Source organism: Carettochelys insculpta, chromosome 2 (assembly GCF_033958435.1).
Source record: "Carettochelys insculpta isolate YL-2023 chromosome 2, ASM3395843v1, whole genome shotgun sequence".
Lineage (NCBI taxonomy): Eukaryota > Metazoa > Chordata > Testudines > Carettochelyidae > Carettochelys > Carettochelys insculpta.
Genome location: NC_134138.1, coordinates 223,940,029 through 224,070,315, shown reverse-complemented (window position 1 = coordinate 224,070,315; position 130,287 = coordinate 223,940,029). Strand labels below are relative to the sequence as shown.

Genomic DNA, 130,287 nt, shown 5'->3' with positions numbered 1-130,287 from the left:
TCTGTTTCTGAGGTTCACTGTGTTTACCAAGCAGATGTTTACGTTTCCATGCTTGCTTTTGGAGAGTTGGGAAAGGTTGATCACAGCCCCACTTGATGGCACTCGGGAAAGGTATGTCAGTCACAGAGGAAAATTTAGAAGGGTTAGGCCTTATGTGGTCATTTCGAAAGGAATTAATTAAAATCAGAAACATATCAGGAAATAATAAAACCAGGTATGGGCTGGAACGAAGGCACAGAGAGCACAGCTGCAGCTGACATTCCAAAGCCACTCAGGCCTGTTTACCTCTGGCCTGTTTATTGTAATGTGCTTGCCAGAGTCTTTATGGATGGTGTGAGAAAGTGTCCTTCCATAAAGGAAGGAAAGAGGCTTCCAGCCCTAGAAACTTTTGGGAGAGGACTGCAGAATGCCTCAATGAAAGTTTCATTGAGATCTTTCAGAGGGATTCGAGGGACATCCCTATATACATACATAAACTGCATACCCTCCCTGCTTCACCTGCCTCACTCTAGAGCAGGGGTGGTGAAACTACTACTCATGGGCTGGAGGCTCAGAGCCCCTTTCACGTGCAGTTGTGCAAGCCATGTTGCTGGATCACCAATGTTGGCTCCCCATTGCAGGAGACAGGGAGCCCCTAGCCTTGCTGGCCAGATCTAAGCAAGGTACAGGATGGATCTGCTCCATGGGCTCTGCCTGTTGGGGAGAGGACATGGTTCTGTGTGCTGCCATCCACCCTCCCCCTTGGCTGAGGGAACAGCAGTGCTGGGAACCGCTTGTTTGAAGGCTTTTCTCCCACTGCTCCCTTTGGCCAGAATCAAACCAATGGGAGCAGCAAGGGGCAGGCAGTGCCTGGGAGCAGCAAAGGATGCAGAGAGACATGTGCCACTGGGGAGCTGCACCCACCACCATCGTTCTCATGCACTCAACTTCACACCCCAGTTGATAAACCCTGCACCCAACCTCCCAACCAGACCCCTGGCTCCCACCTGCACCCGCACCATACCCCCTGCCCAGATCCTGAACCTCCAACACTAGCCCAATCGTCCACCCAACCTCCTGCCCAGACCCTACACCTGCATCCCCCCTGCACCTGCATTCTCCCTGCCTCCCAGTCAGACCTGTACAACCCCAGCCAGCTCCTGCATCCTACTTCCTGCGCAGCACCCATGCACCCAGCCCCACCCTGCTCCGATACCCTACCTCCCAGCCAGGACCCCAATCCCAGCCTGCTCCTGCACCCTCCCTTCTGCCCAGACCTCACACCTCCAATCCACTCCCTGGCCTTTTGACCTCTATGTATGGTCTGAGTGCCAGTGATTTTTTTAAAGTCACTCATTGTCCTACTTGCAACAGTTTAATTTATAAATAAATTAAGATGCAGAGCTTTACAGTTTTGCTGTGGCTGCTGGCAGGAGGAAGAGTTCCGGCATGCAGAAGTGGAGCTGATATGTTCAGGGGACAAGCAAGCTGAGTGGGGTGGGGGAGAGGCAACTGAGTATCCCTAGCAAAGCAGGACTTCCAAACACCTTACTGGAATTAACCTCCTGTCCAAAGGATGGTGGCAGCAATTGGCTTTTGAACGTAAGAATACCCATACTGAGCCAGTCCAGTGGTCCTTCTAGCCCAATATCCTGTCTTCTAACATTGGCCAATGCCAGAGGATTCAATGGGAATGAACAGAAGGCAATCATCAAGTGATCCATCCCCTGTCATCCAGTCCCAGCACTGGGTATTTAGAGGACTACGGGCACACAGTGCATGGGGTTTTAGGTTTATTAGAAGGAGCTGGGCTCCTTCCAAACCAGGACAGAATCAGACATCTGGCATGTAAAATTTAAAAGAGATTGTAGAAAAGTTTTGAAACTAAAGCTGGGGTAGGATGGCACGTGTGAAAGAGCATGCAGTTCAGACATCCCATGAGAAGGATCTGTTAGTGGGGATTCTCTGTATCCTAGTGAAAAGGAGAGAAGTTAATAATGTACAGGTAGAAACTGAAGAGACACAGTCAAATAAAAAAAGAGTGCCTCTCAGTTACATCACGTGGGCTACGTCTACACTAGCACACTACATCGAAGTAGCCTATTTCGACGTAAGAACATCGAACTAGACTACTTCGACGCATATCGTCTACACATCCTCCAGGGCTGGTGCCATCGATGTTCAATGTCAAAGTAGCAATGGAGAATGTCAAAAGGAGCCGCCCCAGAAGGAAATGCGGAGCATCCACACACACAAGTGCTCCTTGTCGAAATAAGGGGTCAGCAAAGCCCGAAGCCGCTCCCTTAAAGGGCCCCTCCCAGACACACTCGACCTGCATAGCATGAGATCCACAGAGCCGACAGCCGGTTGCAGATCCTGTGCACGCAGCATGGACCCCCACCTGCAGTAGCAGCAGCCAGAAGCCCTGGGCTAAGGGCTGCTGGGCTAAGGGCTGCTGCGCGCCAGGACCATAGAGCCCTGCAGGGGCTGGACAGGGGCTGATGGCCGCCATGGAGGACCCCGCTATTTCAAAGCAGCAGGACGTGGATCATCTACACACGCCCTACTTTGACATTGAATGTTGAAGTAGGGCACTATTCCCATCTTCGGATGGGAATAGCGATTTCAATGTCTTGCCACCTAACGTCGATTTCAACATCGAAATAGCCCACGGCACGTGTAGACGCGACACGTGCTATTTCAACGTTGTGCTGGCTACTTCGAAGTAGCCGGCTAATGTAGACACACCCAAGAAGTCAAACAACTGAATATTGACAAATTTTATAAGTGCTTGTATACAAAGGCTAGAATTCTCAATACTAAGCTTGAGTGCCTGGCTTTAAATGAGTATAGTGCTATAATAAGCTCCACAGAAACTTGGTGGAATGATGACAGTCAATAGAACACTGTAATACCAGGGCACAAGCTATACAGGAGTGACAGAATAGGTCATGTCTAGCTGAATATGTGCAGGAAAGCAGAGTCAAACATAACAAAACTCATAAATGAATCAAACTGCACCATGGAATCTGTATGGATAGAAATTTCGTGCTTAATTAATAAGAGTATATCAATAGGAATATAATACTGAGCAGCTGACCAGGAAGGTGGTGGTGACTGTGGACTGCTCAGGGAAGTTAAAGAGGCTATAAAAATAAAAGACTCAATAATAATGGGGTGCAGGGTCTATCCCCATATTGACTGGATACATGTAACATCAGAATGGGATGCAGAAATAAAGCTTGTAGACACCTTTAATAACTGCTTTTTGGAGCACCTAGCCTGGAACCCACAAGGGGAAAGGCAATTCTTTATGTAGGCTGCATCTACACTATGAGATAAATTAGAATTTAAGCTCGATATTACCACATGACTGTCTTCACTATAAATACCATTAGCTCAGTTTTGGGAGCACTAATATTGATATCATAATATCATCGGAACCTGGTGGATATAGAGTCAAGTTTGAATTTAAAATTTCGAATAAAGGCTAGTGTGGAAGTGCCATGTCTTCAAATTGAATTTATTAGCCTGCAGAAGTGCCCCATACGTACCCAACAAAGCTAGGCAGTTACCAACCATGTATGGCTGCTTCCTTCTCCTCTGTTCTCCATCTAGGTGCACAGGAAGATCATCACAGGAAGCCTGTGAATTTTAGATTAAATTTGAATTTGAATTCATCAGCACCCAGGCATGCAAATACAAAGGGCGCACACAGTGAAAAAAGTGCATTGCACTGCACCACATTGGCAGCAATCGCATTGGTAGCCATCTCCTGCAATCATGAGCGCTCAGCATAGTGATCTGCCTAGTAGTTCTCAGGCTCGCAAGAGAGCTCCAGCATGGACCCATCAGGAGATTATGGATCTTCTTGCAGTTTAGAGAGATGAATCAGTGGCAAGGAGACTTAGGGTTGCCAAGAGGAATGCAGTAATCTATGATCACCTGTTGTGCAAGATGACCGTCAGAGGTTACTGCCAGTATTCTACACCACGTGGGGTGAAGGTGGAAGAACTCCAGCAGGTCTATCACGGAGTCTGTGAAGCCAACCAGTGATCAGGGTCATCTCCACAGACCTGCCACTATTATGAACCGCTGCACCAGCTTATGGGGGCGACCCCACCAGGGAGACCCATATTAATTATGAGACTTGTGGGGGCCCTGGTGTGGAGTCTGTGGTGGAGGCCCAGGAGAAAGAGGCCAATGTAGAGGAGGAAGGCAGCAAGGAGCAGGCACCTGAGGAAGTTCTTTCCAATAGCCCAGAACTCTTCATCCTAGAGCTAGAGCAGGTCCCTGCTACGCTGATCCCCTCTACGCCAGTCCAGGGACAAAGCTGTTCTCGTGAGTACTTTTTTTGAACACTAAAAGCAGGTTGTGGGTGAGTATAGGTATAGGCATGGATATGGGTACAGGTTTTCCATGGATCTGTGCCTCTCAGAACATTGTCTTAATATTTCTGGGGATGGAGCACTTCTCCTTTTTGGAGCTCTCCCTGAAGGCCTCATTGAGGCTCTCTTGTATTTTTTACACAAGATTTTTGGGAAGGCCTGACTTATTGTGGATTCCACAATAGCACACCTTGCCACCTTACCATGCCAGACAACCAGATAGCGATCTGGTGTCATGACGCCACACAGCATTTTGGCAGATTTTCCAGGCTTGTGGTCACACAGGATGAACAGCTGTTTTTGGTTGATATCTGTTAGTTTTAGGAGGGTGATGTCTTCTTTGGCAACCTAAAGAAGCATGGGAATTGGCATCAGATATATTTGCCATGCTTCTTGCCCTTTTACATTTCCCTGGAGCGCATTGCTGCACTACATGGCTGGCGGGCACTCCCTTTCCCCTTGTCCCCCTCAAAGAGCAAATTTCAGGCTCTCCAGATCTTCTCCCCTCCTATGTCCCTTCCCGCCCAGCATTTCTGTTTACTTTACAGGGATCCCTCCCCACCCAGCCATCCATGCGGCTGGAATCAAACCCTTCCCCCTTGTTACATGGCTGCCAGGATCTGCATACCCTGCTACCACAAACTGGCATGTGCAGTACAGGTGGGTTTGCCCTCCTTTACATAGCCTTTTTTCCCTGATGAGGCCTGCTCTAGTGAGCTCTGAGAAACGTTTTCCCCCCAACACAGCAGACAGCAAGAAAACCCCATCCCTGCTGGCATTTCCTTTTACTTGACCAGCACTCCCTCCCGACACCCAGCCATCCATGCAGCTAAAATGGTACCCGTCCCCACCATTCTCTCTCATCACGTGACTGTCTGGCTCTGTATGCCTTGCTCATTGTGGAGGTTTGCTTCAGAAACAGCCAAAAAAAGTTTTTCCCCTGGCCCAGGACACCAAATGGCTCCCCTGCTTTGCAGCCCTCCCACTTCCCCTGAAAAGCAGACAATAGCTTACCATATCCACAATGAAATGTTCTGGATAAAGGGCGGTAAATGAAGGCTTGTACAATGCACGCTGTGAATGCCATCCTTAATAAGCTTTAAGCTGCCTAGCAAAAAGAAACTTGCCCTGATAGGAGGGACAGAGACCCATTAATTCCATGGGGAAGCACTTTTGCTGAAATGTATCTAAATTTTGACCTTCACTTTCCAGCTGCCACATCACGTGTGGGAGACAGGGCAAGGAAGCGAAAAAGGTGCAAGCAGGATCTCATCCTGCAGCATATGGAGCAGTCTGAGGCAGAAACCGGTAAGATGACAAGGGACACAACTCAGTGGCGGCAAAGTACAGCTCAGTTGCGGCAGACTGCAGCTGAGTGGCAGCAGAAAATGCCTGCGTTCCCTCAAGAGCAAGCAGCAAAGCTTGTAATGGCAGTGAGCGACCAAACAGAGGTCCTGCGCTCTATGCTGTAGCAGCTGAGGGACTCCTGGCAGCAGTGAATGGAGCCCACTTTCACTCACACTCACAACGCAGGAGTGTGGGCTCCACTCACTGCTGCCCAGAGTTCCCTGAAGACAGGTTGCCCATCCCCCTTTCACATGGTCCCTGAGCATGGGGCAGGAGGGCAAGGACAGCCTGCTGTCTGACCCCCAAGGGCCAGTGCAAAAGGCTATTCCACTACTCTTCACAACATTTTTTTCCCCTGCTGCTTAAACCTCTCCTTCGCACAAAATAAATTCTTCTGAGCTCGGTGTGATTTTTTGGCATGCACGAGAGGTAGGGTACACAAAACCGAGTGGGGTTGGAGAGGGCCAATAGCACAGCAGCCCGCTGCAACGCCAAAGTCTGCAGAGGACTCATGGCAGATGGAACTGGGTGGGGGGTTGAGGGCTGAAAACACAGGTGCCTGCTGCTACGCCAAGGTCCGCAGAGGACTCACAGCAGATGGGACTGGGCAGTGAGGTAGAGGGCTGAAAGCACAGGTGCCTTTTTTTAGGAAAATAGACCTCCCTCCACATCCATTCTACCTCCTGCAACTTAATCGCCTCTCACCAAGTAAAAGCATACTTTCAGTAAGACACAATCTGATTTTTTGGTTCACATTTGGTGGGGAGCACAAATCAGTTTGGGGAGTGGTGCTTGGCTGATGTTACAAAAGAGAAATACGTCACTATTATGCACGTGACAGATCATTCCATGAAGCTATTTTTTAAGCATCCCTGATTACTGCTGCCTCCGCATGGTAACTGGTGAATGGCTGTGTAGATGGCTACAAGTAAGCCCTGCTCATGGCCTCAGCCTTGGAATTCCAGGCAGATGGAAAATTCTCCTGCCAGGATTCACAAATGTTATGCAAAATTACACACGCTGTAATCATGTTGGGGACATTAGTTTCAGAAAGGTCCAAATGGGTCGATAGGCATCTGACCTTCACTTTTAAATGGCCAAAGCCGCATTCCATCAGCATTTTGCACTTGCTGAGCCTGTGATTAGAGTTTTCCTTGCTGTGGTCCAGGGATCCTATGTAGGCTTCATAAGATAAGGGAACAGAGGGTAAGTAGTGTCTCCCAGTATTAAAAATAAGCATCTCCATGTTGCCAATCTTTCTGGTCTGGGAAAAATGTTCCATCCAGGAGCTTTCTGTGCAGACCAGAATTTCTGAAGATGCATGTGTCGTGAATCCTCCCCAACCATCCCACATTCATGTCAGTTAAATGACATCTGTGATCTACCAGTGCCTGCAAAACTATGGAGAAGTATCCCTTTTGGTTTATATATTCAGAGGCCAGGTGGTCTGGGGCCATGATGGGGATGTGTGTGCTATCTGTTGCCCCACCATAGTTAGGAAGCCCCATGGCAGCAAAGCCATCCACTGTGGCCTGTACATCTCCAGGGTCACAGTCTTCCTGAGGAGACACTGAGAGCTTGTATGGGCCACGTGCATCACCATGGAGCCCACTGTAGATCTGCCCATCCCGAGTTGGTTTGCCACTGACCGGTAACTATTGGGTGTTGCAAACTTCCACAGTGCAATTGTCACGCACTTCTGAACTGTTAAAGCCGCCCTCATTCTTGTGTTACTGCATTTCAGGGCGGGGCCAGCACATCACCAAGCTCCATAAAAGTGGACTTGAACATGTGAAAGTTCTGTACCCACTGCTAGTCATCACAGGATTTCAAAATGATGTGGTCCCACCAGTGTGTGCTGGTCTCACGAATCCACAACTGCTGCTCCACTCCCATCAGTGGATTCAGGGCAGGCAGCATTTGTGAGTTCTTGGACCTCAGTTGAAAGATTTCCTCTTCAAAGCCATCATCATTGTCATACTGACCCATCGTTGCACTTTTTAATAGAAAGCAACATTGTGCAACACTCTGGAAAGTTGCCATAATGGTATGTGCACTGACTTGAAGCACCTGGGGATCCACGCATGCGCTAGCGCTGTGCTGATGAAAATGCTGCAGGAAATGGCACAATCTCCAGTTCATTTTTGCACAGTTAGTGGGTGCTCTGACTTCTGGGACAGCACTTTGCATTCTGGGATTCTCACATGAAACAAGCACAATTGAGCATTAGCCTGCTAAACCCAGGGTTGTGAGCTCAATCCTTAAGGAGGCCATTTAGGGACTGGAGCAAATAGATGTCGGGGATGGTGCTTGTTCCTGCCAAGGTGGCAGGGGACTGAATTAGATGACCTCCTGAGGTTCCTTCCAGTGCTAGGAAATGTGTATCTCCAATTATATTGTTATATATAAAAGCAACTGGGACTAAGGCATTGTGGGATAGGTACCCACGATGCATTGCTCACACAGTTGGACTTGGATAAGGCAATGGGGACACAGAAACTTTACACAGAGAAACAGTGGGTCAAATTTCCAAAAGGTTTGTGAATGCAAATTCAAATCCATAAGAACGAGGTTAAAACTCAAATTTATTTAATGTCAAATTTATCTCAAAGTGTAGAGACCACTGTAGTCTTAAGTGGAGCACAGGATCTGATCCTATAAGTGAAAATAGCTGATTTGATTAATAATAGTAACTGCAATATAGTAAAATTTATTATCCTGTGAGGGGGAGGATACCAATGAAACCCACTAGAGTTGCATTCAATATCAGAAAAGTGAACTACACAAAAATGAGGAAGCTAGTTAAATGGAAAACAAAAGGCACAGTTACGAAAATGAAATGCCTGCAAGCTTCATGGAATATTTTTAAAAATACCATAATAGACACTTAAATGTGTACCCGGAATAAAAAAGAATACAAGGACCCAAAATACTACCATAACTAAAGAACAGAGCAAAAGAAGGGGTTAAAGGCACCCTTTACTGGAAGTCAGATTGTACTGGGGAAAATAGAAAAGGACATAAACTCTGTCAAGCCACGTGTAAAAATACAATTAGGCAGGCCAAAACATAATGTGAAGAGCAACTGGCAAAACACTCCAAAACTAAGAGCAAAACCTGTTTTAAGTGCATCAGAAGCAGGAAGCCTGCCAAACAGTCGGTGGTGCTACTGGATGATCAGGGCCCCAAAGGAGCACACCAGGAAGACAAAAAATTGCCACTGCTGAGAAACTAAATGAATTTGTATCAGTTGTCGCTAAGAGGATACAAGGGAGTTTCCACACCTGAGCAATTCTTTTTAGGCGACAGATCTGAGGAACTGTACCCCAGTGAGGCATCATTGGACTAAGTTTTGCAACAAATTGATAAAGAGGAATAGGACACAAGAACCAGATAGTATTGACCCAAGAGTTTGGGGAAAAAATACCCTCAAATTTGAAATTGCAGAATTACTGAGCGTAGTACATAATCTATCACTTAAAACAGCTTTGGTGCCAGATTACTGGAGGACAATTAATGTGATGCCATTTTAGAAGGGTGAATGACATGATTCTGGCAACTACAGAGCAGTACCAGACAAACTTGTTAAAATTAATGAAAGAACAAAATTATCAGACACAAAGATGAGGATGATTTGTTGGGGCAGGGGGCAAGAACAGGCAAAGCAGCTTTCACAAAGGGAAATCATGCCACAACCATCTGTTAGAATTCTTTGTGGGAGGTGGGGGTCAAGAAGCAGGTGGACAAAGATGATCTGGTGCAGGGGCTGGCATGCAAGCCAATTTAGAGTGGCAAGTGGCTAGGGCTCTGGCCCCACTCCTCCTCCCCCATGCAGCATGGGAAGGGCCCCGCTGCAGAGCCCCCAGTGGCCAAAGCTCCTGCTGTGGCATAGGGCCAGAGACTCGCTGCAGAGCTGTGAGGCGAGGGCCCCTATCACGGAGCACCCTCTGCCATGTCTTGAGGCCAAAGTCCAGGGCCTCCACTGGAGAGCCGGGCTGGGGCCAATGCCGCAGCATGGGGGCAGAGCCAGGGGCCTCTGCTGCAGCTGGGCCAGAGCCATGGGACTCCCACTGCAGCACAGTACTGAAGCCTCTGCCACCAGACCCCTGCAGCCTCCCAGGATCAGGGCCAGAGCTCCTGCTGCCTGGTTCCTGCCTGAGCCCCAGCCACAGGGTCCCCACTAGAGCTGGCCTGCTCCATGTGCAGCCTGCAGGCAGGAGGCACAAGGGCCATGGGAGGCCATGGCTGATCCCTGCTGCACTGAACACTAAAGCTCTGCACCTTATTTATTAATGAAGCTATCAAAACAAAAAAGCAGTCCAGTAGCACTTTAAAGACTAACAAAATAATTTATTAGGTGAGCTTTCGTGGGACAGACCCACTTCTTCAGACCGTAGCCATACCAGAACAGACTCAATATTTAAGACACAGAGAACCAAAAACAGTAATCAAAGTTGACAAATCAGAAAAATATTAAGTAAATCAGAGAGTAGGGGGCAGAAGTGGGGGAAGTCAAGAATTAGATAAAGCCAAGTATGCATAAGAGCCCCTATAATGACCTAGAAAATTCCCATCCCAGTTCAAACCACGTGTTAATGTCTCGAATTTGAATATAAAAGAGAGTTCAGCAGCCTCTCTTTCCAAACTGTTGTGAAAATTCCTCTTCAGTAAGATGCAAAAAACTAATCAACAGGGCCAGACGCATACCCAGAGACCAGCTACTCCAAGATAGGCCCAAAAAAGCCAAGAACAGACCACCACTGGTCATTACCTTCAGCCCCCAACTCAAACATTATTAAAGACTTACAACCTATCCTTAATCAGGATGCCACACTCCAGAAGGCCCTGGGTGACAGGCCTGCTCTCTCCTACAGACAACCTCCCAGCCATATGAGGATTCTCACCAACAACCACAGTCTATACCGCAGGAACACCACTCCTGGAACTTTTCCTTGCAACAAGGCCTGTTCCCAACTTTGTCCACGTATCTATTTTGGAGATACCATCACTGGACCTAACCAGGTTATTCACAGAATTACGGGCACATTTTCATGTTCCTCAGTTAACGTCATATATGCCATCATATGTCAACAATGCCCAGATGCTTTGCATATTGGACATACTTCAAACTCTCTTAGACAAAGAATTAATGGGCACAAACAGACATAAAAACACTCCTGATTCACAAACCACAACACTTTAATGGAGTGGGCCATTCTGTTAATGACCTGAAAGTTTGCATGTTACTGAAGAGGAATTTTCACAACAGTTTGGAAAGAGAGGCTGATGAACTCTCTTTTATATTCAAATTCGGCACATTAACACGTGGTTTGAATCGGGATGGGAACTGTCTAGGTCATTATAGGGGCTCTTACGCATACTTGGCTTTATCTAATTCTTGACTCACCCTCCCCACTTCCCCTTCTGCCCCTCTACTCTCTGATTTGCTCACCTTGATAATATTTTTCTGATTTGTCAACCTTGATTACTATGTTTGGTTCTCTGTGCCTTAAATTTTGAGTCTGTTCTGCTATGGCTATGGTCTGAAGAAGTGGGTCTGTCCTAAGAAAGCTCATCACCTAACAAATTATTTTGTTCATCTTTAAAGTGCTACGTTGCTGCTGTTTTGTTTTGATAGTATATAGACTAGCACTCCCTGTATATAATAACATTGTTATTATTAATGAAGCTGTTGCAAGTAGGACTATTAGTGACATTGAAAAGTATCATTGGCACTTGGACTGTACACAGGGGCCAAAAGGTCGATTTTCAGCACTCCACCTCAGAAAGGTTGCTGACCCCTGCTCTAGTGGATATAGTGTATGTGGACTTTCACAAAATCTTTGACCAAGTCCCTCACCCTAATGTTTAATTATCTTAAAATTATTAACTGATTACAAAGAGCCCAAATAAATACAGACATGAAATAGAATGAGACTGTAGTATATATGTCTGGCCTGTGGTCTTATGGAAAAAATAGCATGTGATAATGTAAATAAGGGTTTACTGTAATGCATACACATAAATTAAAGTTGTACAAGGAACTGAAGTCTAGAATTTCCTAACTTTTAAAGGTTGATTTTGCAACCTTAATATTCCTTTACTATTGAAGTTTTTTGTTTTTTAAATATAATAGAAAACAGAGCAATACAGGATTATTGTTATAAATGATGGTACTGAGTATGCCTGAGGCAGGTTGCAAATACACTTTATGTTCCACAATAACAGTGGGTAGCATTTTGTAGTTTTTTTTTATTATTATTATTATTTACATAAAATGAAAGGATAAGAAAAATCACAACTGTATTAGGCACTTTCATAAGTAAAAGAAATACATATTACAAAACATACGGGCTATGAAATACGTATTTTTATTCTTCCTTTTAGTTCCAGAAGTCATTAACAGGGCTCCATATATTCATGAACGGTTCTAATCTTGTTTTATGTTTGTGAGCAAGAGACAGTCATACTGGAATGTCATAAGTATGGAATGTAGTCAGTAATACACTGAAGAATTCTTGTATTGTTATAGAATAACTTTTATAGAAACTGTGATCAAGATGTTTGTAAATCTGTCTGTGTGATTTTATATACCTGTTCTGCAATGCTTACTGATTTTGGTTCTGAGCCCAAACTTATATATTTCTTTTCGTTTGCTTCAGTGGGCTATGGATTAGGTTTTTTAATATTAATTAATATAAACTCACCACCAAAAGCCATGCCTTTCTGATGCCCATTGCTTCATGATGAACACTCAGGCTCCATGTAGTTTGAGAGACTAACTTCTAGCCAACTCTCAACAGAACAAATCCTGCTTCTTTTGAGGTAATGGTCAGGGAGAATCCCTTTGAAGAAGACTTCATAGGGAATCATAGAATCACAGAGCTGTACGGGACCTCAAGAGGTCATTGAGTCCAGCCCCCTGCCCCAAGCCGGATCAACCCCAACTAAGTCGTCCCAGCCCTGCTATGTCAAGCTGGGACTTAAAAACCTCTAGGGATGGAGATTCCACCACCTCCCTAGGCAACGCATTCCAGTGCTTCACCACCCTCCTGGTGAAGTAGTTTTTTTCCCAATATCCAACCTACTTCTCTCCTTTTGTAACTTCAGACCATTATCCCTTGTTCTGCTGTCTGTCACCACTGAGAACAGTTTCTCTCCATCCCTTTCAGAACATCTCTTCAGGAAGTTGAAGGCTGCTATTAAATCACCCCTCAGTCCTCTCATCTGTAAACTAAATAAGCCCAAACCCCTCAGCCTCTCCTCATAGGTCATGTGCTCCAGCCCCTTAGTCATTTTTGTTGCCCTCCGCTGAACCTGCTCCAACACATCCACATCCTTTCTATACTGGGTGGGGGAGGGGGGCAAAACTGGAATTCCTACCCTTTTCCTCTGCCAGCAGCAGGTGGCAATCAAATGCCAAAGTTACAATACAAATCTGCTCCCTACTTAGACACATCAAATCTCTCCTCATTTAACAAAGTCTTTCATGCTAAGGTAAGTTTTCCTGTTCTTCCAGTCATTCTCAGGGCTCTTCTCTGAACCCCCTCCAAGTTATCAACATGCTTCTAGCGTGTCTCTAGAGTGACTGTTTTGTATATGTTTTGCTCTTAGAACTACAGCATATGATTTTTCTTAAGTTTCCTGTTTGCAGTGTTTACAGTGGGTGGTAATCTAATGTCCAGATCTTGTTCTTTTCCTCCCCAGCCCACATCCTACATATTTAACTAGTCAGGCATCAACAACGACTATAAACTGGCACAGTCAAAAGCAAAAACTTTCTTCACTGGGAAAACTAGAAATTTAGTCCTAGGATTATTAGTTCTACCACTATGGCTACGTCTACACTAGCCAAAAACTTCGAAATGGCCATGAAAATGGCCATTTCGAAGTTTACTAATGAAGCGCTGAAATACATATTCAGTGCCTCATTAGCATGCGGGCAGCCGTGGCACTTCGAAATTGATGCGGCTTGCCACCATGCGGCTCGTCCAGATGGGGCTCCTTTTCAAAAGGACCCCGCCTACTTCCAAGTTCCCTTATTCCCATCTGCTCATAGGAATAAGGGGACTTCGAAGTAGCCAGGGTCCTTTCGAAAAGGAGCTCTGTCTGGACGAGCCGCACAGCGGCGAGCTGCGTTAATTTCGAAGTGCCGCGGCCGCCCGCATGCTAATGAGGCACTGAATATGTATTTCAGCGCTTCATTAGTAAACTTCAAAATGGCCATTTGCATGGCCATTTCAAAGTTTTTGGCTCGTGTAGACATGGCCTATATGTTAGACTCTAAAAGTACACTACTACTACTACTTAACCCTTGTACTCTGTGTGGAGCATATATAACCTACACACCTATTTGTAGTTAACTTTCCCATGTAGGGGTACCTAGACTACTTTCCAGAGAAAGAATAAATGTCCTCTACAGCCTAAGCTGAGAGACAGCATTAAGCTCCATGGCTCGAGGTTTGTGTCTGCCTGTGGAAGTTACATATAGGTCATCTACAAGTCTCCTCCGCTTTACTCTGTCTTGGGACAAAACTTCTAGATGACTCCAGGAGTACCCTAGTTGTTTTCCTTCAATCTCAGTGGACCTTTGGAAATGATAAAAAGAACACCCAAAATTATGACATGCAATGCTACAAGTCTACTAAACCCATGCAGGACCTATTACATAATGGGAAAGAAAAGAAAAGGAAAGAAAAAAGGGGAAAGTGAAAAAATAAGCTTACCTCCCCCTATCCTTCTCCAAAGGCCTGGAAATGTAAAATGTGACAGCACAATTCAGCCTTATCAGTGTAATCTCCTGAAATGTTCACTTGATTTGTTCCAAATTTGACAGATAGTTTAAATCTATTTTCTTTATAGTGACTTACTTTCCACGCCATTACTGTAGGAAAAGCTGTGATCTTTCATTTTGTTACTTTTTGCTACACTCAGTATAACTATGGGTTTATCTAAACACATGAGTTGCATTGGTTTCGCCAAACTGTTTTCAAAGCTTTGTTCATAATTTTCAGTTCAAATAGTTTTGTACTAGTTTCATGTTTAAACCAATATAAAAACTTACATAGCTGTACCAGTTAAATGAATACAACCTCTGTACATAGACAAAGGCTAAGAGAAGCTTTTCTTTAAACCAGAATTACTGTATTTTTTGTACAAAACAAAACAGCAGTAATGTAGCACTTTAAAGACTAACAAAATGATTTATTCAGTGATGAGCTGTCATGGGACTGACCCATCTGATGAAGTAGGTTTGTTCCACAAAAGCTCATCACTGAATAAACCATTTTGTTAGTCTTTAAAGTGCTACATTTCTGCTGTTTTGCTTTGTTGGAGTACAGACTAACATGGCTGACTCTCATGTATTATTTGTAGTTCAAGTTTTCATCTAAAAATACAGTTAGTGGAGGGATAGTAGTGTATTATTTTTATAGTAGTGTCTTATGACTAATTATACAGTTCACAACAAAAAAAGAGTCATGTAGCACTTTAAAAACTTGCAAAATAATTTATTAGGTGATGAGCTTTTGTGAGACAGACCCACTTCTTCAGATCAATAGCCTTACCAGAACAGACTACATATCTGAAGAAGAGGGTCTGTCCCACGAAAGCTCATCACCTAATAAATTATGTCATTAGTCTTTAATGTGCTACATGACCGCTTTTTTGTTTTGATAGGATACAGGTTAACATGGCTATCTCTCTATTTATATTGTTCACACTACAGTAGTCTTGCCCCTTGACTCAAGTGGCAAGCCAGTATTCCTGGGCTTGCTGGGTTGTTTTTCTTAAGATGAAAAATTGAATACAGGATTCAGGTATTTATTTGGTGCAATGCTGTGAATTTACCTGAATATAGTAGGAAGAAGCAAAAGGAGGTTGTTTCCTTCATCACAATTTCTAAGCTTGCCTTGCTAGCCAGTCTTGTTTCCTCAGAAGCTCTGTCTTTGTTCATTCTCAGGATCATGCTCACCACTGCTTCTCTGGATTTGTGCTTTCTTTTCCATCTGATACACACAGAAACACATACATGAAACCAATCAATGCCCCAGTTCCTACATTTGCAATTAGGCATTGAGGAAACATGGCACACATGGCTTAGCTCCTGCTTAGGCCCAGTCCAGTCATGCTGTCTAGTGCTTTGAGAAGTGGCATGTATTGTTTCAGAGATCTCTTCTTAAAAGGGCATTACATTCATTTTTCATTTAACCTGAAGCCAGATCTACAGACTTTAAAGTTGATTCTAGATACACAATGCCAGCGACACAATTGCATAGCTGGAATCAAATTATCTACAATTGACTTACCTGGCTGTGCTCATTGAGGGAGGTGGGCAAGAGAAACTCTCTTGTTGAACTCCCTTACTGCTCATGAGATTGAGGAGCACAAGGGTTGACTGTCAAGCCCGGAGAGTTTGATTTTGCACATTCCCACTAGGTGCTTGAAATTGAACCCTGGAAGATCAACCCTGACCAAGTCAATCTTCCAGGTAGTGAAGACATACCCAATGTGAAGTGTAATGAATATACCCATTGACTTCACCCAAGTCTGTGATTGATGAAAACCATTAACATCCTCCAGAACAACAATAGGGACAACCTAAATTCATTACCCCATCCCTCTTTTCCATTTAAACTTATCCATTATGTTATGTGTGAGTAACTTTACTTGCAAGGGTTGCTCCTTGAACTCTATGAGATAATTCATAACTGTAAATGTTTGCAGGATTAGGGTCTTTATAAGGTATAAATCTTGGGCACAAAAACAATGTTTCAGGACTATTTTTTTGTTTTTGTTTTAATGTAATATCACTGAGGTGTTTTGTTAAGTGTAGCCTTAAGAAGTCTGGTTTTAATTCTAGTACATCCTGGCTCCAGCCTCATCAAGGCTGTCTTAGTTCAATTGTTGGGTCTTTAATTCTTCTTTTGCTAGTCTCTCAAGATTCCACAGTAACATTTAACAGGAGTCTGGCTCAGCCAAAAAGGAAACCTGTAATAACACAGCATACCAGTGCTTTGTGTAGATCTCATTATCACAAAATGCAAAGAAAGTCAGAGGCTAGGCCTGATATTGAAAACACCAGGGGAAACGCTTTATCAAGTACAGTAAACTTTCTTTGAACTGGCATTCTATCTATCAGAATTCTCAAACAACTGGCACCAGGTGCCATTGCCTTCTCCTCCAAGGGGCTACACTGCTCGCAGCTGCCTCCCACTCCTACTTCTTTCCCATCCATTGGTCACATGGAGAGCAGAATCCAGCTGCCACCCAGGGAGTGGCACATGCCTGGCAGCCACCAGCGTTGGGGCACCCCTGAACCAGAGGCTGGGGACAAGGCAGCCCTGCTGAGGGGAGGCGCTGTGTTATCTGGGTGGGGTGGGCTGCTCTAACTGGTGCAAGTCCCCCAGGTAAAGGATAACTTTCAGCGAACAACTAGTACATATTCTTTAGCTGGGAGTTACCACCACAACCCTTTTGTTTTTATTGTCTCACTCCAAATCACTCCTGGGATAGGCCAGGAATGTGACTTCTTGGTGTAACCCGTTCTATGCTTTGGGAACCTTTGAATGACTAGTACGATGTAACAGCACTGCACGGTACACATTGGTTGCTACCATTGTCTGCAAATAACCCTGCCAAAAGCAGTGGAGCTAGTCACAACGTAAGACACTCCTCAGTTTGCATAAAACTGGCAGAATCTGGATTACGCATTTTTAATCAACTTTGGCTCCATCCAAATAAAGTTTCAAACAAATAAGTAAAAAAAAAATCAATTATCTAGTAAACAAGAACACAAGATCACTGATTACTGCTAACCATCAGTAAATGCACATTGATACTTAGTTTGAAGACTTCTGTTAGGATGCTTTGGCTTATTTTATTATTTTCGTTCCAATTAATCTCCTACCTTTTTGGTGAAGAGGAATGTTGTTCAGTAATTTTATGTCTCGAACAGGTTTATTTTGTAAAGGCAAAGTAATGTAAGTTTACATCACCTTGCCAAGCACAATTTTTTTCTCCATTTCCTCAGCACCATACAAAATATCCCTTTAATATTTGCCTTAGATCTTGAAAAATGTTTTAATGTGTCCTTATTGTTCATGGCTGAAGCCATCAATAGCTAAGGGTTGCTTTTTCCTGCTAAGGGAAGGAATTCCCAAATGAAGCAAAGTAGAAGAGTTATCCAAGATAAAATAAAAACAATATGGACTCGTGTAGCACCTGTTTGAAAATATTGATTTATACTGCCTAATGATAAAGCAAAACAAGTTTTAGAAGAATTCATGAAACTAGAGCTGCTTAGGACTTTTAAAGGAACACTTTCAAGTTTCCCAACAAATCACTATAGGCAGACAAAAATTATTTAAAAAGGATCATTTATTAAACATTTTTTCTTTACAAAGTACAATCATTGTTTTGTTAGATGTGATGTTTTAGTGTTTGCCTGTATATATACACAAGTCTGTAACAGAAAATGAGTCTTGAATTTACACCTGGGACATAATAACAGAGTTATCATAATTTTGATTTCTACCAGCAAAAACAGCCAATTCAACTAAACTTTATTTCTGCTGAGTGCTTACCGATGTACTCGTCTAGGATGGAAAGGTAAAGTATAAATTTTTAGGGATTGGGGTGGGGGAGGTAGAAATAAATTCCTAACAAGACATTATTTCTGGCATGTTACTGGACTGTCCTTATGATCCTAAAAATCATTCTGGCAGTTATAACATAAGAAGAATTGAGGAGCAAGGTAAGTTTAATAATACCCTATTAGCAGCAGTTGATAGTAAAATGCAACATAAGGTTTGTTTTGTCTGTGGTACAAGGACCGGTCCTATCAGACACTACATCATTGTTCTTTACTTGAACACACGTGTCTACATGTATTGTCTGTCTTTGGGACAACAAAACAAAAATAAAGAAACAAGAAGCCATTTATCATCATGGTTGATTATTGCCATCAGCTAATATTAATGCATTACTAAAATTAGTGAAGACAGAAAAATGCTGTAAGGTAAATATATACAGAGATAAAATACGTTTCTTATTCACTAGACAGTGATTTAGTGGCACTGTGGTTTTTCAGAATATAACCTCTGTTGAAAGCAATGTAATTTTCAGTGCAAGCTAAAGCAAAAATACCTGCCCACTGTCCATAAACATGATAAACAAATCTGGAATGTTCAAAGCAAGTTCATCTTCCACTTCCCACAAGTGAGGCACCTCTAAGACATGGCACTTACTGTAAACCATCTAAAAATCAAGAAAAGCAGACACAATAAGCTTGAATTTTCAGTAACAATTTAAAAAAATCACTGCCAAGGTCACTTGCAGATGTAAATGATGCCTGTGTAAGGTGTGCCATCATAGCATTTCTTTCCTGAGAACGGAGCTGGGGTCATCTCTTTGTGTATCATAAGTGTGCATGCTCAGAGCTGTGATCACTATCATGGCTGTCATCGTTCGCTAGTGAGTCCCCCGTGTGCTGGAGGCCAGCTGCACCAATTCCAGAAAGCTCTGAAGGAAGCAGTGTGCCCTTTTTCACATTCACCAGTTCCTTTTCCCGGGCAGCTGCCCCTTGCTGGCCCCCTTTTACTCGCTTCCATTTCATTCGTCTGTTCTGGAACCAAACTTTTACCTTAAAAATAAGAATGAAGACATGGTCACTAAAGACTAATGGTGTTGTCTGTAACACCCAACAGGATGCTAGTGTCTTTCAACAACTTGTTTGCAGCTGAAAGTAATGAAGGCTTCAGCCCAGGTGGCACAGCCATCAACAGACTCACAGATAGTAGGGTGACATGAAGATGCCCTACTAATTATTGAGTGACCACCAAGAGAAGAGTCTCTTTACTGCACAAATACAAAGGCAATGTGACATCTCCAATAAGATGAAAGTCTAATTTTAGACATGAAATAATGCATGAGAATAAGGAACAACAGATTAAATACAAGAGTTAACAATAATAAGTTAATAGTTATGTGAAATGCTTAGCACTACTACAATGCCTTCTAATGGGGACATTCACAGCTTTTTAGAAACATTTATAAATTAACACTGATGAGAGTATTGTCCCCATTTTGCACATGAGAAAACTGAGTCATTTGATCAGGAAAAAATGGCACACACAAACTAATAGCGAGCTCAGAAAATAACCATTTTCTTCTTTCCAGTTTACCATCATGGGCCTTAAAATTGCACCATATATCAGAGAGGTAGCCATGTTAGTCTGTAGCTTCGAGAGCAACAAGAAGTCTTGTGGCACCTTATAGACTAACAGCTATTTTGCTCCAAAATATTTGTTAGTGTATAAGGTGCCACAAGACTTCTTGTTGTTCTCAAAACTGCATCGTTTCTCCTCCCTGCCCCCTGCTCTTTTTTTGTCATCTTTTTCTAAGTATTTTCCAGAGTATGCTAAGTACGTTGGAAACGTTCAGTGGAACAAAAAATTGTTCAAGGGAACAAGAAATTTTCATTCAAAAACAAGAATATGGAAGAATAAGAGACAATTGTATTTTTTTACAGGTCACTCCTAATTTAATACTTTAAATGTACCTGCTCAGACCCTTTCCTTATAAAGGAAGGCCACGGTAGAAGAATTTGTGTAGTAAATATAATTGCTTCCCTTTTTTGCTCACATATTTATTACTATAATCCTTGTTATTGGTCTTTTTCTTGGTATAGGACCATACTTGTCTCCTGAAAATTTGATGTACTGCTAACCACTGCAAACTACATGGCAGCCACTTTTGCAATTGCCCAAAGAGTAACAGAGCTATGGCAACTCTTTTAAATATAACCAAATAGCATCCTCGGTTGTTTCTAAATCAGCCTGTGCTGTTGATATTGAATGGAATGTCCCAAAGGTGTCTTTGTGTCTCTTTTAACATGAAAGTTCTACAGAAGATTCCACAGCATGAGACAATTACTCATTTGGAAAAGGCAGTGAGCGCTTGGAACATTGAAGTGTCCTTTGCAGAGATAAGTGAAACAAAACAAAAATATGTTTTGGAGCTTTAAAAGAAATTTCACAGAATTGTGAAGTGTCTCCTGCACTGATAATATTACTAATAGATCCACAAATTAATGTTTTGAGGGTTTTATGTTGTATGTTCAGTAAACCTTAAAAGCTTTAGCCTTTAGTATCATTTTGAATTATATATTAGAATTTTACTGCAACAGAATTGATGTTGAAATGAACATTTTTGTATTTATTTACTGTACTCAGTATTACTGTTTAAACTAAACTGAGCTCTTAAAGCCAATCATTCGGAGTAAAGTAAAATGATTCTAGATTGGTTAACAGCCTTAAATCCCAACACATTCTTTCCTTCAGAATACTCATCAAAGCCAACAGAATCTGGCTAGTAAAGTTAAATGAGCATAAAGGGAAGGCTGCTATGATGTTATTATAATTACACCATAAATCAAAATTTCCATGAGATGAGGGTCTTCATAAAAGCACAATGTGTGTACTGTAGTCAGCTCTTTATGGGAAGATACTGATGTCATTTTTAACAGTGAAGCTTCTTTTGTGAGTTATTTGAGGACTGGGTGCTAAACACTTAAGTAAAGGTATGCTGTTTGAAGCTATGGAACTGAATCAAGCTTACTGAAGTTAATGGGAATCTTCCCACTGAGACTTTAAAAAAGATGCTCCGAGGGTATTTTTGCAGCTCTGAGTGATCAAGGAATATGCTATAGAGCCAAAAGTGTATAACAGTCACCATGTATCACCTGGTTTTGTGGAAACCATTCTTTTCATATATGCTTAGGGAAAAATCATTTACTACCCTCAACAGAACAGGGTGTATGTGTTTAAAATCTGTTGCGGGTAGACCATTGTGCTTTCCAAAAACCAGTGCTATTTGGGAGGTCCCAGAATCCTGGGAGGGAACATAATAAGTGAAGTTGACGGTTTGATCAGACTCCCAGCTACTCTTGCAAGCATGCTGAGATAAAGAGCAATCAATAAGTGAATGCAGGGGAAAATATGTTTGGGCAGATTGTTCATTTTCAATTATCAGCAGTGTGTGGAGCATACCACTACTAACTTTCCATCACCCAGGTGGTTCCTGTATATGTAGAAGTTTTACTAGCAGTGTTAGTAGTGTGCTTGGAACAAGGATTCATAGAAGACTCATGGTAGTACTTGGGAAATACGCTGCCCTCCTATGCTGCACCCAAATTTTTAATTGCTAAATGGGATGTTCCTACATGTCCCCTCCCTGCCCCTTTGGGTCACCCTCCATGCACCTCCACTCCCCTGCCAGATTTTGGCTCTTTGGACCAATGAAAATTTTGTAAACATAGCTAGTGATAAAAGACCAGGCAAAGGAATACTTAGAATGACTTGATTCATCTGAGTGGGTCCAAAATATGTGCACTTATAAAATTAACAAAGTTCTGGAACCACCGGCATTCTTTTTAGAGGAAGAGTGATCAAAAACTTGGAACATACCAGAAGACTGAAGAAAGCAAGAGAAAAACTAAACATATCTTCAGAAAAGGAGTGAGAGTGATCCTGGCAATTGCCACTCCACAAGTCTAATTCCCATTGCTCATATGCCAGGACATACCTTAAGAGTAAAGAATACTTAGCATAGTCAGCTTACAAACAAACATACAAGAGAGATTTTGTGCAAGAAAATCAGACTGTGAAAATTAACTGAAACATATTAATAGTAATGTAAAATTAAAATGAGCAGAAGCAGTATAAAATAAACTAATATACCAATAAACAGCAATATATGAAGCTTGGGCAGGTGCTGGGTAGAATATTACAAAGTAATAGATTGTGTCTTCTTTAATATCTACAATACTGTTCTGGCAGAGCAAGAGATTGTCACATGAACAAGAATCAAAGATGATTGCGTGATGCTAGGAATATGACTATTAAGAGAAAAATGCAAACATCTAGATTATAGAAATAAGTACAGGATATAAATAGATGAAACTGAACTTGGAAAAACTCAAAGCTAAAGCTTCCATGGAAAAATACTCCGCAACATAGAAGCTCTGGAAGCAGTAATGCTGAAAAAACACTTGGAGTGATAGTAGACATCAAATTGGAAATGAAGTTGTCATAGGATGTAGCAGTTAAAAAATAATACCAGTAAGTAGAGAGATTATAGTACTTGAGATAATGCATTCATTTTTGGACACTTTATTAACAGAAAAACAGAATTTTGAGGCTGTGTTCAGACATTCACCAACAGTGATTAGGCACACTGATATATGAAAACAGATTATAAAAGAGACAAATGACTACTGCTTGGCTAAACAGTGACTAAGGCTTGGTCCACACTAGACCTTACAGTCGACTGCAGATATGAAGTTCTAACTATGGCACTGAGGGAGGCTGACGGAAGCATTTCTTCTGTCGACTTACCTTACTCCATGCGAGAGAAGGACTTCAGGGGGTTGACTGCAGACCCCAGAGAGATTGCTTTTGTGCGTCTTTACCAGAAGCATGAAATTGAACTCCAGAAGAGTGACCCTGAATGGGTCGATCTCCCAGTAGGTATCGACAGGCCCTTAGAGTAGGCAGAGAGGGGAGCATACACATAAAGGTATATGAACATACATGTAAAGTCTAGTCACACCAAGAACTCAGATGAATTATTTAGCATAATATGAGGAAGTATAACAAGGAATAAGGTGATGAAATTAAGGACGGCTGAATAGCTGTGAAATCTAAGGTAAGTGATGGAAAAGCCCTGGTATGTAGGAAATGAAAACTAGGCTGGACAGACCTTTAATTAATATACTGTGGGGAGCTATTTTCAGAAAAGAGACTAGGTAACTCTAATGGTTCTTTATCTCCGCTAATATCTATGACTATGTTAGAATTTAATTCTGACAGAGAATAGCAACCAATAGAAAGGCAAACACCAAACATAACAGAACCAAATTCAGCGGTTGTGTTTAATTTGAGGTGTAAACTGGTAAGTAGCTGCAAGACTATGGAAATAAATAATGCCTGGGCAGTGTAAGTAATTTGTAGGGATGGTACATTGCTGTAACATACACATACAGAGGACTTGCAGAAGTTCAAATTAACTGAGACTCTCCTCTTTATCTCCCTTAAGGCAAAACTCAGAGTTGGTATATTAAGTGGTGTAAATTGACTAATCACTTATAGTCAGTTAATTTCCCTAGATCTACTTTATATCTGTTCCAGCAGTGTGTAAAAAGAGGCTAAGAAGCTGCAATTTAACACCAAGCATCTGGAAGAAAGTGGAAGTTAAAATACAATTGAGGCAATGTAATTACACCTCGTCTTCAAGCTCCTAAACTGAGTGAGCTCTGGCTCAACTCTGATCTGGACTGTTGACTCCCGTGGGAGAGTGCTAGGCCCAAGTGAAACCAAGCCACTGGAACAGCAAAAGGCCTATTCACCACTTATATCCTATATAAGCCCTTAAAATGCAGTTTAAGTGGTGTTGGCCCTCTTTACAGGGGTAAATTTAATCCCCAGTGCTCCTGTGATGTGAGTATGGTTTACTTGTTCCATTTTACAGGCTGAGTTTAACATCTGGTGCCAAATATCTACTATTTAAGACAGTCAGCTTAAAAAAAGATTTTTAATAATTTAAAAACACAGTAACAGTGTTAATGTCTCATTAACAATGATTATAAACCTGCCTCTCTGTATAGTGCCACATGACTGCTGTTTTGTTACAGACTAACACGGTCACCGCTCTGTTACTGCCTCTCGGTGGCAAATTTATCTTGTTAAATGATTAACCCAGATAAAGTCAAATGGAGAATATTTTCCTGTTTAAAAACAAATAGTAACATATAAATATTAAAATTAAGTGTATTGAGATTCAGAATGAAGTAACACCTGCAATCCATTTTTATTTTAATTTGCTCAATATACTTATTACATGAAGCGCTATTTATCTCTCTTGCTTTGCTAAATGAGAACACTTTGAAGACATGCCTAAAAATAAGCAGCCCTGTAACACTTTAAAGACTACATTTTATTTTTTTATTTTTTAGGTAATGAGATTTTGTGGGTAAGACCCACTTCATCAGATTTTGGAGCAAAAATGAGAAAACTGTCTGTCTGTTTGTCTTTGTACACACATGCACACACACACAAAGACAGTACTGGCAGCTGGTCAGCCCCAGCTGGGAATGCCTGGGGGTGAAGAGTGGGGAGCTGGCTTTTTTTTGTTTGTTTGTTTTGTTTTGTTTTTAAACAAAAAAAAAAACACCGTATAGAGAAAGAGAGCAGGGAGCGGGGAAGAAAAAAGAAGCTACAGACTAACACAGTTACCCCCTGAGACTGAAGGCATTCACAAACTGAAAATACAGTGTTAAAAGGCCTTTAGGACCCCATCTAAAGCCCAGTGAAGGCAATCAGAGTCTTTCCACTGTCTTCAATGGGTAAGGGATCAGGCCTTTAATGCTCATGTGCTAATTATAATGTGAGAAGGGTTTTCACATGCCATTTCCTCTAGAGATCAGATTCAGAATCTGAAATGTGAACATCCTTTGGATTTTGTGAACAGTAAATAAAACATGGGTGGGGTAGAATGGGTATTGATACTTGATCCAGCTACATTTTAGTACGAGGCAGGAAGTATGAAGAATTTTGAGTGTCGATTCACTGGAATTCACAGAAGCCAACGCTCTTCAAACATGCAGCACCTTTGAAATAGTTAAGTGTCTTACTTGTAATGTCATATGGTGTCTACTGAAAAGGAGGTAGGGGGATGCGGACTGACAGAGCAAGTTGAAATAAATCTGGGGGAAAAACTGGATAGAACAACAGCAATTTAAAGCTACTGCATTCATTTTGTATGTTTGTAATTGCCCAGCAGTTCTCAAACTGTGGGTTGGGTCCCCAGACTGAGTCACAACCCAATTTTAATGGGGTGACCAGGGCTGACATTGGACTTGCTGGTGTCTGGGACTGAAGCCAAAGCCCAAGTCCCACCTCCCAGGACTGAGCCCTGGGTGGTGGGCTCAGGTCATAGGCCTGCTGCCTGGGCTGTAGTCCTTCTGCTTCTGTACCACCCCCCGCCCCTTCCCACACACAAACACAATTTTTGCAGTGGGGCTCAAGCTTTGGCTGGGACAGGCTCAGGCTTCAGTTCCCCTTTCTGGGGCCATGCAGGTAGTCTTGTGATAAGGGGGTTGCTGTACAGTGCAGCTTGAGAACCCCTGACATAACCTATTACGTGCACTGTGTCCAAATATAACTAATACTGTACTTGGAGTTGTGCAGCTTGAGACTATAGTTTGCTGAGTATTCCTGGAAGGTGCCCTCAACACCTGGTGACTTTCGCAGGAGTTAAGGATACTTAGTACCACCCGGGAACATGTGCTTAACAAGACAAGAAAAGATATTTTATGTGTACTTTTTCCTTCTGTGTCTCTGTGGATAATAAAAATTGGAACCAGCATATATAACAAAACATATGTTGTATATAGCACAATTTAATATGTAGAATATATGTATGTGGAGGGGAAAGATGAAGCGAAATGAAGGCTTAGTTACAGCAGTAACTATTTCTAAATCAGCAATTATGGGCTAGTCTATTAGGTACATCTGCTCATTGGCATGAAAGCCTTTCCCTTAGTTGACAAGTTGTTTAGCATTTACGTCTCCCAGACTGATGATTAAGCTGTTGCTTAAATAGGTTGTGGACTAGATGACCTCATGGTGAGCATCTCCTTGGGAACATACACCAAAGAGAAATGTTTTGCTCTGGCTGATTTATTTTAAGGAAAACTCCAGAGTAATCAGGGGGTAGTAAAAAATATGAGAGGCTGGTAATGGACCCATTGTATCAGAGGAGAATGAACTATTATTAATAGCAAATACTTGTGACAGGACAAACTTTCACCTACTACCAAAGGGCCAGATTCTCTGCTGTCTTCCAGCCACACAACTTCAGTAGGATGTGAAAACTGACATGGCTTTTAGCCCCCAGTTCAGCAAAGCATTTAGATGCATGCTTAAGACCACCCCTATTCAGCCAAGCAGTTCAGTGTGTGCTTAACTTTAAGCAAGGGCTTAAATACCATTGGCATCAACAAGTCTTAAGCATACATTTAAATGCTATGTTTAATCAGGACAAAGGGCTAAATTCTAGAGGAAAATTCTGGATGATAACCTGTAAAAATGAAATTTCTGGAAAAATAATATTTTATCTGAGTTTCTGAAAAATAGTTACATGTCTTTGCCTATGATTGAACTGTGCAACTGCCCACCCCTCTCAGCCCATCCATGTGTCTCCAGCCAACAGCCACTCCTGTTTTAAAATGCTGACTTTCCAATGGGATGTCCAGCCCTTTTGGTGCCAATTTAATGGATTTTAAAGTGGCCACATTTTCATTTGTAGAACAGCTATTCTAAATGTGTCTAAAATATGTTAATTAGGATTTTTCCTTTCCCTCAAACTCTTTCACAGTTAGACTCATGGTAGCTAAAGAATTTACTGGTGCAATGACATGGGTAGTAGTCACAATACAAAAAAAAATTAAACATTTTCAAACAGGTTTCTGCAAAATCTGTGACTTATACAAGCTACATGACAAGTGCTGTTACTGGCATTTATTTGAAATGATCGGTATAACTCATGAATGGCTTTAAGACTTGTGAATAATGCAACCATCCCAAACTCACAGCAGTAGAATCATTATGCTACATTGCCCCATCATTCTAGCACACATATAACTCAAATGCACATCTCTCTGAGCTCCAAATTCTTCTGGTCCATTATACTGTACCTAACTTACGTACTAACAAAAACCCCAGACTTACACAGCATAGCCTCACAAGTGCCTTCTCCTGTCATTAGCCCTCTCTGTGTACTGTCTATTTCTTTATTTTGATGGTAAATTCAGTTCATTTTATACAAAAGATTTTGGTATTGAATATTGATATGTGCACAGCAGGGGCTGTTGTGAAAAAGCTGGAGGTTTTGGAAGATGGATAAGGGACAGGTGGGACTTTTGGCACCCAGCAAAGTGTGGGTGGTGGTTTTGGTTTCTATTACTCAGAAGGCAGTTAAGACTTAATGATCTGGAAATGCAATACATTCTGCTCATTCCCACCTACATTTGGGCAGGGGCAGAGGGAATTTTAGAGGAGGCAGTGATTTGAATACTTCAGTCTCAGTGCCAGTAATTCTGGACAGCGACCTGCCATACTCCATCCCACTAACTGCCATTTCATCCAACAATTAATTTTGAAGTTCTGCTACAATGCTCAGAAGTGAAATAGTTAATTTTGACTTTTTTAAAATGTCTTAGTTAGCCTTCAGCATTACCTCACACTCAGCAGAATGAGACAGCTTATACATTATTGTGTCAGATTGCCGGCATTCATAAGCAGGCCTTGGAGTGTGGATTTTACATTGAGTTCATTTTTTGTTGTTTGTGATCTTAGGCTGTGTCTACACTAGGAAATAAAGTAGAATTTATTAAAGTTGATTTTATATCATTAGGGCTACGTCTACACGTGCAGCCAACATCGAAATAGCTTATTTCAATGTTGCGACATCGAAATAGTCTATTTCGATGAATAACGTCTACACGTCCTCCAGGGCCGGCAACGTCGATGTTCAACTTCGACGTTGCTCAGCCCAACATCGAAATAGGCGCAGCGAGGGAACGTCTACACGTCAAAGCAGCACACATCGAAATAGGGATGCCAGGCACAGCTGCAGACAGGGTCACAGGGCGGACTCAACAGCCAGCCGCTCCCTTAAAGGGCCCCTCCCAGACACAATTGCACTAAACAACACAAGATACACAGAGCTGACAACTGGTTGCAGACCCTGTGCCTGCAGCATAGATCCCCAGCTGCCGCAGAAGCAGCCAGAAGCCCTGGGCTAAGGGCTGCTGCCCACGGTGACCATAGAGCCCCGCAGGGGCTGGAGAGAGAGCATCTCTCAACCCCCCAGCTGATGGCCGCCATGGAGGACCCAGCAATTTCGACGTTGCGGGACGCGGCTCGTCTACACGGTCCCTACTTTGACGTTGAACGTCGAAGTAGGGCGCTATTCCTATCTCCTCATGAGGTTAGCGACTTCGACGTCTCGCCGCCTAATGTCGAAGTTAACTTCGAAATAGCGCCCAACGTGTGTAGACGCGACGGGCGCTATTTTGAAGTTGGTGCCGCTACTTCGAAGTAGCGTGCACGTGTAGACGCAGCTTAGATTTTGTAAAGTTGATGGTGACATTTGACTGCTTTAGCAGGGCATTGTGGGTATCTATCCCACAGTTCCCTGCAGCCCCACTGCATTCTGGATTTCTGTGCAAGTGTGTTATGGGAAAAAAAATGTGCCACAAGTGGTTGTGGGTGTCTGAGGTCATCATCCCAGAGTGCATTGCCCTCACTCCCCACTCCCATTGAAAACAAACTGCCAAATGCATTTTTGTGCCACTTTTCCACATCCTGCCCCAGCACACACTCTTACAGGCTAGGGGGCCAGTCCTGAGAAATGTAAAATGCAGAAATAAAAATCTGAAAAGTTTCAATTTGCAGCTACTGAAAAATAGTTTTTTGGTATTGTTGAAATGCTTCAATTGATAGTGTTATTTTTATTCATTTCATTTTGACCCAGCAGTTGCATGGTGGCAGGGCAGCTGTGTCATGTGGATGGCAGCTGAAGAGCCCAAAAGCTGTGTGGTAGTGGGGGCGGGGGGTTGAGCCAGGGACCCTGGCAGCTGCATGGTGCAGAGGGCAGCCGGAGAGCCCGAGCTGATTCCTGATTCCTGTTTCTTACTTCCTGCTCACCTGGGCTACGTCTACACGTGAAGCCTACATCGAAATAGCTTATTTCGATGCATAACGTCTACTCGTCCTCCAGGGCTGGCAACGTCGATGTTCAACTTCGACCTTGCGTGGCACCACATCGAAATAGGCGCTGCGAGGGAACGTCTACATGCCAAAGTAGCACACATCGAAATAAGGGTGCCAGGAACAGCTGCAGACAGGGTCACAGGGCGGACTCAACACCAAGCCGCTCCCTTAAAGGGCCCCTCCCAGACACACTTGCACTAAACAAAAAATACACAGAGCTGACAACTGGTTGCAGACCCTGTGCCTGCAGCATGGATCCCCAGCTGCCGCAGCAGCAGCCAGGAGCCCTGGGCTAAGGGCTGCTGCCCACGGTGACCATAGAGCCCCGCAGGGGCTCGAGAGAGAGCGTCTCTCAACCCCTCAGCTGATGGTTGCCATGGCGGACCCCGCTATTTCGAAGTTGCGGGATGCGCAACGACTACACGGTCCCTACTTCGACATTGAACGTCGAAGTAGGGCGCTATTCCTATCCCCTCATGGGGTTAGCGACTTCGACGTCTTGCCGCCTAACGTCGAAGTTAACTTCGAAATAGCGCCCGGCACGTGTAGCCGTGACGGGCGCTATTTCGAAGTTAGTGCCACTACTTCGAAGTAGCGTGCACGTGTAGACACGGCTCTGGACAGCAGCAGAGGTAAAAGCAGGGGTCAGAGTGGATACATTGTGGCATTGTGGGATACTTTTGGAGGCCAATAAAATTGAATTAGATAATGCTGTGTCTACAGTAGCATTAAGTCGACCTTGTAAATTCGAATTTGGCATTACTCCTCATGAAAAAGTGGAGCAGAAAAATCGACCTTCATTTAGGCCATGAAGAGCAAGCTTAATTTGCATTTAGTTTAATCAACTCCACAGTTCATTCCTTTAAAACTGGAGGAATTCTCTTGAAAGCAGGCCAATCTTGTATCTGTTATAGTAAATTAGCCACAGAGTCAGCATCCAGTCTTTTACAGCTGGCATGGCTCAGAAACTGTAGCTATTTGCAGCTGGACGAGGACCAACAAATACAATGACAATCCAAATGGATGCTAAATAAGTATCTAAAATAACAAATAGCCCTTTTCTTTCAAATATAGCCACAAGGATCCATGAGTGAATCTCCAAAGCCACTGAAAACAAAGTTTCAGAAATGTGTTGTTTTCCGTCTTTGTTTTATTCGATTTTTAGACTGACAAAAGATATCACTTTTCTTAGAACTCAACTGTGATGTTAAGTTGTCATTTTCTCAAGGTGCAGTACAAGACAATCACCTCTCTAGCTGAAATTCCTAGGGAATGTAGCTTCCATACCAAACTTGGTGTGGGGGGGAGGGTGACTTACAGTTTGTCCTTCTTTTTGGACTTGGCCAGCTCTTCTGAAAGATGCGGGATTAAGAGGGAGGGCACTCATGGTCCTACCTCTTCACCAACTCCTTTGCACTAGCTAGCTTTAACAGAAGCATTGCCTGAACACTCTTTGAACTTTGAGCCAATTTCCATAAGCTGATTGGCACAGGCAGACTATGCTACCTTCCCAGAATCACACTGAAGCCAATTGGTCTCCACGCAGATGTCAGTGTCTATCCATGGCAAGTAGTTAGAGCTTTTGAGCTCCGCTGAGGCACTGAAATTTTTGAACATAATATCTCCCATTGTGAATGAGTTATAACCAGTAACTCCACTCCCAATTTATGGAGCAAATGTAAATTCATCACTTGAAATTTCACCATAAACTTTTGTTTAAAAAGTAAATAATTACTCAAGTCAAAAATATGTATTATGTTACCTAGTGAGTATATTTTTAGGTTTCCAGGAGCATTTCTTTCTACAGGAGAAAGAAATTAATGAAGCAATGCTTCCTGTACCTATTTTATTCTAGACAAACATAAAAGTATCACTAGATTTTATTTTATTGGTATTATTTTAAATAAAATGAACTATCCAGAGAAGTGCAGGTGGACATCTAAGAATCAGCTCAGGCTCTTGTCCAAGTTCCAATGTCTATACAGCTCTTTGTAATGCCGTAGCTTGAGTCTGTCAAGCCCAAGTCTGTTGATCTGCGCTCAGAGGTTTGCTGCCACAGGCTGCTGCTTATCACACAGACATACCCACAGACTCAAATTATTATAGCATATGTGGACATTGCTGAATAAGTAGAAGTTTGGACTGAGCAATCACCTTCCAGACAAGATTAAACAATTCAGTTTATCAGACTGATATTAACTACGTTAAGACAGTCTGTACCTCAACAAATCAACCTGACTTTATTTGGAAAGGTTGTTTGGCCTGAGAAAGGATTCCCACACTCAGTCTTGAGATGCTGAAAAGGATGGACAGAAAAATGGATGGACAAAAAAATAAGTAGCCATTTGTGACTAAGGACTGAGTGATCTCTGTTTGGAAGGCACCTCTGTAATGACAAGTTTCTATTATTATTTATTATTTTTGTTGCAGTAGCTCAAAAAAGGCTCAGATTGGGATTACAGTCCCACCATGTTAGATACTGTACACTTATTGCCCTAGTGTATGTATTAATGCATTGTTCACCTGACTTTCCTGTATGGTTAACATTAAAATGACACCTCTTTTGACAGTCCCATTTATCTGCTCTTGGAACTACGGGTGCCACTTCATTATTTGACAGACAAGAGACTTTCATTTTGCACAACTCAGACAAGGGAACATAAAGCCCTTCTTTATTTTAAGAACCTGGTTTCCTTATTACCTACCAAAACCACTGATTCAGGGTGTTTTGTAAATGATTTTGGTCAGATATTGGGACAAAAGGTCAACTAGCAGAAAATAAGCCCTCCTTAGTGGAATTTAATCAGACTAGGTGGGATTTTCCATTTATGTTGGCAAATAGAAGCATTACATATTTGAACTGTTTATTCCGGTAACCTTAGCTAGCTTGAAGAACTGCAACGTTGCTCCTTAGATTAGCTCTGTGCAAAAAGATCTTGTGAGGTGGAAAGCTCTCCCAGTCTCTCTATATTTGGCAGGATTGAACCTATAAAAATGTCCATTTTGCCACACCTCTTATACCCCACTGCAGCTGCTTCCTCTCCTCATCCCACAGTGAGATATTAAAAGTTTGGATGGCGCCTTCTCCAAGTTTATCTGGATGGACAAAAAAGCCAAGAATGCGCTTGTCAAGGTTACAAATATCTAGAGACCTAAGAGATTTTTAGACTAACTGGCTCTTCAGAATACAAAGAGGCCTGCCAGCTGAAAATTATTAACTGCTGGCTGAGTAGTGACTGGGAATGCGCTCCATAGGCAATGCAGTAGGAATTAGAGGCACCTATCTTACTGGAATTTTTACAGTGTGATAATAGAGCCACCATATGGTTTTGCAGTGCTCTTGAAGTGCACTCAATATCTGGGACTTTATGATTTCTAATTAATTTTCTTTGATACTCTTCTCTTGTAACTTGCACTGAATTTTTTTTTTAGGGTGCCATGCAACTCAAGCTCATGCCTGTTCCATGCCGACATTCTCAATAATGCAGCCTCGCATGCAAATAACAAAAATCAGGTCTTGGCTCCTTCACACACATTTTGTGAGCATGTCCTTCCACCAGGCATTTATATTTCTTCAGACCTTGGAAGTTGTTTGGAAATTCAGCTTGAGCCTTGCTTTGATGCTAGTAGGAAACTTGGCCACTCTTACATGGGCTTTTAAATATGGTAAAACATATGTTTTTCTACAGTTTGTTTTAAGTGCCAGAAAGGTAATTATGAAGTGTTGTGTGGTGATGTCCTGTTTAAGCTGCAACGTATGGTAGAAATTATCATCATGGTGAAAAGGAAGACTGAGCTCTCCTAAGATAATGGGCCCCATGATTTTTCTCACATCTGTCACATCTTGAGAACAAATGAAAGAAGGAACTTTAGGATGACTGACATTAGCTTTCTCCTATTTATTTTTGCCGCTCTGATTCTGTATTATAATTTGATGTTGCTTTTTTTAATGAATTTCAGGGAGAACAACATATGTAAATTAATTAATTCCATTTGTCATTAATTCAGTTCACAAACATAATATCTGGGCAGAGATATTTAATGCATCCAATACCTGCTGCTTTTTTTTCTGTGCTGCATTATCTAACATTCACATTTGAGTCTCTATTTGCACAAAGTCATAAGTATTCCCTGCAGGTCTAAAGACTTTTCAGAGGCCGTTTCTACATAGGCCTCTTCCTCTGGAAGTGGCATGCTAATACACAGAGTGAAATATGCTAATGAGGCGCAGATGCAAATTCCCCACGCCTCATTAGCATAACATCACGTGATTTGGAGTCCAGAAAACCATCCTTCCGGACTCCAAAATGCCATGTAGAAGCGCGGCCCCTGGGGGGGCTTCCAAAAGGATGTACTTCTTCCAGAGGCCCCTTTTCCCAAAAATTTTTGGGAAGAAGGGGCCTCCAGAAGAAGGACTTCCTTCCAGAAGCGCCCCCGGGGGCCGTGCTTCTACATGGCATTTTGGAGTCCGGAAGAACGGTCTTCCAGACTCCAAATCACGTGATGTTATGCTAATGAGGCATGGGGAATTTGCATCCACGCCTCATTAGCACCTTTGACTCCGTGTATTAGCATGCCACTTCCAAAAGAAGTGGCCTGTGTAGAAACAGCCAGACATAGATGGGTCTACAGCTGGGTGAGAATGGGAGAGATCACTTGATTACGTGTTCTATTCACTCCTTCTGGGGCATCTGGCATTGGCCACTGCTGGAAGATAGGATAATGAGCTAAGTGGACCTTTGATCTGACCCACTATGTCTGTTCTTACACATTCTTATTTCCTGACATGTTTGTAAAGCATCTAGCACAATGGGCCCCTGATCTCAGTTGAGACTACTAGGTAATAATAATAATAATAATAACAATAATATGCAAATAGTTGGATGCTCTGTATAGTGTTAGCACTGATTCCACTAACAGTGAACTGTAACATGTTTTTAAGAAATATTCTGATTTTGCATTGAAGAAATGAGATTTCACAGCAGTGTAATCCTGGAGTATGTTAATTTAAATCAATGGCGCTACACTGATGTCTAACTAATGTGAGTGGAGAATCAGCTCTGACTCCCTGAATTCCACTCTCAGAAGCTTTAATCCCATGTGGAAGGAGAGGGCTGGATTCTACTCTCATTCACATCCACTTCACACAGTTTTCCCTGAAGATGTTCCCAATTTTCAACATGGGCAGTGACAGCAAAAATTGCCCCAATGTGCGCATTTTTTAGAAAGCAAATGAATAGTGGAGAGTGCTGCTATGTTTTCATCTACTTGCCAGTCATCTTTTTGTCATGGACAGCAAAGGACATCCTGAGGGCAGTCCATAGCCCCTTTCTATCTGACCAAAAGGCATAAGGCGATGTCATTAATACAGCTGTGTGTGTACTTCATGAAGAACATTTAAAAGCTGTCCCTTACTGATTGAAACTACACTAGCCTTTATGCTAGAAGCCTGGGAAGCATCAGCATTACCAGTGCCCCAGGTGCCAAATGTGATTAACTAGAGAGGCAGAGAAAGCTTATGCTCAGATGTTACATGGATGGGTTCATTATAGTTACCTAGTGGTGATCACAAGTATCAACATAATACTTAGCATTGACATTACACACCTGCTACAGAGTAGCAAGTATCCCTTCACATTCCCCTCCATTTACTGTGTAGCAAAGGAAGTCTGAGATTTTTAATTTGACCTAGCAGTCTCACAAGACTGCCTTTTCTCCCAGTGAACTCCCAAGGATGTCTGGTCACACACAGCTATCCCTCTACTGTATATGGAAATAATAATGGAATTTTTCTTTGGAACACAATCATCTCCTCATATGTTTGTGTCACACCAAACTATAATGCTGGGCTAACTCTACTGCTGTTGTAAGTTGACATAATTGAAGTCTGTTGGTTTACCCTACCAATGGAGAACCAGGCAAAGGTCATCATGGATTATTCTGTATTTTATTTGTTGTTACTTATGAGGAGAAATCCGAGTAGCACTGTAACAACAATGTACATGCTTAGCCCATGTCTGCACTAAAAAGTTGGTCAACCCAACTAGGTCACTCAAGGGGGTAAAAAATCCAACCTGAACTGGAGAGGAATTGGTGCAGGTTCACAACCTCAGGACATCTACCCACACCTGTGTTCAGCACAGAGCAAGATGGATAAGAGTTGACATGATATTTTATTCTGTAAATGGATGGAACCTTGAGATTATTGTAGCATTTGGTTTGCTCATCAACAGGTTTTTAAATGTCTAACCATGCTCGAAATATACTATTCCATTTTCCAGCTGATAATAACAATTATGAACTGTTTCCTGGGGATTAGATATTATCTGAGTTTTCTCCCATTTGATCTTAGTCCTCAGGAAACACCCTGCATCTCTTTCATCCAGACCTCCAAACTATTGTGTGAACACAAAAATAAGGGGAGACTAAATAAAAAGGGAAGTGTCATAGGGAAGTAATAAATATGTACTTGGTATTGTATCAGTCTAATAAAAATAAAGAGACATTTGTTTCAAACTCTTCTAAGAAATACGGTTGTGATTTTTAATTTTAAGATATTCAAGTAGAATTCAGATTTAGATTCCTCCGATGCTGTCTGTGCAAACAATTTAGTATTCCTATTCTCAGTTAGTTCAGGCAGAATGATAGGCAATTTCTTGTATAGTCTTTCAAATTCCCAAAAGATAAGGATTTAAGAAAATGGATAATGCTGAATCCTTGGATGATCATATTACAAAACAAACAGAAATTATGGATGTGGCAAAGGACAATTAAGGGACACTTTGCTACAGTTCTTATTAAAGTTCTTACTACAGTTGACTCCAAGCCTGTTGAATTCAATGTGTGTTTTGCTTGAAAAAAGGTAAGATTGAGACTTTAGAGTAAGTGTTCCTATTTATTCTGTTCCCCTCATAATTCATCTTCATTTTTGTTTGATAATGAAGGGTGCAGATTGTAAATCTAAAACAGCTAAATAACTTGAAAATAATTTCAATAGAATAACTGTTTTTAAAGTATATACAATTATATTTAGCAAAATTAATGTTCCCTGGCATTATGATGTTGAAACAAATTATTGCTTTCTAGCTAATGTAATTACATGATAAGTGCGCATGATAAACACAAAGGGAATCTTGGGGTGCCCTTTTCTGCACAGGTCTTTGGAGACTCCAAAAGAAAATCCCGTTTCACTTGAATGAGTGCATGTATAAAATGGGTCAAGTTTTCATGGAGTGGTAGTACTTCCTGAAAATGTATATAAAACTTTGAATAATTGACCAGTTTTTATGAGTGGGGGGTGGGGTATTTAAAGAGTGGGGTCCCAGGAAAGGGAGGGCCAGAGCTGATGAAGGCTATTCAGCAAGGTGGAAATGGCCCATTATTAGTAGTATGTATCAAAAGAGGAAAAAACAAGTCAGATCAGACAGGGGGATGTGGCCCATTGTTAGAATCTAATGGGGAGATATTAACACCCAGGGCAGACAAGCTGCTTTTGTAAGGGGCCAGCCACTCCCAGTCTCTGTTTAATCCTTGGTTGATGGAGTCAAATTTGCAAATAAATTGCAGTTCAGAGATTTCTCTCTCCATTCGATTTTTGAAATTTGTTTGTTTTAGGACTCATCATCATCATCATCATCATCAATAACCGTGGGTTCAGCGCCTGTTGGTGTCTGATGTCTCTCTCACTATTTCCTTCCATCTTTCCCTATCCAGTGCAGAGTGGCTTAGTTTCTGTAGACTAGCTCCGTACCAATCTACTACATCATCTATCCATTCTCTGTGGGGTCTGCCTCTCCTATTCGAACCATCCATTATGCCGAATACTAGGGTCTTGATTTTTCATTCATCGTTCATTCTGCAAATATGTCCAAATAGTTGTAGCTTCTGTTTTATAACCTTCTGCAGCAGGTTCTCTTTTGGATGTATCTTCCTATATAATTCCTCACTGGTGACCTTCTGCATCCATCCTATTCTCAGAATCTTTCTATAACAACTCCTTTCGAGCGCCAATATTCTCTTTTTTGAATCTTTCATTATCACCCATGTCTCACATCTGTACAACATGCTGCTGAATACACACGTTTTCAAGACGCCCAGCCTCATTCTTAAGCTAATTGCTTTGCTTTTCCAGATCTTATCCATTGCCTTCAAACTCGCTCTTGCTTTCGCTATTCTAGTCGCTATTTCCTTCTTACAGTCTAGATCATACGTTATGTTGCTCCCCAGATATGTGAACTTCTCTACATTTTCTAGTTCAATACCATCCACGCTGATCTTCCTTCCTATCTTCTTATCTCCAAATACCATTGCTTTTGTTTTACCGATGTTCATAATCAGCCCGTACCGCTTCCCTTCTTCGTTTAACACCCACACCGGTTTTGCTAGCTTCTCCTCATCTTCCTCAATGATAACTATATCATCCGTGAACCACAAGTTGTTAATTCTTTTTCCGTGGACAGATATCCCTTCTACCTCTTCCTTGATCTTGTCCATTGCTCTCTCCAGATGTGCAATGAAGATACTTGGCGATGTTGGATCTCCTTGTCTCGTACCTCTACTTGTTTTAAACCAACTTCCCAACTCCCTGCATGTTCTCACCGCTGCCTCCGCATTATCACTGATATCTTTCAACAACCATATTAGTCTGCTATCCACTCTGTATGACTCCAATACCGCCCAAGTCACTTTCTGATCTATACTGTCAAATGCCTTTTGAAAATCGATGAAGCAAATGTATACGTTTTTGTTCTTTCGTCGAGCTTTCTCCACTAAGATTGTACTGGCATTAGATTTCATTCATATTGTTGTTTGACAGTCAGTGCATCGACACACATCTGACCAACCCTCCTCCTTCATCCAGGCTTGGGACTGGCATGGATCTCTCAGTGGCTTCATGGTGGAGTTGTTTTAGGACTGCTACTTTTAAATCTGTTACTGAGTTAAAAGTAGCAGTCCTAAAACAAAAAATTTCAAAAATCAAATGGAAAGAGAAATCTCTGAGCTGCAATTTATTTGCAAATTTGACTCCATCAACCAAGGATTAAACAGAGACTGGGAGTGGCTGGCCCCTTACAAAAGCAACTTGTCTACCCTGGGTGTTACTATCTCCTCATTAGACTGTGACAATGGGCTACATCCCCCGTTTGATCTGACTTGTTTTTAACTCTTTTGGTACATACTACTGATAATGGGCCATTTCCACCTTGCTGAATAGACCTTGTCAGCTCTGGCCCTCCCTTTTACTGGGACCCCATTCTTTCAAATACCCCTCTGGAAGACTCCCCGCCCCATCACTCATGCATCTGATGAAGCGGGTCTTTGCCCATGAAAGGTTATGCTCCAAAATATCTGTTAGTCTATAGGGTGCCACAGGACTTCTTGTTGTTCTCGAAGATACAGACTAATACGGCAACCTCTCTGAAACTTGACCAGTTTTTATGAACCTCTCATATTCAGAGTTCCATGAAGCAGGCTCTTAATTCCAAACAGACCACCAAAATCAGTTAGCATCAATATTACTTCATATTGTAAATTGTCTCTCTCGTATTTATAACATCCCTGGACCCATTGCTGAATGTATTCCAGCTAGTGATCATACAATTTTCATAGAATCATTTTAGTCTGCTGCTATGTTTACATTTTATACCGCATGCATCAGCATGTTATCTGAGTACCTAATGATTATTCATTTTAAATGTAATTTAAGTTATTCCTCTGGGGGAGGAAGACCACAATAAACCTATACATGTAATCAGGGCAGGGTGAAAGTCTTTTGACTTTAATAATATTTATGAAAGATTTAGCTGGGTCAGAACTTCTGAATAGTTCTGAAAATGTACATTTGTAAACATTAATGTGCTCAGCCTAAATCCTGCAAATGGTTAAGTGAATGCTTAACAAAAAGCCATGGCTGGTTCAGCTGAAGTCAATGTGACCACTGAGAAAAAAGTTAAGTATGTGCCTAGGTGTTTGCGGGATGAGGGCTTCGAGAGCAGGAAACTGAGAAGAGTGATGAGATGCTCCATTATCTCCTCCTACTTTGCAGAACAGGGAGGGTAGGATGATGTGGTTGAAAAAAAAATTGTTGTGCGTCCATACTGGTTCTCCCACGGACACTTCCACATTTGAAATTGCACTATGAGGTGAGAATGGAAATTTTCCCCCAAAAGATTAGCGCCATAGGCCAATGTGAGATAAGTTAACTTCCAGTGGAGTTGAAGTTGAGCTTTTAAGCAAAAAATGAATAACTGCATTAAGCTTTGTGTTTCAGGAGCTGTAGGGCACCTTCTCTGGGAGTTCAGATGCAGTTCCCTGATGATCCTGTTTCTCTTTCACCTCTCTCACATCCCTGCCTCACAGACTGACAATAAGGGGGTTTGCTCTCCTTCAACCATTTTTAATTGTTTAAGATGTCATTTTTTAATTTCCAGTGAATAATTATGTTAACAGTGTATAGCTTGAAGAAAGCAGAGTTGTCATCAAAGATCCCAAGGTGTGAAAAGTCACACATTGCTTATTATGCTTGAAATGAAAGTCTTAGTTATGGCTTAGCAATTCTATAATGTCTTCCTTCCCACTCTGGTTACTTGTTCTGTGATTTTCCAGGGTTCAGAGAACAGGCAGGTGGTAGACAGATGTCAAATGCCTCTAAATATGTAAGAACAAACTATTGCACAGAACAGAAGACTGGATGTATTTTAATTAGAGCTGCGTCAAGCAACGTGACAACCCATTTAGTCCCTTCTGGTAAATACACTACTTGACTCATTGATATTAAATGCATGTTTCAATGGGTTAACTGAATTTATAAATATCTATTTCACAACTCTTGTTCAATATTAACACATATGATTTTAGAATTACCAGTATTTTTTTTATTTTATAACATTAGCATATCTAAGATAAATCACCTAGAACTGAGGAGATTGTTTGTACACATTGAACCTCTCCAGTCCAGAACTCTCTCATCTGGCAACATCTATAATCCGACATGATTTTAGTTAGCCAAACAGCCACTTAATCATGGGTATGGCCAAGTTTTCTGTGGTCTCATAAAGTTTATTTCCAGCCACCAGTCCTGGCTTCTCAGTATTCTGGGCTGTTATTTAGCTGTAACTTACCCCTAAATGTCTTCTAAAAGCCCAGTAAGCAGTGGAAGTGTTGATAACATGGTAGACAATACTGACCTCTCTTGGTTTGGCAAATTCTCTCATTTGGCACCAGTCAGGTCTTGAGAGTGCCAGATAAGAGAAGTTCAACTTACAGTTTTAAAAATTAAACATACACTTCAAAATCCACTTCTTTCCATCAGTACCTGTCTTTCAGTGAGGTCCAGATTTACTGCTATCTCATATCGCCTCAGCCTGGTCAGGTAGTTATGATGGGCAAATTCTGCTTCTAGCTCTCTGATTTGCTCCTTGGTAAAGGCTGTCCTCTCTTTCCTAGGCTTACTGTTGACCTCTGATTTGTAATTTCCTTCCTGGGAATCTGAAACAAAAGGAGAGAGAAAATTGAAAGTTATAACAAGCGTGTGATTTTTTAGGAACTAAACCAACAGATTAAATCTGTGCTTATCCTCTGCATCAGTGGTGTCCAAGACAAACATCACGGATCGCCACAGCCTCCCCACGCCAGGTGCTGCCCCCCCCAGCAAGCACCCCCCTGGCACTGCACCCACCCCATCAATCACCACCAGGCACCCCCCCCAATGCTGCACCCCCACCAGGCACCGCACCCTCCTGACCCCTCCTGGAGCAGCCCTGGGGCTGAAGCTGCACTGTGCAAGCTGCTCCAGGTCTGGAGACACGCCGTGTGAGCCCGCCAGGACTGGAACCCTCCAGAAGTGGAGGAGCCGCTGCCACTGCTGCTGCCACGTGGTGGGGTGCATGCATGGAGCGGCTGGAGAGGTACCCCACATTTGCCACAATCCATAGCCCTATTTGCCACATGTGAGCTGTGTCTACACGTGCACGCTACTTCGAAGTAGCAGCACTAACTTCGAAATAGCACCCGTCGCGGCTACACGCGTCGGGCGCTATTTCGAAGTTAACTTCGATGTTAGGCGGCGAGACGTCGAAGTTGCTAACCTCATGAGGGGATCGGAATAGCGCCCTACTGGACCGTGTAGACGATCCGCGTCCTGCAACGTCGAAATTGTGGGGTCCTCCATGGCAGCCATCAGCTGGGGGGTTGAGAGATGCTGTCTCTCCAGCCCGTGCGGGGCTCTATGGTCACCGTGTGCAGCAGCCCTTAGCCCAGGGCTTCTGGCTGCTGCTGCTGCAGCGGGGGATTCATGCTGCGTGCACAGGGTCTGCAACTCGTTGTCGGCTCTGTGTATCTTGTGCTGTTTAGTGCAAGTGTGTCTGGGAGGGGCCCTTTAAGGGAGCGGCTGGCTGTTGAGTCCGCCCTGTGACCCTGTCTGCAGCTGTGCCTGGCACCCTTATTTCGATGTGTGCTACTGTGGCGTGTAGACGTTCCCTCGCTGTGCCTATTTCGATGTGGTGCTGCGCAACGTCGATGTTGAACATCGACGTTGCCAGCCCTGGAGGACGTGTAGACGTTATTCATCGAAATAGCCTATTTCGATGTCGCCACATCGAAATAGGCTACTTCGATGTAGGCGTCACGTGTAGACGTAGCCGTGGTGAACAGGGAGCATATTGGACAAGGCTACTCTACATGAACATCTCAGAAACTGCTGCATCCCTGCAATAGCAAAAGCACACTACCTTTAATGTTAGAGAACCTTCAACTGCCACATAGCAGAGTATCAGGAGTTTTCCAAGAGGTATAAGCTGCCTTTATTCATGACTGCCTCTCTTACTGTGTTTTACCCCTTGAACTACATAACTGGAACTTCTGAGCCACATCAGCCATTCCCTGCTCCCAGAATCCTGAATGTCACTAAAGCACTAACACTGAATAGTCTGAATCTTCTGGCTAGCGGTGTGGTGGATGGCATTTCAAACAAAGCTACCACTTTCAGAGGGCTCATTTTCAACTATATCCAGTTATGACTTTGCAGAAATAAAATGAACAGAATAACATGGGAAATCCGATCAGTCTTGTGACGATGAAATGGATGAACACCTAGTGCAGAATCATGGGATGCTTCCCCCTTTCAGACACCCAATAGAATGTGGTGTTGCCACCGTAGCCATGCCCTGAATTATTCTTACTGCGGATGCAAGGCAACTAATACAGTTGTGGCCCTTATAAAAGAATGTGAACCTAATAGGGGAAAAGGGTTTTATCTGATGCAAAACATAAATTTCTAGTACCTCATTGGGGTGTCCAATCCTTGTGCAGGTATGAAGGGGAAAATACAGTGAAAAAAGGTAAAAAGCAGCCTTCTCCCACTGTTCCCCTGCGAGCAAAGGAGCTACACAAAACTCAAGTGACTGCTCTCAAGGGCGCACAGGTCATTCCTAATACACAGGCTGCAAACTATCTCAAAGATGGCAGGAAAATAATTGAGTCACACTCCCCTCTCCCTTCTGTATTAGCCTTGCAAGGAGCATAATTCTCCCCAAAATTTTCAGTGTGGAAGCATGCACACTGCATTTCCTTCCTGGAGTTCCTCCTCAAGTGCTACAGTTCTGCCATATCCCAGTGCAGCTCAATGTGTAATTTTTCAGAACTCACGCTATATGCTTGAATCCCTATAACAATATTCTCCATGCATCAATTTAGATGGACGCCTAAACCAGCTTTTCAAGATTATAAACAATCATGAGCACTTAGAATCATGGAAACATAGGACTTCAAGGGATCTCAAGAGGTCATTAATTTCAGTTCCCTCCATTCATGGCAGGGCTAAGTATTATCAACACTATCCTTGACAGGTTTGTCCAACCGGCTTTTAAAGAACATCGGTGATGGAGATTCCAGAGCCTCACAGGGCAATTTACTCCTGTGTTTAATCACCCTGACAGTCAGGAAGTTTTTCCTAATGTCCAACCTAAACTGCACTTAATGCAATTTAAGGCTTTTTGTCCTGTCATCAGAGATTAAAGAAGATAATTTTTCTCCCTCTTCTTTACACCGTTTTATATATTTCAAAAATGTTGTGTCCCCTCCCAGTTTTCTCTCCTCCACACCAAACAAGCCATTTTTTTTCAGTCTTCACTCAGAGGCCATATTTTCCAGATCTTTAATAATTTTTGTAGCTCTTCTCTGGACTTTTTCAGTTTGCCTGCATTTCTCCTGAAACGTGGCAACCAGAATTAGACACAACAGTCCAGTTAAGGCCGAGTCAGTGTGGTGTAGAGTAGAAGAATTACTTCTCATGTCTTGCTTGCAAGACTCCTGCTAATACATCCCAGATGATGTTTGCTTTTTTTTTCCCAATATCGTTACGTGGTTAACTCATAATTAGCTTGTGATCCACCATGACCTCCATGTCCCTTTTAGCAGTAATACTACCTAGGCAGTCGTTTCCCATTTTGTATGCATGCAACTGATTGTTCCTTCCTAAGTGAAGTACTTTGCATTTGTCCTTATTAAATTTCATTCTATTTACCTCAGACCATTTCCCAGATCATTTTAATCCTATCCTCCAAAGCACTTCCAAGCCCTCCCAGGTTGGTATCAGCCATGAAGTGTATACATGTAGTCTCTATGCCATTGTTTAAATCTTTGATGAAGATATTGACCAGGACTGAATCCCTACTGATCCCTGCAGGATCCCATTTGATATATCCTTCCAGCTTGACTGTGAACAATTGATAACTACTTTCTGAGAATCACTTTTCAACCAGTTATAATAGCTTCATCTAGGTTGTATGTCCCTAGTTTGTTTATGACAAGGTCAAGCAAGACACTATCAACAGTCATATTAAAGTCAAACTATACCACATCTACCACTTTCCCCCCCTACACAGGACTTTTTACCCTGTCAAAGAAAGATATTGGGCTGGACTTGACGTGATATGTTCTTGACCAATCCATGCTGTTACTTATCACCTTTTTATCTTCAAGGTGTTTGTAAACAGATTGTTTAATTATGTGCTCCATTATCTTTCCAGGTACTGAAGCTAATATGACTGGTCTGTAATTCCCCAGGTTATCTTTATATCCTTTTTTAATAGCTAGGTAGTATATTTGTCTTCTTCCAGGATGCTAGAATCTTACCTATTTCCCATGACTTTTCAAAGACAATTGCAAATGGCTCAAATACTTCCTCAGTCACTGCTTGAGTATTCTAGGATATATTACACCAGGCCCTGGTGACCTGAAGACATCTTGCACCATCACAAACTCTTTCCTTGTATATCTCTGAACACAGACTGATCCTGCTTGAACAGCAGAAGTGTTGTTCATGAGGCTGATAATCACAATGACAGTTTGATTTTGGAGTATTTAGCATACCTTCATGCTATAGTATTAAACACTGTGGATTGATCTGTGGAGATATACATGTCTCATAGAACTGGAAGGAATCTTGAGAGGTCATCAAGTCCAGTCCTCTGCTCTCTTGGCAGGAACAAGCACCATTTGTGAGTGACTTTTTTTTTTTTTAATATTTGCCCTAGATCCCCTCAAGGTTTGAGCTCATGAGTGTGGGTTTAGCAGGACAATGCTCTAGCCACTGACCTATCTCTCCCCCCGAGTCCAAGCTGCCTCTAAACCTTGAAAGGCGCCCTCAACAACTGAGCTTCCAACCCTGGGTTTACAAGGTCAGTGCTCTCACCACCTCCGCCGAACCACTGAGCTATCCTTCCCCACAATTTCTATGTTAGAAATGTTATACTGAGCTGTGCCATGTTTGTGTTGATGCAATTATAAGGTGTTTTATAGTCATATAACTAGGTTGATACTAGGATTTATGCCAGAATAGTTTATTTCAATGCTGAACTAGAATAAGTTATACCAATATATACACTTTTACACTGGTATAACTACGTCCAGTGCAGGAAGATTATCAGGATAGTTAAAACAACAAAACTTTCCAATGTAGAGAAGACTTAATTCAAGGCAGTTAATAATGACCTCCTACAGGAAGGGTAATTCTAGGACATAAGGACCATAAAGAAGCGAGTGTTTTCATCTTAATATATGCATCAATTATGGTAAAAGATGTAAAAGGAGTACTGTATGAGGAGAGAGAGTGGACACAACGCTGAGAGCACATCCAGCTGTGCACACATGTTAATCAGTAAGAAAAATCATTTTGTTTAAAATCCATTGAATAACAACGGAATTCCTGTGGGAAAGAAAATCCCTCCTCTTCTGTGTATGTGTGGGGGGGCGATCTCTCTTCTTCTGTGTATACCACCTACAGTTAAGCAAAGAGTAACCCTTAATGCCATGGCTATTGGGAAAGACACTGATGTCTATTTTTTACTGCAAGCATATGGATCATTACAGAGTACAGTAAGTTAACTAAGAATGCAGTACAAGCTTAGTGATAAAAAAAATACATCTTGGTGAGATAAATCGTCCTTTGGATGATATTTATAGGTGAATGTCCAAGCTTTGCATTTGAAACTTGTGAAATTCAGGAATTCAGAATCTAAATTCCAAGTGACTGGAGTAATGGTGCACAAAGCGGCAAATGTAACTGTCACAACATGCAAGTAAAAACGTATTTGTCCTTTGTGCTTGTTACTATGCAGCCTGAACTGGTGAGTTTAGGACAGCCAGTAACGATAGCCCACACAGATCCTCTGTGAAAGAAGAGCTCTTGGGGCACCTCCTGATTTAGGTATTCCTACCATTACTAGACACTAGAAAATGTCACTTCATAAATTTTTGGCAGCAATGATTCTATCAGCAGTATGTTTTCATCAGCAGATCTAACTACTGGTGAAGCCTGCATATTTGTGAGGTTTGTTGGTTTGTTTGTTTTGCCTCTCACTGAATGCTGAGATTACTGAGGGTTCAGTGTTTAGCAAACTATACTTTTACTGGCCTTCACGCTGGAAGCAGCCTGAAAATCCCTGAATATGTTTCATGGCTTGTCATGCCTCCCTTTTCCTTTGGCTGGCGCAGCAGTCTAGCAGTCTGGAGTATCCTGTTTGCTGATTCCTCATGCACATACTGATGGGTAGAGCACAGCCAAAGGCTGTTTATGTTTCATATGACAGTTACCAGTAGGGCAGCTTAAATTCATTTGCTTGACTGCAGTACCCTCAAAAAATAACCCATTCTATCTTAATGGAATGCCACAGCATTCTACTCCAGCTACTGAGGGCTTTGACTGCATAGGGTTTTCTGTGGGGCCTATCCCAGTAATCTTTGGATGCTAAAGTCATACATTCCAGAGATGAAAGATTAAGTAATTTTCTTTCAGATCATTGCTAGTATCCATAAGAATGTTCAGTGAATACAAAGAAGGAGGCCCATCATGAACTTCTAGCTAACAGACTTTTCATGGTAGCTCTTCCTGTCACTTGAAACGCTGAGATGACTCAAATTATAATTTGTTACCAATGAATCTCTGATTTAATAACCACAGGCTTGAGAAAAATGTTAGATTGTTTTTTTATTTTAAACATTTATATCTTCTAAAGCCCCATCTGATGTTTGAAGAACCTTGAGCAACAACACAAGATAAATACAAATATAGCTAAATGCTAAAATTGGAAAAGTACATAGAAACATTAGACACCAGGTACTCTCCTCGTAGTAACTAGGTTTACACAGCAGAATGATTAAACTTCAAGTGACTGTGCTGGAACACTAGTTTGGATATTACTCAAGTTTCAAATCAAACAGCAACTGTCTGTATTGCTTGATTCTCAAATTTAGTTAGTTTAATACCAACAAGGTGTTTATCAGTGTGCTTGTTCAAGAGTTAAGATAATTATGCTAGCAAGGAGTGAATTAATGGGGTTTGCATAGTACTAAAGCATTTAAAAACGAGTACTCAAAATTTCAGGCATGAAAATGTGGTGGATTTAGAAGGTGCCATGTCAGTTATAATCTCCAACAGGCATCTGAATTTCTCTCTGCTTCAGTACTTTTTATTAATTTTCCTTCCATTAATTTCAGGCTACTCAGAATGGTTATTTTTTTTTATTTTATTGTACTTCTTACCAACGTACACTTTTGTTGTTTTAATTTCCAAAGTAATAAATCTAGATTGTTGTTGCTTTTTTCTGGAATGCTTCTTTTTAAGGGCAAGCCTGGGTGATCCCATTTTTTCAACCTTAGGGACTATAGTCATATCACCTGACTAGCTTCTCTTTGGTGGAAAATGGGTGGGAAACTTGGAAGAAATTTTTGGCAGATTTCATGTCAGTTTACATCTGTTTTGCAGCTGTTGCAATTGAGGGAGAAAAAATAACACCCTCAATTTTCTTTTACTGGCTATATTCTATGCCAAATGGTAGGTGTAGAGGCAGAGAACAAAGTCTAAGGGGAACCTAAATTACATTCCCTTCCCAAAAAATATGAAATATTTATATCTGGTCTATAATACATTATTATGTAAAATACAATAATCGACATTGGTTGTCTTCTCCCACTGTCACCATCAAACTCAGACATACATTTAGAAAATGCAAAACAAAATTCAGATACTGGTTGATTGAATTTTTCTTTCTTTTGGAAACCTTTGCTTTATGGGTTTATGCTAGTACAAGTAGTCCAATGTACAAGTCACCCATTAGAGTTGAAGATAAAATGATAATGCTTGTTAGAGGCAAACAACAGGAAAATCTCCTGGTTTGCTGCTGGCAGAATGTACAATAAAAAAAAATATCATTAAAGCATGACTGATTGTACCGTGGGTTGCTTGAGGGACAAGATGTTAATTTGATTAAATTATTAGTATATTGTTTAACAGACACTGAGAAAAAGGTTATGAAAGACTTATACTAATATAAACACAAAAGTTGGTTCACCTCATTCTTACTGTACCACCAAAATTCCAGTATACCTTCCAAACATTGTTATATCAGTTAAATAAGTATTTTCTCACCAAATATATTTTAGATCATGGGAAAAATAGAGTAATGCAATGGTAAATCTGCTCCACAGCATATAGAAAACATATGATTTCCCTGTGGGCCATTACGTTCCCATGAACAGCACCCACTTTGATATACTTGCTTTTGAGGCATAACTGAAAGAAGACTACCAACACAAGAACAAAAACTTACTTTGTGACACATTATTTATTTACTGCACTCATCCATCATACTCAATCCAGCAGTAAGGTAGAAAGATAAAGCTCCTGATCTAAAGAGAGCAAAAGCATATGTAAAAACTTTAAAAATGTACACCCTCTGTTTGGCTTCCTTCACCAATTGACCGAACCCTGGATTTTACTGGTGGAAGTGAATGTTCGGTTAGTATTTGCACTACAAATATTCTGTATGCAAGAATAAGCAAAAATAAATAGAATTGCTGGTGTTTCATTAGATGCTCTATAGGTAGTTGCCTGGTTAGCTAGTGTCAGATTATGACAGCTGTACAGTAAACCCTCAATTTTACAGACTCCGATTTAGTAGACTTCGGGACATCCGCCAGCCCCCTGTTGTTTCCAAAGATCACTTAACTGCTCCCATAAAATCTTAACTCCCCCTCCCCCACCAAAAAGTACATAGGGTGACTTACTGCTGCTGCAGCTGGAGGGTCTGTCACTTCCACACAGCAGAGCTGTCCCATGTTCCTCCCACCAGGAATGTGGCACATAGGCAGGCAGACAGCACTCACGTATATGCTCCACTCCAGGCCCCGACAGACCCTCCAGAAGCAGTAGCTCGCGCTGCTGTGGCAGAGCCCTTAGCCACGGCAGAGCCCCCAGCCACAGCTGGAGGCTTCTGCTGCCACAGTGGAGCCTCCTACTATGGCAGGGCTCCCAGCTGCGGCAACAGTTCCAGCTCCAGCTGCTGTGAGTCATGATCACGGGCATTTTTCGGGGGAGAGAGGACCTAGTGTGGGGGGTGGGCAGTAAGCCCTGAGATTTAATGGACTTTTGGGTTTAACAGACACCCCTCTCCCATTAGTCCATTAAATTGGGGGTTTACTGTACTCACAAATTGAGTAGTATTTTATTTCATGAGTAGTCCCATTGATGTCAGTGGGACAACCTAAGGAGAAAAATACGATTCAATGGGGAAAAGGCCATCATAATTTGGCCTCAAATTTTCTCATTATTTTTAATAAGGGTTGGATTGTTTCAATCCTACTCACAATAATGTATAATAATGAATTCATTCAACTAGTCCCCTTGAAATCTGTGGGCTCTCTGATGTGACAAGGTGCTTACCTACACAAAAGTTGTACAATCTGTTCCTATATGTATATTTCATTGTAACTTTATAGTGATGTCTGTATAAACCAATTAGTCTTAATTGCAGATTTTCTTACAATGGTCTTCGAATGCTTGTAGAGTGCAACTACTATACACTGTTTACTTTAAAGTTGAGTAATCTGTGGAATTATATCACCGAGAAAATCTAGCTACTTCATAGTGACTTAACATTGCATGAGGAAGTGTTTCTTCCTAGCTTATTTCTTCCATGGCCACTTAAACCACTAACTTGTAAACAAAAGCTTTACAGATTTTAAATATCAACAGGACTCTACAATGGTATGTGGTTTAGTGCCAAATGCCTGTTACTTTTTTCGAAAACATTAACCACATAAAGCAATAAAATTTTAGTTTGTCTTCTTGACAAATACCGTCAAAAATTTTAAATTTGAAATACATTTTTCTTCTGCTAACAAAAGAGACAGCACCATTTTAATTCTGTGGCCTGACCATTTCTGATATTTTAGCTTATTATCAGCCCTGTCTATATGGTAATTCCAAAATACCCTAATTTTTCAGTGTATAAGCAAAATATTGGCATATAGTTCCAGTCTAGACCCTATTGTTTTGCCAGTGACTACAAGCTGTGTCTACACGTGCCCCAAACTTCGAAATGGCCATGAAAATGGCCATTTCGAAGTTTACTAATGAAGCGCTGAAATGCATATTCAGCGCTTCATTAGCATGCGGGCGGCAGCCGCGCTTCGAAATTGACGCTCCTTGCCGCCGCGCGGTGCGTCCAGACGGGGCTCCTTTTCGAAAGGATGCTGCCTACTTCGAAGTCCCCTTATTCCCATGAGCTCATGGGAATAAGGGGACTTCGAAGTAGGCGGGGCCCTTTCGAAAAGGAGCCCCGTCTGGACGCGCCGCGCCGCGGCAAGGAGCGTCAATTTCGAAGCGCGGCTGCCGCCCGCATGCTAATGAAGCGCTGAATATGCATTTCAGCGCTTCATTAGTAAACTTCGAAATGGCCATTTGCATGGCCATTTCGAAGTTTGGGGCACGTGTAGACGTAGCCAAGAAGAGCAGAACTGGGCTTATAGTTTTAAAACTGACTGTTACTCAGTGCATTATTTACATCATATGGATGGTGCACAAAAAGTTGACAGACTGCAAAGAGGCAAACTTTGCCAGAGTATGAGTTTTAAATAAAGGACTAAACTTTGCAGAAGCTGATGGGAAAACCCATTAGATCCCCAGCAAACTTCTACTCTTTCCTATTGCAAGCACCTTTAACTAAACTCTGCTAGATCTCTGAATCTTGATGTACTAATTTAAAAACAACTTCATTCCTTCTGAATACATTTACTCTATAGAAAAAAATGTCATATTTTCACCTGGTGTAAATCAGTGTGGCATCATGAAAGTTAATGGAGTTCATTGATTTATAGTGCTTCATACAGTAAGTACACACTAGCATCAAAAAGAGTATTAAGTCTCAAACTGATTAATAATACCGAAGATACAGCTGGAGGAGCAAATTTGCCACACATGTTCACAGAATCCTTTTTTTTAAATGTGGATGAAAAACTTCTCCATAACTATAGTTCATGGCCCTGCATCTGAAAATGGGCAAATCTGCACAGTAGCATTTGCAAGATGTCAATAGTGAACACATCCCTCTTTCCGTACTAATGAAAGCAAACACTTAGCTAATTGAGCTCATTATGTCAGCCGCATACCCCCTTCCCAATAAAATCAGATATTGACTCAGGTAGATATGTGGATGTTTTGAACCCTACCATAAGCCATCCTATGCCATTACCACTTTCCACGGCTGCCAATATTTTTTTGTTATTGCTGTCTCCTTAAAGTGTGTCAGTACAGGAATTACATTACAGTATTGAAAACACTGATTCGCTACCATTCTGATGTCTGGGATTTTAGGAGTACCTGCAGTATCTATGTGGAATGCGTGCATTTCTGTGACTTCAAGTAATCAGTCCAGCTTTGTCTATATATCTATTGCTTCAGTCCTGCAGACACTTAACCCTGTGCCTTTGTGGCCCATATATGCTTGGTGTGATGTTTTGTCCTCCTTTCATGGCCCCTAGCCCAGCCAGAAGTTGAAGAGTTTGCTATAGCCTTGGCTAAGAGACGTGTGGCTTTTAATTCATGCAGTAGAAGCTCATCCATTTAGCTCCGCAGATTCCAGACTTAATTCTGCCCATGGACAACCGTAGTCTATTATACATGCCTTACTTTGTGAGGAGAAAGCACTGAAGTCATTGGATTAATCACACAAGTGAACTTACACACAAGCTTAACTGTTTACAGGACTGGCAGTGATATTTGAAAAGTCTTCTAAATTAAAGGAAATACATGTAACAACTCTAAGCATTCTAACAAATGGGTTTGCTCTTTCCCTCACTTTTAAAAACAGTGTGGGCTGCATCTTAATGGGCAGATTGTTTAATGAAACTCCTATCCCCCATTTGAGATTGTGGGGATAACAATTCTTCCTGTTGACAACTGTATGATATCTGAGTCTCTGTGGAGATTGTTTACATTAAGATCATATTTATTTTATTGTTAGTTGCCTTTAAAGTTATTTTAGCAGCTGGAAACATGGAAAGCTAGCACTAGGTGACCAACAATCTCTCCGTTGACAACCAGCAAGTGCTACTGAGTACAGATTGGACTAGAAGTGCATGTGAAATAAGAAGGCTTGCTTAGGTACATATGAAAGGCTACACATGGAAGACTTCCATAAGACAGACACATTGCATAAAATAACCTAGCTCTACAAAATGTACAGTATGTAGAAAAAAGATTTTAAAAATAATTCAATGTATACAAATCTTTACCATTTTTATTAAGAAAAACTTCCTACTTAGAAACAAAACCCACTGTGTATTTTACTGATGCTTCCTCTGTGAATGAACACAAAGATGTCTAAAGGGAGAAAACGGAAGTTAAAATAATATGTTCACATATTTAAAGAACCAAAACGTAAGGGAATGAATAAAGATCTAAACTATATAAACACAGTGACTGAATCCTATATTATAGTTCCAACACTTGTATTTTTCAGTTATGTTTATTGAAAATCTAGGATTTATATTATGCAAAATATTAAAGTTAAACTGATTTTCCCTTATGGTAAATTTCTAGAAACAGTTCAAATCTTGCATTTCATATTGATTTTATTCATTTTGCGTGCGTACGCGCACGCGCGCACACACACACACACACAGAGTGATCTTGTAATGGGACTTTTGCGAGAGAAGAGCCTTATGTGCCCTCCTCTGCCCCCCAGCAAGTTTAGATGAAATCATTGCGATTCAGTGGGATGTAATGAAATTTACTATATACATGAACAGAGCCTTCCAATGTGTACATCACATTGAGAGCTGCTATCTAGTAAATGGGCTCCCACGGAATCTTCCTCTCCATGCTTAGCATCAGGTACAGATTACCCAGGAAGCTACTCTGCTGACACAGCCCACAATATAGTGGTAGCAGCATCCAACTACTCAGGATTGTGACCAGTTCATGGTCTTACTGGTCAGTTTCCAGGCCCATCCATGCACTATGTGCTCACAGAGTTGGTTTTGATGAGACGTTGAACTTCAGAACATGCAGGAGGCTGTGGAGCACCCCGGCTCTCATCACCAGACGCTAGAAACGTAGTGATTCCAGAAGAGGCTGTTTCCTATCTTCCACATTGAAAGCAAACCAGAAATGAAGTACAATGACCCAAAGATTATCTACATCTTACTAAACATATGCAGCAGATGCAGAAATTGAGATGAATGAGAGTGTCTCCCTTTAGTCTTCAGAGCACAGAAAGCTGATACATTCTGTCTTTGCAGGAGCCATAACAGCACTGTAAATAGGGACTGTGATCCTGCCATATTCTGAGTATATTTAGAGAGTCAGACTTTTCCCCAGCATGTACCATGGAGGATTTAGGCTACTATGAACCATAGCAAGAGGTCTGCTCCCAGTTTAGAAAGAGAACAAGCTATATACTGCATAGAACTTATTTATATGATCAGCACTTCTGCATCTCCTGGCCCTTTGTCCTGATAAAAATCCTCCTGAGCAGCCAGGTGCTTGTGTTTGACAAAAGACCATTTTTTAAAAAATTTTCGTCTGGGTGGGACCTAAACTATTCCCTTATTAGAAAGTATACTGTATACATTTTATACCTTCAGTCAGTGAGCTATACGATAATATTCCTTTTTTTCCACAAGAGTAGGTAGGTTGGCGCCTGAGTCCCTATGAAAAATACAGTTCAGGTAATTTCATTTTATATAAACATTACCAATTTGAATTTCGCATGTATCTTCCATTAGCTAATATATTGCCAGCTATAGTTAAAGAGCTTTGGACAGTGAGTAGAAGGAAAAAAAGACTGCACAGACTTTCATTTGATGGAGTAACTTTAGATATAGGTAGAATACATAGCTGCACAGTGAAAAGAAAAGATTTTTATCAGCATGCATTTTGGATGGGCATTTTATACACACAAATGGGGAAACCACAAGTGAAATGCATAGGTCATTCCAAGTGAGAGCCTGTAAAATTTTATACACCACCATCCTATCATGTATTCCATATATTTTACATTAAACAATCTATGCCCTCTTTTTAAAGTTTTATTGGAACTGTTTTTCGTATTCTTTTACCTGGCAAATCAGGTTGCCTTATTAGTGAGAGTTCAAGGTACAGCTGGAAAAAGGGAGAAGTTATGAACAATCTATTTTAGAAACCTCTAAAAATTACCTAAACTACCCTCTTGCTATATTTAAACACTTAGTATCGTGGAAAATACAGGGGCTTTCAATGAGTATTGCATAACACTGAAAATCATGGAACCACCACTTTCTAATGGCATAAAGGGCTCATACGGAACCTTGTAATTTGGGAAATATCAGGAAAATTAATTGTATAACCATGCACGTTATTCTTTATATATGCATTTACTCCAGTTATTCACTTTCCAAATGCCAGAGTGGCAACTATACCTACCCATAGTTGCACTTTTCTGTTTACAATTGGCCTTCTGTCTTTTGGAAGTAGTGGGTAGTTTGAGTCTAATAGCCTGACTCAAAGTTTACTGAAGACAATAGCTTTAGAACAAGACTGAATGTGTAGTGTCATCTATTTCTTATGTAAGGTTCTGTATTTAAATGCATAAAGTAGCTCTTTAACAAAATAGTAAATAGGGAATACCTATTGTAATAATTTTAGATGACGTTCATACACTGCATTGTACCAGACAAATGCATGTGCACCATAATTAGCAGACTTGAAATGTCATTTTTGCTAATTTTAGCAAATGGACCAAATTCTGCTCTCCAGATGTACATCAGTGCAACTGAGCACTGATAACTTCAGTGAAATAATTCCTGAATCACATTAGAAGTAAGAGGAATAATTTGCTCCTCTGTTTGTCACAAATCCTTTGCTTTCTCTATGAATTTGGTCTTGACTTGATTAAAATAGGCTCTTTTCTTAGGCACTTATACAGTGTTTTCTTCAAGAATGTATATGTCCAACGGGCTTAGATCTTGCTGACTTTCAAGTTTTCTTTTTTTATTACAAAGGCATTAGCTTCCGTTGGACAAAAAATAAATAACTTGTGTGTAAGCCAAAGACTCCAGCTTTAAGTTTTCCATACATAGCAATAAAATTTGAGACAGAATAAAATGGCTGTTGTAGCAAATCTAGAATCCAACATTTCTACTTATTATTAGCTTGCCCATTCCCTTTTCTTGTTTTAAACAGTTTGCCTGAAGTGATTTTTTTTCAAAAGCATTTTTAAAAGGCTCATAACTTGCCTCAAAAGTGTATATGGTATCTGACTTAATCCTGCGTTCACAAATCATTCTCTGTTTCATTGTCTAGCCTTGAGTTTCTTGTTTCTCCCTTTGTGAATAGCACACGTTAATCTTCTGCCTTGATGATTTCATTTGTTAGATTTGGGCTACCTTGTGGAGTAGCATATTTTGCATTAGATAAAAATGAAACCCCTCTCTGGTTTATCACAGAATGCCCTAGATTTGTGTGCATATGTGAATGTGCACATGTGTTTTATTCACATGTTTTGTACATCTTACTACCCCTTAGAAAGCATGAAATGTAGCCAAAAAGGCCAGCTGTGCTCATAAATGTACTTCAGTAAATACCCAGACATTATCCGTTTTTCTTTTCCAAAATCAATGGGGGTTGCCCGTATGTGTGTATTCTACTATTTCATTCACAGTTTACTTTTACAGCATCATGCTGAAGTTTAACACTAACCATACAATTTTTTAAAAAGGAACCATGAAAACAATTTTCCCATATGTAAATAAATGGAACTTTTAGGGGGACCCAAAATTAAAAAGGGTTATAAAATATCAATAGATCAAACATCTGAAAAATGTTTTACTATTAAGTACTAAGGCATTTGTTTTTCACGTAATCTACTAATTATAGCTGCTAGTATCTGACCAATCTCAAATGAATACTTCAGGTGTCCTGACTATCCGTTGCTTGATGTCAAGTTGCATATCTTGATATTTTAAGACAGGTCACATTTTCTTTTTCTTGGTGATTAGTCTAAATGCCAGAATCCATTAGAAAGGTAACCCAGAGAATTTTTCAGGTCTTTGGAAAATACAGGGTATAGGCTAGAAAAAATGCCTGTGACTGTGAAAAAATGTAGTTTTGAAAGAACTCAAACTAATAGTGCTCATTCAAAAGAAACCTTAATTTGTCTATTTTCATAAAATATGCCTATTTTATTACCTTCATAATAAGTTCATTTTGTATGCATTTTCTCCTTGATTAGTAGTACAAAGAGTTGTCATAATTTTTCATATCTGAAATCAGTGGCAGCATGCAACAAAAAAAGCATTCAGTTCCGACAGGAGTAGAAGTCACAAACTTACGTGTTCAGAGAACTTTCTGTTGTTCTAAGAATACAACAGAAGGAAATATTCACAGTATGTCTCAAAGAGGAAAGCTCATGCTAACTACAATTGCAAGATGATAGTGTGATATTTATTTGACCGGGATGCAGTATTTGCTTTTATAAACTATTTCTCTACAGAGACACTGATTCAGGGGCCGAGATTGTCTTCAGTCACCTAAAGCAGATCACTCACTAATCTGAAAGACAGACTTCCACATTTTTTTTCCTGTTGAATGTGTTCCTAATTTTAAATATTGATTCAAGAGAATGTATAATAATGAGGACCTGACTCTTGATATACAAAGGCACTTGCGTACCTGTTTGCAGGATCAGTTTTCAAATGAGATCAAATATTTTGCAAAAAAAAAATCTCAGGATGTGTATGTAACAAGTAGACCACATCTCGAGTTTTTAAATCAAATAAAAAGTTGTTTCATCCATAGGTTCATTTCCAGCACTTTTGCAATAACAGAAAAGTCTTTCCAAGGACTTTGTATTAATATGAAATTAGAGTCTCTCTCTCTTTTCCCAAAGATATTTATTTATCTATTAGATTTGATTTGGCATATGAAGTAAAGGAATAACCTGATGTTTCCTCTGTACCATTCTAGCAGCATACAGTATCTAGTTTGCAGAAAGGCCAGTCTGTCTGGTTATATAAACATGTTAGTGATGTATCCTGACAGCATATGTCAAATATAGTAAATCACATATAATTTTACAATTCTGGGCAGAATTTACTATTCTTCATTTAAGTGTGTTCACTTTAAATTCAGAACTCAGAAGTAAACTGTTGTTAGGATAAGAAAACTGTTCCTGTCTATAATGTTCTGTACATGTCCTACTACCACTGAAATGAAAGACTTCATTATGTGAGATGAAAGTTGAGAGGGCATTTTGCAATTTCTCTCCATATTAAACTTTAACATTGGAAACAAAAGCATTAGGGGAATTTAATTCTTCACTAACAACAATTCTAGTTCAAACCCCCTAAATTCTCATTTCTGACAGGCTCCCTGCAGGAATCACTGGAAAGACAGAAACATGTCAGCATTCAAATTTGGCTCTGAAGTTCATCATCTCTTCTGACTTTCTTTAAGTGAAAATAATAAGAGTATTTTCTTTCTTTCTTCTTCCTTCCATATAGGAAAAAAATCTACATTTATATAAAAAAATCATACATTAGAGACAAATACCTGTAGGCTGCAGCTACATTGCATTACACTTTTAGAAACAGTGCAAATTAAGAAGACTGAAAATGCAAATAAGGATTGGATTTATATATCTTGTACCTCATTTCATATTCTCATGCGAGCTCACTTCTGGAAGAGCTGCTTCCAGAAGCAAAATCAGCTGTGTAGAGGGGGTTCCTTCGAAAACAAACCTATCTCCGAAAGAACCCTTCCTATTTTGTTTTCAAAGGAACCCCATCTACATGGCTGTTTTTGCTTCCAGAAAAGCTCTTCTGGAAGCAAGATCACATAAGAATATGCAAATGAAGCACAAGATATGTAAATCAGTGCCTCATTTGCATTTCTGATCTCGCTCATTTGCATTCCCCTTTCGAAAGGGGAATGTAATGTAGATACAGCTGTACAGATTGAACCTGTCTAGTCTGGCACCCTCGAGATCTGACTGATGCCAAATGAGATAATTTGGTGGACTGTGGGTGGTCAGTATTGTGTAGTACCATTACCAACACTTGCACTGCTTACTGGGCTCTTAGAATACAATTAGAGCTAAATAAGAGCACAGAACACTGACAGCCAGGACTGGGGGCTGTAAACAAACTTTATGGGGCCACAAGAAACATGGTCATACCCTTGATAAGTGGTCATCCAGCCAACTGAAATCATGCCAGCTTACAGATGTTGCCAGATGAGAGAATTCCATATTAGAGAGTTCAACCTGTATCAGACAGACCTTCTGGTTATCAGTGTAGGTTATTATAAATACTATTGACAAATCTACAGCTCTTTTGCTTTTACATTGCATCTTGCTCTGAAACTGAGCATACAGTATTTGCCAAACTAAAGTTTCAAAGTCAAAAGCATGAGGATTTAGCATGGTGGGAAAATGCTACAGCAGCATGGTAATTGGTGAAATGAAGGGTATATACAGCTCACCATCTGGATACCTAATGAATCATAGAAGTTAGAGATGAAACATCTAACAGGACTGTTCCTACCTATAGAGCTGTGTCCAGCCCACCTTTAAATCACCATAGCAATACAGCTTCCACTCAAATCAATTGATGATATCATGTCCTGATATATAGGTCTTACTTATTTTTAAGCATTGTGGCTTTATCTTAATGTTACTTTAGGAACTGACTTAAATTCTTCACCCTAAAATTTTAATCCATCAAAGAACAAAGCTAACATGAAAAAATAATTCAGTTTTTTGGCCTAATACTTTTTACTTCCTAATCTAACATACTTTGATGTTGGGATAAGGCTTAAGACTGTAAATGGTGCACTCTCCCACTTAGCTATCTAGTCATAGGAAATTGGCATATTGCATCAGTACAGAGTGACACAGTCATGAGTCCAAACCAAATCTGAGGCTGGCTGGTGGTATGTTACTACTTGAAATTCTTCTCATTAATATTATCAGTGAACCATAAGTTGGATATAAAACAAGTGGGAAAGTGATGGTGAAGTACTTCCCGTGCCAGGTATTAGTGATCACACTTAGAAATGTTACTTAAATACAATATAGAATTCTTCTTAGATTCAGCTGCTTGATGCTAGAAGTTTGATATTATATTATGTGTGCAACTAGCAAAATCTGCATTTATTTCATGCATTTGTTCTGACCACAGGGACATCAAAGGAAGTAGAACAAAGACAACTGATTAGGTTTCTTTTAGACCTTGGATTGAACACAGTTAGACTGGGATATTGCACGCTCTTTCTATGAAAATGGTTCTTGTTGAAAGATTGTACTGGATTGTTTTACATTGTTAGAATGTGTTTCACAGGAATTATAGGCCTCGAGGGTACTGAAAATATGTAGCAACATCTTTTTTTCAGATGTAAACATGTGTCTGAGTAAACAGTTAATCTATTCTAGTATTACAGCATTTATGAGTGGGAACACATCAGCTAAAAGGAAGTGATCCCCGCTCTTTTTCATAAGATTTTTTCCGTATCTCCAAGTCTCCAACTTAAAGCAAATACTGAACACAGTTTACCTCATACCAAAAGCTTGTCACAATAAGAAAAAGGAAAGATAAAAGAGTGTGTGTGTGTGAGAGAGAGAGAGAGAGAGAAAGAGAAAGATGAAAGTGATTCAGGGAAAGGGAGAGAGTAGGGTCCTGATATGTTGGGCAGAGGTTTACATAGTTTTACTGCTCCCGTGAAACAGCAAAATTACAGGTACTGCTTACTAATTGAAAATGTTGTTGGGAGGAAAAATCACATTAGTATACACACTGTCATTTCCTAGTTTGGGGTGTTTAGTTTAGCATTCTAAGATTTATCTAAGCTAGACAGGGCTGCCTTCTACTCACATACATTTTAACTTTTTGCTTTTGAAAGCAGGAAGAATATGCCTATAATTCCTATGAATATGTCAAAATGATCAAGGATTAGTGATTTGGTTAGGACTAACATCCTTCACCCAGTATTAGTGGAGTGTACCTCACAGTTTTTTCCTTTTCCTTTGACAAACATTAACTTATGTCTCTCTTCAAGGTAGATGCATGTTTACCAATATTGAGGATTATGTCATTGGTCAAGTCAGGGGGTGGAACTGTTTTGGGATCAATACTGGTTGCAACACCAATACTCTCTGAGTCAGTTGGTTGTCTAGCTCTGGAGCAAAAGAGGAAACGTGTTGTAGGGTTATTCAATAACTGCAATGTTTTAATCTGATTTTGTTTTTCATGAAAATAATAAAAATTGCATTGATATATACAGCTGGAATTTTACAGAGCAGCTTCCTTTTTCAGTCCTACAATTTAACTCACTTAGGATCTGCATCTATTGCCAAAAATATCAATAGTAAGCTCTTATTCACTTTGGCTACTTAGCTTTTTAAGGGCTGATCTTGCATAATCAATTTGTAATCTGTTATCTAAAGCTCTAATTCCTGGGACCGATCCTGTTCAACTTGTTCATCAATGATCTAGAAAATGAGGTAAGCAGTGAGGTGGCAAAGTTTGCAGATGACACCAAGTTGTTCAGAACAGTCAAAACCAAAAGGGATTGTGAAGAACTACAAAAAGATCTCAGCAAACTGAGTGATGGCAAATGAAATTTAATGTGGGTAAGTGTAAGGTAATGCACATTGGAAAAAATAACCCAAATTACACGTACAACATGATGGGGTCAAATTTAGCTACGACAGATCAGGAAAGGGATCTTGAAGTTATAGTGGATAGTTCTCTGAAGACATCCACGCAGTGTGCAGCGGCAGTTAGTAAAGCAAATAGGATGTTAGGAATTATTAAAAAAGGGATAGACAATAAGACAAAAGATATCATACTTCCCCTATATAAAACTATGGTACGCCCACATCTTGAGTACTGCGTGCAGATGTGGTCTCCTCATCTCAAAAAAGATATATTGGCATTAGAAAAGGTTCAGAAAAGGGCAACTAAGATAATTAAGGGTTTGGAACGGGTCCCATGTGGGGAGAGGCTAGAGAGACTGGGACTTTTCAGTCTGGAAAAGAGGAGATTGAGGGGTGATATGACAGAGGTATATAAAATCATGAATGGTGTGGAGAAAGTGAATATAGAAAAATTATTTACCTTTTCCCATAATACAAGAACTAGGAGACACCAAATGAAATTGATGGGTAGTAGGTTCAAAACTAATAAAAGGAAATTTTTCTTCACACAGCACACAGTCAACCTGTGGAACTCCTTGCCGGAGGAGGCTGTGAAGGCCAGGACTCTATTAGGGTTTAAAAAAGAGCTCAATAAATTTTTGCAGGTTAGGTCCATAAATGGCTATTAGCCAGGGGTAAAGTATGGTGCCCTAGCCTTCAGTACAAGGGCAGGAGATGGATGGCAGGAGATAAATCACTTGATCATTGTCTTCTGTTCTCCTTCTCTGGGGCACCTGGCATTGGCCACTGTCGGCAGACGGTATACTGGGCTGGATGGACCTTTGGTCTGACCCAGTATGGCCATTCTTATGTTCTAATGTTCTTCTTATGTTCTAAGCAACCTCCTGTAATAACTTCAGGTGGAAAAATTGGCAAAATAAAGAAGGTGAGGTGAAAAGTAAGCCCCAAAACTTACCTGAGGATTGTATCCTAGACATTTAAATAACTGGATTATTTGTGTAAAGAACTGCTCACCAATGAGAGTATGCAGGTCAACCAGAATAGGTGACTGAGTAATTGAAAAGTTCTGCATTTGTTACTGTAGATTTAATTACCACATTTTTATACAAAATGATTTTTTAATTAGTATGGAGCTAATTCTGACATATATTATTCTATTTCCAATACAATTTAGTTGCAACCTTGAACTTGACTTCCTCAGAATTCCTGCCACAACACCTCACATCTGTTCATATCTGCGAAGATTTTTAACTCGTGGTGTTTCACTGCATTGAACTTCGGGAACTTTTTAAAAATCATGGATTTGGTGATGTCTTTGTGTGGGGGAATGGGTTTGTTTGCTTCTTTATTTTAAAGACATCTGCTGCTGTATATCCCGCTTGGGCATATAGACTGGCTTATTCAGATAAGTGGACTAATCTAAGGGTTTTGCAGAGTGGTCTTTTAAAAAAAATCTGGGATAAACCTTTGATTTGATAAAGTTAGATTAGAAGACAGAATATCACAGTATATGAAAGGACTGGGAAGAGGCCTATTCAAGTCAATGGCAGTGCTCCAGTGAGCAAGGCGAACAGGATTGGGCTTTCTACTCTTTTTATCCCTAACAGCAATAACAATTGTATTATGATATTAACTAGTGATAGTCTGGAACTAAAATCTAAGCCCTAAGTAAGGGCTGCTCATGTGAGGAAGGCTTGCAGGAATGGAAAAAAGACACAAAATGCAACACAATAATATAGGTTGTGTTCGATGCAAACTGTCTAACAAAATGCTTTTCATATGTAAATAATAAAGTCACAGAAATAATAACTGAAGGCCAGGTTGTGCATAGCCCCTCTGTGAGTGTACATAGAGAAGATGACATGGGTACTAGGAACTTTCTCCACCTATACAAAGAAGGCAGCAGATGGGAGGCCAAGGGAGTGACAAGACCATCATTCCTGTTCTGCACTGGCCTATGGACCAGGTCTGCAGCAAGCTAGACAGTACAAAGAATTGAAGCAGCAATTTTAGTCATTCTATATGCTGGGGAAGCATTCTGTCTCTGGAGCTATATCTACAGAAGTAGACGTCTACAGAAGCATCTGTCTACAGAAGTTACTGTCAGAAGGGGGCTAGGGCTAGATTGAACCCTAGTGCTGGCAGCTTGATGCAAATGAGCAGTTTTGAAAATGCTTGTTTGCATATGTGTGCAGCTAATTTGCATATTTGTGGCAGAAAACAGGCACTGTAGACCTGGTTCTGCTGGCAAAAAAAAACAACCTTTGTTAGCAGCCCCTTATGCCTGGAAAAAAATCAGAGATAAGGAGCTGCCAACAAAGGGGGGTTTTGCCAGCAGAGCCACGTCTACATGGTTTGTTTCCTACTGTGAATATGCAAATGAACCATGCAAATATGCAAATGAGTGACCATTTTGCATTTTCAAGACTGTTCATTTGCATCAAGCTGCCGGCACTATGGCTCAGTGTAGCCCTAGCCAACATGTTCTGACAAAACTTCTGTCAACAGATCGTGTCTACACATAAAAGTGCATCAATCTTTTGGTCTGCTCTGTAGACAAAAGCGCCCCCCAGCGTGTCCACAGAGCTTTTTTGTTGACAATTTCTGTTGACAAAATGCATTTTTTGTGTACATGGTCCACAAGTTTTGTTTACAAAACTCTCTAGTGTAGACATAGCCTGGGTGGTTTGCCCAGGGAAGCTGACACTCCTAAATCCTTGAGACAGGGTTACACCTTAAAAGTACAATTAAGCCCATGCATAGAGAAGAAAAGAATAGTGATAAGCTAGGGAGAGGAAATGTGTTTTCATTGGTAGGCTGGAACAAGATGGGAGGAAAAAAAAGACAAAAAAACCCACCAGCAGATCCCTCAACTGGCGTAACTCAATGACTGTACACTGATTTAAGAAGTTCAGCACCAATTTACATCACTTGAGAATCAGACCCATTAAGCTCAAAAATCATTCAAAATTTCTTACGTCTTTCAAAATCTGAAAACACTGGTCCAGGCCCCCAGTTGCCATATATTAGCAAAGAAATCGATTGAAGTCAATGATGACAAACTGATTTATAGCAGCAGAGAATGTGGCCTCCTCGTTTTAATAAAGACCACTCAAAAATGGTGAAACAATCTTCTTCCTTCTCAGAACTTTGATTCTCCAAGAAGAGCTTACTTACTGGGGGTAAGAGACAGAAATGTCAAGTCATCAAAGACTGGGACTTAGAATGGAAATGCTTTCTCAAATCACATAGGCTGTGTCTACACTTGCCCAAAACTTTGAAATGGCCACGCTAATGGCCAAATTGAAGAATATTAATGAGGCACTGAATTGAATATTCAATGCCTCATTAGCATTTCATGCTGCCGGCTGTGGCGCCTTGAATGCGCCACTTTTGAATGTGCACAACTTGGCACGGCTACATGGGGGTCGTTTTCGAAAGGACCTCCCCACATTTCGAAATCCCCTTATTCCCTTCAGCTGAGAGGAATAAAGGGGTTTCAAAATGTGCATGGTCCTTTCGAAAAGTTCCCCTGTGTAGCTGCACCAAGCCGCGCATGTTTGAAAGCATCACTTTTGAAGCTCCGTGGCTGGCAGCATGGGAATGCTAATGAGGCACTGAATATTCAATGCGGATGAGGAGATCTCGGAGGACTCCTACACAGTACATAAACTCCCTTTTCTAATAAGTCACTGTGTCTACCAGTGTTCTGAACCCTTCTCAGTCCAGATTCCATTCTGGGCCTGCAGAGAGTGCTCTTGTTACACTGATGAACAACTCTCTTTTCATTTGACAACGAAAAACATATCTACTTTCATCCTGCTGGACCTCTATGTAACTTTTGATACCCTTGATCAGCTTTGCCTGCCCTGTCTCCAGGAAGATGTTGGGTAAAGGGGAACTCTCTGAAATGACTTAGATCCTCCCCCACTGAGACAAAACTTGTGTGTCATCTTAAATAAGTGTTTCTCTGCTTGCAAAGCCCTCTGCTGTTGATTCCCAGAAGGCCTACCCCACTTCCCATGTACCATTTAACATGCCTGCCAAGCCATTGGGATAACTGGTGAGACAACACAGGCTGGAGCTCTACAACTACTACTTAGCTCTTCATCTGCTTTCATTAATATCAGACAAACAGTGCCATCTTCCAGCTTTCTCAGCATCAAGCAGAAATCAGCACCTGGAAAAAGGACAGCTGGGGAACTTGGGCACAAATGTATGTTGCTGGTAGGAAGAAGGAAGCACTTTAAAGAACTTGCTTACCCTATAGCTTTCCCCAATATTAAAGGTATCTGCCTTCATATAGTTAAGTCAGAATACAGCCCTTGAGATCATTTTCGATTCCTCAATATTTTTGGTTGTCCCAAAGACCCATGTGGTAAACTCTCACTCTGGTGCATGACTGGCCAAAATACTGTTCTCCATTTTATTGGGCATTACCTGGCATTGGTAATCCCCACATTCATGACCTCTAGGGTTGACCTATTGCAACTCACATCTTGGAAGGAAGTCAAAAATCCTGTGAAAAGTGTCTAGAATAAAGTACTGAAGTAGTCCACTTAGCAAAAAGGACCACCCTGAATGTAACACCATTCTACTCTCTGAATTGTCTCCTCCATGAATGAGTCTATTCAAGGTCTCTGTCTTGATATCTTAAAACCCTTCACAGACCTAGTCCCATCTGAAAGAGTTTCTCTCTCCCTCTAAGGTTATGCCCCTTCCTCGCCCCCACAATAACAGTGTTCCATTATAACAGGTAAACTATTGAATAACATGAAGGCCATGAATGCAGAAGACAGAACTTTTACACAGGCTGCATTTAGACCACAGCAGAGCTCACCACTTTTCAAGCTAAATGCAAAACTAATATTGCCAACTTAACTTGCCCTTGGTAAGTTTTATGCAAACACCACAAAACAAGAAAAATAGTTTATAAATTAGTCATGCCATTTCTCCTGCAGGCTGTGGAAGAAATCAACTGAGGAAAGAGATTGTTATTGCTATTTCTGTTTTTTATACTTAGGCTATGTCTACACTTGGCCAAGGCTTTGAAATGGCCATGCTAAGGGCCAAATTGGAGAATACTAATGACCTCATTAGCATGCTGTCCACTTCAAAAGTGCCGCGTTTTGCCCCTATGCGGCTCGTCTACACAGGGGTCCTTTTTGAAAGGACCCTGCAAACATCAAAACCCCTTTATTCCTATCAGCAGCAACTCAGATTGGCAATAAAGACAAATTACTGGGCTTAAACAGAGCTCTCCTTCAGTGTAATCTCAAAAGTTTGTTTTACCAACTAAAGTGGGACCAATAAAAGATATTACCTAACTCACCTGGGCTCTCTAATATCCTGGGTCCAACACAGCTACAACAATACTGCATACAACTTTAGAGATATTCAGATAGGAACCTCTCTCATCCAGTACCCATTGAACCTGACCGGTGCCAGACACGAGAATTTTTTCAGATAATGGGAGGTCAGTATTGTCTAGCACATTACTAACACTTTCATTGCTTAATGGACTCTTAGAAGACATTGAGGGTAAATTGCAGCAAAATAACAGCACAGAACACTGACAGCCAGGACTGGTGGCTGGAAACAAACTTTATGGGACCATGTGAAACTTGGCCACACACATAATTAGTGGTCATCCAGCTAACTAAAATCATGCTGGATTATGGGTGTTGCCAGATGAGAGAGTTCCAGATCAGAGAGGTTCAACCATAAAGAAGGAAAGACAATCTAGTTTATTTTTATAACAAAGTGCAAAAATTATTGTTTTATTTGCTGTCTGGAGATTCATTAGGGCCTTATTAACAGGTTCATGGGGCCAATACGTAAAGAAAAAAGAATTTGGGGTTACCTTTGGGGAGAAAACAGCCACACAATCAAAGAATCCCTTGGAAACAGAGAGCCTCCCAGCACACATTCAGCATCCATACCCATACCAGCTAGCCCAGGGCAGTAGTAGCAGATATGTCATATATGCACAGTTGAGGAGCATTTCACTTGTTAGTGTGGGTGGAAAATGGGCATATTTAATCGGCAAGCGTTTAGGGACTGGCAGGTGGGAGTCAGACCTAATAGTTAGAGTCAAGAGACTGAACCATTGCCAGAATCAGGCACCAAGCCAGTGGTGAAAAATGCAGACAGGACTGAGGCAGCCATGTGAGGCAGGACCGCAGAAACTGGGAACAAACAGGAAGAGAGGGGTCAGGAATCATGCAAGTAGGCAGGGTACACGGTAGCATCTCAGGAAAAATTCTGCCAGTCCAACTTCCTGTCCTTACTGGTTCAAGAAGACACTTCCCAGCCAACAGACGGGGACTAGTCATCTCCCCAGTCAGACACTTAATGGGTGGAGCTTTTTCCAAGTCTAAAGTTCATTGAGCCTCTTTGCCTCTCATTTAGGAGCTGCTAGATAGCAGCCACTGATCATTTCCAATTTGCCTGGGGTCAAGACCTTTAATCCTGTACAGCATAGGAATTAACCGCAGAACCTCTTTATCACAGTTAACTGTGAAAATAAAGAGTTCTAGCAGATTTTTCCCTTTGATCTCTGCTCTGCTAGAGGGTGGAGAACATGGGGCATAGGAATAAAAATATTTACAATATTCTCTATTAATTTTTGTTACTCTATGGGGAAGACCCAATCCATTCCAGAGTCTGTCTGATCTGAGTACTGATGCAATATGTAGTAACAAGGTAACCCACAAAGTATCTAGAGTCTGTTTCCCTTCCAACTGGGAAGGTAACTAGAAAAACTAATCTGCTATTTGCAATGAACATGACAATTAAAAACCCACCTGACACTGACAAAGAAAAATCAATGATTCTCTCAATAAGGTGTTTGGGACATTTATTTGTTCTGACTTAGAATGATAGAATCACAGAGCTGAAAGGGACCTCAAGAGGTCATCAAGTCCAGCCTCCTGCCCCAAGCAGGATCAACCCCATCTAAGTCATCCCAGCCATGACTATGTCAAGCTGGGAGTTAAAAACCTGAAGGGATGTACGTTCACCACCTCCCTAGGCAATGCATTCCAGTGCTTCACCACCCTTCTGGTGAAGTAGTTTTTCCTAATATCCAACCTACTGCTCTCTTCCTGTAACTTCACACCATTATCCATTGTTCTGCTGTCTGTCACCACTGAGAACAGTTTCTCTCCATCCCTTTTAGAGTTCCCCTTCAGGAAGTTGAAGGCTGCTATTAAATCACCCCTCTGTCTTCTCTTCTGCAAACTGAATAAGCCCAAATCCCTCAGCCTCCCCTCCTAGGTCATGTGCTCCAGCCCTTTAATCATTTTCATTGCCCTCCTCTAAACCTGCTCCAGCACATACACATCCATTCTAAACTGCGGGGGGCCTTCATTATGGATAATCTTTTTGGACAAACAATATAGAAGCTGTGCCTCCTTAAACTATCCTTGGAACGCTGAATTGAGGATGTTTGGAATAGATTTGAGTACTGAAGACAGGAGACATAGTTGAGACTGAATGCAGTCTGTGGTTGAAGATATTGAAACTATCAGTTTTGACCATATTTTTCTCCTGTGTGGTCTGAAAAAGTAAGCAATGGAAGTACTATTAATAAATATGAGTGATAAAAATTGAAGAGGAGCAATCAATACAAGCAAGACAACAACTCAATTCAGAATGGTTTGGATAACTAAGGGGCATAATCAAATACACTGCAGACAGGATTCAATGTCATGGAGGATTCAATGTCAAACAAAAACTAGGATAGAAGTTATCCTAATACATCAGTGGTCATATTAGCTAATCAAGAAAGGCAAAAAACTCTGGATATATTCATGTTAAAATATCAACAATGAGCTCTAAATGCAAACTGAAATCTGGGATGGAGATAGATATTGAAGAGGAGGTGGCATAGCAACCCTACTGGGTGGGAATGTTGGCCTTATTGAACCCCTACTGAGAAGGTGTTTCAACAGATATTTGCAATGAAAGTCTAGTTTTATTACTATTATTCATTATTATTACTATTATTCATTATTATTACTTTTAAGCACTTATTAAGTTCTCCTTTGCTAGGAAAAATTCTGGTCATTTTTCCATGTTCACAGATAGTTGTACAAATCAAATATCAATTTTTATTAATTAAAAAACCATGGCTATTCTAGATTGAGCAGCAGTACCAAAACAAGGACAGAAGATACCTAATATGGATTTCATCAGGGGGCACCTGTATTAAGAGAGGTCTGGGACTACCCAGCAGATACCAATGTACACTGCAGGTAACCCCAAGTTTATTCTATAATTACCCATGGGACTTCTACCAATTGCCTGCTTTTTTCCCTCCAGATCCCTCAGCAAATCCATTGCTGGGACCTTACCATACTCAGGTAGCGTTTATCAGGTTCCTCTCATTTTCCATCCAGGTCCCTCCAGCAAATCTACTATCAGGATCTTACAACCCAACTTTATAAGCAGAGTGAGGAGGGCTATGAGAAATGGGGGTTGGCTCACTGCTATTGCAACCATAGGAACCTCAATCCCCACATCATTCCATTCCTTTAACCAGCACCTCCTTTTCGATTCCTTTACCAGGCCATTTATATGGTCACTGGATGCCTTCCCCTTTGAGTAACTGCACTGGCCATCTGCCCTACACTTACCAAATAAGTTGTGACCTATGGCCTGCCAGGCCTTTTGTGCTTTGCATAATAGGTCTTCCCAGACATCCACTAGGCGAAAGGTGGGGGAAAAAATTCTACCCAAGTCAGTATGGTGGTGAGGAAAAAATTCCTTTCCAGATGCCTTAAAAAGTAGCAATGAACACAATGCCCACAACACGCTCAAACCTCATCTGATAATCACACCTCAGGAGAAGGGAAGGTGGATGCTGCCTTGCTTGTTGCGTAGAGAAAGGCATTTCCCACATTGGAATTTCCACCTATAAAATCTTCCTCGCTTGCATTTGCAGGGGGTGAGTCAGTGCTGCAAAGCTGACCACCAACCACCATTGTGCAGTGGTTTCTGACCTTGCACCCCCCTACACACACAAAGCACCACTGCCTTCTTCCAGCAAGCCTGGACAAGAGCTTCCATGTTTCCAGCGCAGGGCTGTCACTGGAAAATTTTGTGAAGCATCAACACAGAAGTTTTTCATTCACTTTTATGCAAATCTGAGGAAAATGGTGTTCACGTAATCTGCAAATGCATCACATGGGTCCTCACAATAAGTATGTTTCTGAGACCACTGTACAAGGCTATGATTAGCTTATTTTCAAAAGGAATGGAGAAAATATATCAGAGAAAAAGCAGACTGAAGTAAGGACTTGAGAGGCATTCAAAAAACAACATTTTCTCTAGAGAAGAGATAAAGAGGAAATCTTAGTTGCACAAAAATTTTGATGTGCAATGAATGAAAATAAAATACAGTTAATATAGCTAGTTTGAAGAAAAAGCTTGTACAAACTTCCAAATAATAGTGCCTTGCCTCTAAGAGAAATTATTATTACTCAGAGAAGGACTATTTGGAAGGAAAGACAAAGAGATGAAATAGGAACAACTATCTGGTTTAAAGTGGGAGTCACAGGACTATTTGGAAGACAAATACAGTGATTCAATAGATGAGACAGGCCCAGATGGACTTCCTGGACTCCTTCTGTTTTCAAATTTCCAATTAAATTAGCTTTTAAAAGTAGTTTCCAAGAGCCCTGTCTTTTCTGGGGGGGATGGGTGGGGGGAGGAGGCTGGGCAAACTCACTTTTACTGAATGCAATGATTTGAGCTTTTGTTGAATTTCTGCTATGTGGAAACCCACTGGACTTTCTAGCAGGTGTGATCCCATGGAGGTACCTTCAGTTGCAGCTCATTTCCACTTACTACTTTATCTCACTGGATGAAGCGAAAGGGACCTTTGTGTTTCCTGGCGGGCTACTATTTCAAAGAATCTAAAAGTGATTTGCTTATTTCAGAGGAAATGGAGACCAGTCAGTGATGACAGATTTACTGGTTAAATGGACATCACATTTTTTTTCATGCTATACAGGCATGGCTCTAACTACACTACAAGAGCTCATAGCATGAGGTTATACTGTGCATTCCTGACATCCCATCCCATTTAACCCTCTCCCTTCTTAATTTGTTCATTTCTATAGCCCCTTCACACATTTTTCCAAAATCCAGTACAGAAGTCCATTAACTACTGCACCAAGCTACATGAATACACCAAGACCTGAAATCACAGCAAGAGAAATCAATTGCGGAATATCTTCTAGCAAAGGGCCAGTCAGTGATAAAGACACCTAAGTACCTGATCCCTCCCAATTAAATCTCAAGGTATACAAGAGGTTCTCAGTTCTTGGAGAAAGATTTCACAATATGACTTAAGCATTAGCAGTTCCCATAGCTAGGAAACCGGACAGAGGAGAATTTTACATAGGAGCAATAAAACATGAAGATTAATATTAAACTTCAGTGGGAGCCAGCATAAATTCTACATTATCACCAGTCAAACTTAGTCCAATGGAAAGACAAGCAGCAGAATTTTCAACAATTGGGAAGATACTAAAACCTACTGAAACAGAACTGTACATTCTAAAGTGGAAAACAAAAATAAGACAAGGGAAGTCAATAATTCTAAACCCAGATACTATCGATACTGTTTTGCTATACTCTTCAAATGACAATAGTTCTGCCCTTTTTACATCACTTAAAGGCAATGAAGTGCTAAGAATAATTTCAGGAATTTTCAATAACAGAATCCTGTGCAAACTGGCAATTGGCCACTTTCAATAGGAGTTGATAATGTTGCTGAAGTCAAGCGATGAGATCCAGTCGGGGGGAGTACTATTTGATCTGGATTCAATTTTAGAAAAAAATGTGTGGCAGCAACGCTCATCAGCCAAATAAACTGACCATTTGGAAAGAAACTGTAACAATTGTTGACGCAGCGTAATATTTCTCTGTATCACCTCTATTCATATGGTTGGTTAGACCCAGCCTGCCAACAATTGGCTCCAAATCATCAAAAGGATATGTAAATAATCATAGGCCTATTTTATTAAAAATCTGATTTTTTAAAATTTATTCCTTACAGCACACACCCACTAAAATATTGTGGCTAACAATTCAAAAATGGAAAATATTTATCTTTCATGACTGTATCATTTATATTATGGCCCCACCTAACTGACCCAACTCAGACTGGGGCCTATTTTGCTCTGTGCTGTAAATACACATAGTAAGGAATGTAAGTATTATCTGTTTTGATACATAAGGAATCTGAGGCACCAAGTAACATTGTTGAAGGTCACATTAGAAGTCTGTGGGTCAAGAATGAAGCCTGAAAGAAAATGAAATTTTATGAGCAAGCTTTTTGGTTATAGCACATTGCTTTCCTATACACCAAATCACTTGGCCCTGGCCCAGAGCCCCTTCTGCACTCTCCCCAGAGCGCCCTTCCCCACTTTTGAAAATTTTTGACTATCCACACTGCATCCTGGGAAATGCTAGTTATTCATATTACATGCTCCTCCATTTGTTTTTGTCACCATTTCACAAAAATGTCACTCACCTGCATCAACAGGTTGAAAAACTTGATAGCAGTGAAAGACAAACAATCCCAGTAGCAAGAGAAGGAGACGCTCATTAAGTGACAATAGGTAGCTTCTCTGCCTCCTCTCTGTATTCATTAGATATCTTGGGGAGAGGGTACTGATTGGCTCTCATTTCCCATCTCCCAGAATTTAGCCCAGCTCTGGACTATGTGTGCCACACTTCCTACCTGAATTGGGAATGGAAATCTGGCATAGAAGATTTAGCAGATCTAGCCAATTACCTGCTTAGGGAGTCAGGAAAGATTTTTTCTCTGATTGGCCAATTGGCAGAGGATCGGGGGTTTTTGGCCTTACTCACTGAACCTTCAGATGGGTTAAGTAAGAATGTGCTTAGTACACAACTGGGATTGACTTGTTTGTTTACTGCAATTTGCAGACTATTGGCAATGCAGTTAAGAGAATAAAATGAACACTTCCATAGCTAAGTGACCTGGAGATTAAGAGACTGTGGTGATAGGCCTTAAGGATTGTGGCCTTCGTTGGCTGAGATCAAACCTTGTGGGCCTAGCAAGCCAAGATCCTCACCATGCTGCATCCTCTGTGTCTCCTCCCAGAGGAAGTGTGAAAAGGTGGTAGGACTGTGAAAAATGTGAGTCCAGGTGGGTAGCTGAGGAGGTCCTATCCTGCATTATGAGTTATATGGTAAAGAGCTCTGTAACTGCCACACATGAGCTAATTAAATGTCTGGTATAAGTGATGGAGAGGTAACACCTCTCCCCTGAATTAAGATTTAATAAATCTTGCAGCTGTTCTATGTCAAATTAAGCAATTATGTTGGTTTCTTTGCTTTTTAAAAGGATGAAGTTACGACTCATCAAAATGCATCATTAGCCAGAGGCAAGTAAGTTCAGACAAAAGTTGCAAATGTGTTTCTGCATGGTTCTGCAAATGCACCTCACTTCTGGCATGCAGCATGCCTGGCTATTTCAGTCCTGGAACAGAATCCTCTTGGCTGAGCCTGAAAGTTATGCCAAATTGTGTGTTGGTTTTGTGATTTGGAAAAAAAGCCCACTGGAGACTAGCTGGACCACAGCCAGTTTTTTGTTCTTGTGATCTACTCTCCATTTGAATTTCAGTTTCCAGAGCTGCAACCTTAACACATGGTTTTCTATAATTACACTTTACATACAGTGCAGTGATATTACAATGAAACTTTCTGATCATTTAATGCAACGGCGGGATTGCCAACCCTGAGCATTCAAAAATCATGACTAAATTTCCCTAGAACTGAATTTTTTGTCAAGCATATGAAAACAGAATAGTATAGTGGTACCGGATTATTGCCCAATTAAGTACAGTGGACAGATTAACCAAGTTATCTACGCATTTCTAGTACCTAAATGGAAAAAGTATTTTCTTTAATAAGAAAGTAAAAGACCGTTAATCAAATGAATTCTCATTCCACTTATAGTGAAGTTACTCTGCACCACACAGGTTTTCCCTTCCTACTCCTAAACTGCAGGAATTATCACCTAACAGATTGGAGTTAAAAGCTGAATTTCAGGAAGATTACAACTTCACTTTTGCACTACTGGCTCTGTAAAGAATGCGAAAGGAACTGGAAACACTTTTCTTCTGTGCACTGTACCTCTCCAAGCAAATTGTCAACACTAAAGTATCATTGGCCGTGTCTACACTAGCCCCAAACTTCGAAATGGCCATGCAAATGGCCATTTCGAAGTTTACTAACGAAGCACTGAAATACATATTCAGTGCCTCATTAGCATGCGGCGGTCACGGCACTTCGAAATTGATGTGGCTCGCCACCGCACGGCTCGTCCCGACAGGGCTCCTTTTCGAAAGGACCCTGCCTACTTCAAAGTCCCCTTATTCCCATCTGCCCATCGGGACGAGCCACGTGGCGACGAGCTGCGTCAATTTCGAAGTGCCGCAGCCACCCGCATGCTAATGAGGCACTTCATTAGTAAACTTCGAAATGGCCATTTGCATGGCCGTTTCGAAGTTTGGGGCTAGTGTAGACACGGCCATTGTCTTTGGTTCATAGTCCCACTATAGCTACTTCCACAACCAACACTGTGCTTTGTGCTACATGAAGAACTGTCTCTACCCTGAAGAGTTTGAAATATAGAAGAGGGACACGACAACACAAGTGACAGATGTTGACTTTTTGTTGCTGCTGTTATTTTCCCTTCTCTCTCTCATACTGTGTTGAGGTGCAGAAGGCATTTGATTAACCTGGGGCTAGTAATTCTAAGATTACTTAGACTTACCCATGAAAGATATGTTGATTTAGGAAGGACTGAGTGAGACAGAATGGTATACTAGACTTGAGAGTTCATTTCATGCACATGGACAGCACAGAAGACTGCATGAGGGTGTGAGTGGGATAAGAAAAAGCATACAAGTGCTATGTCTACACTAGCCCCCCCTTTCGAAAGGGGGATGCTAATGAGACACTTCAGGATATGCTAATGAGGTGTTGCAATGAATATGCAGTGCCTCATTAGCATAATGGCAGCTGTGGCACTTCTAAAGTGCTGCTTTCAGTCGTGCAGCTTGTCTACATGGGGTACTTTTCCAAAGGCCTGGCACACTTTGAAATCCCCTTATTCCTATTTGGTTATAGGAATAAGGGGATTTCGAAGTGTGGCAGGGTCCTTTCAAAAAGCCGCACATGATTGAAAGCGGCCATTATAATAATGAGGGGCTGCATATTCATTGCAGTGCCTCATTAGCATATCCTGAAGTGTCTCATTAGCATCCCCCTCTTTAAAAGGGGTGGCTAGTGTAGACAGAGCCAAGATGGAGTAAAGAAGGTGAGGTAGGATTAGATGAGAAACAATAACAGGGATGTACACTGAGGTTCAGTACAACAGGTTGTGCTATGGATTAGATATGCAACTGGGAGACAGAGAAAGAATTCCAAGGTGGAAGTTATCTGGTCTGATTAACAGGTAGGAATAATATGGAAGTAAGGAGTAAGTTAGACTAATCAAGACAGAGATGCCCAGAGCATGGATATGGGGATAGAAACCCACCCTGGTTTGGATTTTTGATATCATGTGATGAAACAAGCTGCAAAACTGCTTGGATGTATGTGGGAAAGGGAGATCAAAACATCAAAAATGCAAACCTGAGGGGCAGATAATGGCTACGTCTACACTTGGCCAAAACTTCGAAATGGCCATGCTAATGGCCAAATCAGAGAATACTAATGAGGCACTGAAATGTATATTCAGCTCCTCATTAGCATGCTGTCTGCCACAGCACTTCAAAAGTGCCATGTTTCATTCATGCATTACTCGTCTAAAGGACCCTGCAAATGTCAAAATCCCCGTATTCCTATCAGCTGATAGGAATAAGGGGATTTCAAAGTCTGCGAGGTCCTTTCGTAAAGGACCCCCATGTAGATGAGCTGCGGGCGAGCAAAACGTGGCGCTTTTGAAGTGCCACGGCCAGCAGCATTCTAAGGAGGTGCTAAATATTCATTTCAGCGCCTCCTTAGTATCCTCGAATTTGGCCATTAGCATGGCCATTTCGAAGTTTTGGCCAGGTGTAGACGCGGCCAATATTTGCCAATGCACAACTTCAACCCAATTCCAAGTAGCAGATATTACATGGCCTGGGGCTGGAGAGCCAATGGCAATGCAACTAGAGAGCTTTAGAACAAGAGCTCTGCAGTATTGGCATAGATCCTCTAACCATGAAGTCATGCCCTCTCCATACAGATAATTCATCCTTCCCTTGTAAGCAGAATGCTTTATGTTCCCTACCCACCTAATCAGTGTTGTTTTGCAAGTACGTCTTCCTCCTTCTGTAAATTTTTCCACAGGACGAGATGGAATGCTGCATTTGGTTTATTTCATGGTCCACTCTACCCACCTAAAGCTGGACTATTTTAGCTCCATAGAGGATGAAAAAAAATGGGCAGGTTAAAATCACCCTTCTCCTACTCAGGTCCAAAGGCACACTAATGGCAGCAGTCCTCCATGACAGTTACACAAGGTACTGCAGCTTCTCCCTTGGCCTGTCCCAGTGTGGGGATCCACGGGGGCCTATGCAGATCTTGCCCAGAGATGTTTACTGACCAGCTGTAAATGCACAAGTGCCCCCATGGCAACTACTCATCCAGCAGACTCCATACAGCCCTTTTAGACATAGATGAATTTCACCTCAATCCATTTTTGGTGCTTTTTAGTACACGAACCAGATTCTGTTGCCGGATATGGGTACATGGCAGGCATGATGGCCAGCATTAAAACTACCACCCTTAATACATCCCATTAGATGTTTAGCTGCATGCTTTTCACTTCCCAATATATAATCAAGTCAGTCACATTTCAGTGGTAAAAAAAATGCAGCATCCATATTTATATATTATTTTGCAAATTAAAGCTACAAATTAGTTTTTGAGGCAGACTTGAAGCACACACAACATAGGGTCCTTCATAAAGAATGTTTTGTCTGGCAGCCACCTATGTGCAGTATACTTGAAAAGCTTTCTTAGACGAAAAGTCTATGACAGAACAGCCACTGAAACAAGGTCACATCCTGCAGCTACTTACACATATTCTCATCTTTAATTATGTGAGTAGTCCCATTGGGACTATATGTAACCCCCAATCTTTTTTGTTGCCTCCCCCCTCTTTTCTGGTGTTCAGACAAAAGACTAATTGCTGTAATTAAAGCTGCTGTTACTACCTACTCAGAGGCCACATCTACACTGCCAGTTCTTTCAGAAAATCAGGTCCTTTTTCGAAAGAACATGTGGAGTGTCCACATCCCCAATGAGCTCTTTTGATCTGAAATTGAAAGAATGTAGGTTTTCTACTGGAGGCCCTCGTATGCTCCCAGATCAGGCAGAGTGCTTCTTTCAAAAAACAGCATCTGTAGATGCTCCACGGGTCCTTTTTTGAAAGAGTAGTCCTCGTGGCACTGGATTTTTTGATCCTTGGCCCATTCTTTTGAAAAAGTGGAGGTAGTGTGGATGCTCTCTATTGAAAGAAAAAAGCTTTTTTTCAATCCGCTTTTTTAATGCATGGACACACTCTTTCAAAAGAAGATCTTCCAGAAGATCTCTTCGGCAAATTCATTATTCCAAAGATTGCTGTAGTTTAGATGCGGCCTGAATGGATATGGAAACATTCCATGCCAGGTGGCAGTATAGAGAGAGACCTGCATCACTGCAGGCCAAAATTTGTTGTTATTTCAGCACACTAGGGGGATTGCAGGAAGCTGATCATGCTCTGAAGCTGGCATGGAAGGTTGCAATCAGGCAAAACATTCCACTACATGTATTACACCCATAATTAGAAGCTGGAAGCTCCTGACTAGTCAGTAGGGAGTTTTAAAGTGATATAAAACTGGCATATCAATCAGATATAGCGCAGGCCCACATGGACAAGGTAATGCTGTGGAGCAGAATGAAGTTACTGGGGTTGAGTTTGGGAAAGTACCATAAAGTAGAATCCAGAGACTGAAAGTTCAATGTTTTTGTGAGGTGCATCACACTATTGAACCTAACAGCTACAAAAATGGTCCATTGTCTGTGTGGGGATACTTGAAGTTGTGTTTGTGCTCAGGGCCAGACATGTTGAAACAACTGGTTCTGTGATATAACTAATTGTCAATACATTGTTTTTATGGCATATATGAAAGCAGAAGATCTCTGATTGACAAAAGTCCCAATCCATTTACCTCTTTTGTGGGTTTTCTATATCCGGATGAGCTCTTCATTTTAAAAAGAAAAATAACCAATGTCAGGCTAGTTAACAATGTTAGTCTACCAGTCACTAAATAATGATTTACTTTTGGAGTGAAAAAATGACACTGCTAATTGTGTGTGTGTTAGTGACTGTCATAAGATGAAGACAAGCATTGGATTCCAAAGAAGAAAAAAAAGTGAGTCCTATTAGAATTTTTATATTTTTATATTTAGATGGTTCTTATAGAAAAAGCAGTTGTATATCTCATAAGGCTATAAATTCTTAGTCTCTGAAAGTCAAATAGGGGATTTCAGTGGCACAAAATTGGTAACCAAAATACAAACTTAGACTTACCTCCTTTTTATATAGAACAAAAAAGCAGTCCTGTAGCACTTTAAAGAGTAACAACATAATTTATCAGGTGATGAGCTTTCATAGTGCAGACCCACTTCTGCAGATCTGGAAATCTGCATATGCATAATAGTAAAGCTAAGTGCACTGTATTTCAGGATTATGGCTTTATAGGTGCAGGTGTGTAGTTAGTTTACAAAGGGCCCATCACAGAAATGCTGACTGACCCTCCACTGAGCGGTTTCGGTAGGACTTGATGGCCCCAGTATCTCTGAAAATCCTACAGGATCAGGCCTGTCTATAAACAATATTTCACTAAACAGTCAAGCTGCTGACCACACTTAGCCACTGTACTTGAAACACGTTAACTCTGCCCAAAAAAGGCACGTATGCTTGGGTGTTGCGTCTGGCAGAGACCAGGAGATATATTTGCAAAAAATCAAAAATATTACATGCTTGCAAAGTCTGTTAGCATGGAAAATATCAGTGTTATATAAGGGTTGTGTGTGTAAATTTCAATTTGGAACCCATAAAATATGGGGTTCCAGAGTCGTAGATATTTCTCCATTCTCTCATATTCAAGTAATAAAGATGTTTGTTTTACAAAACTGTAGTAACCTATTAAAGGATAAAAAGCATTGTGGGTTGCATCTAAAAGGTAAGTAAAACATAAAACTTACAGGAAGTTTATGAAGGACCAATCTGCCAATCTAAAATAAACTGGAATATTTAAGCATTGATCTCCAGCTTTTCTTCTGTGTTTTGTACAAGTATTTTAAAATATTTGATCTATTTTTTAAAAAATAAGAATTCCATAAAACTTGATGATTTCACATAACCAATAATGGAATTATTACTAATTTCCATACTCTCACAAGTATAAAAAATGCTAACTTCAAGAAAAGATATACTTTGTATTTATAGAGTTCAAAGAACTTTCCATGCACTAATTAATCTACTTCCCTAACTTATGCTGACTATACATAGCTAATTTTGTTTCATCTTAGCTGTGTCTACACGTGCACGCTACTTCGAAGTAGCGGCACCAACTTCGAAATAGCGCCCGTCGCGGCTACACGCGTCGGGCGCTATTTCGAAGTTAACTTCGACGTTAGGCGGCGAGACGTCGAAGTCACTAACCTCATGAGGGGATCGGAATAGCGCCCTACTTCGACGTTCAACGTCGAAGTAGGGACCGTGTAGACGATCCGCTTCCCGCAACGTCGAAATTGCTGGGTCCTCCATGGCGGCCATCAGCTGGGGGGTTGAGAGATGCTCTCTCTCCAGCCCCTGCGGGGCTCTATGGTCACCGTGGGCAGCAGCCCTTAGCCCAGGGCTTCTGGCTGCTTCTGCGGCAGCTGGGGATCTATGCTGCAGGCACAGGGTCTGCAACCAGTTGTCAGCTCTGTGTATCTTGTGTTGTTTAGTGCAACTGTGTCTGGGAGGGGCCCTTTAAGGGAGCGGCTTGCTGTTGAGTCCGCCCTGTGACCCTGTCTGCAGCTGTGCCTGGCACCCTTATTTCGATGTGTGCTACTTTGGCGTGTAGACGTACCCTCGCAGCGCCTATTTCGATGTGGTGCCGCGCAACGTCGAAGTTGAACATCGATGTTGCCAGCCCTGGAGGACGTGTAGACGTTATTCATCGAAATAAGCTATTTCGATGTTGGCTTCACGTGTAGACGTAGCCCTTGTGTTTACTGGTTCACATTTACATAGCCCTATGGAGTCCTTCGTCTGTCCATTTATTTATTTATTTTAGGTCAGTATCACATAAACATTTCCCTTTATGATAAATGTAATATAAAAGCACTGTTACTTCTCTGAGTGGATGGGAAAAATGTACTAAGTTCTCATAAGCATAAAAAAAAATCAATCTCCCTCAAACAATTTTTTTCAATTAGAAAAACTCTCTGCAAGGGCATGATTCCTGCAGTTGTTTAGAAGGCTAAATTAACTTCCCAAAGGATTAGGGCTTAACTGTGGCAAAAATCCAAACATATTTCTGAAAGAAGAATATAGCCAATAATATAAATGCATCAGTATGCTACTTTAAACTTTATCACAGCAGTTAGACATTACTACTAATTATAGACTAGAGCTTGCAGTGCTCTTGGTTCACACTAACTTCGGCAAGAAGGGTCTGCTCTGAGAGGGAATCTTGCAGATCTTCTAAGATTGATTTTCAAAGGCATACATTTCAGTGGGTTAAAAGCTAGGCTCTTATTAGCACATATTAATTTATTTTAATTTTAAGTTGTGGTGCTGCTGTTTTCTTTCAACTGAAAATATTTTCTACTATTCATCACAAAGAAATTGTGACACAACTAGGTAAGTTGGTAGCAATACTGAGTCCAATGAAGGTGCACCAATATACACCACCTGAGACTCTAGTCCAATATAGTGTTCTCAAACTGTTATTTACTGATCACTTTAAGCTTTATATATTTTACCTAAAGATTTTTTTTCATTCCCAATGAACAGGCTTCTTAAATATAAAATTTGTGACAAGCTGAAGCTGGTTATATTTCTTTATTTGTAACATGATTTCAGCAGTATGTGCTGTACATTAGCTGAGAAAGGAAAAAAAATGTTTCATACGTTTTATAAGGGGGTAAGGAATGATGAGTACACTTTCAACCACTAGAATCATGGGTCCAAATAATTATGTAGACAGATAGGAGAAATGCCCAAAGCTAACACCAGAATTAGGAATGAACACAAGGAGTTATTCAAACTGGATAAGACACCTAGGCACATTTAAATATCTGCTTAGGGTGTTTTCTGGGTTAAAGCCATAGCCCATTATTTATCCATTTTTGATCATCTTCCTGGACAAAATGGACCCAATTGTTCTCCCAGATCTGTATCAAAAGGGAGTTCCACCATGACTGAAACTCTCCCCAGCCTCCATCAAAGTGGCATCTCTGCTAGGTTGCCTCTTAAAACAGCTTCTGCAGAGATTTCTGCAAGATCGTAGACCCACATGAGGGGAGGGTATGGGAACGGGAGCTTGTAGGAGAGCAGAATATGCTTCATCTCATGCAGACACCACAGAGAATGCATGAAAATGTAATACAGAGCCAAGCTATGTTACCTGCCACATGGAGCCCTGCTGTGGTGGGGAACTGGAATCCCCGTTAAGGGCAGAGTCTGTTATTTGAGCAGGATTCCCTCACAGCGTCCTTAGAGTCCCACCCGCAAAAGAAATATTTGTGGGAATCTACATTAAGGGAACCACATAGAGTTTTCCTGTCTACTGGGACACTTTCCAGAGTTATTCTTTTGGATTGGTTTGGTTTTGGTATCCTTTTGAAGGTCAGAACAAAGATTCTCACTGTTCCTTCACCTTTCTTTATGTTTTCCACTATATAGTTAGATCACTCACCCAACTGATTAATATTTATTTTCAGAAGGGCCAAAGACAGAAACAGGTTTTGAACATACTCAATACCAGGTGAGTAAGTAGAGCTATCAAAATCAGTGCAGCTGTTCACAGGATGAAGCCCTAATCCCATTGAAGTCAATAGCAAATGAAACTAGAAAAGTCCAGGATTTCACCTGCAAGGTGTGAAGAGAAATATCGACTAAAATCTTTTCTAGGATAAAAGCCTTAAGCACTAAAAATATTAGGTACTGCGGCTATGGATAAGTGTGTGTAACAGATGCTGTGTGGTGGTATTCATTAAAGATCAGTCACTAAAATTAAAAATAGATATTGTATATCAGAGAGAGTGGAGACAGAAAATGGAACACCGCACCTAGACTGCAATATAACCTGCAGTAATTTGATTCAAATCTAATTTTTGCATACTTTATTGCCATAAATAATACTAGTGAACCAAATCATTCTCCAGTCAAAGATGCAACTTTTCAAAAAAAAGTTTCTTTTGCTTTCCTTTGGAGTTTTATTAGCCACTGGATTTTATTGTTTTAGTAAAGTGATTCTCTTTCATAATAACTGAATGATTTGAATCATTCCTTTGAGGCATATTATGTCCTCTGTTGGACCAACTATTTAATTTCATCAGTTAAAGAGAAAAGTAAATGGTAATGTAGGTTCAACCTACAAATCAACTTTTCTTCCAACTGAGTTTGAATATCCTTAGATTCTTAAGGGTCCTGTTTTCCAATACCCTAATGCCTATGTTGTTATCAAAAAGATAATGAAGCTGGACTTGCTTCATGTGGATTAACATGCAAATCCCACTAATTTCAGTGCATGTCAGATTGGGTCATTATGTTTATTCAGTTGTTAAGACTAAGTCATTTTAACGTATGATTTTCTGCCATAGTCACCATTTTTTACGCCTGCACATAACTGCAGACGTATTGTATAACATTTGCACCTTCAAATCAGGTTGTGTAAGTGCTATAAAATGCATCCAGAAATATTCTTTCATGCCAAGGCTGAGGCCCGTCCAAAACTCAGAGCAAAATCCTGATCATTAATGTCAATGGGAGTTTTGCTGTTTACTATAATGAGGAAAACCCTCAGGTCGTATTCTTTGACCTATAACAAGTACTGTATTTTGTTAATGTACTGACTTTAAAATTAAGAGAAATTTGACATTCATACCTTGACATAATGGTTAAAGTTATTTAGACACAATTGGAGTTCGTGAGAGTAAAGGATAAACACTACATTAATTTACCCCATTATTATAAACTGTGAATTATTAATTGTTTTTCACTCTCCTGCCTCGTTTTATGCACATTCAGATAGCATTGTGCAATTGTCTCCTCTATATGAGTGACATTTTAGATAAGCTTTTTTCAAAAACAGCAACAAATGAAAAGTATCTGCAGGATTCACATCTTGGCTATGAGCAATATTTTTAATGGGCTGCAATCAAGTCTAATGTGTCTCAAAATGTAGATTATGCAATAGTCATTTATAAAGTCTAAGAACATAAAGATGTCTATAAAATTATAACAGTCCAGTCACGCATTCCTCTGTAATATTTGTTAACGTGTTCAGTGCTAGCATACAGGAATCAGAAAATGGCATAGTTATAACAATAACAGAAAGTAATCAATCTATTTTCCTTGCCTGACTTGAGTCCCGTATAAAATAAACGCCCAAGGTGAAATCTTGTCCTAACTAAAGTCAATAGTTTTGTCATTGACTTTAGTGGAGGCAGGTTTTCACGCACAAGATACAAAGATATAAAATTAGATTTTAAAAACCCATCCAGTCTCAAAAATCTTAAGATGTTTGTCCCAATACTACAAACATGCACAGCAATTATCATTTGATTGGGATCAGTCCCACTGATTTCCTTTAATAAATCAACAACATAATATTATGGAACAAAGATGCCGGCCTGTGGAGTACTCTTCCTCCCAAAAATCTCTTTACATTAATGACTCACTGGTGAACTTTTAGCTTTGCTCACTTGACCAAACTGAGGCATATTGTTATCTATTGCCAATAACCATAACATTAAATACAATTTTAGGTAATGTCATTGATGTCCAGTCTATTGCCATTGTTGAAATCTGTGTTTCAGTTACGCAATTTACATTCTTTTTATTTACAATTTATTGGGAAGTTGGGTGAAAAGTATGTATTGTCAGGATTTTTAAATGGAATTTTCAAAGGTTACATTTTTGTAAAATTTCCATTTCTTTATGTATATATTCACACTTCCTGTGTCTTTGCTCTTCATGTATATGTTTCTCTCTCTCTCTCTGTATCTAGGATAGATCCTAATATTGCACTACTTATGTAATTTTCGGTGACTTTCCTGTAAGACTGGGCAGTGGAACAACTCAAAAAGTTAAGCACATGCTTAATGTTTTTCTGGATTGAGGCCTTCATGTCTCTGGTCTTTTTGGGCCAGGGTAAGGCATACATGTTTGTAGGTATAAGATTCATTGATTGCATCTAAACAGATAGCAATTCAAATTAGATGGTATGACTATATGCTATTTTTCATACATAATTTGCTGCAAAGAGATGTGACAAAAAAAATTAAACCTGTCATTTTTCTGCGAACAAGGAATTTTAGATGTATGAATTAAATAAAATACATTGAGCGTTTATGAAAAATAAATTTCTGTTTTGTTAATTATACTTGCTAGGAGCAAAATGAACATACTGCCGTGAATTTTGTACAATGAAACAATCTGCTAAGTAATGCAATATGCAACACCAATCTCCAATAGGCATCAGCTGTATTGTGTTTCTCTTTAAAAAAGCATGATCATTCAATTTGACTTCAACACATTTGGCGCATGCCCCTCTGATTTGTATAACCTACATATTTTGACATTTTCCCTTCATGATAAGTGATGTTTTGATATTACATCCCAAACATAATTAACAAATTAACTCTTTCCAGAGAAAGTTTTCAGCCAATAGCGCGTATTTTCCTTGTTTCCATTTCAGCCACGCTGAAAAGTATAGACATATTGATGAATCAGTTACAGAGTCCTTTTGACTATGCGGGTGCAGCTCATTTTTCTTACTGAAATGTTTTAAAGAGCAATCAGAAGTCATTGAAACCAATGAATTCACACTATTTACAGTCATTTATCAAAATGACTTGCTTTGAAGTGAGCATTTTAGATAGCACATATATAATATTTAGGTTTTAAAAGTGGTTTCTTTGAAGGCACATCGATAGACTACATTTGTATGATGGCATTTTATGTTCATTTAAAAATATAAATGGACATATAGGTATAGTTCCATACATCAACCTCTCTGTATATTTCTGCATTCTATATACAGTCTTTGTGTGGCAGGTGCAAACAGATTTTTCATACTTAATAGGATTTTTAAATGGCATTGGGCTGCAATACACAGTAGCATTTCTTCATGTATTCACGTTTCATATACGTAATCTAGCCAATTAGATATCCCAATCCATTTAGATTGTTGAATATCTAATAGTTACACTGTAAAGTTTTCCCCTGACTTGTAGAAGCTTTTCTGATTTTTTCCATTGAAATTCAGAATTCCTAATATACTCTAAAAGTTAATTGTTTTTACATGAAACAAGCTACTATTGTCATTTTACATTTATTACTTATTTTATATTCTCTCTAAACAAAACCCGTTATTTTATAATGGTGAAATTAAATGGCTTCAGAAGTCACAGGCAATTTATGAGAGGGGAAAAAATACAAATTATACCTCATGAAAGAACTCATACCATATAAAGCCAAAACACATTTTAGGAATATTTTTCTCATTCACTGTATATGGCTGTCATCCATCTCGCTAAAATATCTTGGCCGTTCGTGCATTTAAGAGAGCTAATTTTGTTTTCAGCATACATCATAATGTTGTGTCATCTTGTTTTTATTACCGTTGTTGACACCAGGTACATTTATTTGAACGAAATGAACGCACAATGTTCAAAGGTTCATGCATATTCCCCTTCGTGTTGCTTTACAGTCCCACATTTGGGCCCAGGCAGGTTGAGCAGTATGCTGACCTGCTGCATCCAGGAAGCGATGACTAAGTGGTATTTCCCACTCATTATAGTAAATCAAAAATCTTTTATACAGAGTTGACAGTTTCTCCATGTTTATGCAGCAGTTTATGCAACATTATCTTCAGAAGTTACTTCCCAGAATGTTCAATTCCAGTGCGGAATCAAAAAAAAACCAAAGCAAAAAGCAGTCATTCTATCTAAATAATTTCTAAAGCACATTCTACCTTGGTTTCCACACAAGGAAAAAAATATGACAAAGTATCCAAAAAAGTTATTCCCTCTCTATGTATGACCAGGAGTCTGAGACTTGAAACAGTAATTGTTGATGGACCAATAAACTAGTAACGGTAAAGATAAATATGCAAAAGCTTATGTCTTCACTGTGAAATTTTCAGGATAATTTTATAAGGGTGAATAAAAATACCATGTTTGGAAATAAAAATAACACCTGTAGCTAACATTGACTTTGGCTGGTTTCTTTAGAACTGTCAGAACTCAACTTCATGAGTTGACATTTCTGATGTCAACAATTTATAGTAACGGAAGTCAAATGCTACAAAATTGGGGTAGCCCCAAAACTAATGTAGTTCAAAAACCTGGGACATATTTGGAATTTAGGAACGTACCCAAAACATTCTGTTGTCTCAACTGTTCACTAGAGACATGGAAATATATCTCAAAATATGCACTTTGTGCTTAATTAGATACTGCTGATGCTGTACCTGCATGGCCTCTTTGTTTACTTTTCTGTTATTTGCTTTACTAATTAATTGTAAACATTTACTAAGTAAGTTGATATTTGGGGAAGATGGCTAAAAAGGTCTCCAAATGATTTGTATTAAGTAAAAAAGTCAGTTTGAAACACACACGGCAATTTGATTCAGAAAACTAAAAGAATGATCCATCACATGCATTCCTTGTTAAATAAGGAACTGCAATTGCCACCAGTAACTGCATCAGTGCACTGACTGACCTGAACAATGAGATTTGCTGCCATAAATTACACTGACATCAACTATTTAGCACAGAAGTCCCAAGGAAAACAAAAGGATGGGGCGGTAAAATATCGTGCACCAGAAGCAATATGCTTCTAAAGTAATGAAAAAAAAAAAAAAAAAAAAACTTTTTGCATCATTTTCTAAAGAGACTTGTTAGACCAGCATTCAGAATACATGAAAATAGTTCATAATATTTTTGGGTGGAAAAGTTGCGTACTATGGTTTGGGGTGGTATTCAGACATTGTCTTACAAAGTTAACTCCAGACGATATTCACAGAGAGGTGCTACATGACTGCTTTTTTGTTTTGCCCAGCTTATATTGTTATATCAGCATGACCATGACTCAATCCAATGCCTAATACAGTCAGTGGAAAGATTCCAGTGACTTCCACAGAGTCCCACCTAATGCCATCAAAATGCAATAAATGAAAGAAACATCACCTTTCCTTATTACTGTGAGCACAGATATGCTTTTTTCTAAGTTTCTATATTTGTAAATGAGTGACAAGTTTATTGATCTCCCACACAACCCAGCACAAAATTGCTTTTCTTCAAAAACTCAGTAAAAAGAAATCTAGTATTTCTCATACATCACATGATCAGTGATGCAAGTTTGCTTAAACACAATAATAGCATAATTACCAATAAAACATGAAGTGTCCATGAATGACAGATTTTTATATTTCGGCCTATAACTTTTTTCAGCCTATATAGCAAAAGTAAGTAAAATCTTACAAAACTATCCTGATCTATTGCAAAATAATTCTTAGTGTACTCAACATGGAGAACCGCAAAGAAGAAAACATAATGTAGCTGCAAACAGCAATTTAAAAATGAGCAAACTTTCTATCACTTTTAAAAACCTGATTAATGACATTTCAGATGAATGAATGTCATTGCTCTAACTGCGAACATTCATAAATATCTGGAAAATCCTTTCATATTTTTTTCTTCACTGGCAGAAAACAGCTTTTTTGGTATGGCTGCACTTACATTTTCAATATTTTCAATGCTTGCCTATTTGACTACTGACTGCATGTATCTAAGTATGTAACAACTTACATGTACAATGGAAATGAAACCAAATGCAACTACTGTATTGCCCAGTGTTCCTTGTCTTCTGGCAGTACAGGATTTTTGACAGTTTCCCTCTCTATTTGGAACAGGGTACCCACATCTGTTGAACTGTGGCACATGCAACTCAAAGTATAATAAAACATCACCTTTGGCTATGGCCTGCAAATATGCCTAGCCTGAGTCACTTTCCTAAAAAGCAAAACCAGTGGCTCAAAAGTCTTCCTCGGAGCCCAGGGAAACGAAATGAAACGTTGGAAACCTGCGAGTCACCGCGTGGGGATTTACCAGTTGCAGTGCATGGCCCGCAGTGTATATGTGCTGTATATTACCCCACCCTCTCCCCCGCAGCACACGCTGAGCATGCAGGCGCAGAATTCCAGGTGGAAGGCCGTTCCCCAGAGTTGTGCCGGAGCTCAGAAGGGAGCTGAGCCGGCTCGGGCGGGGAGCGGGGGTGGGAAAGCGCTGGCTCGCGGCTCCGCAGCCGGAGGGGCGGGAGGAGCCCCAACCCCAGGCGCTGAGCACAGATCAAACCGAGAAACGTTTCCCCTCCCGGCCGCGGCTCGCCATTGAGCCCACGGGCCAGCACGTGCTCCCTCTCGGCTGGAGCCCGGGGGTCCCCCCAGCCGAGACCAGCCCCGGGGGAGCCTTTACCTGAGCTGTCGCTTTTCCTTTTGCCGGCTCTCTTCTCCGTTTCCACGGGGGACAGCGCCTGCCTGCCATAGTCCCCTGGAGCACAGGCGGCCCCCGTCGGGGTGCTGGCGCCCAGGCTGGAGGAGTTGGAGCACAGGCCTGGGGGGCTACTGCCCAGCTCCGGGGGCCCTCCCGAGTCGGGCTGCAGGCAGAGGCTGTGCCTGGCCGCGGCCGGGGGAGAAGCCATCTGGGGAATGTGCCAGTTCGTCTGCAGCGCCTGGTGCTGCTGCGGCTGCTGGTGGTGATGGTGATGGTGGTGGTGGTGGTGGCCTCGGTGGTGCTGGCTGGCAAACATGCCCTCCTCGCTGGGGTATCCCGCTATGATGCACGAGGAGGAGGAGGTGGCCAGCTCGGGGTACGACATGTGGTCGGAGCGTCCGTGCAGGGCGAGAGAGGACTGGGAGAAGGGGTGCAAGCCCTGCGCCGGGGCATGCGGGCTGCGCAGGCAGCCGAAGAGCGTGTGATCCATGGCATGCGCGGCTCGGGCTGCGGGCGGGAGACTTAGGCAGGGTCCAGCTCCGCCACCCTCTGTCAACTCGCAGCTCGGGGCGGGCTCTCGCCGGGCCGGCACGGGCGCAGATAATCCAGGTCCGGAGCCCCAGGGGCCGGGCTGCGCGGCATGAAACACACAGAGACGCGCGCGCGCAGGCACACGCCCAAACGCGCGCCCGACGAGGGTTCTCGGCGCTGCTCGGGTGGCACGAAGTGGGAGAGGTTGGAGCCCGGAGAAGGTGGTCCCAGGGAGCGGCGCGGAGGGGGGACCGGCGGGGCGAGGTTATAAATACAGGAGTGTGTAATGTGAGCCGGGGGCCGGCTCAGCCGCGGGCGGACTCTCTCCAAAACTCCGGCGCGGTCCCCGAGCCGAGCCCTGCGCCGCAGCCCTGGCGGCCGCCCCGCGGGGCAGCTCATCCCGGCCTGCCCCAGAGCCGAGTCCCCCGGGGGCGGGGGGGCGCAGGGCCAGGCCGCAGCTGTGGGCTGGCGAGGCTCAAGCGACCCTCTGGGGCCCAGCACACGCCCCCGCCCCGCACTGGGATCCCGCCGCACACTTGCAAACGGGGAGGGGCTGGGGGGGGCGTGTTGGGGAACAGACGGTCCCAACCCGGGTCCCCACCCTCATCAGTTGCGCTTGGCAGCCAGGTTGGCCCGGCTTGAAATTGTGCGCTCCCCGCACGCCGAGCGCGGGCTGTCTCTGCCTTGAGGAGCGGGCTACGGGGCCAGGCAGGCCACGCACAGCAGCGGGGGATCGTCCTTGCCCGGACTAAAGCCGCCTGGGGGGCGGGGAGGGGTGTTGGGGGACAAAGGGGCTGGGCCCGGGGCGCAGGAGGAGGCAGCTTCAATTCCAGCCCTCACCTGCTGCCCCAGGTGTCCTGACCACAGACGCCTCCCTGGTCTTCCTCCGGCCGGGCCTCTCCTCACACTCCCAGCCAGGAACCAAGCTCGGGGCCCAAAGCGCCGGGTCAGCGCTGGCAACCCGCCAGATCGCTGCAAACAAGCGCCCGCTTCTCGCCCCTTCGAGTCGCTCAGGCTAGTCAATTACAGCGCCCGCGCGCTCGGCTCACGCGGCGCATCCTCAGCCGCCAGGCTGGGATCTTAAACCATCCACCGCCCTGAGCACAGGTACTCCTGCCCGGGCGCTTGGGCGCACGGAGGGCGGGAAGTGAGGGCGTTTGGCTGAAAGCGAAGCGGCCAGTCGTTGATAAGCGGCAGAACCAGGTCCATGAAAGACACCAGCTCCCCGCTTTCCGCCCGTTCAAGCCAGTATCTCAGCCCGCTTTCTGGCCGCTGCAGCTGGGAGTTAGCTTTGTCTTACTTGGTTGTTGTTTTCATTGTCTCAGGTGTCTGGAACATTTTAAATATGCCTTTGAAATGGCTCAGGGAATTAAGGGTGACAGCGAACATGACAGGCGGTTGGTTTCAATTAAAGCGTTATTGATCAACAATCAAGTGAATCGTAACTGTTTTCCCTTTCCTCGGCCCCCCTTCCCTCCCCTTGACCCCTAAATTTCGAGACCGTTTGGTTCCCGTAATTTAGGTCTCAATTCTGAGGTCCACGAGTGAAAGATAAAAATGAATGTCGATTGCTATTGGAAAAAATCAGGACTGGAATGAGATTTGCAAGACCTAGTTTCTTCAACGGAAATTGGGCCCTATTTTGGGGGAAATTAGTTTTGCAGACTTTCTCAAAAAAATCTAAAACTTTTGTTCACCAGCTGCTCCACTTTTCCCTGCAGTTTCCGAGTGAGCTGGAACCTGCAGCAGTCTGTAACGGTAAGATTTCTTCCCCTCCCCCTTTGCTGAGAGCTAACGTTTTAAAAAGTTGTTCTTGAGCCTGTAACAATGCTGTTCGAAACGTGTGGTGTCCAGAACCTGAGTTCTGCTGTGCCTCTACGAAACTTGGGTTTTATTTCAGGGGGAAGGAAATATACAGTTACCAGTGATGAAACATTTGTGCTCTTCGTTGTGCTTATCGTTTCAATATGTGTTCTAATATTAAAAGACGAGTACAAAGAAAATGTTGCCTATTATTTGTTTTGGTAGCACCTGGGGAAGTGAAAACAGACACGCGGTCCATTAGGAATATCCCCGGGTAGGAAACAATAACTGAGATATGTACACAGTGTGTAGCGGATTGGGTTCTAAAGGGTTTCGCGAGGTAGATCAAATAAAGTTAGGTAGAACAGTCACTTTGTGGGGGGAAGCAGGGGAGCGAACTCCGCAGAGTCAGTTTAGGTTTTATACACTAAAATAGTTTGCCCTGAAATAAACAGCTGAGGCTAAATGAGTTTTTGTTTCGAGTAACGTGAAAATAGCGAGCCAGCACAGTCCCCTTTCATCTCTACTAGGCGCAACTTCCCTTTATGTGCCCAGCGATTGGACTGAGCTCTCTTCCACAGGGTCAGATGTTAACACGTCCTGAAGTTTCTTACCAACCTGTTCCTGTCAATCAGTCTCTGGAAATGTGGAACGGGGAGTCTTGAAGGGAAAAAATAGAAATGCAGCGAGGGAGAGCGACACAGTTTGAGCCATAAAATATCTAAGCAGTTGAAAAGAGGTTAGCAAAATTATTGTTCCAGATCAAATGCTAGATGAAAAATGGGTTTTTAATTCTAGAGGTTTGAGGAACACTGGTACAATTTCTTTGCAACACAAAGCAAACGAAGCACAATAGGAGGGATGGGGGGGAAAAAAGAAGATTAAATTTCCAAAGGAAACAGAAGCCAGAGCCAAATCACATTTTTTGGGGGGGTGGGGGGGTAGGGAGGAAGAGAAGGATCCAAAAGGTGAAAAGATGAGGGGAAATAACTGAAACCTCTCTTTGCTGTCCTACAATTACTTATGTGCTATTTCAGAATCAATTATAATTATTGGTGACTGAACTTGACTTGGTTCTGCCTTGCCTAATAAACACATAGTTCTAAAATAAAGCATTATATTTTTTGCAAGCTCTTATTGGAAGTAAACCATATATAAATATCAAATAGTCTGAGGCCATTATGCTTCACTTTTAAACAATAAAAACAAATGCAAATAATACACTTTAAAACAAATTAGTAAGTTACAATATTAATTGGAATTTGTCAAGAAATAGGACTTACCCAACAAATAAATAATATATACATTTATCATACAGTCACTTTCATAGTTTTCAAGCTTCAGTTAATTAAGAAATATTTTTAAATCAACCACATTCTAATACAAAATTTTTCATTGAAGTAAGTCTTCAAAGAAAAACGTGCATGGTGATAGAATTTCTACATTACTGGTTGGATTCATGTTGTACCTTTCTATCATATGTAGTTAATATATAGGTCTGAAAAAATAATGAATTAAGTCAGTGCCACCTAATTTGGCCAAAGGAAAACAAATAAAATCTTTTAGATATATGGAAACTGCAAACCAAAAAGCTCATAAAACAGCTTGATCCAAGACTGTTTTAATGTCATTTATGCTCTTCTAAGTAGCCCAATGCTTGCATCTGTGGTTTTTTGCTGTAGCTTGATTTGTTGTAAAATAATTAAAGAGATTGAATGAAAAATGATCCAGATAAGTGAATGTAAAATTTCTTTTGCAGCAACTTCTGACCTGCAGTTCAGTCTCTCATATCAGAGGTTATATCCAGGATCTCCCAGAATTTTTATGCTACAGTGATACTTTTTCTAATGATGGTAACTCTGCTGTTAGTTGAGAAGGTATCACATTTGTGTGGGCTACTGCCTATTCATATTTATGTATTACAGTAAAATCAGATAGATGAAAACATTTTAGGGACAGATCCTCACTTGGTGTAACTCACCCTGGTGTCATTAAAGTCAGTGGAGCTATGACAATTTATACAAGCTGTGGATCTAAGCCTTACTGTCTAAATGTGAAGCTTAATGATTCTTTCGCTTTATTTTAGCAGTAGATTTTATTGCACACAAAAGTTATCCAAGTGAAATAACTTTTTATTGTGCTGTATAAGTTTAATTATCAATGTGGTTTCTTTTTTTTTTTCACAGCAGCTTGGTCAAGGTAGGCACAGCTATTTTAACTTTAGAGCTCATACGTATTCACAACAGATGTTAATTTTCAGGGTTTTTTTTTCTGCCCAACTCCCACAGAAGTAACATTTGTTTGTCTATATTGATCCCTGTCTGGCAACAAAGAGCAACAGATACAACACATGAAGTGATGTTGCTATTGATTGATATATAAAGCTCCTTTGTTGCCTATATCTGCATCTTTGACCATAAAATGAATAAGTTGTTGACTGGAGAACCACTGAATACCTGTGTAGAATTAAAAAGGGGTAAAAGATCGTATTTCACATTTATAAATCTAGAATGCAATTTAAAATTTTCATTGTATCTAAATGTCAAGGCAATTGTTTGGTAAGAAAATGCCATCTCTATAAACCCCAGTGCACAACCTGAACATTGTATTTTTGGGACATATAAATGGGATGTATTACCATTAATATTTTCATATACTATAGTGCAATATTTATCAGACAAATATGGGGTGAGGGGAAGCAGACACTCTGTACAATTTAAAATATGTCCAAAGCCATGGAGTGAGGATCTGCTCCATCTGCCTTATAAGTCTGAATTTTGTTCGAATTTTCACAGTCTCCAATCATTACAATTTTTAAGCTATGTCAGTACTTTAGCACAGCTTTATGTAAAATGCTTAAGGCCGTTCACTGAAAGTGTTTTACAAGTTTGTATTCAATTATTAAAGAGTATTACCAGGAAAATCCATTCAGTAAAGCCAAATACCTAATTTTTAATTTAAATTGCCTATTTTTTAAAAAAAATATTCTTGATATATGAGGCTTTATAGCTTCATTTTGAAGTCTGTAATTCCTTTGGCATTTAAACAGTCATCTTTTGCCAGGCATACTTAAAACTAGTTCTTCTAAAAACATGGATGGGGAGTTTTTTATTTTATAAGGGAACAATTTATTGGTGCCAAGCCTTATTGTCTTGTACAATATCCTCCTATATCCAGATCTATATCATATCATATCCAGATCTATATCATTGTATTGCAATTTACTACTTGATTTGCTGTTTAGCATTTTCTCAGGGCTGTATATTTTGAACTGAAAAATTGCTATAAAATATATATTGCACATTTTGGTTTTAATAATACTATACAGCACTTTTTAATATTTATATATATATTCAATATACATTACAGGCAAGTGAACATTCATGAAAACAATATTCATGAGGTAGCTGCATCTTTTGACAGTCTATACTCACTAAATGCTTTTGCTGAAGCGATATTACTGATGACTTCAAAGTATCTAATTTTGCATACTGTGCAGGTTTTTATTTTTCTGCTTAGGTCTTGGATCTCAGTTTTTACAGCTTTTGAAAAAGCTTTTTATTAGAGTGTTCATTTAAAAATATTGAATCATGGTGGCTAACTCAATGTATTTTGAATATATTGCGTATGAAGCAGTATTTCTGTTTTAATTGCTTTGTGCAATTAGTGTATATTTTGCATCATGAGAGCTCATTCAACAAAAATCTAAATTACAGATGGCTGTTCAGATAAAATCTTTGTATGTCAAATAGTATTACATGAGATTCCTCTTTTTACTGGACAAAATTTGCCATTTACCTAGGCTATGTATATAAATGTAATCACAGAGGAAGATTAGCAGTACCTAATTTTTAATGCTGCTGTTTTTCAGCTGATTTTTCCGGGTGTTGTGGAATCCAATGACAGAGGGCACATTTCATAATTTGTCCCTCTCAATGAGGGGAAGTTAGCAGAGCAGTGTGTGAATGACTTAATGCCATTGATCTGGTACATCATCACTAGGCTAACGATGAATACTATAGCCTTCACTTTGTTTTCCTGCTCATATTCACAGCTAATTGCAGGAATTTGAGAAAGGAGAAATATAGATCAAGAATAACAAGAAAATACCTGACTTTTACCAGCTATTGTTTACATTGTGAACTCCTCACACACTATTATCACAAGATCCACAGGGCTCTTTTATTATTTGTATCACTGTGACATCTAAGAGCTTTAGTCATGTACCAGTACCCAGCTGTATAAGCAAGGACAAAGATTGTCTTTCTCCATAACAGGTTAGGCTCTGTTCCTGCAATCCTCCCTGCCTGGGCAGATCCCCAAGGCCTCAAGGAGGCCCATTTATGTTCACTGGGGGTTTTACTAAATGCAATCAACTGTGGGATTAAAACCTAGAATGATAATCACTACCTGGAATAAAGTCCTAACGACTATGTGTGTTTTTACACATACCTGCTCATGTATTCCAAATGCCAGTGTCTCTGTGTTAACTGCAGTCATTGGATGAGGGAAATGCAGTATGAAGGAAAGATTGGTTCAGCCGTATAGCATAGACATTCACTTTTGAAGATGTGGCTTGTGCTCAAGTGTATGTAAGATTCATATTGCCTTTAGCACAAATTACTAATAACCTCATCAACTTGTGAACCAACAACACAAGACTCATTATACCACATTGCATTTCTTTAATTTTATTTTTAGATACTCTGGTGGTTTGATAAGGTAAAAAGTAGAGCCGGATGCTATATCCCTAAGAAATTCATGGTAGAACTTTGGGGTTTTTTACTACAACTTCTTGTGTGAGTTACAAAAAAGAGATCAACTGCAAATGCCAGAATACTAAATCACCTCTGCATTTTGTACACTCTGATTCAGCAAAGTTCTTCAAGCCTATGAGGTGTCCCACTGAAACCAAAGAGACTGCTACTGTGCTTAAGACAGACCAATGTTTCCCAATTTTATTTAGCCATGGAACCCTTTTTAAACTCCAATGAATTTTGCAGAACCTCATTCCCAGACTCTTCCCCTCTCGGTCTCCAAACCTGCTCCCCATCTCCAAGCTTTACCCGCTTCAGCCCTCAGCCCCCAAATCTACCCCCTATCCCTAAGCTTTACCCCCATCCCCATGTTTCACCCCGCTCAGCCCCAAACTCACCCCACCATCCCCAGGATTAACTGCTGTCAGCCACAAACCAGCCCCCGGGACTAACCCATCCATGGCACCAGCTGGGGAGCCTATGCTGCGTGGCCAAGTGTGACCAGTGGAAGGAAGGCTGGCATGGAGGTGTTCTGCTGGTGGGGGTAAACTGAGCACTGGTCACCAGAGGGGTGTGGCCACTCAGGTAGTGGGAAAGTCAGAGGCTTTCTGAGGCTCCCTGCCCTGCCACCGCTGAAATAATGGAACTAAATTCAGTTGATTTAACGTCCGGATCCCTCCTGCTGCCCTGCCGGTCGTTAAACCAATTAAATTCAATGCCACTGTTTGAGGAGCGGCAGGGCAGGCAGCCACAGAGGAGTCAGCCATTGTAATGGAATTTTCTTGTGGAACCTTTATTTTCACTTCACGGAACACCATTTGGGAAACACTGAGATAGATTATGCTTTTGTGTCTTGACTTTATGCCTAATATTGTTCATCCTTTGGATCCTACAAAAATATATCTTTTATGTTATTTTCACAGGGTTCCTAAATAGACAAGGTTTCAATCAAAACTTTGAGTATATAGTTATGCATATAGTATACAAACACCTGAAATGGACGCTCATGATATTTGTGTCACTTCTTTTGCTTTAATAGGCAATGCACTTGGACATCCTCAAAGGGAACATCTACAGGTGTGACTGATTTATGTAAGCAACTTGGTTCAGGGACTGCTTATTACTAGCTATATATACACTGCCTAACCTCATGGCATAATGACCCTGTTTGGGGCCTAAAGGGACAACTGCAATACAAATAATAAATGCATTTGAGACCCAAATTTACCTGAAATATATGTAGAATCATATCAGAGTAATTGGAGAATATTTCAATACAAGCTAGTAAAATACAGCAAACTAAACATATTTCCATCCGTCTAACTGTTTCAAACACCATGTGCAAAAGAGCCCAACAAAAAGGAATTAATTCATAACATATGCAACTCTTATTTGTGCTAAATTGGTTTATGCCCCTAAATCTAGATTGCAACATCTGGTGGCACATAACATGCCTCTGATGAAAGGAAAAGGCTTGAGACCCACCAGCATTTTGGCTATGTTATACTGAACATTGTGTCATTTGCTTCGTGGCACCAAATACTTCTTAAGTAATACAGAACACAATGGTGACATAAATTGCGCAGAGGACATTCGGGATTTCCCCACCACCAAACTTGTTACAGGTAGTAGGAACTGGCTGAGATATGGTGGTAAATGATTATTTACAGCAAAATCTTGTTTATCCAATCTCTTAATTTGAAAGAATGAATTTGAATTAAAATATCCAATAGCAGGCTAACTCACCATGCACCCAATTATACAAATTCTCATGTGTGCAAATAAAGTTTGCTTTCAGATAAAATTTGTGCTATACATTTGCTCCTTGGGCTAAGTTCCTTGGATCCTACATTATTCTAGAATTACTTATTCTTAAAATGTTACTACATCTCCACCACCAGCTTACCATCTATGATGAAGAAAATGTAAAATGATTCAGCCCCCAAACATCATCTATTATAAAATGTCTTAAGCTTGACCCTGCAAAGTGCTGAGCCCTTTCTGCTCACATTCACTTCCCCGGAGACCCAAAGACTTTTACACGATCAGCCCCATAGGTAAAGTGTGATAAAAATAAAAAGAAATACATAATTACTATTTCAGGGTGATTTGAAGACACATGTAAACTGCATTTTAACATGAAAATGACAATAAAAAGGCCAGCAGCTTAGCTGCTTTAATTAACATATTAAAGGAGTGAGGCTGAATTTCCTGCACACTCCAAAAGCTCAGCGAGTCCTTGTTGCTAAAATCAGATTTTTGAACATGGCAAAAATTTGCAGGATCAGAATTCTAATTTTGGAATTTTCTTTAAATTTACCTTTATAAATCAACCCAATTCTATGAGCCTATAGAGCAAAGCATGGTATAATGTATGTGCACACTCGCACACACACGCACACACACACAGAGAAATGTTCAGAATTGCAAAAAATATGCCAGCATCTCACTCTCCTCAGAACCTATTGGATGATTAAAACAAACAATATTGCGTCTATTCTCTTCTTAACAAAAATGAGAGTTGTTACATAGGCACATGGCAAATGAAGACAACCCCCTGAAATTAAAACAACTGCTTCCCATACCTAAATAAATAATATATTTTCAGAATAAACACGATATGCAGATTACCAGGGGAAAAGCAACTCTCACGCTGCGAAGCATTTTCCAAAGTATCTAATGTAACCTACGCTGTAGTGCAAAACACTGAGCTGTATAAGATAACAGATCAAAGATAAGGTGTAACAGGCTTCAAAGATTCCAAGCTGTAAGAGAGAAAAGTTAACAACTTTGACATGTTAATCTACTAAATGTGTAGGTTAGCACCCATTTTCAGAGGTTTCTATCTAGCCTTCACTTTTGTATGTCGAGTTCTTCATTGTGTATGATACACTGCAGCTATGGTAACAAGATTCTTTTTTAAAAATATACCTCGATGATGAGACTATTTGGCTCTAAAAATAAGTCATACATCTCCTTTCTGATATGTCAGGCCTGGCATGGATCCAGAGGTGTGTGCAATAAATTTACCCTGTACAATCTGTTGTCAACCAAACCTTTCCAAAATAGGTCCCATAAATATGGACATGCATTGTTTTGTTTGTTTTATATTTTTTAAAAAGTTTCCTTTATTGGTATTCATAATACTCTGTACCAACCGTAAGGAAATAGCCTTATTACATTAAACTCAGGGATATGCTTTCACAGTCATTTATTGTGTAAAGCCAGTAAACATTTCCTGGCAAACAATTTGGAGTCCATAAATTCCACATGAACACTACTTCCGTAGCTAGATGCAATGCATCGTACACAAGGGTATTAGTTCAGTCTCTCTCATCCAGAACGGGTGGATTAGAATTGAAAAGTCCTCATCCCCCTTTACAGCACCACATCTCTTGAAAGTCTATCCTCACTTAGAGCAATATGCTGCTCTCAGATCTGTTTGGTGGATCACAACTAAAATTCTGCTCTCCCTGGCTCTTTAATCCAGTAGCATTTCTGAAGTGTCTATCGAGACGGCCTGGTGTGCCAATATCCTTTTGGTACCAAAGGGAGTTCCACCCACATATAGAAAGAAGAATAGAATATCAGTGACAAGGCAAAGCAGACTGGAAGGGAAAATTTTACTCTTAGGTTAAGGGTGGGGAAAGAAGGAAGGAAAGGGTAAAATTTCAACTTTAGAGGAACTAACTCTATTCATGATTCCCAGATTTCCTATATAACTAGTTAACCATAGTTATTAAACCAGCTCAGCAGCAACATCTTCAAAGGTATCGAGTCTGTTAGTATTTCCAGTAATTTTTCTCTATTTCTCTTGTTTAGGTGTTTATAGAATGAGGGATTATTAAGGGAACAGTTGACCCATAAAGATGATTGGAGGGTTGAATTTACTCTCTAGTTGTTGCAGTGTGTGTGTATTGATGTATATTGGGGGGAAAAGTTGCAAATTAAATTAAAAAATTATATCAGCTATTTGAGTCTGAAGAATTCCCATCAAATGGCACATTAAGCTAAAACTCAAATAGCTTGCGTGGAAAGATTAGTATATTGTATAGTCAGCTAATCATATCCTTGTTACTTGCAGTATAAATATTATATTATTCATTGCAGAGCAGCATTTCCCAGACTTTGATTGAAAACAAAGGTTTAGCAAAAACTCTGGATTGTTGCCAGTGTTTCAAAAAGTGACTTAAAAGGGTTCGGTTGCCATTAGCTTCACCTTTTTTCAGGCATTTGGGTTTTTCCTTGTTTGTTTCCACCTTTGCTCCAAGAAAGCTTTCTCCTAGAAAATAACTTCCAGTGCACATTCTTTAATTTTTTTCTGGGTGGATACTGCAGCTTTGGTGTTATTTATCAAAATATTTTTTTTCGGAAACACTACATCTTTTCTTGGCATGCACGAGAGGGGAGAGGCTCAAAAAACAGAAGGGTTTTATTCTCCTGATACTAAAATCTTACTTTTTCCTTTCTGCTTTTAGAAATCTGTCTCATCTTTTGTATCAGACATGGCTACTACAAACGTGCACTAGCTTTGTTCTCTGCTATCCATACCTTCTTTCCATAAGTGAACAAAAGTTCCTTTTTTAGGTTGATCAGTAGACAATCAGCAAGGTTTCTAGTAACAAGCAACTATGTCCACCTTTCAGGGCCAGATGATCAAGGCACGTAGGTTTTAACAATGTGTCTGATTTTTCTCTCCAAATTCTCCATTGTCAAATTGCTCAGGCACACCCATCACAGGAGTTCTTCATCTCCTATACATAGAGATGCCACTCCACGTCCTCAATCTGCACTGCTCTTTTGTCTGTCAGCCAGAGAACCTGGCCAAGAGTCTTTCTATTTTATTTTCAAGAGAGAGATTTTGCCGTCTGAGATTTGTTCTACTTAATGAATAGCGATAGCGGCCGAGAGCCAGAAAAGGATTTATGCACATTTTTAACTTACTTTCTTCAGTCCTTTGTTGGCTCTGGGCCCCCGTCAGCTATCCTGCAGTTTGCTAATGAGAAAAGAAAGAACAAAGATTACACCCAAATTATTCAACACAGATCTAATATGTTCCATTCAGTGTCTCAAGAATTGGTGAGAGAATGTTTTACCACCCATGGCTCTGACTTAGGTGCTGTAATGCTAACTTTAGGAAATTACTGCAATAGTATTGGAATCCATAAAGCCTGCATCAGGCAGGTAGGTTCCCCATACAATTAGGTGCTTGAGAACAGACTCCACAAGAAACAGGATGCTAGGTGGCTGTTTGCCTGTGCTAACCAATGGCAGATAACAAGAGGAATGTTCCCCACCCCTCTTATGGAGTTAGGCATCTGTTTCCTAGAGTCTGGCTGCTTAGTCATTGAAGCTGGTTCTTGCAATAATGGGTTGTGTGATTTCTTTACCTCACCTAATATAAAATGAGGAGCTGGCGGTAGGGCTTACCTTAGAATGGCTAATCCCAGTGGCTAAAGCACTTAGCTGGATATAGGAAAACCTGGGATCTATTCTCCCCTCTCCCTGATGGGAAAAGAGGATTTGGATAGAGGGTTTCTGTCTCTCTCGACAGTGCCCTAACTACTGGTCTATAGGATATTCTGATACAGGGATCCCTTAGTCTCTCCTGCTTATGCTGTTTCACTCCATATAACTATTTGATTATATCAATGAGCGAGAGAGATTGTATAGTGTGAAGGGCCAGGGTCCACACCTGGGAGGTGAGAGACTGGTGTTGAACTCCTTTGTCTCCATCATACAGTCTCCTATATCACAGACAACACAGGCTGTCAGCACCACCTTGTACCTGTATGCTAATCTCCATTCCAAAATGAAACCAAAGTATTCTGAGCTACTGAAGACTGACATGCCATAGGCACAGAATAGGAGGAACTGAGGTGCACCAGTGCCCAAGGTTCTGCAATGGCAGGAAACTGATTAAGTGAAATATACTCAGATAAGCCTGGCAAGTTACTCAAACCCACGCCCTACAGAGGCAAGTAAAAAACCTCTCGGGCACTGCCAATCTGGCTAGGGAGAAAACTCCTGCCTGTGTCCATGTAGGGCCATCAGACACTAACTGTGTGGGCAAGAAGCAGCCAGCCAAATGTTTGAGAGAGAAAATACTCAGTACCACTTCAGTGCCATGGCCCATTCTATCTCCAGTGTCCCATCTCCAGCCTTGGCCACCTCCTGATACTTCAGAGGAAGGAGATATTTCCAGACTATGCTGGGTGAAAAATCCCTCCTGATGCCTGGCTGAAAGCCTGAGGTATGAGTTTTAGGACCAGAGGAGGTAGCTCAGCAGTGAGCCCCCAGGGTCTTGAGCCCTGCTCCCGCCTGTCACAGCCAACCCTATTATACAATTGAGCTCTACATTTTTCCAGCTCTCTCCTAAAACTAATTAGGTTGTTAAGTGCCCCCCTCCCATCTCTCTGCCTCCCTTTTGGGAGGCTGGAACTTCACTCTTCTCATGATTAGAAGCCTTCTAATTCCCAGATGAATTTGTACATTGCCAGTTGCTATTCATTTCTTCTTGGGTCAACATTGTCCTGAGTTTAAATAACTCTTCAGCCTGGCTAGTATTCCCTGCCGTAATATATCTATACAGAGCTTTTTTTGTTTAAAAAAAAAAAAAGAGGAGCCAGTATGTGTCGTCACCTCCTGCACTCCATGCCCAGTTCCTGAGGCTGGGGCTGCCAGAGGGGTGGTGGGAGCTCCTGCTCCCAGCCCTACTCTGCTGCAGGGTGTGGAGGATCTGCCTCCCAGCCCCATGGCAGCCTCTTGGCCCCCACGCTGCTGCGGGGCTGGAGAGAGCTCCTGGCCCTGTGGGGCTCAGGGGCTCTGGGTTTTGGGGCTTGGGGAGGGGGGGCTGTGCATCCCAGCCCCGTGGCAGCTTCCCAGCCCCTGCACTGCTAAGGGGCTCCAGCTTCCCGCCCCACTCTGAAAAAAGGTGATGGCATGTCATACCGGCTCGTACCCTCACAAAAAAACATTGCATCTGTGAAGAGGACTCATATCCCCTCACAGCCTTCTTTTTTCTAGGCTAAAAGAAGCCAAGCTCTTCCAGTCTGTTCTCATAAAACAGATCCTTCCTTCTCCTGATTATCCTACAGTGAGGTTGCAGTGGATATGCCCGAAGGCAGAAACTTAGGCACTCTGGGAAGTTTTACCATGGAAATTTAAACACTGAGGCCGCATATACACTAGTGAGATCTTTTGACAAAGCTGGTGCTCTTTCAAAAGATCCTGGGGAGTGTCTACACACGAAGGCTGTTTCTACACATGCCACTTTTTACGAAAATGCCATGCTAATAAATGGCCTGAAAAGTGCTAATGAGGTACAGATGTAAATTTCCGGTGCCTCATTAGCATACCGTCACATGATTTGGAGTCCAGAAGAAGCTCTTCCAGACTCCAAAACAGTGTGTAGAGGCCTGGGGGATCTCCCAGAAGGAGGATTTTCAGGAAGAAGGGGCTTCTGGAAGGAGGATTTCGTTCTGGGAGATCCCCCAGGGGCTGCGCCTCTCCACACTGTTTTGGAGTCTGGAAGAGCTTCTTCCAGACTCCAAATCCTGTGACCGTATGCTAATGAGGCACCAGGGAGTTACATCCACACCTCATTAGCATTTTTCCGGCCATTTGTTAGCATGCCACTTTTTGTAAAAATGTGTTCTTTTGAAAGTAAATCAAAAGAACTCGATGCTTCTTTGGAGGCACCCTTCTATTCCCAGATCAGGAAGAGTCCCTCCTTCTGAAAGAGTCTTTCAGAAGAAAGTGTGTGTAGATGCTCTGGGGGCCCTTTCTTCGAAAGAGGAGTCCACCACAGCGCCACCCAGCTAGAGCACAGAGATGCTCTGTCCAGTGCCCACAGCACTCTATGGTCCCTGCCTCCAGCCGCTTTTAAACTGCAGGGAGCTAGAAACCCCATGGCAGGAAGCTGAGAGCATGGCTGGAGCAGAGACATAAGCTGCCTAGCATCACGCCCTCAGAATAACGCCCTGAGCAGACATTTGCATCAAAATCCCAAAATGGCTGGTGGCCGGCAGCCCCATGGCACCCAGGGAACTCCCCCACAGAACCAGCTGCGGGCTTCCAGGAGCTTGCCTGTGGCTCAAGACGGAGGTCCCCCTCATGGACTGAGCCAGAGCTGTGGGCTCTCCTGGGATGCTGAGACAATGATGACAAGCTGAGAGAGATGATGGGCAAGAGGCAGAATGCCCCCCCGCCCGCTTTTCCCAGCTGGCCTCTAGCTTGGCTGCCTGGGGATGCCCTACCTGGAGCCAGGAGCAGGTACACTCCAAAGTTAATGAACTAAGGCCGGGGTATGGCTGGGCCAGGTTTGTGGCTGGGCATTCAGCAGCAGGACCCTCCACTTGCCCCTTTTACGGGGAGCTCAACAGCCCCCTCCAGGGCAAAGACTCATCCCCCCTAGCACCATCCTCAAAGTCGCAGTGGATGAGCCAGAGTGCTAAGGTGTTAGTGATTGCCACCCCCCTGGTTTCGTGAAGCCAGCCAACATTGAAAAACACATTCCTGGACCTTCTTGAGGGACCCTCTGGTGAGTACCCAGAGCATGTGGAGGTGGCACCCGACTCTGCCACAGGTGTAAGAGGGCCAGCCACATGGCAGCTGGCCCCAGTCCATCACACCATGGAATGCTGCACCTGGCTTATGGGAACAGCTGCAGGTGACACTCAGCACCCACTCCCACAGATAGCACTGTGAGCCACATGCGTTGGGGGGAGGGGTTGCAGACTGCACCTGGCACTTACTCCACCCATGCGGGGACCCCTCGGTGCCCACAATTCCCCAGAGCCTCTGGGCTGTCGGACAGGTGCCAGAAAGGTTGTTGTCACAGGGGCTGTGGTGCAGGACTGACATTCTGTCATTCTGTTCCTTACAGCTGCATTGTCTGATGGAGAGGTGAACTCCTTCTAAACCATGGAGCCAGAGGGCCACCAGTGGTGGTGAAGAGGGGATGGGCACCCCCAAAACTGGTACCCCAGCAGGCCCGTGTCTTGAGGGCCCAGAGACATGCTGTGGATGACACCACTGACTACATGGCCACCATCCACCACCAGACCAAGGTAACAGAGCAGAGCCTGTGGGTGGAGAAGGAGGACCTGGCATGGCAGCGGGAGGCCTGGGCTGAATTCATAGGCAACCTCAGAGACATCACAAGCATCCTGAGGGAGCAAGTGGCCCAGCCTCCCACCACCAACCCTCAATCCCTGCTCACCTGGGATGATTCCACAGGAGGTGCTATAAGCCCTGCAACAGTGGGCAGTGGCCATGCCTGGTGCCCCTACCCACCTGGCTCCCCCAGTACCCCCCAGCCCTTCCTTCTCCTCCTCACCAAGCCCAAGCCTGCTGAACCCCTCCCACAGCCGTATCTCCCCATGATCCCAGCCCTGCTGAGGACCCCGAACCCAGGGTGGGAGGGGAGCCCAAGGCCAATGTGGTTTGCAGCCCTCTGCACCCTCCCTGGAATAATGCCCCCCGTCCCCCTCCAAGTTGAGATGGCCCTCACCCATGACCTATGCCCTCCCATATAGTTTGCAACATTCATTTAAATTGTACACAGGTCTATTACAAAAGTCTGTTTTATACACCATTCCATTTTGTTGAGTAAAACAGTTTTTGGCGCACCACCCCCTGCATCCCTGCTTATTAGGTGGGAGTTGGGGAGGGGTAGGGGGATGGGGTGGGGCTGTAGGTCACGGGACCCTGCATGGAGTGCCCTATGGGTGGTCACTCCCAGAGGGCCTCCCTGATCTGCAACCCATCACAATGGGCCTAGCAGTTCACGGCCATGGCCAGCTGTCCATACACGAGGCTGGTGTCAGCCACCCACTCCTGGAGGAAGGCCTCATGCTTTCTCTCTCCATGAGGTTGTGGAAGGCATAGCATACCCCCTCAACCTGGGGGACTTTGTGCAGCCCAATGTCCAGGCACGTGAGGAGGCACCTGAAATGGCCCTTGAAGCACCCAAAGGCGCATTCCCTCGGTAGTGTGCCTGGTTGAGCCGGCTATTGAACAGCTCCTTGGTGGGGTGTTGGTGGCCATGAGCGATGGCTGCAGGGTGTAGGCCACATCCCCCACCATACATAAGGGCATGGTGATGTCCCTGATCGAAAGCTCCTGCTGGGGGATGTAGGTGCCTGCCTCCATCCTCCAGCAGAGGCCAGAGTTGTGGAAGACCTGCCTGCCATGGGCCTGGCCTGATCAGCTCATGCAGATGTCCATAAAATGTCTTTATGGTCCACCAGGGTCTGCAGCACCACCAAGTAGTAGTCCTTCCAGTTGGTAAAGTGAGCCACGCTGTGGTCTGGGGCACAGACGGCAACGTGTGTGCCATAGAGGGTGCTGAAGCATTGTGTGAAGCCAAGGGTGGCAAATCTGGTGATGGCTGCATCCAGGTCCCCAACACAGATGAGCCTCTGCAGCAGCATCGTGTTGATCACCGTGATGACCTGCACAGAATGGAGAGTGAACGCACCAGTGAGTGCTTGATAGGGCGCTCCCAGGCCCAGGCAGGCTCCCTTGCCCCCTCCTGGCCACCTTCCCCCCCCTCTGAACCCTTCTGGCCCTCCCCCACAAAGGTCTGTGTGGTGGTGGTGGTGGCATGTTCCCCTGGGCACAGACCCCCCCGTCCCACCCCTTTGCACCATTACCCCTGGTCCCTGAGGGTCCCCATTGCCTGGGAGCCCCCTTCCCAATCCTTCTGGTAGATGTGTGACCCGAACGCTCCTTACTTCTGAACAGTCACCTTGCCCACCCCAAACTGATGTCCCATGGACCAGTAGCTGTTCCGATTGACCAGCTTCTACATGGCAATGGCAAACCGCTTCTTGAAGGGTAGAGCAGGCTTCTGGTGGGTGTCCTGTTGATGGAGGGCAGGGGTGAGCCAGTTGCAAAGCTCCAGGTATGTCTCCTTCCTCATCCTGAAGTTCTACAGCCAGTGGATGTCATCCCAGTCACCCATTATAAGCTAATCCCACCACTTGGAGCTGCTGGGGTAGCTCCAGATGCACTGGATCACTGGAGGCGGGGACAGGGGTAGCTAAGGCCCCATGGAGTAGGGCTCCACAGCTCCAGACAGGGGCTCTCTGCATCAGATGAGCTGGAGGGTGGCTGCAACCACTGTGACCAGCAGGCTGGCCAGGGTGTCGATGAGGTCCAGGTCCAGGAGCTGCTGTGGGTGCATGGCACTCTGATGTGGGCTTCAGAACCATGCACAAGCTCTGATGTGGTGTGTGCAGCGAAGCAAGCCTCAGCAGCCTGTAGTAAGTACAGGCCCAGTATGAGGCCTTAGGCCTGAACTAAAGTAATGGTCAAGACTTTGCTAACAGAAAGCAAAGTTCAGCTGTGAGCTAAAGGAATGCATTGCTCACAGAAGCTGGCAAAAAGAGGGTTGATGTTGCATAAACATATCTACCTAGGATATTGAACATGGTACCAGAACACCCTACCCTGGAACGTTCCACAGATAAGAAAGAACAGGCCAACCCATCCCAATGACAGGGGCAAAAGGGTAATATGATGGATAGAGTTGTTTTGTTGGAACCAACATGTACAAGGTGAGAGGTGGCACCTGACTACGTAGAAGGGTTGTACCTCAATACATCAGGAGTGATGTGTAAATTGTTTGTACCTGTGTATAAGAATGTAACCCGGGGTGTGGTCTGGGTCCAGCCGAGGGGGCAGTGGAAAGTCCTGCCACTGACTGAGCCAAGTCCATTGATTGTGGGTGCATATTTGTAGTATGCCCTGACTTAGACTAAGAAGTCTACAGGGAACTGCTATTGTGTCCAATGTGGCAATAAACCTGGCCGACGTGCCTTCACACCTTACTAGACTCTGTGGTCATTGGGGGTTCTCTTTGGGTCTGCTGTGTCAGCTATCTGCAGAGCTGGGGCAGCGCACAGAGGGAACGCAGCCAAGTGATACCAACATTGGAGAGAGCAGAGCACCACGCTGGTAGCAACTGACAACACAGCCAGTGCAGGGAGGGAGTGTTTGGGAGGGGCCCTTTAAGAGAGCAGCTGGCCAGGGCTTGCTGGACATGCGACCCTATCCAGGGCTGTGTGGCCACTCTCTTTTGAAAGAGCACCTCACTCCTTCGATCCACGTATTGTATGTGGACATGATCTTTCAAAAGAGGATTTTCTGGAAGAGATCTTCCAAAGACCTTTTGGAAGATCGCTGTAGTGTAGACATAGCCTGAGTGAGTGTAGGCAGATACAGGGTTAGGTGGTAGATCAGTGGGGGTTTTGTGGATCACTGTAGTGCTTAAACCGGGGGAGAAGCACTTAAATTTCATGTTTAGGAGCCTAAATGCCTTTGTGGATGTGGGCCATGTCCATTCAATCCTGGGCTTCCAAAAGCTAACCAAGTGCTCCTACTAGGATAAAGGTTTTCTGTGTTTTTGCACTTTACATGTAGGCATCACAATGCTGATGTTTGAGTAGTCCCAGGACCCGATAAGAAATGTAACTGCTGTGTTTCATGCACATTGAATGGTAGGAAATGTGTCTCACAATATCCAAATGATTCCTGTCCACTCACATTCCCTCTCACTTTGTCATTTTAAAGGCAAACATATCGTTAATTCATTAATGTTGATTGGGGCATCTCAACACGCCTTTACTGCCTTTCAGAAATGTCACGCACGCCTGTGGCTTTGTACACAATTGATTATTACCAGAGGAGGTGACAGCTTTGCTGGGGAAGTGTGTGGTGGTGAGGGAGGGGGGACTCTGTGTTCCCAGAAAGGGCGCAGCCTCAGACTGGAGGGGCAGGGGAAGCCAGATCTCCATGTAGCCCAGACTGTGGAGTGCGCCCCCGCAGTCCCAAGCACTGCCAGAGGCAGGGAGGCACTCCAGTGGCAATTTAAAGGGCCTGGGGCTCCAGTTGCCATCGATAGTGATGTCAACATCCAGAGCCCTGGGCTCTTTTGAGTCCCCAGGCCCAGGACAGTTGCTCTTCACCCCCACCCCACACTCCCCCTTATCTGCAGGCCTGATTGTTATTAAAAAAGTAAGAGACTTAGCATAGGATCTCTGTAGGTGGACAGCATATCAAACTGTCTAAGACTTATTTATGATAGTGTGAGAGATGTAATGTATTTATTGTTTGTTGTAATCCAGTAACATTGAAAGTGTGCTATATGCTGCATGTATAATAACAGATAGTTCCCACCACAATGAGCTTTCAATCAAAATATATTTACCGTGTTCTGTAAAATCTTCTCTTTCATTAGGTTTTCTTAATACTGTGACTGTACATAAAGATGGCAAATGAACTCATGTATCCTAAAATCATTCACTTCAGGTCAAGTAAAATGATTTGCTATTGAACTAAAAGTATTTGTTCAAAAATTTTCTTTTCAAGCCACATTGAGGGATTATTATCTGCCAAGTATGGTAGCAAAAGTTGCAAAGATAGAAAAATAATATACTTAGTGAGGCTGTTCAAGTCATTGTTTCAGTTCTTTATGATCTCTCCAAAGACATGATTAAAAGCAGAGAGAGTAACTAGGAGTGATGGCCTGGGAACTGAATTGTGTAATGAGTCTGGTGTGGACTGAAGTCATGATATCTTGAACAGTCTTTGTCAGAAAAGCTGCTGGATGTCTGAAGATTTGAATGCATTTGCAATCAAGTCCTGGCTCTGATCATCTCAATTGGATGTTTGCTGTGAAATTTATTAATATTGTAAATTCATTAATGTAGGATAGTAAATCTGAATAGTGTTTATACAGTTAATAGTCTCATGTTGCCCACATTTTCCAAGGATCTATATATTTTACTTTAAAGGTCAATAGGAAGACATACTTGCTGGTAGCAGGCCTAATTCAGCGCCTATCAAAGTAAAGGGAAAGATGCCAACACTGATCCTCAGCTGATGTAAGTTGTCTTGGCTTCATTCCCTTAAAAACAATTAAAAAATGAGGCTGAAAGAGAGGGGACCAATGATCACTGATTTACGTCAAAGTAAAGGTAAAGAACGAAATTAACCAAGGCACTAAGGGGCATAAAAAGAAATTATTTCATTGTCTTTACACTTACGCTAGGAATATAAGTTATAAACTAGGGGTATTGGAGTCATTGTTTCTGAGTACAAATTCTATGTAGCTAGTATTACTGGAGCCTTCTGGGAAGACTTGTATGCCGGGATCAATGGCTATAACCCAGTTAGGAAGGACCAAGTAGGCAAAAAGGGAGGAGGGGGACTTATTTAAATGGCATTTATAGTTTCTGCATCAGCAACTGCTCAGAAACAAACGATCCATATCTTCACTCTGCTCTGCTTAACGGTCTTGAAGAAAATAAAATAATTACAGATACAATCTGTGGCTAATGCAAACATTGGGGAAGTGGTGAATAATAAACAGGACAGATCACTGATACAGAGAAATCTGGACCACTTGGGAAGCTGGGCACATGCAAAGAGGTATTTCACTATAGCTAAATACAAAGTCATGCCTCTAGTAACAACAAAAAACTCATGTCATCCTTGCATGATGGGGACACTATCCTGGGAAGCAGGGACTTGGGAAATAATGAAACATTAAATAAGCGTGATGGATGCTGAACTGAATATGAGCACCCAGTGTGACAGTACAGCCAAAAGGGCTAATGTAATCTTTGGACGTACACATGGGAATATCATGCAGTAGAGAGATTGTTCCAGTAGCAGTTATGCAATGCTAAGTACAGGGGTAATACAATATGTCCATTTCCAGAACTGAAGAAAATTGTAGAGGGTGATGAGAATGAGTAATGGATTAGAAAACATGTCTTACAGAGACTGAACTCTACCCATTAAATTTACCAAGGAAAAGTTTAAGGGGTAATTTGGTCAGTTTGTAAATATCTGCATGGGGAATAGATAGTGGAAGTCTCTTCGCTGTAGCAGTCAAAATTATAAAAAGCTGCAATGGCTGAAAGCTGGCGCTAGATGAATTCAAATAATGAAATAAATTAGGTGTATTTTTTAAAAAGTGAAGGTAATTAACCATTGAAAAATCCTACCCGAGGGCTGTGGTGGATTCTTCATCACTGGAAAATTTCATAACAAGATTGGATACTTTCTCTATGGTGCCCTCTAGTTCAGAAGTAAATAAATTTGGGGATGTCCTTTGTCCCATGTTACACAGGAGAACAGACCAGTGGATCACAACAGACTCTTCTGGCTTTCTAATCCATGATGACTTCAGTTGCAGACCTCCTTTTTGGCTTGTAGGGCAGACTGAACCAGTTCAGGATTAATCAAATAGAAGGTTGAATCTAGTTTTGCTTAATAAAGTGAATTCTTCCTTTAAGGCCTCCTTGCATGCGATCAAGATTTTTCCCAGATTATGGGAACTAATAATAGTAAGAACATCTGTCTACAATGGCACCTCACATCAGTAAGTACTACAGACTTGTGATATGTGAAGGAATTTTGAAGGCATCTCTTGAAATGAGAAATATTGTACATTTTTCAGATAAGTAAATTTAACACACCCTCTGGACTCGAGAGAAATGAAAGAAAATAGAAAATTATGCACTAGCAGCAGGCCTTTATGTGGGGGGCGGGGGATGAGGGGATGCAAAGGGTGTGAATGCACTCCCACACATCTAGTTTCTCTCCCTTCCTCTCTGCTGTGTTTTGCAGAGGGAGTCTGCAGGGCATGATGGGAGGGGAAGAACCCAAGGTACCCCGGGAGCTGTAGTTCCTTGGGTAGCTCACTGCCTAGAGAGCTGGCCCTGGAGCACGGGATGAACTACATTTCCCAGCATGTCCTTGAACATTAACAGGACATTAACAATGAACATGTCGTAGACACTGCTGTGAATTTATTATCAGGAAGAAAAGTTTGTTGTTTGCTTTCATTAAACTCTCTTATGGACACTCATTGCATGACTAGTTTTAATTTCTTTATATTTAAAAAAATTACAGTCCATATTTACAAAAAAGCATCCTGCCAGGAATTCCTGTATATGGGCCTGAATAGAAATTGTACTCTTCGACTGAGCCAGAGGGATATAGGTAGCACATTTTTCACAATTTTTATTCCTTTATGAAAACTATGAGTCTGCAAGCTTGATCACAAATGTGGAAGTTTCTGAATTTACATTTTGAATAGGAAAAACTGAGAAAAAATGGTGCAACAAGGTAAAGAGAGGAACTCTCAAGAAAATATTTATTTCACATGAGCATACCACCAATAGCAGGCACTATATCAGCTTCCCTTGTCTGAGGGTGGCAGTTTTCTGCTATTCCTACCATAATCCAGTAATTCCAATCTGATAGTAAAATAAGTCTTGTTTAAAAGATGAATCACCAGGAGAAAAATGTGTGTGTAGATCACAAAGAGAAAAGATGTACATGCATGGCCAGATCCTCAGTTAGTATAAATCAGCACAACATCATTGAAGTGAATGGAGATATGACCAGTTACATCAGCGGAGCATCTGGCCCTTATGTTATTGTGCAAACCCAATAAATAGTTTGAGAATTCTGTAAAATTCTCAGACTCACTAAATTTCACCCAGCCCTGCTTTGTACAGATCAGAGGTTTTCCCAAGATTCAGAGAGCAAGGTTTTACAGCTGAAGTCTATGGAAAAACTCAAGGTGGGGAGTGGCAGAGTGGGAAGAGAGCTCAAAAAATATCAGAAGAGAACCAGAAAATAAAAACAGATTAGGGCTGATTTTGTTCTCAGTTGCAGTGTTCCCCAGAGGAATGCCTATAGGAACAAGGAAAATAAACTCGTGAAATTAGTTAACTTGTGAAACTTGGTATGAGAGCAGAATCGAGCCCAACAAACAACTAAGAATAATTTGACTTGTAGCAAAAGTCTCCCAATTTTACTCCTCAGTCCTCCACAAATAGATATTTCATTACAAAAATTCCAAACACTGCGGTAACACATCAATTGCTAAGGATCATTGCACCTTCATCATTCACTAAGCAAAGCACATGGATCTAACTATGGTACAAGCTAGGTAGTTTCATTACAACACTAAGACACCATTGCATAAAAATTGTTGAGAGACAGCGAAGAAAGAGAAGGAAACTCTGCACCTTAAATATAGGGTCTTTAATGCTGATGCATATCAAAATGCTGCATATATTTCTAGAATCCTTCTGTAAAAATGTCTTTTACTGTAGGGACTCATTGTATAAGGCAGTTATGCACCATTTAAAAGTGAAAAATGCACACTTTACTTGGAAAAAAGATGTGTGATGTGAAGTGCTTTTAAGAATAGTTGAATGATTTTGTGATTCATTAAATGATTTTTCCTTCACATGCAAGTAATGACTTTTCCACTGGGCACCCAAAGGGAGAAAAAGTCAAAAGAGTGAGTTGGAGGGGCGTTGGGATTGTGGGAGTGCATAGGAAAAGGATCATTTGTGCAGTTGCTTTCTTTCATTGTTTATTTCTTTCTGCTCCAAGCATAACAGGCCAGTGAGCAACAATGTGAGTAGCAGCATTTAGAAAATAAAATAAAAACCAAACAGCCCTCAACACCAGAACCAGAAGTATTAGATAGTAAATGGTCTATTTTTTGGTTTTAAGGTGGAGTAAAAAAAATGGACCCCTAAAAGTTGCTGAATAAGGCTTTTCACCCATATCCCTGCTGTGACCAAGGGATCACCTCTCCATGTACCCAGTACATCTTAATGCCAAAGTGTAAATCTTCAGTTTCCTCCCTCTCTCTCTCTCTCTCTCTCTCTCTCTCTCTCTCCCTTTTAAAACAAGGGAAACAATACACACCTTGACTCCTGCAAAAGAGATCTCTGGCAGTATCACAAAACGCCTGCTTAAATAATACCCAAAAGGTAACTCTCTGCATTCCACTGGCCAGAAATAACTCACAGCAAGGCGAATCCATAAGAAAGTTAAAAGGATATTGTAACACTCTTAGGGGAGCTATAGCAATATGAGGCAATGTCCTAACATGAGCAATCACTTTATGCATGTGCTATATTGACTAGCATGAATTATATTACAACATTTGGCATACTGTAGCTTTTGATGTGTTTTGACTTATGACCTATGTCCTATTGTGACCTTTATGGCTGAACCTGTAGAGAATAGTTCAAACAGTAGAGATATGTGATAGATGGCAGAAAGGATAAAAAGATGTAAAGGATATAAACACATGCTCAGGCATTAGCCAGCCAAAAAACTGCATGAACCTAAGATGAAACTTCCCCTGCCGGCAGGACATTATGAGTTTTCTTGCACCTTCCTCTGAAGCATCTGGAACCAGGATATCCAGCCTAGATGGACTACTGCTCTGATGAAGTATGGCAGTTCTCCTGTTCCCGGGAATATATGCTATTGTGGAAAAATATAGGTCTATAGTTAATACAAAGTTTTGTGAGATGGGAAGGAATCTTCCAACAAAGTTAAAACCACTGCAGACCATTCCCTCTGCAATATTGACTGACCTAGATGAAATTACTGTTAGTTCCTCTCTTAGTGCTATTGTGTCTGGTTGCCTGAAAACTCAGGCAGATATTTCTGCATTGCTTTGCACTCAGATCACATTTTCAACATTTGCATAATCATAAAAGCTACAAACATGAGTTTATTTTCAAATGAAAATGGAAGGTTTGCTTACCCAACAAACAAAATATCTCTCTTGCAAATGACTGTCTGAACATGCTTATTTTGGTTCCAACTATGCTTATTCAAATATAAACTAAGTCAAACAGCAATATCTTAAGATAAACCAAACTAAGCCACTGAAACTGCAGTAAAGGCCTGCCCAGAGGTTTATACTTGTTTATCCAAAAGCCTTTCTAAAACTAACTGTAGTTGAAACTGTGTATCTCCTGCATGTACACAAGGCCAGAGATGCTGTAGCACTATCAAGTGGCAAGAGGTAAATTCTATGGCAAATTCTATCTCGCACAATGCAGAATACGCAAATCTCCATCCACAGCTGGGAAGTAACACGACATAAATAGAGTCTGATTCTTCTTTTTCTTACACTTGTGTAAATCAGGAGAAGCACCACTGATATTAATTGAGTTACACTGATGAAAAAGTGGTATAGGAGAGAAAGAAATGATCAGTTTTCAGCCAAGTGTCAGCAAAATGTGTGCTTTTACACTGGATTACTTGACTGGGGGTGGGGGGTTGTACCCATTCAGACTGTTAGTTGAGTCAATTTTTGGCAGCGAGAAACCTGACACCCTCCCAATACGGGCGGTCTCCAATTTCAATTGACACCTACCATATGTGAATGTATAAAAATTCTTAATGTGCTGGAGCCTGGTTACATTCTGGAGTGTTGGAGCTATCCTTCACCTGACTTTTGCTGTATTAGTGTGCTGGCTGCCATTTGTGGATGTACACATCCAAACTGGGCTGGATTTGCTCTGTCCCCCCACCATCAAAAGACATATTTTGCAGAAACTCTGCATAATGTAAGTAGAGGTTGCCTGGAATAATTGATTACATTGTTTGATTAACCATTTTTCTTCTAAAAGGTAAATGGGAGCTGATATTTTCTTCCTGATTTAGTAATTCCATTGAAACTTGCATAATCAGAAAGCAGGTTAAGAGACTTTCTGCCCAACTACATTCCTGACTTTTATGTATTATCTTCTTCAAATGAGTCTGTATCCATCTGTTTGTCAGCTCAACCCCTTTGTGTTTATCCAAAATCCATTTACACAGGTGCCATTCTTCTGTCCTAGTGCTCTGATTGCATTGTCCCAATCTGGGCCATGTCCCCTGGATTTCAATTATTCCCAGTATAACTTGTACGTCACATACCACTTTTGGCTAACCCCATGGCTTTATCTTTCTTCTTGCAACTTCTTTCACATTGCCTCTGCCTGTGTTTCCAACATCCCTCTACTATTTCAAATTTCTCCTCAAAATCCTAGCTTTTTGGACAGACTCTGGGAGTATCTGCTCCTGTTTTCACAAGCATTTAAATGCATATAATGCTGTAAAAACAAAACTAAGTACCCATAAATCTTGTAAAAAGAGCAAATTAAATAGCCCACATCCTGGGATATAACTTGCTCTAGCCAGTTATTTTTCCTCCTTTCCTGCCCAAGAATATAGATGATACGTTCCTCAAGAAATGGAAGTGACTTCTCATGTTTCTTCTTTTTCCTTCTCATTGCTCTCCTTTTCTTCTCTTCATATCTGAGTCCCTGCCACTGCTGGTGGAATTAGTACTTGAGACAATATCATTTTATGTATGAAGGAAGAGTGGAAAAGTTTTCAGATAAACTTTTTGGGTAGCAGGTGAGTCAGGTTTCCTAAATAACTGTGTGATATTACCCAGGGTACAATTTAGACTGTTGAACAGCTGTGTTCTCTCAGTTCTCCTGGACATGCCTTTCATACTGCTTCACTGTGACAACAACCGCTGTGGGTCTGCTCTTACATAACCGCCAGCATGTAAATCACTCCCAGCTATACTGCATGAGTGCCATAACCAGTCACTCATGAATTACACTCTAGAGCAATATGGCAAACTCCCAGTCCCAGATTCCACCCTCCCCCCCGATCTCCAGAAATGTGCATGTTCTACTGCTTAGCCCTCTCCTGCACAACGTAAACTCTTATGAAGCCAATTGTTTTATTAACAGAAAATGCTATGCGCAAATACGGTTATTCCCAAATACAGTTTTCTCAAACACTTCAATCCTAGCCCACTGTTTTAGATAAAACACTCTAGCAAGTTCATTTAATAAAGAAAGGCAGATTTCAAATGATTGCAAGTAATGAGGCATACAAGTTACCTAAAAGACATGAGACATAAAAGTTGGTTATAATGAAAGGAAAAGATAAAATGCAGCTAACACTACACTTAACAAGTTAGATGAATTCAAAGCACAAGTCTCTCTCGATGCATGTTCTAGCAGTTGACCAGGATCATTCCTCAGAACGGTGGTACTTCCAGTGTTTCTTCAAGTATTGTTGATGCTGCAAGTCAAGCTGAAGGAAGAGATTTTGGTGGGGGCAACTGTTCACCCTTCTTATGGTTCTTTTCCTTTGAAACTCATCTCCTGCACATGTTCAGGAGACAGCAAGTCAGTGGGAATGGGATCCTCCAGTTGTTTCTTTGCCAAAATGTAGATTTCTTGGTCAGATCCTTGTTACTGGCAAGGAATAATTACTTCACCAGGAGATAATCCCTTTGATTTCTCTTACACCTAGCTGAGGTGTCACCTTGTCTTTTGTCTCTGAGGAATTGGTTTTTGGCTGTTTCCATATCCCCTTTAATTATATCTTAGTAACATCATATAGTAGGATCTTGTAACTGCATACAATGTTGCCACACATTCTGCCAGGACAATAAATATGAGCAAATCATGAGTTTTCAAATGATAGCTCACAAGGCATACTTTGCACAAATTTTATCATGGCTTTTCACAAAGGGACACAGACTGTCACAATTGACTAATGCTTTTCTAATGTCCAGCAATGCTCCTTTCTTAAATTGCTCCAGTTTACCCTTTGTGGGTATAGCAGGAATATAACAGTATGATATTTTACGCTATTTAGTTCCCAGGTACAGTAGCTTTGGTGGTGAATAGAGTGAGAAGATTTATCCATGAGTTTTCGCAGGTTTTAGGGTTAAACTTGGGGTTGACTACCCCTCTTGAAACGCCTATCCGTGCCGGAGAGGGAGAGAGGAACTAGACTGGGGAGATACTTTTAAAAAAATGCCACATGTCCTCCCCTGGGCTTTGCTCACCCCACTCACATAAGGCTCTTTGGGTTACTTTCCTTATGTCTAATCACACAAACAGAGATATCCCTGCCACGCCACTGCCCTCCCCACTCCCAGAGTCCCCACCCCTGCCCTTTTAGAAGGCCTCAACCCACTCACTCCCTCCCCTCTGCCCCCTGTCATTTGCTGTCCCCCGCCTTTACTCATTCTCACGGGACTCAGGCAAGGGGTGGTGCAGGAGGCTGTGGGCTGGGGCTAGGAGGTTTGGAGTGTTGGAGAAGGCTCTGTGCTGGACCTGGGGCACAGAATTAGGGTGCAGGCATGGGAGTGGGTGCTAGCTTTAGGAAGAGACTCAGGCCTGGGGCAGGAGGTTGGAGTGTGGGATGGGGCAAAGAGTGCAGGTTCCAGCCAGGTGGCATTTATCTCAGGCAGTTCTCATTCAGCAGTGCAGCAGGGCTAAGGCAGGCCATGCACCCCTCCAGGAAGTGGCTGACACATCCCTGCAGCCCCTTTGAGGGGCAGGGTTCTCTGCAAGCTGCCTCTCCCTGCAGGCACCATCTCCACAGCTTCACTTGGCCACAGTTCCAAGCCAATGAGAGCTGCAGATTCAGCTTTCAGGTCAGGGGAAGTGCATATTGACCTCCTGCCCTCCCATCACCTAAGGGACTCTGTGACATGCCAGCCACGTCCAGGAGTAACACATAGCCAGGGTAGGCAAGGTGCCTACCTTAGCGCTGTTGGATTTTAATGGCCTAAAAATCTACTGGTTTGGCTTCAGTAGCTTCTGGGAGATAAAGCCCAATTCTGGAAGACTTCTGGTGAAACTGTGAGGGTTGGCAACCCTAATGTAGGGCTGGCAGAAGCTTTGCGAAGCCATCAAGTTCAGCCCCCTGTGCTAGAACAGGACCAAATGAACTATATTCCATCCTTTACAACTACTCGGTCCTCACTACAGTGGGCATATTTTGGCCCTTAAAGGGTTTTAGTGCATTCTGAGGGGCTTGCAGCTGATATCATTGGATTTATAGCATTGTAATATACTAAACTACTGAGCATGATGTGTTATTTTTTGAATTCCTATGATATGTTATAAAGCTTTGCACAAATAGAAAAACTATAGCTTTTTCTAGAAATCCAACAAACTTCTGTTTGCTGAAAACAGTCTCCAAATGATTTAATTTTTTACAAAAAGTAGGGAAGGGTGGGAGGAGAACAGATTTTTTAAATTATATTAACACTCACAACCAGCAAAAGCATTTGCAGAGTTACCTAAATCTCTTGTGGGCATTTCAGCCTAAGTCCAATACAGAAATACTGTGGAAAGCAATGACTAGTTGTTTGGGCTACCAGCCAATCTTAACTGCAACTGCATGGTATCATAAAACACCTTGGCCCCTTCCACAAGAAGAAATAATCAAGTCTCTATGATACTGTGTTCCTAAGGAATGTGCTTTTTTCCACATAATTCTCATTTTCTGAGTCACTCTTAATTTGCTTTCCTCCTATGTGCATATGGAACTTGGGGTACTCAAAGGATAAATGAACTGGAAGGTCAAGAAGAGGGGAGAAGTGGAATCTTAAAACAATTCTTGTCTCAGAAAGAGCTCATGGTGCATTAAGATTTGTGGTTGCTCAGCTATTCTTAGGCAATAAAGAGCTAGATTCAACCCACTAGCTCAGGAGGTGCCAAGTTCTATGTTTCCACCACTCTCCTAAGGTTCCTCTGAAAAAGAATGGCTTTGGCTTCCACAGAGATCTCAGGAACTCTTAACTGGCAGAAAGTACAGCAAACATGTTGAATCAGTGCAACCCTTGGCCTCCTTTCTATTTGAGGTGGGAGGCATGCTTCTTGCTTATAGACCTCCCTCTATGGAAAGGTCAGTGTGGCTACGTCTACACTAGCCCCAAACTTCGAAATGGCCACGCAAATGGCCATTTCAAAGTTGACTAATGAAGTGCTGAAATGCATATTCAGTGCCTCATTAGCATGCGGGTGGCCACGGCACTTCGAAATTGACGCGCCTCGCCGCCGCGCGTCTCGTCCCAACGGGGCTCCTTTTTGAAAGGACCCCGCCTACTTCGAAGTCCCCTTATTCCCATGAGCTGATGGGAATAAGGGGACTTCGAAGTATGTGGGGTCCTTTCGAAAAGGAGCCCCGTCGGGATGAGCCGCGCTGTGGCGAGGCGCGTCAATTTCGAAGTGCCACAGCCACCCGCATGCTAATGAAGTGCTGAATATGCATTTCAGCGCTTCATTAGTAAACTTTGAAATGGCCATTTACGTGGTCATTTCGAAGTTTGGGGCTAGTGTAGACACAGCCTGTAAGTGACTTGCACCACAATCATCTTCCACTCAGACCTGGGCCTGCTCCAGAGTCTGCACCAGTGGTGATGCTTGTGGCACTGCATTGCTATAGTTATTGCATTACAAGTTACAGCCAGGGCTGCTGCAAATGTTTCCATCTATTCTAAATAGACTGTCCTAATGCACAAAGCTGCTGTGAAAATAAAGGACCCCATACATATTGCTGTATAATGGAGAGTAATTATGAATTAATCCTATATTAATCTGTAATTACATGTACTACTATCATGAGTGGCAGAATTACCTTCACTATATTTCTCTAGTTATTATAACTAAAAAGCCTGCCTGTGCTGCAATAATGAGAAAACTGTATATTGTATTACATTATACATGGATGGGAATCCTGTCCCAGCTTGCAGATAGATCACATCTATGCATTTTTCATCCATTTCTAGTTTTCCTACTGACATTCTGGTAACAGGATCTGGATTCAAGTTTGCATTTTGACCCCTTTCTATAGAATATAAAATACTGTTAGGGTGCGTCTACACTAGCTGGCTACTTTGAAGTAGCTGGCACAACGTCGAAATAGTACACGTCACCTCCACACGTGCCGTGAGCTATTTCGATGTTGAAATTGACATTAGGTGGCGAGACGTCGAAATTGCTATTCCTATCTGAAGATGGGAATAACATCCTACTTTGATGTTCAACTTTGAAATAGGGTGTGTGTAGATGATCCGCGTCCCGCTATGTTGAAATAGCGGGGTCCTCCATGACGGCCATCAGCTGAGGGCTTGAGAGACGCTCTGTCCAGCCCCTATGGGGCTCTATGGTCGCCGCATGCAGCAGCCCTTAGCCCAGGGCTTCTGCCTGCTGCTGCTGCTGCTGTTGCAGCTGGGGGTCCATGCTGCATGCACGGGCTCTGCAACCAGTTGTCGGCTCTGTGGATTTTGTGCTGAGCAAGGCGAGTGTGTCTGGGAGGGGCCCTTTAAGGGAGCGGCTTGGGGCTTTGCTGGCCCCTTATTTCGATGGGGAGCACTTGTGTGTGTGGACGCTCCGCATGTCCTTCCAGGGCAGCTCCTTTCTATGTTCTCCGTCGCTACTTCAACATTGAACGTCGGTGGCACCAGCCCTGGAGGATGTGTAGATGACACGTGTCGAAGTAGCCTATTTTGATGTTCTTACTTTGATGTAGTGTGCTAGTGTAGATGTAGCCTTAATGTCAAATTTAATATAGGGTATTGCCAAATGTTGTGTGATGCCAAGAACCTAAGGTAACATCCACACTTGGAACTGGGGTCCGTTCCCAACTCAAGTACACATACTTGTCCTACTCAAAACAGTAGTGTAGCTGTGATGAAGTGGGGAGTAGTGGCAAGTTCAGACCCTAGGCCTAAGGACTCGGACTGACTAGCATGTACCACCACTCTCTTCTGCCCATACTGCCATTGCTATGCTACAATTTTATGGATACTGGCTCAATGATAGCTGCCATGACTATGTCAGCTTGTGCTGGGAATCATACCTCTAGTTCCAAGTGTAGGCGTATCCTTAGTTTTCTTAATGAATAAGTGTGTTCTTTGCACTTATACACTGCTTTCTGTCAAAGTGTTTTCGTAAACTTTAATGATGTTAGCCTCTAGTTACACGTGCAAAATATGCCAGGTACAGTAAACCCTCAAGTTACACAGCGGTTGCATTCCTGCAACCCCCCCATAACTCAAATTTTCACACAAGTTGGGAGCAGGAGTGAAGAACCAGGCTCCTACCTGGTTCCCAGCTCCCCTGGGCTTGTAGGAGCAGGGAAACTGACCAGCCCACCAAAGCTGGTCAGTTTCCTGGCTCTCCATCACTTGCAGGACCTCTAAAACTGACTAGCCATGAGCTGGTCAGGTTCCCAGGTCCCACAAGCAGTGGGGAGATGGGAACCAAGTGGCAGCCTGGCTCCCAGTTCCCCCTACTGCTTGCGGGGTGTGGGAAACTGTCCACCTCACAGCTAGTCAGTTTCCTGGTTCCTGCCAGCTCAGGGCAGGCAGGAACCATGCTGCCACTCGGTTCCCAGCTCCCTGACACTTAGGGGAGACAGGAAACTGACCAGCCATGAGCTGTTCAGTTTCCTGGGTCCCACAAGTGGCAGGGAGCTGGGAATGAAGCGGCATGCTGGTTCCTGGCTCCCCTCCCATTGCAAAGCTGGGAAACTCACCAGTGCTCCTGCTCTGGTGAGTTTCCCAGCTCTGCAAGCAGAGGGGAGCTAGGAGCCAGGCTGCTGCATGGTTCCCAGCTCCTCGCAACTTGCGGGACCTAGGAATTTGAACAGCTCATCAGGGTTGGTCAGTTTCCTGGCTGCTTCTCTTTGCCTTCCCCCAGCCACGCAGCTGTCAGCCTGACAGCAGTGCCACAGGAGGAAGGCAGGCAGACGGGGGTCTTAGCCTGCCTAGCTGCCCACAGCTGCTGACAGCTGCAGAACAACTACAAGTTGTACTTAACTTGCATTGAAGTGAGTTACACACAACTTGAAGCCACGTATTTTGAGGATTTACTATATTATTAACCCCATAGTACTGATTAAGAACACAAGGAACCAATTAAGAGCTGGATTTTCAGTAGGGTAGAAGCCACATAAAGCAGTCATTTAAACAAGGTTGGAAAATGTGCCACATTTGTATGCTCTTTTCAGCAGGTCTATTCACTAATTTGTTTCCATAGTGGGTCCAGGACATTTTAGGATTCTTGAAACATTATAATAATTTATATCCCTACTTTTCACAACCTATTAATCCAATAGCACATGCAAATCCTATATTTGTGTATACAAGTGGCCAGCTGGGTGTTTCACCTTTGTATGCGCATGTCAGAGTACACTCGACTATGGATAGTGCTAAGCCATGTCAGTCAGATAACACAAGAAGTCTGCAGCAAATGAGATTTCTTGATTACCAGTCCTATATCTTTAGCACAGCACCATTCTTCTTTCTATCTTTATTGTAAAAAATTCTAGTCTTTCTGATTATGTTTGTTGTGGTTGCTTTTACAGTATATACTGTCTCTTTTTATTAATTTATTGACTTTAATGCTAAAATGGGTTACTGTGAGCACCTGATTGCCTGTTTAAAATAGGCCACAGATTACAGTAACTTCTACATCAGCTCATAACTTCTCTTAGGCTGATCTTTTGGAAAGACACCCAGTTTTGATTTGCAGAATGTTAGTATGGAAAAATCTACCACCTCTCTAGGTAAATTGTCTCACTTGAGATGTATGCTTTATTTCTCGTCTGAATGGGTGTGTCCACATGGCAAAGTTATTTCAAAATAACAGCAGTTAATTTCGAAATAACTTTGGCAGCATCTGCATGACATACAGTCTGTGTCTACACTAGCCCCCTCCTTTCAAAAGGAGGATGCTAATGAGACACTTCAGTATATGCTAACAAGGCACTGCAGTGAATATGCAGTGCCTCATTAGCATAATGGTGGCCGCAGCACTTCAAAAGTGCCACTTTTGATCGTGCACAGCTCGTCTACATGGGATCCTTTTCGAAAGGACCCTGCACACTTTGAAATCCCTTTATTTCTATAACCAAATAAGGATAAGGGGATTTTGAAGTGTGCAGGGTCCTTTCGAAAAGGACCCTGTGGAGACAAGCCAAGCGTGATCGAAAGTGGCATTTTCGAAGTGCTGTTGCTGCCTTTATGCTAATGAGCCTCTGTGTATTCAATGCAGTGCCTCATTAGCATACCCTGAAGTGTCTCATTAGCATCCCCTTTGGAAAGGGGGGGGCTAGTGTAGACATAGCCACACACAATATTTCAAAATAAATTCAAAATAGTAGGTGCATTATTTCAATTCTGGTGAACCTCATTCTAAGAGGCATAACACCTGTTCCGAAATCTATTTCAAAATAGGTCAAAATAAGCACTATTTTGAAATAAGCCATAATGGCATCCTATGGGACTATATCGAAAGAGGCATATAGTCCAGAAATGCTATTTTGAACAGCGGGGTGCTATTTCACAATGAATTTTTGTGTGTGGCTTTGTTATTTCAAAATAAGATATTTCTAAATAACCATTTATTTTGAAATAGAGCTGCCATGTAGACATAGCAGCTGGGTCTACATGAGCCCCTTCCTTTCAAAAGGGGCATGTTAATGAACGCATTCGAAAGATGCTAAATGAGGTGCTGCAATGAATATGCAGTGGCTCCTTAGCATAATGGCGGCCGTGGTGATTCAAAAGTGAGGCTTTTGGAATCGCGCACCGCCCATGGAGACGGGACCTTCGGAAAGGACCCCCCCAGATTTTTGAAAGCCCTTCTTCCTATCTGGTGTTAGGAAGAAGGGGCTTTTGAAAACTCCGGGGGGTCCTTTCGGAAGGTCCCATCTCCACGGGCAGCGCGCGATTCGAAAAGCCGCACTTTCAAATTGCCGCAGCTGCCATTATGCTAATGAGGTGCTGCATATTCATTGCAGTGCCTCATTAGCATATTTTGAACCCACTCATTAACATGCCCCTTTAGAAAGGAAGGGGCTCGTGTAGACACAGGGAGCAAATATATCTGGGTTTAGCTTCCAACCACTAGTCTTTCTACTGATTTTTTTCTTCTAGACTGAAGAGTTGTGTACTCACAGAAAAATCTATCCCATATAGGCACTTGAGACCATACTCAAGTAACTTTTCAAACTGAACTTAACGGTCGGAGCTTTATTTAGTCTTCTGTGTAATTCAAGCTTTCCAGATATCCTATAATTCTTAAAGTTCTTTTCTAAACCCCTTCCAATTTGTCAACATCTGTTTTGAAAGACACCAGATCTGGACATGTACTCCAGAAAGAGTCATGCTAATTAGGTTTAAGAACTAAGTTCCCTGTAAGCTGCACAACTGTGCAACAACTTACTAAGGGCTACATAGGTACTCAGGGAACCCACCCAGCTGAGACCAGCTGCAGCTGGGGGATGGATGCCACTCCCCTGTCCCTGACCCTGCTGTGGCCAGGAGAGAGGCATCTTTTTTCCCTCAGCATAGGTGCTGTGGAGGGGAGGTAGAGCTCTTTCTCTCCATTGCAGCCCTGGGGCAACCTGCACCCCAAACCTTTCATCACCAGCCCCATCCCCAAGCTGCACCCCAAGTCACAGCTGTCACCCCACCCCAGCTCCACAGCCCAACTCTGCTCCAGCCCTGAGTCCATCATTTCTGGCCCCACTCCAGAAGCTGCTTCCCCAGACAAAGAACCTCACCCCTACCTCAATTCTCTGCCCCAGGCTTGAGCCACCTCTTGGCTCCACACTACTTAATGTACTTGATGAATTTAATGATATGTCACCTTCATATTGGTGCATGTAACCAAATTAATTCTGTTCAGCGATGGAAAAAATTAGAGGAAACACTGATATAGAGGTAATACTACTTCCTTAATCCCACTTGATATTCCATACCTATATAACCAATAATTACATTTGCTCACTTAACTACTGCATTCCATTCACCATTCACTATCAACTGGTTATCTGTCAGGTCCTCTAAGGACTCTTCAGAGCCACTGCTTTCTAGAATACAATCCATTTCCTAATAAATGTGACCTACACTTAGTTCCTAGATATACGGCCCTTCATTTGGCTGTATTATATGTTGTACATTGCTCAAAACAGTCCTCTTTTTAGCCCATGCTCAGGTTGGACTATATAAGCAACTGCCCTCATCCATATTTACCATTCCACCAAGTTTTGTGTCATCTGCAAATATTACTAGCAGTGATTTTATATTTTCATGCTGATCATTACTAAAGATACTGAATTGCACTGGGAAGAGAACAGATAACTCCACTGGATGATGATTCCTCATCTACAATTTAATTTTGCAAGCCACCAGTTAATTAGTTTTTAACCCACTGATAGATTTTTTTGATTTTATATAGTGCTGATAATTCTTTAATTGGGGTGACCTCGGAATAAGTAAGTCTAAATATATTATACCAGGCAATTGCCTTTATCAATCAAACTTATGACTGCATACAAAAATAAGTTTATACCACAAAACCTTTTTTCATAAAAATAGATTAATACTACTATTCCTTAACCCTTGTAGTCCACATAGAGCATCAGTCATCTACAAGACTCCTCCACTTCACTCTGTCTTGGGACAAAACTTCTAGCTGGCTCCAGAAGTACCCCAGTTGCTGTCCTTCAATCTCTGTAGACCTTCTCCATGTTGTTCAAGGTCTTCCTCTTTTGTGTTTTCCTTGCAGGTTCCATGTGAGAGCTTGAAGGACTATGTTGGATGATGGTTTTCTGTGTGTGGTCTACCCATCCCCACTTTTTTCTCTTGATTTCAATGTCAATTGGTTCTTGTCCTACTCTGTTCCAAAGCTCCTCATTTCTGATAAAGTCTTGCCATTTGACGTGAAGGACGTACCTCAGGCACCTGTTTATGAATGTCTGTGGCTTGTGATTTGAAGACTTTTTAGTATGCCAGGTCTCGCATTCATTCACGAGCACACTCTACATTTGAGTTGAAGATCTGCAGTTTTGTCTTCACAGATATTATTTGTGAACTCCATATGGGACAGAGAGTCTTGAATGCAGCTGTTGCTTTCCCTATCCTGGCATCAATATCCTTATATTTTCCTCCATCTATGCCCATAATACTCCCCAAATAGGTGAACTGCTCCACATCTTCCAAGTCATCCCCTCTCAGTGTGATCCTCATTGTGGTTGATCCTCATTTCCTTGGTCTTTCCCTTGTTAATGCTCAGTCCAGTCATTGAGGCCTACATATTTAATTTTAGAAAGTGTGCCATTTTTGAATACAGGTCACCAAAATAGATCCTTCTACCATTGCTTCACAGAAGACCTATTCAGATTGTCCTTTATGCATAAGCTCTAGTTTTTAGGAAGAGGTAGTGTTTGATCTGCAGTTGTAGAGCCCTCAGAAATGTGTTTCTATTTTGAAAGGGAAGACTTTTACTGGTGATGGATCTGATCCAATTTCACTGATCCAGGCACAGGCCAGAAGCTGTCACTGAAACCTCTCAACCTACCACACACAGAATTCAAGACACCAAATCCAAACATCCCTGACTGTAAAGTCAGATCCAGATTGTGCATCCCCAAGTCCTCATTTTCCACAATTTGAGTTTTGCGTAGCAGAGAATTGAGAAGTTCAGATCCAAGCTATTCTTGTGGGCCTAACTATTAATTATAGAATTCATGAAGCACTTACACATCATGGAACTGGATCACAAACTAAGATAATTGTGAATTTGCCTGTTGACTGAAAATCATTTTGATTTCTGGCTTGCTAAAACATTATCCAACTGTAATTTGACCTAGTTTGAGTAGCTCTGCTTAAACCGGTGTTATGTTCTCAGTACTAAAGTCTGATCACTTGATAGCTCCCCAGGGTTTTTGGTTACAGTTTAAGTACAGAACAGACATTGCAAACTATTTTTCTGCAATCCCAGAGGCAATATTACAGATGAGATACAGGTAAGTGGAGAGGTATACGATGATTAAGACAGAGTGTGGATAACTTCAAACATATAGCGACAGAGCTACTATCCTGCGGATTCACTCATTTTCAAATCATGTTAGTCTCATTAAAATGTAAGGATAAAAATCTAGCTAGAAATTTAGGAATTTGTTCACATACTAAGGGCTTCATTCTTTGAATCTTATTCATGTTGAATAGTACCTCACGCTGCAAGCAGTGTTGGGCTACATCTGCACAGCAAAGTTATTTTGAATTAACAACAACTATTTCAAAATAATTTTGTGAGCATCTACACTACGCACATGCTATTCTGAAATATATTTGAAATAGCAGTGTGTTATTTCAAATTTTGTAAACATCACTGCAGGAGGAATAGTGCCTATTTTGAAGGAGTTATTTCAAAATAGGCACTGTTAAGACACAGAATAGTGCTATTTCAAAATAAGCCATAATGGCTTCCAAAGACACTATTTCAAAATAGGCACTATGTGTCCGGACATGCTATCTTGAAATATCTGTGTGCTATGTTGGAGTGCATTCTTGGCTGTGTCTACACTTGCATTCCTCTTTCAAAAGAGGCATGCAAAGGAAGGAAATAAAAAATGCAAATGTGGTGCAGATTTACATATCTGGTGTTTTATTTGCATATTCTCCTTTTGAAAGAGCTTCTTTCAAAAGAAAAATAGCAGTGTAGATGTGGCTCTTTTGAAAGTAAACTCCATCTTTGAAAGAACCCTTCTTCCTGAAACAAAATGTTCTTTCAAAAAAGGAATGCAGTGCCCCTTCCTTTCAAAAGGTCCATGTTAATGAGCAGGTTCGAAATATGCTAATGAGGCACTGCAATGAATGTGTAGTGCTTCATTAGCATAACAGCGGCCGCGGCAATTTGAAAGTGCAGCTTTTCGAATCGCGCGCCGCCCATGGAGATGGGACCTTCCGAAAGGCCCCCTCGCCAGTTTTCGAAAGCCCTTCTTCCTATCTGGTGATCAGAAGAAGGGCTTTCGAAAACTGGGGGGGGTGTCCTTTCGGAAGGGCCTGTCTCCACGGGCGGTGTGCGATTCGAAAAGCTGCACTTTTGAATCGCTGCCATTATGCTAATGAGGTGATGCATATCCATTGCAGTGCCTCATTAGCATATTTCCAACCTGCTCATTAACATGGCCCTTTCGAAAGGAAGGGGCACATGTAGACCCAGCCCTTGTGTGTAGCTGTGTTGTTCTGAAATAAGATCTTTCAGAATAGCTATTCCAGAATTGATTATTTCAAGATAATGCTGCTGAGTAGATGTAGTCCTACTGCGCTCTTAGTCATACTGGCCCTTATTTAGCAATTACACAACAATTCTTCATGCCTAGCACTCAGAGCAATTCCCCAAAAATAGTCATGCTCTTCATTTCCAGGTGCCAAGATGAGACACAATTGAGTTAAGTGAGTAATCCTGTGCTGTACAGCAATTAGGCGGCAAATCCAAGAACAGAACTAAGGCCTTCAACTTCCTATCCTGTACCAACTTCTCTGGACCAGAATAACATGCAAAAATCCCCACTGCTACTAATAATAACTGATGTGACTTTTTTCTGAAAACTACTCTTTGAAGGGAAATGACTACTTTATTTTTCATTATTTTTCCTTACAGGAGGACATCTGGTGTCTTTATCAGCCAGTCAGTAGAAATCATGCTGCGTTCTGGCCACAATACCTCTGAACCTGAAATAATGAAAAACTTCAGGCATGGCAAATTCATGAATCCCGATGATGATGAGGATGATTTAGGATCTTCATGCAGAATAGTCAAGAGTTCTATTCTACTTCCCAGAATTTATGCTTTTGTTTTCTTATAATAAAGGAAGTTTCTAGCTTCTGGTTGGGAAGATAACCTTGACAATATAAACCAAGGTACTTTCATCTTGTGGAGTCCTCATCCTTACTGGCTACAAACAATAGCATCAAGAGAAATTAACTTCCCCCATCCATCTTAAAGTGGTGTCAGCTTTGAAGCACAGATATGAACAATTAAGTGCCAACACAGTTAACCAATTCATTGCTCTTGGTCAGATCAGTAACATCCAGTAAACATGATTATCCTGTGGCTGAATGTTCCTGGTGTGTCTTGACATGTGCATTCAGTTCATAGGACATTATGTGAGAATAAGGCTGAACACTATGAATATGCTAAGCGATTGAAACCTGTTTGCTATGTGTGTTTTTTCAAGGGCCAGATAAGGAACTGCTTTTTTTGGTTACTCTGATAGGTGTCTGCATAATGCAGTGTGTTTAGTGCAAGGTCTGAAAAGCTTTCCAAACACCTCATGCCTCACTACAGGCAGCAACTCAGATTTCTCATGGGGTCTCTGCCTCTAACTTCTCTACAAGACACCTCAGCCCACGCTGTGTTGGCTGCTAGCCTCCGTTTCCCTTGACACACATCCCCTCAGCTCTAATCTCTCTTTTCTTGCCCCTTCAGCTGCAAGTGCAAGTACAAGCACACTTCTAGTCCCATTGTGCTCAAATAGCTCTTGAACTCCTTCACAGGCCCCACCACTGTGGCATAGTTTCCCTCTGCTTATTTTTAGGGGCGTGTAGGATTCCAGACTCCTCCTGGGGAATTTTTTGAAGAAACTGTTTGTCTTATGATGTGCAAGGGGAGGGGGTTCACCATATGGGCCCAGGAACACACCACCAATCCTTGATCTCCCCGGCTGCAGCTTGGGTTTGATGGAAGCATGACCATGTGAGTGACATCTCATGCACTCTTGCAGAGCAGCATCTCAAAGCCTAACAAATATGTACCATCCAGCACTTCTCATCTATAGACTTCACAGAATGTTACAAAGGAAGGTGAGTTCATTACCTCGGTTTTACTGGCAAGGAAATGGAGGCTGGGGTAGAATCGACTGGCCCAGG

At 41.8% G+C, this 130,287-nt stretch overlaps 1 protein-coding gene and 1 long non-coding RNA gene across 3 annotated transcripts; one reads left to right on the top strand and one right to left on the bottom strand.

Annotated features, from left to right (window-relative positions):
- Nucleotides 1-18,074: 18,074 nt before the first annotated feature.
- On the bottom strand, nt 18,075-90,130 carry MEOX2 (mesenchyme homeobox 2). The gene is made up of 3 exons (XM_074984667.1): nt 88,795-90,130; nt 40,863-41,035; nt 18,075-19,356 (listed from the first exon to the last, which is right to left on the bottom strand). The coding sequence occupies exons 1-3, from the start codon at nt 89,300-89,302 to the stop codon at nt 19,132-19,134; spliced, it is 906 nt and encodes a 301-aa protein (XP_074840768.1). The 5' UTR covers nt 89,303-90,130; the 3' UTR covers nt 18,075-19,131.
- Nucleotides 89,524-129,501, top strand: LOC142007966 (uncharacterized). Of its 2 annotated transcripts, none has more exons than XR_012644053.1 (5): nt 89,524-89,564; nt 91,065-91,101; nt 96,943-96,995; nt 104,791-104,974; nt 129,020-129,501. It is a non-coding gene; the product is annotated as an uncharacterized LOC142007966 (long non-coding RNA). The 2 variants fall into 2 exon arrangements; XR_012644054.1 differs by lacking the exon at nt 129,020-129,501 and adding an exon at nt 106,157-106,286.
- Nucleotides 129,502-130,287: the final 786 nt, after the last annotated feature.

Bases quoted from the DNA above. Each gene is read 5' to 3' on its own strand.
- MEOX2 (XM_074984667.1), bottom strand. From the start codon at position 89,302: ATGGATCACACGCTCTTCGGCTGCCTGCGCAGCCCGCATGCCCCGGCG. The intron at 41,036-88,794 runs GTAAAGGCTCCC...CTTTTGTTTCAG, and splicing joins AAGGAAAAGCGACAGCTCAG to ATTCCCAGGAAGGAAATTAC. The intron at 19,357-40,862 runs GTACTGATGGAA...CTTATTTTTAAG, and splicing joins TGGACCTCACTGAAAGACAG to GTAAAAGTTTGGTTCCAGAA.